This window comes from Falco cherrug, chromosome 5, assembly GCF_023634085.1.
Source record: "Falco cherrug isolate bFalChe1 chromosome 5, bFalChe1.pri, whole genome shotgun sequence".
In the NCBI taxonomy this organism is placed as follows: Eukaryota; Metazoa; Chordata; class Aves; order Falconiformes; family Falconidae; genus Falco; species Falco cherrug.
Window position 1 is genome coordinate 23,094 of NC_073701.1, and position 144,179 is coordinate 167,272.

General features: G+C 43.1%; 2 protein-coding genes and 2 gene segments (V, D, J or C); 2 read left to right on the forward strand and 2 right to left on the reverse strand.

Moving 5' to 3' along the window:
- LOC102054848 (serine protease 3) overlaps nt 1-1,743 on the reverse strand; it is a 17,642-nt gene extending 15,899 nt beyond the window's left edge. The window contains exon 1 of the mRNA XM_055710911.1: nt 386-1,743. Within this exon, the coding sequence (XP_055566886.1) occupies nt 386-483 (98 nt within the window). The 5' untranslated portion in view covers nt 484-1,743. The remainder of the gene's footprint in view (nt 1-385) is intronic.
- Nucleotides 1,744-3,833: 2,090 nt separating this feature from the next.
- On the forward strand, nt 3,834-17,502 carry LOC102056033 (T cell receptor beta constant 2-like). The segment is given in 5 exon segments: nt 3,834-3,954; nt 13,067-13,402; nt 13,791-13,808; nt 14,896-15,002; nt 17,179-17,502. Coding segments are annotated over 5 exon segments (492 nt in total).
- Nucleotides 17,503-28,046: 10,544 nt separating this feature from the next.
- LOC102055871 (T cell receptor beta variable 24-1-like) lies at nt 28,047-29,025 on the reverse strand. The segment is given in 2 exon segments: nt 28,047-28,786; nt 28,873-29,025. Coding segments are annotated over 2 exon segments (504 nt in total).
- Nucleotides 29,026-31,677: 2,652 nt separating this feature from the next.
- LOC102054675 (ephrin type-B receptor 5) lies at nt 31,678-115,745 on the forward strand. Of its 5 annotated transcripts, XM_055711614.1 has the most exons (18): nt 47,497-47,711; nt 64,880-65,083; nt 76,220-76,284; nt 79,427-79,747; nt 79,838-80,123; nt 90,310-90,465; nt 92,614-92,952; nt 102,707-102,831; nt 103,910-104,072; nt 104,913-105,027; nt 107,799-107,854; nt 107,969-108,088; nt 108,488-108,735; nt 109,679-109,894; nt 110,955-111,104; nt 111,247-111,440; nt 112,678-112,833; nt 113,810-115,745. In XM_055711614.1, the coding sequence occupies exons 2-18, from the start codon at nt 64,990-64,992 to the stop codon at nt 113,916-113,918; spliced, it is 2,913 nt and encodes a 970-aa protein (XP_055567589.1). In that variant the 5' UTR covers nt 47,497-47,711; nt 64,880-64,989; the 3' UTR covers nt 113,919-115,745. The 5 variants fall into 5 exon arrangements, with proteins under 5 accessions (XP_055567585.1, XP_055567586.1, XP_055567589.1 ...); XM_055711610.1 differs by lacking the exon at nt 47,497-47,711 and adding an exon at nt 31,678-31,991 and having other exon boundaries at nt 79,427-80,123; XM_055711611.1 differs by lacking the exon at nt 47,497-47,711 and adding an exon at nt 46,290-46,391 and having other exon boundaries at nt 79,427-80,123.
- Nucleotides 115,746-144,179: the final 28,434 nt, after the last annotated feature.

Sequence of the window (144,179 nt, forward strand, 5' to 3'; positions counted from 1 at the left end):
GGTCTGGCTGAGATGGAGTTATCTTTCCCTGCAGCAGCCCTCGTAGTGCTGTGCTTTGTATTTGTAGCTAGAAAGGCGTTGATAACACACCAGCATTTTGGCTACCACTGAGCAGTGCTCACACAGCACCAGGGCTGCCTCTCCAAAACTGCCCCCCCCCAGCTCCAAAGGCCAGCAGGTAGGAAAGAGGCTGGAAGGGGGGACAGACAGAACAGCTGACCCAGTCTGACCAAAGGGATGTTCCATGCCATGTGATGTTGTGCTCAGCCATAAAAAGCTAAGAGAAAGGAGGCAGAGAGGGGATGTTTGCTATTAAGGCACTTGTCTCTAGAGCAACCTTTACGTGCACTGAGGCCGTGCTTCCTGGGAAGAGGCTAAACATTACCTGCTGATGGGCAGTAGAGAATCGGTCTTCTTGTTTCCCTTTGCTTCTGCATGCAGCCTTTGATTTTTCTTTGTTAAACTGCCTTTCTCTTGACCCATGAGTACTTTCTCATCTCATTTCCCACTGCCCTGCAGTGTCCTTCTGAGGAGGGGGAGAGATAGGGGATTCGGTGGGCAGCTGGCAGCCGGTGAGGGTCAACCCACCACAGGCTGCAATCTTACACATTCTCTTCTTCCACCCCCTTGCCTTTTCAGTACACAGATATGACCTGAAAAGGGGCTGTTGCTTAATTTTAAGGGTTTGTGGCTGAAAGTACTGAATGTTTATGAGAAGAACTGAAGCTCAGGGTGTCTGTGGTTCTGCCTGCTTTCTTGTAGCAGGATTGGTGTAAGTGATATGATTGCTACTCTTCTGTGAAATTCCCCCACTGAAATGATACCATTGTTAGAAAACACGGCCCTAAATGTCTCTTGCGTGCATGTTCTCGCCTTTCCTTGTCTGAAGTTTTGCACAGCTTGAGAGACATGGAAATAAAAACGAGGGAACTGTCTTTCCTCTCTTCTCTCCCTCACACTTATCTGGATTCAGAGCCTACACCACTTTTCCTTTTGGCAGGTTACAGATGAACATTAAAGTGTGACAAGACTGGTCTCTGCTGGCATGTCCTGGAAATTGCCCTTTGAACATGGCCGGAGGAGGTGTTCGTGCCACATAGAAACACTCCTTCAGAATTAATACAGAGGTCATTTGCTTGTTTTTTAATGAAAGACAACATATGGGAGAGAGTCTGTTAGTGACAGTAAGGACACTAATGGAGCTGTAGACTGGAGAAGGAGACAGAATAATCTTAAACGAATTTTAGCAGAATGGCTTTAGACCCTGAATAAACAGTGCTGAGATCAGAGCCAGATTCAGACCAAGGCCGGCAAATAATATCCTGTCACTAGTGTTATTATTTAGGCAAAGCCAGACAAAATCCTAAATATAGTTTTAAAAATAATTCAATCTAAACAAAGAAAAATGTCTGCAGTCATTTCCATAATTAGTGACTTGAGTGCACAGTTTTGCTGTTGTAGAGGAGAGGATACCATAGGGGTACCTGAGACCATCTGCCCAGTACCTGGCTTTCTGTAGTCCTGTGTCTCCGTCCTGAATGTTTCAGCCTAGTCTCTGTGTCTCATTCCCTTCCCTGGGACACCAGCAGCTCGGCCCAGCTGAACAGGATGTATCAAAACTCATGTGTTCTTCTGGGATACCTGGAAATGAGAACATAATTTGTGTTTTTACTAGTAGAATTGCTGCCTTTCAAAGGTTTGTGTCTTGTACCTACAGCCTATTTTTTTAATATCAACAGACTTAAGTGAAGCCATTAAAAATCAATATGAACATGTTTACTGCAGGTACTTGGTCATGTTGCTGACTGTGTCGACCTTTTATGTGCCAAGATTAGGCCAGGATGGGCAGCGCATGCCCCAAATCCGAACTGCTTTGTTCATGTGCCTGTCTTCCCTGTATTGCCTCGGTGTGTGCTGATGCATACACCCTTACTAACACAGACTTTTTCCTTTCGTGAGTTACATCACATCTGGACAAACCTATGGGGGGAAAAAACAGTTTTGTGTCTCCATTTAGTTACATGTAAGGGAGGGGCATAAAAGTGTCCTTTTACTGCCAGTCCCCACCCCCTTTGGACAGTCTCCAAAATGAAGGCGTGCTCTTACTCCTAGATGAAGCCTTTCCACAGTCAAGGTCGTGGGCACCCAGGAGAAGCCTTTATGTCTGCTTCCTGCAACGAGGCAGTCAGAGGAACGCAAACACAAGGCCTCAGCATCCCACTGCCCTTCCTTTCAGAGCAGTTGTGGCAAGTGCAGCCCAGACCAACATGCATATTCATAGTCAGGCCAGGCTGCAAACAGAAGCACCAGTCAGAAGAAAGCAAATCACGCTTAATGCAAACCAGTTACTGTTGGCTTGAGGTTTGGTTACCATCCTGGGGAAGAAGGAGAAAGAGTGGGAAGGAAAGCAGCATCAGCAACATCAGGAAGTTACTAAGTGAAAAATAAATGCATTTAAAACCAGCTAGTAAAAGAAAAAAAACCCCAAACACCTACTTTTTTTGTCATCAGGAAAAAAATGTAAGGATTATAAATTCAGATACACAAAAAGGTAGTTGGACTGCCACACAGAAACAGCAGTGGCAGAGGAGGGATGTGGCCTGTGGTTCCCATAGCTGACTTTCATGGTGACTGGGTGACAAAAATGGGAGGGCAGAGCCACGAGTGGGATTGTTTTTGTACAAGGTTATATCGTTGTGGGGACAACTCACAATGATGCATTCCCCAGGAGGCCTTTACAAAAACCCTTATGTGCATAAGCCTCGTGGGAGTGTGCTAAGACAGCTACAGAGGACTCTGCAGCACATCGGGCACGCGCTGTCTTGGCTTTTCTTGACAGACCTGGTATGCTATGACTTAATGGCACCATCTGGGAACTGATCTTGCCTTCTCTGGAAAACAAGCCAGGAGATTCTGAAGCACTGAAATAATTTTCAGCAAACCATATTGACTGCAGGTGGATCTGAACCCTATCAGAGTATGCAAAACAGAGAATTAGCATTTTTTTCTGATGCGATAATGTTTGCAATAGACCACAAAATGGTTCTTTATTAATGTGGTACAAGTGCTAGAGAAAGAATTCTGACATGCCACAAGTATCTCTCATTTCACCAGAAATCTGGTGGGGGTTTTCTCTCTTAAATAAGCCTCTGGTGCCCGTGGACTGACTTGTACCTGTGGCTTTCTCTAATTCTGCTCCACACTGTCACTGTGGTTCTCCCTAATGGATATCAGGTGTTTGCCTGAGACCAGCCAACTGATTCTTCTGGGCTGCCCTTGTGTGGGTTAGTTTTAACCTCCCAGAACATTGAACGGGATACAAGGTGGCTGGCCTGCCACTGAAGGGAGAACAAATGGATTTGGTTTAGCTCAGTGTCACAGAAAGCAAAAACCCTCTATGAAAAGGCATGCGACTGTGGCAACCACAAAGGGTATTATTTGATTATTAACTCCACGAGTTACAGAAATGGAGGCTTCACAATGCTTAGAGTACAAGAGCTCTAAGGCTCTTACTCTAAGAGTAAGGCAGCTCTAGTTGCAGAGGAATTCTATTTCTAGACGATGACAGCCTCTACTGCTTTGAGTACTTTTACATGGTTTCTACAGCTGCAAAATGACCAGAGCAGCTAATACCAATGAGATAATATGAAGATTAGAGACAGGCTGTAAAACAATCTGAGGTGAAATGTAGACAATAAAAATAAGTATCAAAAAACTCTGGGAAATGCTTTTATAAATGCTGCAGATTATACAGTGGGATTTCATGCTGGTTTTCTACCAAAGCCCTTCAGACAGAGACTGAAAGTTCTTTGGGATTACAGATACAGTAAACATTGCTTAAGCTTCTCCTTACTAAAGTCAACTGCAGTGCATCCCTTTTCTTAGCTTATGGTACGACACTTCGTCACTGTGATCAGCAGATTTTTGGTGATGGCACAAAACTTACGGTAATGGGTAAGAAATCTTTGTTTTCTCCTTTAAGTCACTTCAAATCCCAGGTCTTCTCTTTAGAGAACTTCAACTTTATTCTCCCTTTCATTGTTAAACTGGTGTTCTCCTGATGAGCTAGTAACCCAGCCTACTTTGGAGAATAGACTTTTAGTAGCTTAGTAGTTGAGGTGAGGACGCACATTTTACTTTGGAGAACTGAATGAATACATTTTCAGTGAATAAAAAGTTGCCCTTAGAAGGAATTAGGATGAGGAATGGCTTTAAAATATACGCATAAGTATATTGTCTTAAGGAATGGACATAGCAAAAATCACTGTTCCCCCAAAGTATAGCTATTCTCCATAATGTTATTTTTCCTGGGGCTACAGGTGATTAAGGACAAGTCAATGAAAGGCTATCTGTCTGGAAAGAACTGATTTTCAGTTACACTTCGGACAGGTCTAGAAAACAAAATCAAGACTCTACAAATGTGAATTACTTTGGATCTTTTCTGGGTAGTGTGGTAAAGCATGAGTTATCATCTCAGATAACTGGGAAAGGCAAATAAGTGTACTAGCATTTTGAAAAAAAACAGAGCCCTCAAATAAATACTCAACCTTACCATAAGCCATAACTAACAGCACTCTTTAGCTGTTTAATTCCTTGTTGTTAGACAAAACAACTTCCCACAGCACAGCAAGTTTTTTCCACAAAACAGGCTGGTCAGGATGGTAATAAATAGATCATTTAGGACAATGGCCTTACTATCTCAGAATAGATGCTAAAAGGCTACTGAAAACCATGGAAACAGGATAAGTGGTTCATTTCAAATAAAAGTAGCTGTCAGGGTATGTTTCTCTCTCTGCCGTGCTTCTGGATGTGGACTCTTTCCAAATCCAGGGGAAAACAATGCTGCTTCTAATGCTCTGATAAATGATGGTGACCTCTTCTTGTGATCATCCTTGAGTCAGAAGAATTGATGCCTCAGGCTTTTGTACCACTTGTACCACACCGTTCCACTGCAGAATAAAATGATTATAAGGGATAAAATCTAATCTCCATAGGAAGAATTGGGTGGTCAGCATGTTTTTTGAAATCCAGTGTGAATCTGAGGTGCCTGAGTTGATGAAAATCGATAAACTGATCCCTCACTGACCATAGTCAATTATGCAGCTAACTTTAATATCCATAATAAGAGAAGGGGGAGAATAAAGAAGAGACTTCCTTCCAGGGAAGGAGAAAGGAAGAGATGTTTAGGAACTGCTGCAATGGAGAGAGTGGGCCAGGGTCCTGTATTATATATCACAAATTGTTTTGTAAGTGAAAAAAGATTTATTTGACAAGAGAAGACTGGAAAGCAAACGAGGATATTAAGGAAATAAGGATTTTAGCTGAAAATAAGCAAAGATAATTACTCTGTCTGCATATGGGAAATATTTTCTAATAGTACACCTAGATAAATAGATAAGTGTTCTCTAAAGAGATGGTGAAAGTTACAACAACCAATTCGCCCAAGCCTGAGGCAAAAGGGCTCTGGAAGAGGTATTACTGAGATGTATCTCATCTGGTTAGATGCACAGATGGAGTGGTGTTCCCTTAGAGACCTTTCTATTTTTTTTAGGGGACCATAAATTAATGTTCTTTGTGTTTCTTCTTTTGCCGATAGTGCATGAGGTTAGCCCACAGGCTTGGCTCAGAGGACTGAGAGTAGAGGAGAGGTTTTCCTGCAGCTGCAAAACAGTGTGAATATGACAGACAGCACTTTGGCAGTGGGACAAAACTCACAGTCATAGGTAAGACAGTAGTCAGATCTCTGTGATATATGTGATACTGGTTTAGGGGACAAGAGCATTCTTAATTAACAGCAGAATAATGATCATTTTTCATACAGCCATGAGGACAGGATTAATACTTCACTGGTTGCATATTAAAATTAGATGTGCTACCATCGAAGTGTAGAACCTTCAGGCATGTATTTTGAGATCCCTGTGTCTGTTGCCTTTGTCTTTCCCTGTTGAGAACTTCATGAGGGGAGAAAGTAAGAAATAATTCTGTTTTCTCCCATTCACCAAGAAAACGTTAGAGAGGCTGGAAGTGAAAGATCTGTCTTTGGTCTGTAAGCTTTTGCAGCTCATCTCTACAACAATCAAAAGCAACATTTCAGAGACAGAGCCCAGATTCTTGTGTCTGCTGGATCAGGCAGGGAAAGTGTAGCCTTGCTGGTGCTTTGCTCCCCTCTCCAGGGATGGAAGGCAGGCTACCTAAAGTTGCTTTGGAACACTGGCTTCCTCTAACAGCCCTTTTCATGATTTCTAATTCTCAGAAAGGACTGCATTCTTTTTCTCTCTGTGCTCTTTTTTCCTGTACTCCTTGTCTTTTTCCCCGTTTGCTTTCTCTGCCTGCTTCCCTCCCAGTAAAGGGTTTAACATCACCTATATTGGGGCATTTTGTAATCATGGAGCAAAGTAAGCTTTTCCATCTACTACTGCCACATCTGAGAGCAAACTGTAGCAACACAGGCTGGTGCATGCTCTGTTAACCAGTGCCCTTTCAAGGGATGGAGTGGCTGGCAAGCAGGGTGCAATGGCAGTGTGGGCTGTAGGCTGGCTGTGCACAGCTGTGCTTTTTAACTGCGCTACTGACTGTTGTAAGGACACTTAACCTTTGGAGCTGACACTGTGCTCGGAGTTACAGGTAAGTAACTGTGATTAACCAGACTGTTCAATGCAGAGGACACTTGGAAATTTCCCTTGTGATAGTGATACGTAGCATATACACAGATGATTTTTAAAATGACAGTAGAAGTGAAAGATAACAAGAAATCATGAAACTAACCTTGCCGTGATGGGAATAGAACTGTGGTACTTTTCTCTTAGGTGGGTGAAGAATATGTGACAGAAAGTGCGTGAGTTTACCCATTGAGGTGATGAAACGTTGTGCCTGTGTCTGCCGTGGACACTGGAAAAGCAGAACAGAGCTGACAGTTGATAACACTCTCTTCTGATTGTCTCTGCTCTTGCTTGTACCAGTTTCAAGAATGCTTACTCTCTGGCTTTCTTTGTCTTTCCAGTAGTTTTATCATTCTTTCTGTCTGCCTTTTCCACTTGCCTTCCTCTTTGAATTGTTTTGGTTTAGTTTGTTAAATCTCTCTCATTTTTCTTTCGTGTCCTCCCTGTTTCCATGTCTTCACTCATTAGCCACCTAGGCTATGAGCCAATGAACTTACGTCAAAGATACTTTTAGAGTAGGAAAAAAATTCATAAAGCCAGCTACTAGAAGGCAGCAGTAGAGATGATCAGCCTCTCCTTATATCCACTGGAACAAAAGCAGAGCAATGCCAGCCCTTCTAGGGAGTTATCTTCATCACCTCTTCTGAAGTCTCTGCATGCTCATGTGTTTTCACAGAAGGACCCTGGGGATCTTTGTAGAGGAAGCACTGACAGTCATGATTAAAAGCTGAGAGTCAACACTAGGGCTTAGGAGTCAAGATCTATGCAAGATAAATTTTCTTCTAACTGCTAATTCTCTCTGCCCTTGGAAGGAGGGCGTGATCAGGAAGAGCATGTACAATTTATAGTGCTATCGCACCAAAAACCAGTAAAAGTTTTCTTTTTGGCTCCAGAGTTCTCTCTGCATTTCTATTTCCATGTTCATCTACAGACCTGGTGGATATATCAGTCTAGATGAGTAAAAAAGGTGCTCTAACAAAGTATATTGAAAAAAAAATATGGTGGGTTTTAGGGTCACTGCCTAGCTTCCGAGTAACATCTCATTGTGGCCTTGTACATCCTTTTGACTGTAGAAGTCTGTGGTTTTTAGTCTTATATGTAGGTATTAAACACTTTTGGACTGGAGACAACTTTTGATTTGTGAGTGTATAGAATCTTGCATCGTTTTGGTAAGATGTATAGTCTAGAATGAGGGCTTCTGATACCTAGGATAACCTAAATTATAACTAACATAAGAGACATTTCATAGTCTTAAAAGAAGGTGGAGAGTTAAGACCTAAAACAAAACTTGTCCCAGGCAAATTCAGGTTACCTATCTAAAGTGTTCTTCACTTCATACAGTGAGTAAGATTAGCTCCTTCATTTCAAGTCACCCTGTAGAGGGGGCAGGGGTCTGGGTGGGGTATCACATGGCAGTGTGACACTACAGATGCTGCAGAACATTGCAATAACCATCATGTCTTACTAGCCTCCAGGAATGTAATGCAGGCAGTGGAAGATGCTTGTGCCTTGTAACACAGACACTTATCTATTAGTACCATATTACAAACACAGGGCTTATAACACTACGGGGTACTTTTCTGCTGACCTATTTGCTCAGCTTCTTGCCAGCTTTCCTATTGTTCTCACAGAGATAATACTAGAAATACAAACACTCATGTATTTCTCTAGTCAAATGTTTTATGTTTTTGTGTAATGACTGAGGACACATGCTTTCAGCTTCCTTGTGTCTATGTACCTAATAGATATTAATTGCCTAATAGACAGGTGTTAAAAGTCCAGCTATATCATATATATATTATTATTTTGTATACCAGCTATGTCAGGAGTCTGAGTGATAAATACATTTATCACCATGTGATAAATTCTCAGTTAATTGAAAGGCTTTTTATAGATTTTCCCAATACCTCTGTCAGCTTTTGTTCTTTTTTTCATCATTTTACATTAAAAAATGGGATTCACTGGAAAATATAAAACTGTCTTCCCTGCCTGGAGAGAGTTCCTTAAGATCTACATTTTCAGGGGTGTATGGAACATGGTTCATCCACCTCAGTCTAAGGAATGCTGGTCAGTGAGAAACCCACAGGAAGCTGAGCTCCCAAGTGTGTCCTAGCCCTAGGGGAGATAGGATCAGTTCACGATCAGTTTAGTTGTGTATGGGAAGGGTAACTTCTTTTGCATCATCCTGCTTATATTTATGCACTGAGATTTTATTAATGAAAGGGAACAAGTTGTTCTTACATTCTCATTTAGACACTGTGACCGCTCGCTCAGCTCGTGTTGGGTTTGGCTAACAGCGCATGCTGAGGGTTGCTGCACGCCTGAGCAGCGCCTCGGGCCAAAGGGAAGCACCAGGTAGGCAGGACCGGTGCCCAGAAAGAGCCAAAGGGCCATCATATGGCCGCTGTCACCGGCAGAGTGCTGGCTCCTGCCGCCCCTGTCTTCTGTCTGGCCTTTTCTTCAGAACCTGCTAACTTACGGAAATGGTATAGATCAAACCTCCAAGGTGGAAAGTATGAAAACATCAGCTTACGCAAAAAAGCCTTTGAAGCACATCCAACAGCAGCTGGATGCTTCCTGGTGTGGTACAGGGGATGCCTGCACCGTGATGGAGGAGGAAGGATGAGGGGTGAGCACCCTCCCCATCGGCTAAGTCACTAAATTCTTTTTCTGATTTTTTTTCCTCCTAAGTGCATAAATTAAAGAATTATGTGTTATAGGTTATGAAACCTTATACCTTGAATGGTGAATAAGTGAACTCATGAGACAGACTAGTCTAGGGAAAAGGGGATTGAGCTCCTGTTTGTCATGTTTGTTGCATTTCTTAATGAGCTTATGAAAAAAAATTTAAATCACAGAGTACGTTGTCCTGGAAAGTTGAGAGCTCCAAACAGATGACATTTGATTTGATACCTCTTCAAAATATGGAGTATGTCCTAATGCTGCTCTATATGCATTCTTTTCTAGACATGTTTGATATCTTCCCTCAAGTCAAAGCAAAAAAAAGGGTAAATGGTACATGAGAGGTTGTTTTAGATATTGAAGATTTTAAAACCAAGGCTGTAAAGAACATTTTCACTACTCTGCACTGTAACGGTTGTTTAATATAAAGTAACTTTGTTTTCTCCTTTCTTTTAGAGTATCTGAATGCAAGTTTACCTAGAAGTTGAATAAAAAAACATCCTTTAGCCCTACTAATGGTAGAAATTCAGCCTAGCTGTTCGTAAATCATCTTATATAACTGCAGAAAAAAATTCATTTATTTCGAGTCTCTTATACTTGCACTTGTTTACATATCCGAATTTATTTCATTATATTTACTTCCAGCTTCATTATTGTTCTAGGTTAAAAGTGTAGAAAAGTTTGGAGTTTGATTAAAAGAAAAATGATTGTGTTCATATCACATGTACATCATTATAAATACATTCCTATAATCACACTGTTCCCCAATTTTTTTGAGCTTCAAATAAACAGCTTCAAAAGCTTGTGAAGTGAAGATAATAAAGATTGTTCGGTGGTTTCAAGTATATCTGTAAAAGTTAATAGTGTTAAGGCTATGGAGAAGCCCATGTGTATCTTAGTTGTGGATGTTTATTACTGGTTGTTTAAATTTCTGTGTCTGTCTCTATGAAAAAGTCAAGACACTCAAGTTTAAAAATGGAGCAGTAAAGTTCTACATGTGCTTTAGCTTATGAGATACTGTTCTCTTGTAAGAAGTACACCGATTACCAACAGAACACGACCATAAATATGGGTGTTTGTGGACTTAATTCTTATTTATGGCTCCCTTCTTCTTTGCCAGAGAAGTGTCTTACAGTGAGTGTAACTAACTGCATGAGTTCTGCTCTCAGGGGCGATAAGAGTAAGGAAATATGATCAGGACTGTTGCACAGTGAAAGGTGACCTCAGGAACAGATTATGCTCATCAAAGTAGGAAAAAGTACTTATACATATATAAGTAATATCACTCAGATTCCGCCTACCTTTCCATCCGTGTCTGTTTGCAGAACCAGCTTCTAGTTCATTTTAGCCAGTATGCAATAAAACTTTTGGAATAAGCTGAACAGTGTAAAAATGGATAGTTGTGACAATATAGAAATAGCCACATTCTTTCTTTCTTTCAGGAACAAGCACATTTTGAGTGCACATATCCAATATATAGCTATATCTGTCAATTAGAATTACCTTAAATATTGTCAGTTTATGCCTCTATCTTTTGGCATCATCAGCCAGAAAGATGTCCCCCTCTGCCCATATAGTCCTGCTGACCTCATTAAATCCAAGCAATGTTTCTGCAAGTTGTGGCCCTCACTTTATTCACTGCCTGGCTACATCTTATTTGTGTATTAGAAGGAAGCAAAATTGCTAAGTCTAACTCTTTGTAGAGTCAAATGCTTTGGGCTTTTTTTTTTTTTTTTAATCCATGGCTAAGATTGCTAGCAAAGAAATTAATTTTGTTTGGTGGTCATATGTGAGGTTTTGGACAGAGATGTCAGAAAGCAAATTCTGCTGTTAAATACATCTATCACTGTGTGATAAAATGACAGTTTCAGGCTGGTTTTAAGGTTTTGCTGGCTTGCCTTCTTTCCTTAGTTTTGCAGTAAAGTGTTGAATGGTTAACGAGCAGTATCTTCTTCTCAGCAATGTGTGGCAGCCAGCATCCCTCAGGTTTTACTTGCAGCTGTGCTGTTATGCGTGCTTCTTCACTTATATGGCAGTTTAGAGATGTGTAGCTTTTGCTTCCACTGCAAAGTCTTTATTAACTTCAGTGACAGCAAATGTACTCGAACCAGTATTTTAAATGTTAGGTATTGCTCAAGCGAAGGACATGCAGATACACTTGCTGGATCTCAGTCTGTAGTGTGGCAAGTCAACTAACCTTACCCTTTCCTTGAGTTTATGTTTGGGTATCTCTTTATTTAAGCCTCCATCTAGTGCTCTTCTGATTGAGACAACACATCTGCCTCCTGCCTGTGGTCTTTGCAGTTTTGTCTTCTCCCTCACAAAAGTAGTTGCCCTGTTGATAGACAAGACATCTTAGCTTTATGCAAACCTTCCTCTTCTGCTATTCCACTGATAATGCTGTCCATTCTCCCACTGGCTCTCCTTAAAGCATACACAAACCAGTCTATTAGGCAGAACCAAAGGAGCAGTAGGCCTGCAACATGATTGATGCTGGTAGTTAAAAGAGGAGGCAGACTGTAACAAGAGTTGGGATCAGCTGCTCAAGGAATCAGTGGTCCTGCAGGGCAACATGTTCACAGCTCCTCAGTACTGTGACATGAATAACTAAGGAGTAAGAAGATCTGTGCACCCAGTGGTCCCCTAATCATTAAGTATGAGGCTGAAGTATATTTCTAGTTGGAAGGGACCTACAACGACCACCTAGTCCAACTGCCTGATCACTTCAGGGCTGAAAAGGTTAAAGCGTGTTATTATGGGCGTTGTCCAAATGCCCCTTCAACACTGACAGGCTGGGGCATCCACCACCTCTCTAGGAAGCGTGTTCCCATGTTGGAGCACCCTCCTGGTGTAGAAGTGTTTTCGAATATCAATTCTGAGCCTCCCCTGGTGCAGTTTTGAACCATTCCCACGTGTGCTATCACTGGATACCAGGGAGGAGAGCTCAGTGCTCCCTCTCCCCTTGCCCTCTTTGGAAGTCACAGAGCGCAGGGCCACCCCTCAGCCCCCTCTGCCCAAGCCAGGAAGACCCAGTGCCCTTGGCTGCTCCCCATGGAACGTGCCTTCCAGCCCCTCCAGCAGCTCTGTTGCCCTCCTCGGGATGCGTTCGAGGGTCTTTGCAGCCTCCTCACAGTGTGGGGCCCAGAGCTGCCCCCAGGGTGGGAGGTGAGGCCACCCCAGCACTGAGTGTAGTGGGATACCCCCCCGGTCTGGCCGGTGACGCTGCGGGTGCTGCACCCTGGGGTGCGGCTGCCCTCGGCTGCCAGGGCTCACTGCTGGCTCCTGCAGGGCCCGCTGCCCGCCAGCACCCCAGGGCGCTCCCTGCGGGGCCATGGCCGGCCACTCTGCTCCCAGCTGGTGCTTGTGCCTGGTGTTCCTCTCTCCCGGGCGCAGAATCCTGCATTTGTTCCAGTTGGATTTCAGCCACTGGTGACTGCCCAGTGCTCCAAGCTACTGAACTCAGCAGCGTAGGTCCCAGCGCATGCGGGCTGCCAGGGCTGGGGAGTTCCATGCCAGTGGCTGGGCAGACCAAGCCTCTGAGACCAGTCTCTGGGACCCCGAGTGTCCTGGTGTCTACCTATCTAATAGAAATGAATTCTCTGATACGTAGTTTTTAAAAGGCCAGTTGTATTGGCAGTCACACAGCACAAACACAGCACAATTTTAAGGAGGTTCTGATTGAAGACAGTAATGAGGGCTCTGGGCCGTCTTGCTTTCTGTTTCAGGGAAGGACAAAGAAATCCTGCCTCCAGCTGTGGCCATCTTTTCCCCATCAAAGCAAGAGATCCAACAGAAGAACAAGGCCACGCTGGTGTGCCTGGCCTCTGGATTCTACCCTGACCACCTGAGCCTGGTCTGGAAGATGAATGGTGCTGAGAGGACAGAAGGGGTGGGGACAGATGAGTTTTCCACACGGAATGAGAGTACCTACTCACTGACCAGCCGGCTGAGGATCTCGGCCCAGGAATGGTTCAACCCTTTGAATCGGTTTGAGTGTGTGGCCAATTTTTTTAACAACGGAACACAGGAATCAATACACAAATTCATCTATGGTGATGCTGGTGAGTAAAAACTGTGTATCGCCATGCTGTACAAACTAGAAACCACAGAACAAGAGGGTGTGGGTTAGGATGTAAAGCACATCTATACACATCTTCCATACATGACGGTGTTATAGCACAAACATATGTAAATATGTAGGTATTTTCATATGTCTCTTCGTATTCCTGGGCCTCCATATCTACATTATCATGGTACATCTATAAATTTTCCAAGTTTTCTTCAGATTCATCGCTGAGAAATCTCTGTAGTATAGTAAAATTATAACATAGTAAAATATATAGTATAGTAAAATGAATCAGGCAGTATATTGTAAATTGTAAATTCTAAAATTTGTGTTCTCTTTGCATTGAAGAGAAATGTGACTTTCAGATCACTTTTGTCTTTCAGGTTGTGCGCTCACAGAAGGTATGTGTGGGTTCTCACAGGAAAATACCTGTATGTGTTTTAATTCCAGTTTTACTGATGCTAAGTACAAGGTGCGTGAGAATTCTGCTACAAGAATAATTGTACTTCCTCATATAAGTTATTTGTATGTTAGATAAAAAAAAAAAGAATAAAAAGACTTTGGGAGGGTTGTATTTGTACACTGTATGTAGCTATGCTTTGGGTCTTTTAGCTTTTTGTTATGATTCCCTCTAGAAATAACAGAAGAAATTGTGGAACCTTTCTATAGAGTGTAATTTGCTCTTTTCATCGTCTTCTCCAGTCCTTAAGAATTCCTTCTGCTGGGAAGCTGCTTGCTTACCCATGAAAGAAAAAAATCATACTTAGCCAAGGGATTATGACATCCAGATTCAGCACACGGAATTCTGAAGATTTCTAACTAATCAGATTCAGTCAATCTATCAATACTTCTGGTTACAAGCCACATTCCCCCCCAAATGGCAAGGATATTCATATTAAAAATCATGTCTCTTTATATATACATATGTACACACTCTTTTTTTGACCAGCTTCTTTAATGCTTCAGGAATCTTAAGGCTGAAGCAAGATCAGACTGGTGTTTCAATGCTACTGCCATTCCTTAAGAGCAAAAAATCAACAAGAACAAAATTTCTAGATACCATGCTATTCTGGGCTGTGTAAAACTCCCCTGATATATCAGCAACACTCACAAGGACAATAACAAGTGAAAAAAATTCCTGCCTTCTGATTCAGCTTAATTCAGGTTCGTGAGAAGCGATTCTCGTGAGCAGCCTTGTTTTTCAGTAGGTGTGGCAACATGACGGTTGAACGTTCTCACTCAGGACATACTGTCTTAGCATAAAGCCAACCTCTGTCTTTCCTATTCTTGCTTTCTCTCTTGGTTCTTTGAATCACAGTGTCTTTCCTCCTCCCCTGCTATCTCATGGCAGCAGAGCCATTAATTTGACTTCAGTTTGTTTGTGTCGTTCAGCTGAAGGTTTCAAGGGTTTTTATTTGATTAAAACTACATTAGGTTTAGTCTCTCATGATGATGATAACTCAATACACAAATGTGTTGCATTTGCAGAGTCCTACTTGCGGTATGGAAATTCCCTGAAGCTCACCTACCTCATTCTCTGTGGCAAAGCCTTGCTCTATGCGGTTTTGGTGAGCAGCCTGGTGTGGGCAGCCCAGGTAGGCTAGTGTGGTGCTTGAGGGCTGAGCTTCCTCACTAGTGTGGGGGTCAGTGGGTACAGATTGAATTTGTTCACCACTGTGGGGTTGTTCTCTGTGTGCTGTGCTGGGCTGTGTGGGGGTTAGTTCGAAAACCCACAAGTGATGAGTTTTCCATTATTGTTTCTCCAGAACTCCCATAAAAACGATGCTATCTAGCAAAGAAACTCCTTCTCAGAATACTCTTTAAACACATGGATAAAGACCAGAATTAAGGACAACGTCTCTAGAAAGTAAAGAAGGGAAATATCAGATATATTTTTCCATAAGCATTGAAAAAGGACTCATGCCTGCAGTGAAAGTAATAAGCAGAGTTTTTGAGGAGATACGTGCGATAAATCTGAACAAAGATTTACAAAGAACAATGGGATAAATATGAACAAATGGGAGAAGTTTAAATAACTACCAGGAAATGACTTTTATCAGTCAGTTTCTTATATATAGCCAAAAGATATTTCCAGTGTGGGTAGTAGAAGCCTCAGCACTTGTTCCTTTAAAAGCAGGACTCAGAGATGTATTCAAAAAGTGATTGGAGCAGATGAGGGTGAGTATGAACACAATCTCAATTATGGTATTGTGTTTTTGAAGGATACTGGAAGGAGTAGGTTTGTATTTTACTGGATCACAATCAGAATCACAGAATAGTTTTGGATGTAAGGGACCTTTAAAGATTATCTGGTCCAACACCCCTGCCGTAAGCAGGGACATCTTTCAGTAGACTGTGTTGCTCAAAGCCCCATCCTACCTAACTTTGGACACTTCCATGGATGGGGCATCCACAACTTCACTGGGCAACCTGTTCCAGTGTCTCCCCACCCTCATCATAACAAATTTCTTCCTTATAGCCAATCTAAAGCTACCCTCTTTCAGTTTAAAACCATTCCCCTAATCCTGTCACTATAGGCCTTGTAAAAAGTGGCTCTCTGTCTTTCTTGTAAGCCCCCTTTATAGATTGAAAGGCTGCAAGAAGGTCTCCCTGGAGGCTTCTGTTCTCCAAGCTGAACAACCCCAATGGCCTCAGCCTCTCTTCATAGGAGAGGTGCTTCAGCCCTCTGGCCATTTTTGTGTCCCTCTTCTGGACCCTCTGTAACAGGTCCATGTCTTTCCTGCAGTGGGGATCCCAGAGCTGGATGCAGTGCTCCAGGTGGGGCCACATGAGAGCAAGGCAGAGGGGCAAAATCACCTCCCTTGACCTGCTGGCCACTCTTCTCTTGATGCAGCCTGGGATATGGTTGGCTGGCTGGGCTGCAAGCACACATTGCTGGCTCATACCCAATTTTTCATTCACCAGTATCCCTAAGTCCTTTTCTGTAGGGCTGCTCACAATAAATGCGTCACCCACTCTGTACTGATGTTGGGAACCACCCTGATTCAAATGAGGGACCTTGCACTTAGCCTTGTGGAACTTCAGGATGTTCACATGGGCTCACTCATCAAGTCTGTCCAGGCTGCACCACTCAGCTTGGCGTCATCCAGAAACGTGATGAGGCTGCATTCACTCCCACTATCAATGACACATTGCTGAAGGGATTAAATGGTATCGGTCCCAATATTGACCCTGGAGGGAAACCACTGATTGCTGGTTTCCACTTGGACATTGAACCATTGACTGTAACTCTTTAGGCACAGTCATGTGCCAATTCCTTACCCATATAACCATCCACCAAACCCATATCTGTCCAGTTTAGCAGCAAGAATGTTGTGGAGGACCCTATCAAAGGCCTTACAGGAGTCCAGGTAGATAATGTCCATAGCTCTTCCCTTGTCCACAGATGCAGTCACTCTGTTATAGAAGTGCACCTGATTAGTCATCTAACACACAAAGTTATGTGTGAAGATATTAATTCAGTATGTAAGTAAATAATTTGTACAGGTTAAGATACTTCCTTGGTACCGAAATGGGCGAAAGTGTGGAGATACAACATGGTCATTTCTGTTAATGTTCTCAGGAGACACAAGAGCTGGTAAACCGATAAATATGGTCTATTATTTCCTAGATTATTTGTTAATTTTGTTTTGTTTTTTTGTTTGTTTTGTTTGTTTGTTATTACTATTATTATTATTATTATTAATAATAATAATAATAATAATAATAATAATAAATTATACCGGTTTGTTCTGTTTTGTTTCCTCTTAGGCTGGTGGCAAGCTGTGTAGGGAATAAATGAAGAGTCCTCTTCATCACATCAGCAGGAACACAGCAAGTTACTCTGCCGACCTTTCCATAGCAAAGGATCTATGCTTCTGTCTAAGAACTTCTGAATATTATTTCTTAGTGATTCTCTGTCCCCATCCTGCTCTTTCCACTTTATTGTAACCACTGCTGGGTTTTCCCTGTATTTCCAGATCATATTGTATCATATCACATAGAATCATATTTTTAAAACTAACACCTTCTTAATGCTCGGAGGCTGAGAACCCAGCTCCTTGAATTGGGAATAAAGTTTTAGCTTCTTTTACATTCAAGAAGTACGAACTGTTGCTTTTTAATTTGCTCTTTTGTAGCAACAATATCCTACAACAGAACTTCCAGCGATGTATAGTATCATATGGAACTCACAGTAAAGAACATTCACTGACAATCACTGTAGGAATAGCTCCTCTGTTATGAGAACAGTAGAAGGCTGACACAGTGCTTGTTCTGTGTGCCTGCAGCAGGAGGGGGGTTGCAGGCTTCAGAGCACGCTCCAGTGCCAGCAGCTGTGAGGGCGAGCACTGGGGCCAGCAAGCGAGCAGACTGCATGCCCAGGTTTGGTTTCTGGGTCACCCTCAGGGTCCAAGAGGGTCCCAGTCCATGCAGGCTGCCAGGACCGGGGAGTTCCATGCCGGTGGCTGGGCACACCAAGCGTCTGAGATGTCATGCTGGGACCCTGAGTGTGCATGTGCTGTGAGTATCTGTGAGTGAGGGGCTCTGTGCTGGGACGAGGAGTGGGGCTGCAGGTCTCAGAGGCTCACGTGTCTGCATGCCAGTGTGTGAGGGTACCAAGGATCAAGGACCAGCTGCTGGAGAGACTGAGCATCCAAGGCCAGCTACCGGGGGAGTCCACGCTGTGGTTGTGTGTATATGTCCCACTAACAGACCTTCATCCTGATCAGCCAGTGGGGGCACAGGATGACGGTCTGTTAGTGCCATCTGTGTTTGCATGAATGTTTCTGTCTGTACTGATTTGTGTGGCTGGCTGCTGGGGTGTGGGGGTGTGTGTGTGTGCGCACGCGTGTGCGTGTGTGTGTGTGTGTGTCTGTGCCCGTTGGGAATAGATGCTCAGCCTTGCCAGTGAGTGGACCTGGGGAAAGGCAACAGCCTCGCGCTATCGGGCTATTGGGTTCAGTAAGCCCAAATAATAGTTAGAATTCAGGATTCACTTCTAGCCCCCTTAGAGTATTTAGGACATTAACAAACCCATGCCTACTGCACAGAACTATTTAGATGGGTGGTGGCACATTTTGTCAGCATTAGGAAAAATACACTTCCTATACTTCATCTGAACTTTGTCAATAGTTTTTGTGCCACAGCAGTTCAGAATCTGTGAAGATGGGTCCAATCTTAGACTAAATGAAGAAGAGAAAAATGTGTGTGGATGGCAGAAGGGGTGATCCTGTGGGTTTACAGCCATGAATTTACTGGGTGCAGAGGGATGAAGAAACTACAAGTCTTTAGTCTTCTTTGGTATTGCCTGCAATATCATGCATGTTGCCAGCTGGGAAGTATGGAAGCATCTGCACAATAGCACAGCTCCCTCATTCATTTATTATGAAATGTAACTCCCACGCTATTACAGAAGGGCCTCACTGCTACCTGTCTCATCACAGAAGCTAAGTACTAAATAGGCCATTAAGACTGAGTCGCTCATTTGCTCATAGTACAGAAGCTAAAATAAAGATAAATGCGAGTAAATGAAGTTTAGGCAGCTATTTGTACAAAAGAAAAAAGTTACATATTTCAGAGTGAGAATTAAAAAAAAATACATTTTTTTAACTGCTACAAAAAAGAATAACTGACAGCACATGTGAAAAGCATTCCACCTATTGTGTACTCCTGTTTAACACTCCTAAGGCTCATCAGAATGTCCTCCTGTACCTTGCTCACACTCACCTTAATATCTGATTGGGGTGCTGCTAGTGGTTTTATATTGCTAGAGGATAAACACACTGTTACTTGACAAGGATGTGAGAGGATGATATAATGTGAGAGATGCAGGAAGGCTGTGCTGTGGAATGAGTGATGCAGTTCTCTTGTAAGAAGGAAGTAGCAACATGTTTATTGATGTAAAAGAGCGATTTAATAACATTTGACAGTAAATGCAACAGCTTAACATGATTTGATGGCAAGATGCACTTGATTTTTTACTGCACAGAGGACAGGGTCAGGCAGAACTGTCAGGGAGACCCTTCTGTCCAGTCACAAGGTTCTGAAAGGACCCCCTTGATTTCCAAACTCCTTGTCAGAGAGGAGTCCGGGTGCAGCTAGATCCAGACATAATCCCAAACTTGGTCAATGGTTTATATCTAAAGGATTATATATGCACAATGAATCGTTTATGCCACTTAGCTAAGATTTCAGTTTAACATGCTGTTAATTACTTTCTGAGAATCTGTTGTGGCAAGGAGCCTCTCAGCCTTCAGCAGTACCCTTGAGAGGCGTCCCTGCTCAAGGAGGTGTCCTGGCGTGCTGCCCACTGCCATGCAGGAGAGCTCAGTGGGCCCTGGGCTGCCCACAGTTCATGGGGTGAGATAATGGACCTGTAGTCATATTTGCATGATGACTATGGCCTGGAGTCTGACTAGAGCTGGCTTGAGCCTGACTTTGACCGACACTGTGGTCAGGTGGGTGCATTGTTCAAATTAACTGTTGGCTAATTAATAATTGCAATTATTTATTGTATTATTAATTATAATCATTAACAATAACAAAACAACAGTTGTGTTGTTATCTGTCTCCCCTGAATCCACTTTGAGTCAGATGCGACCATCACAAGCAGGCGCATCCATTCCATTACAGCTGCCACTGACAGTTATTACTTGAGCATTTTTACAGGGCGGGGTGGGGGATGGGGGGTGGAGAAGCATACCACCACAGGCTGTGAAAATGAAAGTTTGACTGCTATCAGAATGTAACTGTGGGAAGAAGAAAAGTATCAGACCAGAGCTGTTGCTGAACTGAGTTCAAAAAGGCAAGGGAAGAAGTCTTCACATTCCCAAAGGTCAGGAGTCTTGTCCATTCCCATCTTGTGATACCTTTATTGTGACAATAATGTTGTCCAGACTGGTGGATCTGGCCTAGAAAGCATTGCTTTAGTTCCTAGGACTTGTTCAGAAACACTCCTGAGAAGAAGAATGAACAGTATAGAGCGCTGTTGATCTTTGATTAAACCATATGTTAATTTCTTGGAATGACTTGTGCATAATTTAGGCCCATCTTTGTGGTGATGAAGATGATTGAACCACCCTGGATTATGGAATAGCTACAGGTGGTATGGAAGTGCATCTGTCCTTTATTGTCTCCAGCCAGTGGAGTCTTGCAAAAGAATAAACTGGACAAATGTCTCCTTTTCTTGGAAAAGAGAAACCGTGAGCAGACCTCAGGCTGTCAGGAGCTGACATCAACAAGCCAAGGCCTATAACAAAACCAGTTTGGACACTAATTTCAGAGATCCAAGATACAGGACCGAAGGCATGACTAGAGATAAGCCACAATGTGCATATGAGGGCTCCATCCAGAAGACAAGCTACTTACAATATGGGCACAAGGTCCACTCAGGAGGCAGCAACAGAGGCAGGGCTGGATACAAGTACACCTACAACAGAGATCAGGGAAGAGCTGAAGGCCCAGGTCTAAGCTTAAGTGGAGATCCTGGGCCCATGGGCTGAGGGTGAAGGTCACAGATGAGGGTGGTTGGGGACACTGGCACACTCAGGCCCTAACAGCAAGTATCACAGAGATAGCCTGCCTGAAAGTACTGCTCAGACAGAACGAGACTTTGACTACCTCTGTCCTGTTCTTTCTTGGTGATTCCAAGATGTACTGAGAAAAAAAGCACAGATCACCATTGTCAGAGTGCCCTACCTGAGTGTTCCAGACTACATCTGTTAAAAACTTTACATACTTGTTACGTACACAGTGGAATGCTAGAAGGTGATTGTCACCCAGGTAACAAATGCTGAGTGGCTTCAGATAGGAGAAAGTCAAAGATACCAGCCTGGTGTGGCATGACTGGCAAGGCCAATGTCGATCTACTCCAACCATCTCAGGTAGAGAAATATTTGAGACAAGAGCTTCTCCAGACAAACACATTAATGAATGTCCAACACTGTAGAAGACGGAGCCTGAGGTCCACTTAAAATCCAGGTGACCACCCTGGACTTAGGCTGGAGTAAAAGTCCTGCTAACCTGAGTCCAGGGTGCTGGCCACAGCTGCACTGAGGGGTTTGATTGATGTGTTTGCTATACACTGTGCACACATGCCAGAAATCCTAGAATAACAATTGCTACCTACTCACTAAACCCAGGCCACTCCGTAAATATATTTTAGTTTCTATGTCATGCAGTGGTATTTTCTTCTTGTGACTACCTCACCTCTAAATCACCCCATTCTCAGCTCTGCACTGTCCCTTGTTAGTGCACCCGGGCTGTTTAGCTTCCTACCTGTATGCAGCATCACTAGGATGTGCTCATTCACATGTCAGTGTCTCTCTAGCCTCCAGCCTGTCACAGCCATCTCCCCTTCTTGTTTCTCCTCAGATATAAAGACAGGATGGGCTTGGTCAGTGGTGGTAGGTCACAGGAGACAGATAACACAGTATAACTCTGCATAGAGAAGTATAGGAGCCCTTCTGTCTTTCCAGGTGTCTCTGCAATACAGACATGCAACACAGCCAAGACCACCTGTCTTCTAAAGTTCAGTGTCTATAAGCACAGGCTGGCCTTTTGTTTGTCCTCACTCACTGGTGGTGAAGCTGAAGGAAACACTGGGTTTGCATGAAGTTCAACCATTGTGGGAACACTGGTGAGACAGTGATGCATTCCTTCAGGAATGAACCCTTAGAGAAGGGATAAAGCCTGAAGCTTACTCTGAGATCATAATCCTGAAGAGTGTGCCCAGCAAGAACAGATGGACCAAAACATAGAGAATCTTCTCCTGATATGCAGAAGTCACCCACATAAAGCAACCTTTTTTTTTTCCTGTAACAACATCCTGCCAGTGTTCCTGCTTGTCTTCCTGTGGGATGGCTTCTAGACTATGTTGCAGATTGTGTGTGTAGAAATACATTTTGCTCAGTCCACCACTGTTCTATATATATTTCCACCATTGCAGACAGCCTTAAGCAGGTTATCCTCTGGGCAGAAACTAACAGGTTTATGGTCATTAATGAGCAGCCACATGCCAAATATATGGCTTCACGCACTGTCTTTCTTCTCCCACATATAGGCTTCCACACTGCAAGATTCTGTCCGGTTGAGGGATGAGGAGAAATTAATACAATATCATAATGAGAAAAAAAATAGTAATTTCAACACATTTACAAACACTCTTCTTGCTAGAAGAAAGCACCATTTCAGGTAAGTGACTTCTAGGAAGGAGGCTACCAGAAGGTCTACTGTATCTCCCTCTCATTCCTGTTAACCCCTGACAGCACAGCCAGCAGGATACTCCTTAGTCTGCTTCCCAGTTTCCTATGAAACAGCACCTACACCAATTCTTCCGGGGAAATGGATTCTGTGGCCTAGGTGTTAGCTGGCATTCCTGCAGGGTCTCTTGTGAGTGTCAGCCCTGGCACCATCTTCCAGGATGACACATCTCCCTCCTGGATTTCTCACACGGGATGTTTATATTGCTCCCTCCCAATTTTGTTTTGGAGAGGGCTGTATTTTGGGATAGTTTCTGTAGGGTTGTGGTACATACTCAGCAGTTCGGTGCTGGGACCCAGGTAACAACAGTGGGTAAGGAAAAGAAACCTATGCTTTTAACAAATACATGACACTGGAATATTATTTTTTTTTAAGAAATCTTTTGTATGAAAACTGGGCAAAAAGGAAGTTAGGGGAAGTAAATGCAGGGCAGGTGAGCTCCAGGAACTCAACTCTTCTTTAGCACAGCGTAGTGATGGCAGAAAGGGGTGGCAGTCACTGTTCCTGCTTTCATTTACAGAAGGTGTCTCAGATTGAATCTTGACACTAAGACTGAGAACAGGACACAGAGAGAGATGGAAAGAGCTACTTCCCAGACAGGTTGGATTCACTACATACAGTACCCCTTGGAGCAATATACCATCTGTTTCAGCATATTCTTCTGCAAAAGCACAGTGTTTTCTAACACAGATGAGAGCAGAAAGGTCTCCTCTGTTGTGACCTCATGAAAGGCAGGATATGGCATGACACCATACAGGGTTTAGGTGCAGTTGAGAGCTTACAGTGGCAGACAGTTCTGGTACTTCTTCAAAATACTGTGCAAACTCACTGCTGTACTTTGGACAGGGCACTCAGCTGACAGTGCTTAGTAAGTTCCTTTAGGTATTTTTGTTTCTACTGTAGAATATTATTTTACTACAGAATAAAATGCTGACACAACCAAGATAACGTGCTAAAAAAAGTTGGTTTAGGAAACAGGGCTAAAATGATTTATTATCTTGGCAAAAGGCAGCTTAGAGTAATTGTTAAATCCATGTCTACTGATGTAAAGGAGGAAAAGAAGTCTCTATTACGAGACACGTTCATAAATGAAATGTTTACCTGGATTCAGTGTGAGATCAGAAAAATAGGACAAAACTGTAATGGGTTCTTCAATTTTGCTGAGATCTCTGAACTTAAAAGTATCAGAGATAAAAGAGTATCGCAGGAAAGTGACCAATACATGCCTTCACTAGTCTTGCAGTCTTTGCTTGGCATACACTCTTCATATTGTGATAGTCTAGCAAAACCTTTCAGTATGACCAACACACCTATTCTAATATATTTGCATTCTTATTTAAAATCAGTGCAGCAAAATCAGGAAGGGGCAAAGCTTTAGAATATATGCCATTATATTTGCCTGTGTGACTGGTGAGAAGAGGAGCTGTCTTCCATTTCTGGCATCTGTCATCTAAGCAAATCCTCACACACCTGCTAATAAAAACATAGGCTGATTTCCAGTCAAAATACATGCAGAATTCGAGAGTGGCAGAGGAGGGAACAGAACACTATCCAGATGAGAAGTGATGAGATCTTGACTCAGGACCTGAGGAAACAGACATGCACAGAAAGAGAGAAAGATAATAGAGGATGAATGAAGAGAATCAGTTTGCCTCCTTCTCATTGTATATCTTAACAGAACAAATCAGACAATTGAATTGTTTTTTTCAGTTCGTACCTTAGCTTCAGTAAGCTTGGCTATTGGTCAGTACCCTGAGAAAAAGTTTTGTACTTGCTCTGTACCTTTGTATTTTAAAACCTGAAGCCACATTCTCTTCAAGTAACCTATTGATTTTTATTTAAACAGCACACATAGCATGTCATACTTAGTACATACTGTGCTGAAAAGAATTACAATTTAATGTAAATATAATTATCTTTTAGACTGAAGAACATGAACCTGTATGCTCAGCACTACAGGTCACGTTGGATCTTGAATTCAACGTCCAGTTTCCAACACACATGTTTCTACAAAAAAAACCCCACATGATGTGATATTGAATTGTATGAGGGTGAAGGCTCTCGGCTGTCTTGCTTTCTGTTTCAGGGAAGGACAAAGAAATCCTGCCTTCAGCTGTGGCCATCTTTTCCCCATCAAAGCAAGAGATCCAACAGAAGAACAAGGCCACGCTGGTGTGCCTGGCCTCTGGATTCTACCCTGACCACCTGAGCCTGGTCTGGAAGATGAATGGCGCTGAGAGGACAGAAGGGGTGGGGACAGATGAGTTTTCCGCATGGAATGAGAGTACCTACTCACTGAGTACCTACTCAGTGACCTGGGCTGAGGATCTCGGCCCAGGAATGGTTCAACCCTTTGAATCGGTTTGAGTGTATGGACAATTTTTTTAGCAATGGAACACGGGAATTAATACACAAATTAATCTATGGTGATGCTGGTGAGTAAAATATGTATGGGTGTGGGGTCATCTTCTGTAGGCTCCTATACCTAGAGTAAGCAGCCATTACTGAAGACATGTTTCTTGCCAGTCTACTACACTAAAATCAGACCTGTCAGTTCCCAGGAAACTGAGACCCTGCACAGGGATCCAATCCTGTTCTTCTCCAAACTTGCTACAAACCATGTAATTCTCATTCCCATCCCCACCCTCTATTATACAAGTGATTGCACAAACAAAGCACTTCTTTAAAAGAGGTGCTGATACACATCTAGGCTCAAATAATATATCCTATTTCTTCTGTTTTTTTCGATTGCAGTGTCCTCAAAGGTAAGTTAAACCCTCAATGTTTTCCTCTCTTGACAGTGAGTTTATCTATACATACACCTGTGTATGCAAAAAGAGACATATTTTGCATGTATGTGTCTCAATATGTCCTGTGTTTGCTTTTGCTGGCAGGCACAGCTATCCATGCCTGTATGCACGGGTGCAGGATTGTAGATGTGTGGACACAGGCATTCATGTTCTTGTTGAATACACATATGTGGATGTGACCATCGAAATTCTGTCTACTCTCATGAAATCTTCCCTGAGACTGGCTGCTAGAACTCAACATTTCAGCATCAAAATATCACTTAGAGCAGCAGACCCACCTGTAGCATAAAAATGGATGTTGATATTCTAGCAAGCAGTTGGAACACTTTGCTGAGTCACTGACTGCACGTTCTACAAGACATTTAGAGGTAGCTCACTCAGGAATAAATGAAGGACAGAGTCATACCTTTTTTGTATTGATGTAGGTAGGTAGGAAGGTATGAGGTAGGGATAACACAGGCCAAGAGAGAGGAGCGCTTGTGTGGCTTTGGAAGCAGAATATCTGGGAATGCAATAGCAAGGCAGGAGTAGGAGGCATAGAGTGGGGACCCTGGAGGAAGCTTCTGTCTAGCATAGCCAGGGTCTTCAACAGAAGGGGGAATATCTCTGAAGCCCTGAGCAGAAAACAGGACCTCAGAATCAAAGCACATGATGTGCCAAAATGTGCTTGAAAATATCTCTTCAAGGGAACAGCAGCTGAATTTTAGAAAAACAGGATGCGGTTTGACATTTACTCAAAACAGCATTTTGATGTCGCATCAGCCTCTGTTACCACAACCCACCCACACCAGGGTGCAGTGCTCTGCTCACCATGTTACAGTTGGATGGAAATAGTGACACCGACGGTTTTTGTCTCATCACACAATCTTCTTGTTACTCAAGTCTGCGATGGGGTTTGCATGCTCAGCTGCTGTTTCTGTTGTGCAACACACAAAAAACGAAAGACTTGTGGGTTTGGGGGAGTTGCTGACCTACTTTTACAAACTTAAAAAAACCCAACCAACAAACCATGCTTTTTCCAGGTATCTCAAAACAGCAAAGCAAGATGATAAAACCATATACTTGTATGTTTTTAAGGGAGGGGACTTCTGGAGGTCTCTCAATCCAAACTGCTGTTCAAAACACAGCTAACTCCAAAGCTAGATCATGTTGTTCATAACTTTGTCCAGGTGATTTCTGAATATCTCCAAGGATTTGACAAGCTGAGAAAGCTGCTCCAGTGCCGAAGCACCCTCTGGAGGAAGTATTTTTTCATAATGTCCAACCAGAGTTCATCTTGCTGCAGCTTGTTCCCACCAGCTTCCACTGTGCCCCTCTAAGGCTCCAACTCTGTTTAGGCAGTTGAGTGGTGCAGTTAGCCATCCCTAGCCTCCTCCTCTCTCAGAGGAGCAAAATCAATTCCCTCAGCCTCTCCTCTCATGTTTCTGCTCCCCTGATCATCTTAGAGACCGTCTGCTGGACTCTATGATTTATTGCTATCTTGTTGTACTGGGACTGGGGCAGGGTAGGGGCGTGCATGGACAATAGAGGTAGTATTCTAAATGTAGCTTCCCAAGTGCTTCAGCATGCTAACTACCTGCTTGCTAATGCAACCAGAAATGTAATTAGCCTTAATTGCAGAAAGTCTTGTTCAATTGCTTTTCTGCAAAGCTGCTCTCTAGCTGGTCAGTGGATATTAAAAGGGCTCAGGTAAAGGTTATTTCACCTTTTCCCAGGGGATGTGCCTGTAATCCAAGATCTCCTCTGCCAGTGCAGAAATGCTGTGCAATAATGACAAATTGATTTTTTCCCTTGAAGATCAGTATGCTTATCCTTCATACGTGGTAATAGAGGTACTCCTTTGCCCTATAGCATTTACAACATAATTTGACATAATTCAGATTGAGATAAGAATAGTCTCAGAAAGTGGATGCTGTGATTAATTATGGAATGTTCCCATTCTACATCCTTTCCTTATCCTTTCCAAAACCCTCTGACTGGAAACACATTATTATTATTTATTCCAGAACTAGCAAATTATGCAGGTGACTTTTACACACCACAAGTGTTTTGCTTTCTTGCTTTAGGACAATTTGTTATACTATCACCGAGGAGCACTTACACCAATTAGTACCTGCTGCTATGACTAATCCCGCTGCATCGATGACATTATCTCAGAGAATGGTGATGCTAGAAACATTGATAGGTCTTTTTGTGTGAGACCAAGACTCTTCATGCCAAGCCTGAAATATTCCACCAGGGAGAGATTATATAGTAAATAAAATTACATCCATATCCTGCTTGTTCATCTTTTTATGTATTTGTTTTCAAAATATGGATGCTCTCTGGAGCAGTGTTTATGTTTGAGTTCATATGCCAATTCATTCTAAGTTGCATACTACTTTGTACTATCTCCCTTTCCTCTATATTCTCCATACACATGTTACTTTTCAGCACTGTATGCACTTGCAGACATTGCTAAAGGCTCCTCTTTTGCCATTTGAATCCAGTCTGTGGCATATTAGTTCTGTTTAGCTTCTGTTCTTGTATCATCTTTTGTTCTGATCCCTTCTCATTACTGTTGACAACCTTAGTTCTACAGGTTTCTTTTGATTAGGATGACCTTTCCAAGCACAGTGAAAAGGATTGGGATAGCAGGGCACATACAAGTCACTATCTCTAAAGTATTTCAGACTTAGATGTATATATTTCTAGGACCTGTGTCAGGTAAGAAAATGGCTTAGGGGACAATAGTTTGTGGCCGTGTAGATTGCAGTTTCCTTTTCCTTTATTTTATGGCTGCATTTGGTTAAACTAACTTTGTTGATGGTTCTGATAAGATAGAGAATGAATGGATGACCAGGAAAGAGGCGATCAGCGATCAGCCTGCAGTTCAGAGACTCGTTCTGCCCCCCGGGCTCCAGCTGCCGCACCACAGCTGGCTGCGAGCCGGCTGCTGGCCCCGCACCTGTGCTGTGCTGCTGCGCTGGGAGACCTGCCCGCCGGCAGTTTGTGTAAAGCAAGCAAGTGACTTTGAAGTGTTGTGTCTACACTGCTGGCGCAGAAGTAGACAGCTGAGTGGTTCATCTTCACAGATAAAATCTCCAAATAGAACTCTGCGAGGCTTAACCGGTTAGCTTTGTATCCAATGTGAACATCACCTTCTTTTTCCTGATTTACAGCAAAGGAATAATAGATCAGTTGCAGTCCCTTCCCTGGCAGCTGCAGGTACCAGTACATAGAAGGATGATTGTCATTTTGACTGCATGCCAGCATAGCTTTCTCATCTTCTTTCAGCACAAGACCTGAGGTTTGGGTGATTTTAGCTCCTACAAGATGAAGCAAAACAAAACCACAGTAAAACAAGTAAGATACATTCTCACAGCAACAGAGCAGGTATCATGACTCTACTTACTTGCTTCAAAGAAGTACATGGCCACACACCACACTGTCCACGTCCTCATTTCTGCCTCAGTACTCAGGGAGCATGCCCCTATACGGTTCTTATATAGGTCCGTTTCACATGTTTCTCTTAAACCAATAGCAGAGGACTCTGTAACAGCTAAACCTGTGCTGAAAACCCAGCTCCTTCCTGCAAGAAATTTCAAGCAAACACTTTGTTTCAAGTGTATCTGTTGAAAACACACAAACTGGCTCAGGTGAAAGTTTTTCCTATTCTATCAGTCAAGATACTATTGTATGTGACAATTGTCTTTTTATTGACCCAGTTATGTTTTATTTTACCTTTTGATATTCTGTTTCCAGAGTAGAATAGAAAACGTTTAGTGTAACCAAGTAAAGCTTTTTTTTTTTTTTTTGAAGTGGAGGTTTTTTTGTTTATTTGGTGTTGGTTGGTTTTGTTTGGTTTTGTGGGGGTTTTTTTGTTATATTGGTGACCGCTGGAATTTTTCTATCTGCAAAACCAACAAATAAAATACCTGCATTCAGACTGTAAGTATTTGTCTTCCTTCTCAACCTGTCAGAACCAGCATGCATGATCTGGGTTGAGAAGATCTTTATATGGGAGCCTGTTGTAGCCTTAACACACACAAAAAGTGAAGGAAATGGGTTGTTCAACATCCGACAACTTCTTTTCCCTTAGTTGTCGCAGCAGTACCTGTACTAATTATAGACCTGACTTGCAGGATTCAGCGTGATACCACTATCTCTGACATGATATTTTTACCTGTGTAAAGAAGAATGTCCTACCGTGGTATTTTGGATGCACAGTGGGAACTGTCACAGCAGACATTTGCCATCTATAGCTTTGAAATGAGGCTGATGCCAAAATCAGACAACTAAGATCTGTGCTACTGGAACTGTTCTTTCTTATTTAAGTGAAAGGCTACCACCTGGTGGAATGAACGGGTTTTTACAGTGATCCTTAGGGGCTGTATTTCCCAGTTTTGTTTTTGCAGTGGCAGAACTGCACGGAAAGAGTACTGGGACTAGTGCACCACACACAGGTATGTCTGCCAGTAGACTGGTGGCTGTGAAATGCTGAATTGAAAATGTTGACTCAGAAATACGCAAATTCTTCATCCGTAGGAGAAAGATCTCAGAGTTGACGTTGAGAATGGGATTTCACAACATCAGCATAATGCAGCTGAGGGAGGGAACTAGTGTGTGGAGTAGCTGATGAGGTACCTAACTAGGTAGGCTGTAAAAGTTGTCCTAAAATCCGGGTAAATGGGCTGGAAAGAGAAGCCTCCCTTCACACAGAAGACACAGAGTTTTCCTCTGGGTTTGTGTGGGACTGGGGGCAGAGGAGTTGTCTACAGCAATGCAATAGGTAAAACGTTCAAGGAGAACAACTAGATACAGATCCCATGCTGTCATCGTTTCAAGCCAGGACATGAATCCAGACAAACCAACTTTCTAGTGTACTGTGCTGTAGCGTACCGCAAAGTGATTAATGACAAATGTTTTTCTACTGTATAAAACCCACAAATGTATAGCTTAGACTTCACGTGACAGATTCTGTGTCTGATCAATATATATTTAAGTATTTAGCACAAAGTGAAAGCATTTCAAGAGGAAAATCTGACCTGCATCATCCTGTTATACATTAGATGTTAAGTTAAGGCCAAAGCAAGCAAGGGGAGGTACAAACCCCAGGCTGCTAATTTCCAGCTGAGTATTTTACTTCTAGGACTACCAAGAGTGGGCAGTTGGAGGGAGAGACCTCATCACCTAATCCTGGCAATAAGTTTGTTGGGAGGTGGGCTTCCAGACAAAGTGGTAAAAATAAAGGTGTCAAAATGTCCTGCTGTGGCTCTGAGCATGACAGGGCCTGGGTAATTGCCAGCTCAGTGCTGGGACAGGCTTGCTTTCTTCTCAATGGGAACGAACGTGGCATGGGCTTTGTGACTGGTATCCAGGAACATATGGAAGCTACTTCTGAGGGCGTATGAAGCAGTTGTGGAATACTGCGGCACCACTGTCTGTGGGACTGGCACCGTGCATTGCTGCAGCCAACAGGTTGTTCAGCAAAGCCAAACCAGCGCATTCTGACACTGCGTGCTCCATGTACCTGGGAAACGTGGACAGGCCTGTGGCCATCTCCCACAGCTGCACCACTGCCCTATTAGCCAGTTATTCTGGGATTTTTGTGTAACTCTGAAATTGCAAATCTGGAAAAAAATTATCATTAGCAAAGTGAATATTTACAAGAACAAAACATGTCGAGAACTGCTTCAGCAAATATGAGTATGTCTTTTAAGAAAATACACCTACAATTTAAAATAAAGTTCAGTAAAAATACTGCTTTTTATTTTTGTGAAAAACATTATTTGATTGAACTCCCTAAGTATTATCCTGTCAGGAAAAAAATGTAAAATAATGATGAAAAAATGAACAGAAGCTGATAGAGGTACTGGGAAACATCAATAGAAAGCCTTTTGATTAACTCAGAATTTCTTCGGAGCTTGGCAATGATTGTATTTGTGACGTGGAATAAAACTTTGAGCAGACTTCAGTAACGAGGGGTTCCTTTCGCAGTCAGCTTCCAGTAGTACCAGGCGGTGAACCCCTGCGTTTATCATGAGGCGGTGTGGGGCCGTACCTGCGGCGAGGGCGGGCGCTGCCGGTGACCCCAGCACGGGGCCGGGCAGCGGCCGGGAATGCGGCGGGGCGGGGCCGGGCCGTGCGGAGCTGGGGCTGTTCGGTGCGGTGCCGGGCGATGCCGGTGCGGGTCCGTGCGGAGCTGGGGCTGTTCGGTCCGGTGCCGCGGCCGCGGGCAGCAGCACACACCTCCCGTGCCGCTAGGGCCGGGCTGATGCCGGCTGGCCGCCGGGATGAAGCTGGGGGGACGCAGAAACGGGCCTGCCGCCAGCACAGGAAGGAGCTTCCGGACAGGGGTGGTCCTGGGCTCCGCGGCAGGCGGCCTGCTGCGGCCGGGGTGCGCAGCAGCAGGGGCAGATCCGCTATGTGGTCCCGGCCCGTGTCCCGCAACAAGCGCCCGGCAGCGGCAGCGCCCCCCCATGCGCTTTGCCGATGCTCACGGGTTCGCATGAGTTTCGTCTCCATTTAAAGGTACAGTGCCCTTTCCCCGCCCCCCCCCGCTTGTCCTGCGGGGTGGGGGCTCTGTTAGTAAGGGGCTTCCTTTGCTGGGGGGTGGATCTTTTAGTACACTAATTAGGCTAGTTCTCATAGTTCCTGTGATTTTCTGCTTAGCTCATTAACCATTTGGTTCTCCTCGAGCTTATCTTGTTGTGTCCCAGCCTGACCCATTTATGGTGTCTGCTCCTTCTCCCGAGGCCATGCTTTGTTAACTGTTTGTAAGGATTTAACTGACATCCTCTGGTTTTCAAACTCACTCTTCTTTTTCACTATAGATATTTACATTTCCCCCCTCTCTTTCTCTTTTTTAAAGTAAATAATCCTTGCATCAATGTTACTGTGGGCAAAACAGCTTTACTTTACTTTCTGATACAGGCCAGGGTCAGAGAAGGGACCCTTTTAGCCAGGGCACAGAGAGCGGTGTTCGCAGAGTCTCAATGCCACGTAGTCATCCAGAAACCACACAGGCCAGCAGGGAGAAAGGAGGCTCCTGGCCCACCTGGGAATAATCTGGAGCTGGGGATAAAACTCGGGCTGCCAGGGCCCCAAAGATAAGACTCTAGAAGGGACAAGGAACGTCAAGAGAAGCCTCCCTAAGTTCAGACTCCTTAACAAAAGCCACTGTACTCTGCTCCAGAGAAAAAAAGAAGAAAAAAGAAAGATTAAAAGATTTTTTTTTTAAAAAGAGTAGTCTGATAACCAGAACCCTGTAGAAGTCAGGTCTTCACCAGCAGAGGAGGGAGACAGGACATTTAGTACAGAATTACCAAGGGAATTTATACTCTCATGTTAGCTGTGTGCACAGTGGTCCCTCAGCCTAATGCATAGAGGAAAGCAGAGTTTATATATGTTACAATACAGTTGTATAGACCAGTCAAATTACATTAAGAAGCAGGCAAGTCAGTTATTATTGCTTGCATAATCAATATGTGCTTATCCCATGTAGGATCAGCACATGCTTGTCTCATGCAGGTGGTGTAGAGGTATGGTCAGTGCTGTGTTCACCTTCATTGTTCTGAACGCATGTCCCGTGCAGATGGAGGTTTTATAGTGGATTCTGGTTGGTTGCTGTTCTGGCCATGGTTATACGCCTGGTTTCTTAAGTCAAATCTCCTATTATTTTATTGTCAGTATGTGGTGTTCTCATCTGGTAGGAGCTGGCTCGAGTTGGACCTCCAGGTCACGTTGACCCTGAGGTAAACTAACTTCACAGTCCCAGGTAGTGTCCATACTTCTAAGCAAGTCACATCACGGTTAGCACCTTGCCTTTCACAGACCCCACCAAAGATCACAGTCTTTCCAGCCTGCCAGCTCACCTCTCAAGTGCTGTCTGCTAAGGTGTCCAAGGAATGGACCTGGAGGGAAGCAACACAGGGCAAGCCTGGCCTATAGAAGGAACTGCTAAGCATGCTCAAACACTCCTCAGGACCGGTAGACCTGTCACTGGTGACCAGGCCAGCACTTGCTCCCAGGATTCTCATTTCCAGCCTAACTGGACTTTGGAGGAGCTAGCTTTGGAGATGGTCCAGGCAGGATTCGCAAAGACCTTGTCTCAGACCTATAACATGCTGAGCATGAGGAACATTTCAATTTCAATTTCAAATTCAAGTGATTTCAATTGTTACCAGACTCTCTGAACTCAAACGCGAACAACAGGCATGTGTAGTATTGCTGAGAGCCATCATGTAGAACAGCAAGCTTAGCCCCAGCCTCCAGTCTCCTGTGCGAGTTTGGATTGCCTGGCACACCATCCAATAAGTGAGGGAAGACTACTGGTCCATCAGGCTGACCCTCTGCTTGTATCTGTGGGCATGACCACCCAGAATAGCTGCAGGAGAGCACTAGACAAGGATACAAAGGCCAGACTGTGCTGAAGTTTCTCCGAAGCACTCCTGGTAGGGTTTCACATAGTATCCCACAGTGTGCTCCAACACCAGAGCTGGTGAGCAGTCATTTGGCTCAGAGCCCATTGTTGGGTAATGTGATGATGCAGACACAATGCATCCGAGGTAGGTAGAATGGGCCAAAGTGGAGAGGAGAAGGCCAGGGCCTCCTGCAACACAGAGTTTCTGTCAAGGCAGAAGTGACTGCCTGCTGGCCTATCAGACTAGGGACCATCTGTTTAGTTTGCATTAATTGTGGAAAAATGGTTTTGGACTTCTCACCTTTCTCTTCTGCTCCTGAGCTTAAACACTCCCCTGTGAGACAGCTATTTTCCCTCCAGCATGAGATGTTTCATGAATTCATCTGTCATTCTTGAAGAAAGACCATTACAATTAGCTTAGAGCATGCCATTATTAGCACGAATGCTGCTAAAGCAAGCCTTACAGCTAGCCATGCGCACAACAAACAGCTGTTCTGCTTACTGCTGGGTGAGGTCTGAAAACCAAACCCACTCCTTAGCCCAGAACCCAGCCTACTGCCTGCCTGAAGAGGCCTCCGACTGTTCCTTAAGGAGAATTTATCTTGCTCTGGAACTCCTGCTTGGACTCTCAAGACCATTGCTAAGCTGTTCCACTACAGAGTTAAACAGATCAAAGCTGCCATGTCAGCTTGGTGCTTGACCTCACCATGAGGTTTCTAAGCTTCCACATTTGTCTCAAGAAGAGTCCTGTATTTATCTGACATTGCAGACTTTTCCTGAAGGTGATTTTTTTTTCTCTGAGCCTGAGAATACGTAGTCAAGGATGCAAACTGTTGTGGTTACGGACAGAAATCTTTCAACCACATTCATGTTCATCTTGTTCACTGTGAAACCAGAAAGCACCTTGGTGCAAGCAAGCCACGTTAGCTACTGTAGGAGAGCTATCCTTTTCCTCACCTGCATTTTGTGCACAGACAAGCTGTCTGCTAGGTCCTCCTGTCCAAGCAGACACAAAATCAACTGTAAGGATGCAACAACTGTACCATACATTTTGCATGCACAAATCCTATAAGTATGTACATATAGATAAATATATATTTGGGTGCCCTGGCCAATCTTGCTGCAAAGCACAACAAGTTCAAAATTTTTACTGCCTTTTCTATGGTTGTTTACTGTTCACTTGATTATACTTGTCAGAACTGTTACTGCTTTTATGCAGGAAGTAAGCTGCAGTGCATGGTTGTGTGTCAGCAACATTAGAGTTCCTTTCTTTGCTTTATTAAGGTGCAAAGTGAAGCTTAAACAGAATATTTTTATTAATAGACCAATGGCATTTTCATTTATTTCATATTTCATTCATATCAAAATAAAGGAAACATAAAAGTTGAAGACGATATTAAAGTCAACATTACAGCCATGCCTGCTGTCCTCTCTGCCCGGCACTTTGGAACCTACTGAACAGATGTAGGCAAGATCTAACTATGTTTGGTTCTCAAAAGCATGACTTTCATTGACAGACCTTGCAGAAGTAGTTCTGTGACATTTCCCATGAAATCCCTACTGTATTTCTAGGATGACATCTCCTTGCTCTGGATTGCACAAGGATTGAATTATTGTTTCAGTAATGCTAATGGGATCTGAGAAGGGTTCCAATCAATGCCTCTATTTTGTCAAAGTAACTTGGCCTTGTGTCATTGGAAAAGACCTTGAGCTGGCCTTTCCTGAATGATGCTATGCCTTTAAAATGCTCCCAAGAACCTTTTTGCACTGATCCAGTGGTCACTAGGTAGGAGAGAAAGCCTTTAGATGAGCCAGCAGGAGAATGTCAACATAAGAACAGGCAATTTGTAAGTATGTTCCATGAGAGATCACTTGTGCTTTTTCTAACAGCAAATGCAAAGCAGGATGTGCAGGGCAAGGGTGCATCTAACACAGCAACACAACAAAGCAGCTTGCAGCTCTTCCTGGTAACTGAATGCACTCTGTCACTGAAAGGAGACTCCAGCGTTTCTGGTACAGAGGTGTGCACCACAGCTCACTTGAATAAAATGCCTCACTCGCTAATGCTCAGGCTGAGCTGCATTTCACCCTGGGTTTGCTGGAGAACTCAGCATTGCTTTCCTTGTGCACAACTCACATGATTAATTTTTTTTTTTCAAAAGGAGGTGTCTCCCCTAACTTTATGGCTCTGGATGTGGAATCTTGCTACCCTCTACTGCCTTTTTTGTGCTGTTGCAAGAGACCATGTTATTAACACCAGCTGAAGGTGCTTTAGATCAAGTGGCAGAGGCACATAACTTTGAATGGATTTCTAGTCCTAGATCCCTTGGTTTTTAAAGTGCTTCATCTAGGTTTGTCCACATCTTCCTGTATGCATTTGTACACCAGTTAGTTAGCTAGCACACAAGGCCAAATTCTTACAGAATGATGTTGTTCTATGGTTCTGACTGGCTGATCAAAACAAGCCACATGTTAATCAAGAAAAAGCTGCTAAAAGATTGGGGGTTTTGTTGCTGTGGTGGCACTTATGCAAGACCACCAACTTAGTCTTAAGTCACCATAGATAGTCCAAATGAAATTAATCAGGATTACATTTATCTACAGCAACTTCATTCACTGAAGGAAAACTGGCTGTTGTGCTTTTATGTTCTGAAGTTATTTCTGTTTCATCAGTTGCAACTGCAATTTCCCGTTGTGTACAACCTACAGAGATGTTCTAGGAAAGGAATTGCACTTACAGACAAAAATGCATTTATTGTACCAGAATTTACATCTAATAATAGCTTTAAGGAAAATAAAGCAATAACTTTAAAAACCTAGTGATAAGGATATTAGCACTGAGTTTTTCAGGGAGCAGTAAGAGCAAGGGAAGAAGGCCATTTCTTCCCACAGGATAAGATACGTAAGACCACAAGACAGGCAGAAGCATCCTCCTCACTGATAAGGTCACAGTACCCAGGCACAGCTGGTAACAGTGAGAGATTCTGTCAACTGATCATAGGATAAATAGAGAGTGACAAGTCAAGTCCATGTTCCACCCATGAACCAAATCAACAAGCCAGAAACAATAAAGGTGAAGACTAAGCACTACCTACAACATAGGTTAGACAGGGAATATGTGCCCAGGTTTGAGCTTAAATACAGCTCCAGGGGCAATGGACAGTGAGAGACTGCATTGTTGGAGGGTTCAGGTGAGGTTGTTCAGAGCAATTAAGGCTTCCTGGTGCACGCAGGGCCCTGACTGTCTTGCTTGAAAGAGTACAATATCAACAGATGAGAGAGGAAATCATAGACTCATAGAAAAAAAGATGTCTTTTAAAACTAACCTAATTGTCCACAGTGTAGCATCACACTGCATCAGGAGGTTAATGCTGACTTTAAACAGAGCTTCAAGAAAACCTTCTGCAGCACAGAGAAGTTCAGCATGGTAGTATTTAATGATTAAGCATAGTAATATAGAATTAATGAGTATCCCTGCAATGCTAGTAGGTAGTTTCAAAATCCTTCCTCTGTTGAGTTCAATTGATTGAAGGAAACAAACCTACCCTGAACTATGCAGTAACCTTAAACAAAGAGGGCTGGTACTTTTCCAAGCTTTGTTTATTCCATGGAACTTCTAAAATTTTTATACACAATGCTTTTATACCTCTCCTAGTAAATGGGACTTATGTGGAGCATCAGCTGGAGGTCGGCAGAGGCTGGTACCCCTGCCTGCAGGCTTCGCTGCGCTATGGGAGGCTGCTGTGTTGGCCAGCGATACCGCTTCTGCTACCGGCCGGCACTGCTGGAGCACAGGGATGCCAAGGGGCGTCTCTGGCCTCAGCGCACGGATATGGAAAAGGCACTCCTAAACTGCCTGCTCTATGTGATTTTACACCCACAATGAACTAGAATTCCAGGGTCTCTCGAAAGAACTAAAGAAATGTTAGACCCTCCACATAGTATCTCTAGCCTCTGAACTCCTGTATACAGACTTCAATGCGAGGAGACTTTTATTACTCTTTCTCAAACACCTCCACTGGCTTGCTATTCTCTTGAGAGCCAGGTCAAAAGTATACTTCCTTCTCCAAGTCCTTCTGTGATTCTTTTTCCTATCTTTTTCACGGTTCTTTGTCCTCTCTGTTCATGTAATACATACAAACTGGGGGAGAGGCTGGAGAGCAGCCCCGCAGAGGGAGATCTGGGGGTTTGGGTTGATGGCAAGTTGAATATGAGTCAACACTGTGCCCTTGTAGCCGAATCTGGGGGTTTGGGTTGATGGCCAGTTGAATATGAGTCAACACTGTGCCCTTGTAGCCGAAAGGGCCAGTCCTGACCCGGGTGCATTGAGCACAGTACAGCTAGCCAGCTGAGGGGAGTGGTTGTCCCACTCTGCCCTGGTGCAGCTGCACCTCGAGTTCCATGTGCAGCTGTGGGAGCCTAGATATCAGAAGGACATCAGACTATTAGAGTGTATAGAGAGGAGGGCAAACAAGATGTGGAAGGTATCCAGAGCAAGAGGTCACTTGGTCTGTTCACCTTAGAGAAGGCTGAGGGGTAAGCTCATCACAACCTACAGTTTCCTCAAGGGATGTAGTAGAAGAGGAGGTGCTGCTCTCTCTTTGGTGAGCAGTGATAGGACATGAGGAAAACAGAATCACAGAATCATTTAGGTTGGAATAAACCTTTAAGATCATCAAGTCGAACTGTAAAACCAATACTACCCAGTCCACCACTAAACTGTGTCTGTAAGCACATCTACATGTCTTTTAAATACCTCCAGGGATTCAACCACCTCCCCGGGCAGTCTGTTCCAGTGGTTGACAACCCTTTCTGTGAAGAAATAGCCCATCTAAACCTCTGCAGTGCAGCTTGAGGCCATTCCCTCTCATCCTATGACTTGTTACTTGAGAAAAGAGACTGAGCCCTGCCTCACTACAGCCTCCTTTCAGGTGTTGCAGAGAGCTATCAGCTCCCCCCGAGCCCCCTCCTCTCTAGGCTGAACACCCCCAGCTTCCCCAGCTGCCCTGCAATAGCCTTGTGCCCCAGCCCCCTTCCCCAGCCCCCTCCCCAGCTCTGGACACGCTCCAGCCCCTCAGTGTCCCCCCTGCCCTAGGGGGCCCAAACTGAACACAGGATTTGAGGTGTACAGTCCCACCAGTGCAGAGTGCAGGGGGACGGTCACTGCCCCGGTCCTGCTGGCCACACCATCTCTGACACAAGCCAGGATGCTGTTGGCCTTGGCCACCTGGGCACACTGGAGGCTCATGTCCAGCCGGCCGTTAACCAGACCCCCCAGCCCTTTCCTCTGGGCAGTTCCCAGCCCCCTGCCCCAGCCTGTGGGGCTGTGTGGGGCTGGTGTGCCCCACGGGCAGGGCCTGGCACTGAGCCCTGTTGAACCTTGTACAACTGGCCTGGGCCCATCATCCAGCCTGCCCAGACCCCCTGCAGAGCCCTCTTCCCCCCATCATCCAGCCTGCCCAGACCCCCTGCAGAGCCCTCTTCCCCCCATCATCCAGCCTGCCCAGACCCCCTGCAGAGCCCTCTTCCCCCCATCATCCAGCCTGCTCAGACCCCCTGCAGAGCCCCTGCCCCCCCGGCACGGCAGTGCTCCCCGCAGCTGGGTGTCATCTGCCAGTGGACTGAGGGGGCCCTCAATCCCCTCACCCCGATGGTTGCTAAAGACATCAAACAGCACCGAACCCAGCCCGGAGCCCTGGGGACACCCGTGTACCCGGTGCCAGCGGGAGGTGACTCGATCCACCGGTGCTCCCTGGGCCTGGCCACCCAGCCAGCTCCTCACCCAGCGCAGAGCCCCCTGGCCCGGCCGGGAGCAGCTGGGGTCTCTGGGAGATGCTGTGGGAGATGGTGCCAAAGGCTTTGCTGAGGTCCAGGTAGACACCACCCGCGGCCTGTCCCCCATCCACTGAGCGGGTCACCTTGTCCTAGAAGATCAGGTTCACCAAGCAGGACCTGCTTTCCACAGAAGCGGGACCTGCCTTCCACAGCCCCGAGCTGGCTGGGCCCAATCCCCAGCTGTCCTGCACATGCCGTGTGATGGCACTTGGGAAGAGCTGCTCCATAACCTTCCCTGGCACCGAGGTTGGGCTGGCAGCCTGCGGTGCCCCACGTCCTCTTTCCAGCCCTTCTTGTAGAGGGGCATCACACTGGCAGACCCCTGCTCAGCTGGGACCCCCGTCAGCCAGGGCTGCTGAGCCGTGATGGAGAGCGGCTCGGTGAGTGCTTCTGCCAGCCCCCTGTGTGCTGGGGGGGTCTCACCCATGGGGTCCCACCTGGTCCCGCAGCCTGGTGTGTGTCTGAGTGGTGCAGCAGGTCACCAACCAGTTCCCCTTGGACTGTGGGAGCCGCATTCTGCTCCCTGTCCCTATCCTCCAGCCCAGGGGCCGGGTGCCACGGGAACAACTGGGCTTACTATTAACAACTGAGGCGAAGGTGGCATTAAGCACCTCAGCCTTCTCCTCACCCTTTGTCACTGTATTCCCCCTCTTCCCCCCTGCCCCCCATCAAATAAAGGATGGAGACTCTCCTTAGCCCTCCTTTTGTTGCTAAGGTATTTATAAAAATATTTTTTATTCTTTTTTAATTCCATTTAAATGGAATGATGCTGCATCAGGGGAAGTTCACACTGGACATTAGGAAAAGGTTCTTTGCTGACTCAGCAGCAGGTAAAGTGGTCACAGCACCCAGCCTGCCAGAGGTCACCAATGCCTGCCAGCATCTGGTCAACACTTTAAGTCCTACAGTTTGGTTTTAGGTAGTCCTGCAAGCAGCAGGGAGTTGGACTTGATCCTTATGGGTCCTTTCCAACTCAATATATTCTATAATTCTGTGATTCAGGAAGGTAAGCAAGAGAGCTGAGATGACTATAATAGATCATTCCCCAACGTGACAAACAGAAGCAGTTGTTCATCGCTGCTGTTACCTTCAAGGTGCTTACTCATGTTCTGCAGGAATGCTGCCTAATATGTAGGAGTTTTATTCTTTTCATGTTAGACTGTGGTTAAACCTGGGTGATTTTCCACCCACACCCCCCCAGTGTTCAGCAGATTTACTGAACAATGGAATTTCAACAATTTCTGGAGGCATTTTCAAGTTTAGCTTTAGTTTCCTGCGTAGTTTCTGAAGGATTTTCTTTCTTTTTCCAGATTTATTTTTGGTGGGAAGAGAACAGTTTCAGTCACAAACTACAGGAATAGTGAAAACCCATCCCTATTACGGGATACTCAGTATTAAAGGCTTCACACTCTGGGGACTGGCATATATCCACTTTAAATGTACATCTACTGGGTTGCTGCAAAAAGGGGTGGTCTGGCCTGTCCTTCCCCAGCCTGCATATACTCTGCCATCCCATACATCTTCCAGCTGTAGCATTTATACAGCTCCATAAAGTCTCCCACACATACTCCAAAATTTTACATATAATTTTTGTGAAATTAATTTTCAGCCCCATCAGTTCCTTGATTCAGGTCACTGCACAAATCTTTGCTGCCAGCACAGGGAAGGTGATGAGGACATACAGCTCAGTGTAGAGAAAAGAGAGAGTACCGTTGCCTATCTCAGTACAGGCTTGTCAACTCCAACCTTTTGTAGGGTTGAAATGTCTGTGGGACCACAGCCTTAGAAGCAGTTCCCATTTTGCACTGTGGTGATTTTAAACTGTTTTTTTTTTTTTACAAATACATTGTCACCACCAGGTTCCTGAGCATACCAGTTTGTACATGGGAGATAGAATGAGTAAAGGGAGACATTCATGTTTCCTGCTGAGATTATTTCCATGTCTTACATGTAATTAAGTATTCCCTGGGGAAGAAACTGGCACCCAGGCTACAGACTGGGACCCAGGAACTGCCAGGCTGTAGACTTGTTCTGTTCATGAAACACTTCTTCTGCCAGCAACTTTATGTATCTAGCCATTCATTTCCTCCTCTGAAGAGCTCCCGAAATAAGTTAAATGGAGTTTTTCACACCAAACAAAACTGTTTTAACACTTCCCATATTCTTTTTATCTCAGAAAGAAATAACTTTATTCCAATCCAAATTAAATTTGTAGTTCTCCTTTTCTACTCATTTTTCAGCTGAGAGCTAAACTGAAACTGCAGTCATTGATGTAACACCTTACTGTAAGCTTGAGTAGGCTCAGAGACTCTACACTTTGACACAGGGTGGTGCAAGCTGCCTAGTTTGGGAGCCAGAGAGAAACAGTCCTTTGGTACCTCACATCTTCTTACAGAACCTCAGCTGCACCCCCTTTCAGCTTCTTGGGAGTGTTCAACCTTCACCACTCTGTGTTTCAACTCCAGTAACTTACTGTCCTTGTGTTTTCTACTGGGTTTCCAAGAACAAGTTGTATGTTATGGGATCTTTTTAGTGGGGCAATTTTGCTTAAATCCCAGGGCACTTAGGAAATGTGATTCCCCTTCCCATCTATGTAACTGTTGGTCCATTTTTTCTGCTTGAGCATGAGTATGCAGCAAAAACCCAGAGCTTTTTGAAATCTTAAGCAGCTTTCTGGAGTAATTTTTCAGATGAGCAACAGTCACCTGAATCTAGCATAGATCTGCTTGAAGTATGGAATATTTCCAAACACTTTTATTGAAGCACCAAAACACTGGGATAATTGCAGTTTATTTGAGCCCCTCTTCCTTCCAAGTCAAACAGACAATACTGAAAAAAGTGGAGTCGTGCTTTCTCTATGCTATTCCCACAACAGTTTGCAGTTCTTGTTGTTCACAAATCCAGCAGAAATTAAAAAATCTCATGCTTAGTCAAGAACCAGAGTCACAGCAGAGCTCCAAAGCAAGTGAGTGAAGCCTGGAACATGGATCAGCAGATAGAAAAGGCTAGTCTCAGGTGCTGAGTAGAATACAGAGAAGATTGCAAGAGACACATACAATACCTTTGTAAGAGATATACCTATACAGTCATACTTTCTAGGGAGTTCATAGGACTTCAGTAACAATATGCACAAGATGAATATACATCTCTCTCACTTATGGCTGCACATTTCTGTTCCTGAGCCATGGCTGTAGGGCTCATTAATTTTTTTTCCCCCCTTTGGCAACTTCAGAAACCCTGTGTGTCTCATGTCTCAGCAAGCTTCAAATTAATTTACTAGGTCTGGGCATTCAGGTAAAAAGCTAGCAGCCAGTATTGAATTTACTCAGCTGGATTGCAGGGCTACACAGAATTCACTAAATATACCCAAAGTGCCCAATCCCAGCGTGGAACCAGGCTTATTGTAAAACCAGTCATGGACTCCCAGACAGCTAATTCTCCTTTTAAATGCTCCCCAAATCCTGTTCCACAGCGTAAATGACTGGTTTTCCTTCTGGGTGTTAGCACTATGAACACTAGCACTCAGCAATGTATGTGGTGAGTGTGTCAAAACACTTGGATTGTACAGGCAGACTGCTAGCAAATGGATAGACAAACAGACATGTAGATTGTAGCTCTAGTGAACTGGCACAGGTTTAGCTATTTCTTCACCTTTAAAGCTGTCGTGAGAATTTGCCACCGGCCTGTGCCAATTGAGGAGAGAGGTCAGAATGCAAAGTATGGAATTACAAGGGTAAACAGTAATTCATATGCTTGAGGTGTCCCAGCCAAATTGGGGCAACCCAAATGTGTTTTCACACATCATTCTTGCACCCTTCAAATGTTTAGGTACTACACAATTTGACTAATCACTAACACCCACACTACTGATTCCTGATCACAGTAAAACTCTGCAAAGCAACTATATTTTTGCAGGATTCTTGCTGCAGCCTTACTGTAGTTACTTATCTGTGGTGCCAGATGATGCTGGGAGGGCTTCAAAGACGTGGGCTAAGATGCTGGCATTATCTCAGTTGTCCAGGGATATTGTTTATCCTTCATGGACAAAGCAAGCTTCCAAAACCCAATGTCCTTATTTCCAGGACCAGGCTGTCCTTTAGTTTATTTTACTTTAGCAGGAACAGTACTAAGTCTTCAGTAAAATTTCACTTGTGTAATTTACACTGTTTTGTAAAATACAACACAGCATGTAATGTGAACTATTCTATATATTAACAAAGTTAATACACTGTCATACTATAAAGCCTGGTTGATATAATAGTTAAGGAAAGAAAATTTCAAAACAGCTGATACACATACTTAATAACAACAGTCATTAAAAATACAGGTGGGTGCATATTCAGCTAGTGTAGATTGGGGTTTTTCCCCCTTTCTGGCTTACATGTATTTCCATTAAAGCTTAGGAAACAATGCTGGTTTACATATATTTCCATTAAAGCTCAGGAAACATGCTGTAAGCAGAAGTGAGTGATGACAGAGAAGGAACAAAGCAGAGAACAGGCCTGCTCTCTGGGCAGAAACACTGTAAACTTATTTCAAGGGAGAATGGAACCCAGAAGAAGCCTCCTTGCTTGTAGAAACTCATTATTTGTGATAAAGATTAAAAAATAAACAAAACAAAAAAAAAAGCATGACTATGCTAATGGGTACCAAAAGCCAGTGTAGAGACTGTGAAGCTGCAGGATCTGGTCTTTCATGCTCTGTCTTGGTCTGCCCCTCAGTCCTTTTGCAGTTCTGAGCTTCCCTAAATTCTCTTCAGTTATGTCTCATCAATTTTCTGTATTCTTTTCCTCTTTCTATGTTGGGCTTTCTTAGGGAGAAGATGCTTTTGCACTTCATGAAAACATCAACAAACAAAACAAGACCATAATATATGGTATCCAGAAGGGTATTACAAGGTTTTAATTTACTGATCTATATCATTGTTTTTCAGAAATCCAGGAAGGAAAATGTGCTATTTTAGACTTGAAGTGATAAATCTGCTCTTGAAAAAAACCTTCTTGAAGATTTTATCCACTGAAAATAGTTCTGCTTCAAAACTGCTTGTCAAACATGTCCTCTCATGTATAAATAGTACCCTTCTTACTGTTTCCTTTGCCTGCTATTGTATTTGCTGTTCCCAGCTCCTCCCCTTCTCCTTCGTATCCTTGTCTTTCCTTGCCTGTCTTTTATTGCTGCTCTGTATCTTGCTTTCTCTACCTCTGTCTCCCACCTCTCTCACTCTTACCCTACTTTTTGTCTCTTTATCCTTTGAAACTCTATTCCCCTTGTGTTAGCCTCACCCCTCCCTTTTATCCTCCTCAGCTATTCTCTCATGGGTGGTTTTCTTCTCTTTGGTTTGTGTGGTCTGCCCTGCACATTCCAACTCTTTTCTCTTCAAGAGCTAACATGTTTCACACAGTGAGGAGATTATTTCTGAAATGGATTATGCTTTGCTATTCTGACCATTGTTTTAATAACTGCACCTTCTTCTTTCACCTTAAATACTATGAGTCTGTTTGTGTGTCTGGATATTTGAAACTCACTATCACGTGGAATTCTGTGTCTATACAATTAACATCTGTCTACACAAGTTGAAGCACATGATTGTCTATTATCAGCGGTCTCCAAATCATGTACCCCTACTAGCAAAAAACTTCAGCATACCCCCCCATATATGTATATTTACTTATTTATAAATTACATAAACGTACTGCTATTGAAGTTTTAATATTTCCTTGTGCACCCCAATAGATTGTGTTGCACAACCCTTGGGGTACCTGTGCCCCACCTTGGAAACCACCCGTCTGTATCTTGTGGCCACACTATTGCATAAGGTATACTGGTTTTATCACATTTAAGGTTGCCCTGAGAATCTGATCCAACCGTGGTAGTTTGGAAGAAAGAGCTTTTCTTTTCCTGTTTGTCATGTCTGGGCTGTGACGTTTACACTTTGAGAGGGGTGAGTTTTTATGGTATGATGTGATAATCTGCTTGGTAGAAGAAGGTTTCAGAAACTGGAGAAGTTTTTGAAGATACCAATAAATGCATGCATTGCAAAGTGCTGCAGCATTGCAGAAAGACCGTTCAAACACTGCCTGAAAATTAATCCCTAGCAAAGGACCGGCTGTCCTCTTGCCTTCCACCAGGTGAGATTTCCAGCAGGGTTTGGGGGTTGCATGCGCGTCCCTGGAGAGCAGGAACTTTTCCCGAATGTCCCTATTCAGAGCAGCAGCTCGCTCGCGCTTGGCTTTCATTCTACGAGGAGGAGGAGGAGGAGGAGGAGGAGGAGGAGGAGGTTTTGCGGGGAATATTCCATTGCCATAAAGGGGAGGAAGTGTTTCTGCAGCTATTGAACAAAGCAGCTAGTTAACCCTTTCCCGACCCCGGTGCAATGGTACAGTCCCCCCCCCCACTCCTTTGTAGGGCCCAGATGCTCCTCGTAGTACTAAAATGAGGAAGAGAGGGAAACATGCCTGAACATTTACTGCCGACCTGAGTGAGGACCAGATTCTGAGAGGAACTGAGTGCCTGCCATTTCTCCTGAAGTTAATTTATGTTAGAATCAAGCCCGGGGAGGGGGATGGGAGGGAAAGGGGCGGGGGGGAGCTGGAAGGAAAGAGGTCTGTTGTAATTGGTGTCTAACCCCCCCCCGCAAAGAGGATTAAGAACGAAACTATGCTCTCTGTGAAGAGGTAGGTATTCGTATATCTGCATATATACAGAGCTTCTGGAAGAGCTGTGCTGAGCGGGAGCTAGCCCTAGCTTGAGGAGCGCTGGCGTGCGGCGCTGCTGTAGATAGTACTTCTCTTAAGCAGGAGTGCGTACCGTAACCGTGCAGCGGGGCGTCTGAGGTGCTTTTGTGCGTGTGCCGGTGTTTTACACTGCGGGAGTCGTGGTCGTTACATCGCGTGTAACGCGAAGCTCGTACTTCAAGCCAAAGCAGGTCGCTGCAGCAGCAGAAGCGCGAAGTTGCGCCGCGGTCTCAGGGCACCGCCTGTGCCGGCGGGGCGCCGGCCCCTCATACGTGCTCCATCCAGCCCCGCTGGGCGCAGCGTGGGGCACCCCGCTCGCTGCCGGGGGCCGGGGCCGCGCCTCCTCCGGGCGCTGCTCCGCGCTGGGCCCCGCAGCCCGGGCGGGGGCTCCTGCTCCGGCCCCGCGGGGAGGCGGCAGTGACCCGGCGCGGTGCCTCCCACCCTTTGTGCGCCGCGGGCCGAAGCTCCCTTCTGGGCGGGCGGCGGGGCTGGGGGTGGCTGCCGCCGGGCACGGAGCAGTCCGCAGCCCAGCGGCGCGGGCGGGCGTGTCCGTGTAACGCCCACCCGGGTGTCGCAGGGCACTGGGGGCCGCGCTGCTGCCACTGTCCCGGCCGCGCCGGGGCACGCAGCCCGCCGTCCGCTCGGGCACCCAGCGGGGACCCAGGCCGGGGGGGGGGGGGGGTCGCTCGGGAACGGCCCACGGAGCCCCCGGGCTGGGGGGGGCGAGCTGAGCAGCAAGGGCACGAACGGCGGCCGGGACCCGGGGGCGCCCACGGGAGCGGTGAGGGGGGGCTTCACCCCCCGCTGCCCCCCAGAGGAGAGGCCCGCGGCCCAGGGGGCGGTGGCGCGGGCGGGACGAGGGGAGGACGGTAGCCGCCGCAGGAGTGCCCGGAGTGCCTGACGCCCGAGTGCGGCCCCCCCCGCCCCGTTTGCTGCCGTGTGGCGCTGCTGGGGGCTGGGCCCGCAGAGGGAAGCAGGTCGGGGGGGCTGGAGAGGGAGGAGGAGGGGCACGGTGTGGAGGGGAGGGAGGGGCGAAGGAAAGCGAGCGAGGCGGCCGGAGTGCGGGGCACGGCCGAAGCCGGGCGGCGGTAGGGGAGGGGGTTCCGGTGGCAGCGGGCCCAGGCGGCGGCAGGGGGGCAGCCCGGGCCCGGCAGGAGTGGCCCGGCCCTCGGCATGGCGCAGCGCTGAGCCCGGCCCGGCGGTGGCTGCCCGAGCGATGCGGGGACGCGGAGCGGAGGCAGCTGGCAGCCCTGACGGAAGGTACCGCGGCGCGGGCGGGGGGCACCCGGGACAGGCGAGACTGCTTCGGAAGGAGCCGAAGCGCCTCCGGTCGCGGGCTTTCTCTGCTGCCCCGGTGCCCGCTTTGTGGGCTGCGTTGCGGGCCCCCGGGCGCCCGGGATGCTCCGCCGGGCGCTGCCCGAGGTGCGGCCGGGAGCAGGCGCGTTCCGTGCGGGCGGGCTCGGCGCGGACCCCGCCGGCCCGGGCGCTTCGGGGCCCGGCGGGGGTTGGGGGCTGCCGGCGCGGGCCCCGTCCCCGCGCACCCCCGCCGGGAAGGCTGCGCGGCCTGCTCTGTGGGCAGGGTGGCTGAACGCCCGTGTGGAGGCAGGTGGCTGCCGAGCGCTTGTAGCAGAGAAAAGCCGTGTTAACCTATTTTTCAGGGAGATGATGCGAGTTACTACTACTCATGCTAAAAAAAATCTGTGGCTGTGGGAGGGGCTGCTGCGGTGGGTGATGCTAAATTTGCTTTTTACGGTTCCACTGAGATTATTTCACTTACTCTGAAGTTTCTTTCACTGTTGCCGTGCTCGTTTGGTTGGGGGAAAGAGTGAATATCATCTGCCTCCCCTACTAGCCTCAGAAATAAGAGGGTGGAGATGAGGAAGTGACAGTTCCGAGGGGCATCCTTCACTTGCAGCGATGCCCAGCCATGCGGGCTGGTGAGGAGGGAGAGTGAGAGGGCAGGTGGAAAAAACAGAGTCGGTGGAAAGAGTAGCTGCCGCTACGGGTGTGTGACAGCGACAGCTCTGCAGCCTCAGCCGGGACGAACAGGGGATGCTCCCATCTCCCTTGCTGTGGAGGGTCTCATCAGAAACATGGAAGCTGGACGTGGGGGCACCTCTCGTTCAGTCACGGGTGACCCACCTGCCCCAAGGCACTTATACAAGATTTAGTGACTGTTTTTAGGTCTTTCTCCATTCCCAGCTTGAAATAATCCGAGTGCTGAGGTTCCTTTGGGAGCAGGAAAGGAAGAGATAATCCACAATCTGGTCATCCTTTTTCTTTGATGTTACCCGAACTGTGTGCTGGGAAAAAATGGTACCTGTTTTCGTCTAGAAGTTTGTTCCCTAAATTCAACACCTTGCACCACTTCAGTTTAATTTGCTAGTGTTTTGGCAAGCCTTAGATAACTGCATGTAACTGCATCCTGTCCTTTACTGCCTTTTGCATATGTGTCCTCTTAGCCAAATTACACATGTGCAGTTTTTAATTCCTTGGCATGTGTTTCTGTGTCTCTCTAGCCACTAAATGTTTTTTTCTTGTCTTCTGAGTTTTCTCTTATTTTACTTCCTTGTGCTCATACAGAGGTGCACAGAATTATTTGTATAGCTGTGTGTTTTGATACTTGGAAATACCATTACTTTGGGGCATTGGAGCTTGTATGAAGCAGGCTTGTATCCTCCCTAATCACCAAAACCCTGAAGAAAGGTGTATTTTCTTGCTTTGTTCTGAGGTTTGCAGCTCTTCTAAGCTGTTATCTATGGCAAGAACAGCTTGGGTTATAGAGACTGTTTTTGGAGGGAGCTGGGGGAGAGTCTCCTCTCCTTTCTTTTGCTCAAGGCTGCCACTGTTTTTGCATTCTGTATTTGACTTGAAGGCTGACCAGTGACAGTGTAAATGCTTTCTGGGGGAAAGGCAGCTGGTGGCTCCAAGCAGACAGCTGCTCATTCTCCAGAATGCTCCCATAGGCTGCCAGCAGATGTGTCTGACAAGAGAGCTGATCCCTCCATCCATTGAGAATTGTCATCTTTATGCCTGTACAAATTCACTGTGTATGTTCTTCTTTGTGCCCAGGTGCAGATGTCCTCCCATTCTCCCCTTTGATACTGCATGTGCTGTATGCAGAGAGTAATGTAAGAGATCACTGTAGTTTCTCACCCCTTACCGCGTGCGGATAGAGTTACTTTGTGGTCAGCTCTCCTTCCCTGGATACATGCACTCACTGTTATGAGGTTTATGTATGCTTTTCCTCTGGCTTCAGGAATGCTTCTGTCTGTAGGTCTTCTGCCCCTAAAACCTGCTTTACCTTGTTATCCATGCATTATCCCTCAGCAGCCCCTGTGCAGAAAGTTTTCCTGAAGTCCCTACAGATGAGTGCGAAGTACTTTTCGAGCACATTTAAGGCTGCAAAGTTTATTTTTGTTTCGCATTTCTGTGGCCATATTGTGTATGATTACTGCACACACAAACAATAGGAGATGGAAGAGGCGGAAGCCGGTATGCATGGTCAAGGTACATCTTTATAATGTGGTTTAGCCACCAAAAAGGATGGCAGTATCACCCAAAACCTGTGCTGTTGTGAAAAAGTGTTTTATAAGAATATTCCAGATTGGCTGTTCTTGGTCATAAACATATAATGAATTTTTTTAAAAGAAATCTAAAAGACGTTTCTATGAAGAGAAAAGTTGATTAAAGCTTTAGGAGGAAACTGATGAGCCTGCTGTAATTTTGTCATTATTTTCTCTTATGTTTTTTCTTAAACCTGCTTTAATACTATATTGCTATTATTATTTACTGTTTTAAAAAGGGATTATTTGTATTTTGTTGGGAAGTTTTGTATCATCTTACAGCAGTATAGTTAACGTAATTTTCCCAGCTACTGACCCCACAAATTCAGCAGTTTCCAGCTCTGTGCAACCTTATCGTTTAGCTTCTGCCCACGAAGTCTTGGGCTGGACACCCCTCTTCTCTCCATATTTGCTCTCTTTGGCAACCATGCAGTGCCATGGACTTCAGAGGGTGCGCACAAGCATAATATACATGGATTTTTGTAGATAATTCTGTAGATGTTGTACAGCAGAAAACTAGCTGTCTGTCTTGTATGGTGCCAGCTGTGTGACATGAACAAATCCCAAAATGGTTAAAAATGACATAATTACTTATCAGCCATGGTACTCTGACATGCAAGCAGCAAATCTGCTGAGTAAGAAAATGCCATTTCACGTTGTCACTCTTCTCACATTTGATTTATGTGAGGAGTTTTAAAATTAACAAAGAGAACTATACTAGTACTTCCTTCTCAGAAGTATGTGTTTTACTTTCAAGAAATATTCCTCTGCCACCAGGAATAGTATTTTATTTTAAGTGTACTATTAATACATGTGGTGTTAAAAAAAGTGTGTACCTTATGGCGGTAGTGGCACAATATTTTATATGGAAGATGCTGTCTTGCCTCTTAAAAGGTCAGCATGATGCTTCTATTGTGGAAGTGCCACTTGAAAATTGTTCTTGAGGCCACTTCTGTGAAAAGCAGCAGCTTTGGAAGTCAAGCTCTTCTAGTCACTGGTTTCCATTTACCATGCCTCCAGAGGCCCTTGTGTGTCCTGTGGCTAAAGGCTTGCTTGTCACAAAAATTTTTGTTCAGACATTTTACATGCACACACCCCCCTTCCCATATACATGCATACATGCCCATGCCCATCTATATACAAAACAACAGTTAAAGAGGAGGAAAAAAGTGCTATCCTGGGAGTGGAGAAGATGCTAGATACTATGAAAACACAGCCTATCCAGTCTGAAAACTGTAGCTTTACATAAGAAGGCTGGATCCTTAAGGTCTCGGTTCACTTTAGGATGGAAATTCTTGCCAGCCCAGACCTGTATGTTGAAACATACATGACTTCATTTTCAGACAGACTTTTTTTTCCTTTTTTTTTTAACTCCCCAAGCTTGCCAAGTAAATGATTCCTCTGCTGATTCTACAGTTTCCAAGTGCAGTTTTTTTCTCTGTACCATGTCTCTGGAAAATATCCAATGTGTCTACATTATGTAATTAAATCCTAGAAGCTAGAGACTGAGGACTACTGACTGTAACTTTTCTTTTTTAGCCTACTGATGTTCCTCCAAGTTGCGGTAAAGCTTTCAGAGCTACTGAAATGACCGAGTCTCTCTCCCACTCACATGATAGGAATCTGTTTGGCCCAGCTGATCACTTCAGAGGCAGCGTGTAGGATACAGATGCCTGCATGGAGACCTTTAGCATCAGGTTTACCACAGGTTCTCTCAGAACCTGAGGATGTCTACAAATGGAAGGGGGGCTCCTTGGTAGAAATCTCTTCTCTTCCTGACTATCCTTTAAGAAGAGAGTGGGATGTCACAAGAGGGATATTCTTGCAGAGGTTTCTGGGCAGGTTTTGATAATTTTAGTTTGGAAATTTGAATTGGACTGTTTATAAAACTGTTTGAATTCCCAAATGTTAAGTTTCACTCACAGCCAGGATCTGTTTGATTCCAGTAAGCAGAATCTGAAATGCTCTCTGCGCCAGGAGGGTGTTTGAAATTAACCCATCTTGGTTTTGAGCCAGGAAGAAGCTGCTGGGAGCACAGCTGGATTGGGATGCTTGCCTGCAGTTGTCTCCCAGATGGTCCCACCTTTCCTTTCTAATGTCAGTAGGCTTTGAGCTCGTGCTAGCAGAGATGGGAATGCAAATACATACGTACTGGCATTTTCACTTTTTGGTGAGTTTGCTGATCCCGTTTGGAGCATGTGTTGTTCATAAAGGGGTCACCATATCAGCAGTTATTGCTGCCCTCCAGGAATTGAGTAGGAATTGCCTCCATGAATGGAGTAGTTTTGTTGAGGAATGCTCATTTGATTACTGGTGCAGAAAGCATCTTTGTGGCTTCACTGGTAGCTAAGCATGTTAGAAATCAGTGAAGGTCCGGTACAATATGATTTGAGAAAGAATTGTGCTGACTTGAGTGTAAATCAGTGGTCTGTTAAAATCTGGCAAGATAGGCAGAGGCTTGACAGAGGGAGTTTTCTGTAGTTTGCATGTGTCTTGGTATTGTGTTCTGCTGGGGCACGTATGTGGAGTCAGATGCTGAAGAGTAATTACTTTTTGTTTGGAGCCTTGCTGTAGCACCATTTTGCTCAGGGCCCCGGGCTGACCATCAGAAAGACATCTGGTGAAGTAATATAATGGGAATGATGCATGACTTGTGCTCCTTGTTTCAGTCAAATGTCCTCCTAGTGCTGACTGGAAGAATTGTGTTGACAATTGCATGTTTCTCATGGATAATTTTACCCATCTTAAATTAGAAGTGGCTATGGATGTTCTCAGAGAGCTGCAGATTCCTGCAACTAAGGAAATCAATTTAATGACTAGATCCCTGTTACCTGAAGTGAATGGCTTAAAAAATTGTTTCCTAAATAGATTCTTTTGATTCTGTTTAATGAATTACCCCTGAAAGAGTGTGTGTGGTGACAGGGTATAAAGAAAAGAAATCAGTCTTTGGAAACAGAGCAAAAATAAAAATGTTCATTTCTTTAAAAGCGGTTAAGCTAAAGCAAGTTTACTCTCTTCAGTAACGTAACATCTACCAGACAACTGTAATCGAAAGGATTGGAATAGGCTTGTTGAATTGTTGTACCTGTCTTGCTTCTCTTGACTGATCGTCTGTACCAGCCCACTATGTGTCTAACAGCATTGGAGAGTTGTGTGGCCAGAAGTCAGAGTCAGAAGGAGGAACTTGTCCTAAAACCTCAGAAAGTTCTTTTAAAATCAGGTTTTAGATGGTTCTTTTGAAAAAGGCTTGGCTCCCCTCCCCACCCCCCACCCCACCCCCCCCGCCCTAAATCACAGCAGATCAGCCCAGTGTTTTCTATTGTATTTTCTCTTGTGCCTCTAAACTTCTGGTGTTGAAACTGGACGATCCCCAACTGTATGGCACTAGTGCACATGGGCTGTTTGTGTTTGACTGTGTGAACATCTCTGCTGTGGCGCTGATGAACTGGGAGCTCAGTGAAGTGCAACAGAAGTGATTAGGAGACTATGGAATTTCTGACATGTTACTAAAAAGAGCTAGGTTAATGATGACTGAAAAAAGATTGCTCTGGAGTATCTATAGTACTGGGAGACTATTGACAGGATCCTAGGCACTGTGGCTAAAGTGAAAAAGGGCTGGCTCAAACTGCCCAAAGTAGATATTTCAGGGTCAGTGTCTTCATGTTTTCTTCCAGCAAGGGTCTAAGTAGATTGTAGGAAGTCATGGAAGCCCTATAGTTTATGTAATTTAAAAGTATAACTCAGAAAGCTTAAAGGAATATACAGAGAAAACCCCTGCAGCGGACTGGGGGCTGTAGGCCAGATGTTGTCTAAATAAGGATGTCCACCCCCCTCTTTTAGTTTCTGTTACTGCAGTCCCACCAGCGGCGGAGGGGGCCAGCCAGCCTTCGGTGTTGCAGCCCCGAGCGGCTGGGGTCGGAGGAAGGGAAGGGGTATGCTGTACTCACTCTACTGGAAGTGTAATCCTTTGGGTCTGAGTTGGAGGTGGCTGTAACGGGAGTGGTGAGCCTCAGCATCCACACTGAAATATAAACAAGCCTTTGAGATGCAGAGGGATCAGGATGAACTCTGAGATTTATGTTACTGCTTTCATCTCTGGCATGAAAAATAACACAAACGCACATTAGAAAGAGATGTTGTAAGCCTGAAACACCTTTCTCCTGTAACCTGCTTGCCCTTCCCTTATGCTCTCAAGAATTTTTCTGTTCTGCTGAAGCATTAGTGGCACTTAATGTTCCTGTTTCCTGAGGTTGGAAGCAAGGAACTGGAAATGCAGGATGGAGGAGGAGGGAAGGACCTAAGAATGGAACTGGCTGCTCTGCAGGCTCTGCCAGTGGCAAGTTCAAAAGTTTGGTGGGGCTCTCACCTGCTTTCACTGCACATGAGCTCCCTGTGATACTTCACTGAACTCAGCCAATTGTTCCACCCAGTCATTCCCTTTCGGGTCATCTCCTTCTTCCTGGCAGCTGTGATCTCACTCTTCTTCAAGCTGCCATTTCTGCCTCATTGCTCTCTGAGCCATCTCCTAGACAAGAGCCACTTTTGGGCTATCTGATTCCCAAGACCACAGTGAGAGCCTGGTCTCTAACCCTTAAACCAGCGTGAGTCATTAACGTTGTTCTCTAAATAAATATCTATGTATCGCTGATGAAAGGTAGAAGAGACTTAGTTTAGAGACCAGGTCAGATGTTTCTGAAGTTGAATAGGACCCGTATCTCATCTGTTCTTGTTGCTCAGTTCAATCACTGTAACAATGAGGCCAAGGTGCTATGAGGGAAGGAGACTGACTCTGAAAGTCGTGGATTTGGAGGCAGGAACTGAAGAGAGAAGAACTGGAGAAATCTATTTTCTTAAAGTTTTCCCAGAGTAAGCTGTAGGTCTCATAGTTCCCGTCCCTCTGTTCTTGCCATGCCTTGGGAGGTTGCTACCAAGGTGCTTCCTGGTGGCTGGGTACCGCACAGTGCGACGACACCTCATGCAACAGCAGTTAGAGACAGGCTGTACTTGCTGTTGGTGGCAGTTCCTTGGAGCAGGATCAGAGCAGTGCAAGGTTATTTTGTAGTGGTTCAGTGCTGAATGGGAACATGAGGCTCGAGCTAATTGTGGAACAGACAGAAATTCCCATCTAGGCAAACAGTGGTCATATAAGGAGAAAACCGTGTGGTAGAACTCTTCTCTGAGCCATTTTCTCTCTTCCTTGTAGCTTCCTAATGTTGTGTGTATATTTCCACATCAAACGCTGTAATTTACATGCTGGAGCTAGAGCCTGTGTATTGTATAGCCAGTTGGTGCAGTCAGCAAAATTTAAGGGAATCAGCTTGACTGAAGATAATTTTTTATTCCCAGTTCCATGCAGAGAATATGTTATATTACAGATCTCTGTTAGGGCAACCTTATGAACTCAAAAAGCAGTATTTGCAATAGGTGTGTGGGTATAATTGGATGGAAGTTAGCTGGTAATCAACTGCATGAAGTGGGGCTTGGGGAAGAGCTTTGGATGGCAAGATCAGGGTGATTAACAAGTCGGTAAAGTGACTACCCTTCAGTGCTTTTCTGTCTTGTTGTTTCTCCAAAGAAGCATTCATTCCTTGCTTTTCTTAACAGGAAAAATCCAATGGTGATAACTAATGCTAATACTTAAATGCTTCTAAAAAATAAAAGTAGCCTCTATCTGCAAATGCATGCCGTCAACAATTTGAGAACCAAGCTCTAGGACAGCCCAAGGCTGTGAAACTGATTAAAATGGAAAAAAGTAGTTATAATTAACCCTTAAATCATGAAGTGCATTCTCTGAAAACCCAAGTTGCCTCATTGAAGCCAGAAAGGAGGTTAATAAAAAGAGCAGCACTTAAATGAAGATGTTTTAATATTATTAGTTCATTCTTTCTGTAGTATGTTTTGAAATGTCAGTTTCTCTTGTGGAATGAAAGGCAATTTCAAAATGCAGGGAATTCCCTTGGAAGAGGAACACTGTCTTTTAACCGACTGCCAGTGCTGCCACTGTCTCCTCATGGACAGCATAAGTTTGGATACTGTGAATATGAATAGCCTGCATTTTCTGCTTATGCTAAATATTCTTTAGTCTAAAACCCTCATAAAGTCAAAAGTAAAATTAGAGATGAAGACAGTAAGTATATTTTATGAAAAATTAAGTTCTTTACTGCAGCTGAAGAAAATCTTAACCCTTACTAAAGGGCTTTGCAAACTTCTGTCCACAAACAGCAGTTCAAGGAAGGTATCCTCAGCTTGTTTTTTGCCCTCCGTTGTATATTTTGGAGTGTTTGTGCATGGATTTTGGTTCACATATTTCTAGATGTGCCATGTAAGGCTACATTCTTAATTTAAAATGTAAAACAGCATTAGTATCAAATAAGCCTAAGAAAAGGGACATTTGTAGCTTGCTTTTGTAAGCCATTCTCACTCTTACCCCTACTCAACCCTTCAGGCCCTTGATTTCTTTTCCAGGGACCTGACAGTGCCTTCAAGGCCCTTTTGCAGCTCTCTGCTTCATTTGTCTATGCAGATTTGCAGATGCTCTGGCAGGCTTGGTCAGCAAATGTCAAGGTTATTTGCCTGATTGGTGGCATTGCTTGCCTGGCCACTGCTAACACTGTGCTTGGCCTCTTTATCATTTTCCACCCATCAACAATCAGAACCTGGTATGTAATAAAACTTTCATTTCAGATGAAAAAGAAGCAAGATCAGCATTGCTTAGTAGATGAGAACATGGTTTTAGGGACATGTTTATTATGTCTTTTGCTGAAATACTGTTTGTGAAGAAGTTTTTTTTTTTCCTTCCCTTTTTTAATGCCAAAATAGTATTCAACTTTTTCCTTGCTGTTTTCAAACTTTTTCTATCATGAGATTACTGTGAAATTTGAAATATTTTTAAACTTAGCTATTGACAGTTGTACTCGAGAAGGAAATGTCAGTTTTCAAAGAATTTTTACTACCACAGGATTTCTTCACCTAGAAGGTAATGTGGCCGTGTTCAGGGATTCTTAAAGTCAAATCCCCTAACCATGGAATTCTCTGCTTAGAATTTTGGAAATAGAGCCTTTTACACAGTGCTTGAGAAAAGTTTGCTGCTGTGCCCAAGAGCTTGTAAATTAGCCATTTTTTTCCTTTCTGAAGACTTAGGCCTTTTGTACAGATAAAAGTATACTTGTTAAAGGTAATCATACTTGAAGGTGAAAGCATCATGTTTATTTCCACATAGATAAAAGTGTATTGCAAGGATCTGTGCACAGTTGTACTGTGAGAAGTTTCCTGAGATGTTAGGGTGAAATTGCTAAGAGTGAAACCATACTTACCGAGCAGTTATCTTCTCTTTCCATCAGAGTAGATATATGTTATGGGCAGCTGCTGATTCTTTTTCTCCCTCTTCTTTCTGCAGTCTTCTTTATTTACTGTATGAAAATTCAAAGGGAGTAATTTTTGTATTACTCCAATTCTGTTATTTTTAGGAGATTTTTCCCTCAGGCAAGCAATGGATAACATACACAACAATGCATATGTTCACATTTTTCATTCTATAATGCTATTAATATTCTAGAGCTACGTTTTTGTTTCCAGGTGTTAAATGTTAGACACTTGAGTGTAATTACCAGTGTTTCTTTGAAAAGCACACGGATCACTATAAAAATCGTCATTTAAGTCAGATCTTGTGGGGTAGGAAGAGATTTTATTCAGGAGCTGTGTTGTACTTAATATGCATGTAATTCAAGTACCTAATAAGCAGGTGGAAGAAAGAATCTGTATCTTTAATTAAAAAAAAGTCTGTGGAAACACAGGGCAGTGGTGAATTAATTTTGATTGGGAAGATAAACTAGGGTCACAAGCGAAGCTGTGAGGCTTCTCTAGCCAAGTATATATGTCATGGCAAAGAGAAATTTAAAGGAAAAAGCACTGTGGTTATCTAAAAAAATGCTGATGTGGCCACCTCTGTGGGCTGGAAGGGAGCTCGGAGGCTCCCCAGACACCTTTAGGCAGTACCTAAGGAGTCATTGAGAGGAGGCTGGTTAGCTGTTCCATAGCTTCCTTTTTTAATTAGTGCAGATCCTAGGTACCTACTGAAGATGATTCAGCTCAGTCCACTGACTGTAGAGGTTGTTTGAGTAATTAGGCTTCTAATTTGGGCACCCTATCTGAGCCTCAGCGGCTTAATAAAAATTAATTAAAATAAGCATTTCTTCCCTTTAAGGACTATGAAGTTCTTAACTTGGATACCACTAGGAAATGTGTAATCAGAGCATGGAAGATCAGCTTCAAGACTCCTGGTGTTTCCATGATAAACAAGGAAGTAAATCCCTTTCTTTGGAGAGCATTCAAAATCAACCTTTGGATTGTCATTGTAAATTTAGAGAAACCCAAAAGATAGAGACACAGCCCTACCGAGATAATCTGAAAGAAACAAGTGATCAAGCCAGCTAGAGGAAACCTTTTACGAATTACTTTGTTGAGGAAGAATTCCTTTAAGCTTAGTTATACATTAACACCTAGAGCCTTTCTCTCATAATTATGTTAATAAACTGAGCAGACAATTAAAAAAATCCACAAGGCTTTATTACAAATTCAACTCATCTTTGAATATATTTTTAAAGTATTTTGGAGTCATTCAAAATAATCTCAAGTAGTAACAGAGGATAAAAGGATATACAGCAATTATTGAAATTATTTATATATTTAATTAAACATTTCTCTCTGCTGCTTGTGCCCCAGTGATAATTTTTTTGAAGAAAAACACATTAACTTCATAGTATTAAAACTCTGAGCAATAAATTATGTGTTGCTCTCTCCCATTCACTTCCCATTGGTGTGTAGAAAGATTGCTATGAGTGGCAATTATTGTAATTATTGTCTAAGAAAGAAGCTAGGGATATTATGTCAGGCTTGAAAGTGTTGCACAGGCATTGAGTGACAGCTTTTCACAACAGCATGGTGAGGTTTATCCTAGTGAGATGCATGGCCGTAGCTGCAGGGGCATCGTGGTGGCAAAGGAGTGATGATTGTAGGGGAGAGCTGAGGGGGAAAGGAGGGGGGAGGCCTCTTGCTTGGCGTATAACACTGCTGTGGTTCCCTGCTTACCATGAATGAGAAGTATTCACTCCACTTTTTGTGCTCTGCCTAAATGTGGTGAATCAGTGTGCAGCACAAATTAATTGGAATAGTAATTTATTGACTCTCCCAGATGTGCTTATTTATCTTTCAAATACTTCTCACTGAGAGATAATATTGAGCTGTTATGTGTCAGTGCAAGACGGGCGAGAGCAGGAAAGACTGTGGCTGCAAAGGTACAGCATTTTTTCTGCCCTGAAGAATTTTTGAGGTGCATTTATTTTGCACCTAGATGCTTTGTGTGAGGAAGAAGTATGGCAAATATGAGGGAAATCTGTTGATTCAAGTGTAGCAGAGGGAGGCTGTAACCATGTAATGATTTCTGCTGTGGAATAGGCCTGGAGGAGTCAGTTAGCAGTGAAGGAGGAAGAAGAATTGTTCCAGTGGGAAGAAACAAGATGATTTGGAAAACTTCTTGGGGCAGTTAAAACAAATAGAAAGAGTGAAAATCTGGCATTGCTACAATTTCAACTTCTATTAGTAGAACAATTTAAAATACGTAAAAACACTTTGTGGCACAGGGATAGACATTATTTCAAATCTGTTGCAAGTACAAAACAGGGATTACATAAATTCATAGGGAGACTGTAAAAGGAATGGATTGGGGTATACTCTCTAGCAGCCCTAGTCTCATATTTGTGGATGCTGGAGGACCACGCAGAGGCCAGGCTGGCAAGCTGACTCCAGGTACACCTCTGCCTGGCACTGGAGACGTGGGGAAACATGGGTTAGGTGAATGCTGGTCTGCTTCAGTGTTTGTTCTTGTGTTTTGAAATGTAGTTGGCACTAAACCACACAGAATTGTTCTCTTGAACTGCACATTCAAAAACATCACAAGTGTTCTTCCAATAAGGAGGGCTGTCAGGAACTCTTGATTAAGAACTGGCAAGTTTTATATTGTGTTGACAGCTCCATTGTTTCTGTTTGCCTCTGTGGCTTCTGGGAATGAGATACTTGGACCAGTATCAGAGTTGGGCTTTCTACAAAGTAGTGCAGGATGGAGCATCCCCTCTGCAGCGGATCAAGCTCCTGTCAACTTTTAGGGAATAGAGTGTTGGAACTGCCCTTGGGTCTCCTGTTGGAACTGGGGGCTTATGGGACTTACAGTTCTTCATGCTGCCTCTGGTTTGCTCTGATTTCACAGAACTCAAAGAAACAGCTACATTCCATTCATGGAGAGGAAGAACCTGCCAGGCTCTCGTGTTTCCTTCAGGAGGCTTGTGCAATGCCTGAACAATCCTAGCTTTTTTCTGAATCCTAAAGGCATGCCCGAGTTCCTCCTGCTGAACTCGGGCAGATGCATGGTTCAGATGAGTGGTTGACTGCTATCTGACGTCAGGTTCTGCCAGTTGTATCTGTCAGACTGGATCAATCTGCCTTACTTTCTGATCTGTGGCTACACATTGTCTGCATACTGAGCTAGAACATGCTTCAGCAAAAAGCTGTCTAAAGATTCATGGGTGGAATCAAAAGGATTAGAAAGCAAGAGGGTTTCTTTAAAGCCTAGGTCCAGCAGAACCAGTGGCCATCGGAGAATGAATATAGTTTATCTAGTTGTCACTGTTCTTGAGCAGTTTCAGAGTGCCAGGCAAACCCAGAGGAAAAAAACAAACAACGCACTCCATTCTAAGGAGATCTCTATTAGCTTTGTCATGTGCATGGCCACCTCCATCAAGACTCAAGACATAAGCCATTGGGGTACTCTAAAATAAGTGACTACACAACCCTAGGGGTAAATCTGCTTCCCTTCTAATAAAAATGTGTACATTGATGGAAGGGAATTTTGGGTCAGTGTTGATCTGTTCAGCAACACTAGTGCCCTGTGGCTCTTCAGGTGTTGTCATTAACAGTGCTTGAACTTTGAGGGAATCCTTTATTTGCATAAAGAAACTGCTGCGGAGTTACTGGCTGCCTGAAATACTTAATTATTGCCACAGTTCAGATACAGGATGGGCACACAGCAGCCCTCTTTGTGACCGAAATCTCACAAGCACAGACCTGTACAAGTGTCGGTTGTCCCAGCATATATGGGAGCGCTATCTATCCCCTAGCACTGAGCGTCATTTGCCTGGAGGCTATACTGAAGCATTTATACTTCAAGACTGAGTTCAGAAAACGTGACAAATTACAGCACTGACTCTGCCTGGTGAGAAGAAACAGGCTGTAAGCAGTACCAGTTAAAGCAGTTGTACTATGTTTCACATTCAGGGCTCTCCAGCCTGAGATGGTTTGTATTTGCAGTCTTGTGTAGAAGAAGCTTTGAGATGCTGGGCAAGCACTGACTCTTCTGTTGAGATATACAACAGAAAAGAGCAAGGAAGATTCTGACGATATATGAGGAAGAAAAAAAAAATCCCCAGTAGTGGTTCATCACTGGAACAGATGCCCAAAGAAACTGAGGAATCTCCATCCCTGGAGATGTTCAAAACTTGCCTTAACAAGCTTCCCGAAGAACTCTTCTCCCTCACTGCTTGTTCAGCTAGGAAACCAGGATTCTTGAAAATATCGGTGATGATTGTGTTCATCTCTCTTACTGGGATCTTGAACATAATTAAATTTTGGTAATCCAGCTACTACAGTGGTGGTACCAAAGTAAAATAAAAATCATGATAGCATTGGTGAGTAACATAAGCAGATAACCTGGAGACTTCTATCTCCTGCCTCTTGGATCTTGGTACTAAACCAAAGACAATATATAACTGGCCTGTTCTGACTGCTTGTGATCATCGCTGTTTTGTAGGGTTAAATGATTAGAAGACATTTGGATCCTCAGGAACTGTCATGTTTTTCAGATGCTTTATGATTTTCAGGAGTTCCAAGGAGTTGGAAATCATTTGGCTAGCCAAGGAAGTATATGCCCAAAAGTGGTTTATAATCCTTTATGGAAGGGTTAGCAGAAGAAGGGTTGACAGCTGGTACATGGGTGGGAACGTCTACCTAGCTGGAAGAGCATGGATGAGAAAGGGTATTGAAGGAGGTTTGTGGAAGCATCCTGTGCAGGGAGAGTGCACTACTTCGCAGTTGGTTTGGAGGAGAATGGGGGATAGTGGATTCTGTAGCGAGGGGAGGTAATCTGTCTGAAAGTGGCTTTGGGAAGGAGTAACAAGCTGAGAAGGCTGTGGAAAAGTGCTTGTATGGACAAGAGAAGAGGGCGGTTTAAAAGTTAGGATGGTTTGAGGTTTGCGTTATAAGTAGTTTGGTGTAGGGAAGTTTGGTAGGAGAACTGAAGCATGAATGATGAGTGTCTTTGGGTGTAGTCGTACTCTGCACACATCAAGTGGTTTGGGGAAGGGCAGGGCAGTAGCTGGCAATTTAGGGGCTTGGTACTCTTTAATTCTTGCTTCCCTCCTACTCTCCATTTAAAACTTCTGTAACGTTTTCCTCTATCCTTCATTGTGGAGTAAGCGCTTTTCATTGAGATGTGAAAAGGCAGATTTAACAAAAAATGATAGATTTACCTTTTTTTTAACTCCTAAATCAAAACCAGCTTTTTGCTTTAGCCACAGCTTATTTCAGGGAAAAATAAATTTCCTGTCTAATCCAGACAAAGGCTGTATGATGCCTTCTGAAGAGTGGTGCAACATTGCTGGGATGCAGGTTCTACCAGGTTAAGCTGAACAGATATTGTAAGAGAGATGTGCACATGAGGAGGAAGGGAGAGCAACTGGTTTCCCTGGAGCCAGAAATTATTTTGTCTCTCCTTCTTGGTAGGAGCGTTTTTTTAGTTTTGTGTGTTTTGTTGGAACAAACTGATTTCCTCCTTACATATTACCCAGTATTTTCAGGACTTTGGCCTGAGATCCAGCAGCCAGAGCACCTGGGTTCGCTTTCCTGATCTGCCACTCATAAGTTATGTGACATTGAGAAAGCCTGAACTGTGGGCTGCTTTCAAACCTTCTGTAAATGAGTGCAGTCCCATCGACTGAAAGGAAAGTTTTCTTCAGCTTATTTGACCTCTGTTTCTGCATTTCCTTGCCTTCAAAATGAATGTTTAGAAGTCCCCATCTCTCGGGAGTTGCCTGGCCTAAAAAAAGGCTTTTAGATGTTATAATATTATAGATTGCCTGGCAGTAAAAATGCTGAGTATTTATGACTCCATGTAGAGTAGTCATGCAGGCTTGGTTCTGGTGTGCCCAGTCTTGGTTTTGGTGGCTCAGACAGTAGTCTTCAGCCCTGTTCCTGGAGAACACTGCTATATGCTTGGGTAGTTCTTTCTGTAAAGAAGGGTTTCCTGATCATGCAGCCTGGAATTTTCTCCTTTCTACAGTTTCAGCCAGTGGTGATATTCTTCTGTGGTGCATACATGCTTCATAAGCTTATATGCAGTACCTGTATTATAGCCATCCTCCCATTTAATCTTCATTTTTCCTCAGTTATATTTAAGTGATTTTATTTTTCTCTTTCCTCAGAAATCATGAATCAAATTTTTTGCTTCTTCCTGTGGTCCCTTTAGTTTCCTTACATTTTGGTGATGACCAGGATGCCTTTGGTGCTTTAGGTTCTATTAGGGCCAGTGTAAGAAAGAACTGTTCCATCCCGTCCAGTAATTTCTCTCCCTCTTTACTGAAGCAAATACAATTACTCTCCTCTGCCTTTTCTCATACTGCCCAGGCTGCTTTTTCCTCTGCTGGGCCAAACTTTCTCAACCCCCCCATCGCTAGGTTTTCAGGTAATTGCAGTGAGGCTGACCCTTTTAATTACAACTCTTCTCCCCCCTACTTCAGCCAAATTACTGAGCCATTTCTCTGTAGTGCTGAGACATTTTTCTTTCTCCCTAGCTATGCTTCACTGTCTCACTGAAAACACTGAAGTGTTTTCAATGCTGTGCGCAAAGAGCACCTGAAGAAACAAAACATGCTGGCTTTTTGCATGTAACCTACATAATAACCATGTTATTTCTCTGGTGGGCTGAGAATCAGGCAGGTGGAGGCAGAAGTAGCTTGCTTACCAATTGTGCTGGATTGATCTAATGTGGTGCTGGATTAGGCTATACATGCTGCTCCCTGACTGTGAGATAAGCCTGTATGTCAAGTTCTTAATGGTGGTGGTGGAGTTTTGTTTGATTTTGTTTGGATTTTTCCCCTCTTAATACATTTTCCTGGCTGTAACGTAGGCTCCCTGCTTGACCTTAAATATCACATTTGCTTCCTCACCTACAACATACTGATAGAAAAAAATATGTCCATCTTCAATAGTGTTATCAGTCATATGCTTAAAGGGAGAAATGTCTGCACCTGAAATATGGTTACAAGTGTGTCAGTGATGCAGATTGGTGTTGTCATAAATGGCGAAAACTCTCCTGTCCTGGCTACTGCCCTGAAGAGTTCTGAAAAGACAAAGTGTAACCTGTAAGAGAGAATTCTGAAAGCATGCAGGGGAGGTGCAATGGGGACCTTCCAAGAGACATGGCCAAAGGTGCAAAGGGTCAGGACTGACGTAAGAATACAGCCTGTATTATGTGGTGGGTTAAACTGATCTGAGAACCCTGGTCTCAATTGATGCCATGAATGTCTCAAAATCTGTGTGTGCTGTTTGTGCAGAACAACTGGCACTGAAGCCTTGAGGGGCAGGAGGTGTGGGCATGTGGTAAATACTGGGTCTGTGCTACTCTTTTCTCACCTGTGTCTTGGAAGCAGTAAGTGCTGGAGTGGGTGCATAAAAGCTGCCAGTTCTGTATTTTTGTCACCTGATCTCTGTTTCCACCTTCTGTGTTTTTTTTTTTTTTAACCATGTTTCTGTGCGAAGGCCTCTGTGCTTTCATTTGGGAAGATACTAGAATACTCCAAGAAATCTCTGACCATTTCAAGGGAGTGCTGTGTATTTTTCGAAGATGTTGGTATCTACAGAGAGTCTTCATGAGTTCTGATGCTGGCATCCGTGGAAGAAGAGTGGTGGGAATGGGTTGGCTCTGGATGGTCTGCTTCTTTCATCTAGCCACCTCACTAGAAGGTAAGAACAGATTTTATACAATGTAACTGCTGAACAAAGTTTTCTCGGGGGGGGGGGGGGGGGGGAAGGAAGGAAGGAAGGTGTGTTCTCCACTGTTTCTCCTAGTCCAGATGAGCACTGAGCACATGCCTTTCTGTTTGATGGTTGATCACTAACTCATGAGATGTGAAAAGATACTAGTATTGTTTCTAGTGGGACAGGCAAACCCTCTTATGAAGGACCATTAATGAACATTTCTACTAGCTATCTCAGAAATGACAGTATCAAAGAATACATCTTTTGCCCTGGGAATAAGCTCCTTGTTTATGCTTTGCATGTATTTGGTTTTTGTGTTCCTGTTCTTGCACCATGTTTGTTTTGTGAAACAATCTCTTGATGCTTCAGCTGTTCTACAAGGCAGCGTACAGTGGCTGAAATCAGGATTTTTTTGTCTCTGCCATTTGAACAATTTGCCTCATACAATACATACAAAGAGAATGCTTCACGTCAACAAGAAGAGGCGTTTGTGTTCAGCAGCAGAGGAGAGGAGGAATAGAGCAGTGAAGGCAGGACAGAGAAAAGGTGAGCAGGGGAAAAGAGAGGCCAAGAAAAAGGGAGAAGAAAGAACAGATAATAAGAGGGATGGTGATGAGAGCAGGAGCTAAGAGACAGAGTTAGAGAAGGGCAGAGGTATCGTAAACAACCCTCTTATTTGTTCCAGGAAATATCCTTGCAGCTACATGTGCTCAGTGAACTGCACTGCTTTGTGATGAATGTTCATCTCTTGCATATGTGAAAGCCTCAGCAAAAGGAGAGGAGGGAGAGAGGGAATCAAAGGGACACAAGGAAGAAAAGACCTAGAGAAAGGAAAAGGAGAATAGTGTGAGGTCTAAGAAAGAGCAGGTGGATACTGGGAAGAAAAAAATAATGTTGTTTTTTTTCTTATTGATAATGAAGAGGAAAGCTCGTTAAACCATCCCTTCTTTTATTAGGAGGGGAACAGAGTCAGGAGGAAAGTTCATAGAGGAAACAATTAATGTAAGATTATAATACAAATTCTTAAATCTCTTCAACTCTGTTAACTGCTGATTTAAAAATAATTTTACACAGTACTATGTTATTCCCTAGTGTAGCTGGTAAAGGAACAGAGATAGAAAAGGGAGAGTAAATGTCCATTCTCTGCAAATACGTAGTAGCTCAGTGATGCCTGTAGGAAAACTGACATTTTTGGAATTCAGTGATCACTCCTGTAAGTTTGTAGAGATAAAATAATTTAGAGAACACTGTGTGGTACAGCTTCACAGGTCACATGGTTGAGTGGCCAGGATTAAAATAAGAAGGTAAAATTCTGGCTATGGGGATGAAGCAGCAAATGTGCCCATGAGCTGAATTTCTCCTGTCAATTCAGAGTCAGGGGTTTCAGTACCTTATGTTGTGGCTCTACTGCATGGTCCTAGGTTTGCACTCCAAAGCTAATTTGCGTTCCAGAGGTGAGTGTTTTTGCTGTGGTCAAAAGGCAAAGAAGAATTATGCATTAGGGGAAGGAAAGTCTGGTGATAACTATGTAGAGAGCTTTGCTTTACTACAGAGTTATCCATAAAGAAGAAAAAAGGCCTGTGGCCGTTTTGTTGACTCATTATTATATAGAGTAGAAACTTGAACTTCAGGTTTCACATTTAAGTTGAAAAATATAGGAAATACCTAGTTTGGTCTTTAGTTTTTCTAGGTTTCTTAGAAGTTTTAGATGATGTCTAAAGTATGTCTTGCCTCTAACTGAATAGGATTGACTGAGTGGGAGAATCAGTCAAGGTAATTTTTCTTCCAAGTGTTTCTTAGGCATTTGAGTTAGATTTAAACAGTCAGAATGCAAATCACCTCTTGTCAAAAAAGAAGCTGTGTTTGAAGTTTCCTAACCAGGGAAAAACAATATTCATAAAAACTTAATGTAAATCATTAAGAAAAGAGGGAGAAGCTGTACAGAAGGGAAGAAAAGTAGCCAAAGTATTCAAACAATCTTTCTGTGCGTTATGAATACAGCAAATACTTGTTATGCAGAATGCTTTTCAGATGTAAGGAAGGCAGTACCCTTTTACAGGACCTAATGGGACTTTAAACCCCTTCATGACTCAGAAGAAGTTCTTGTAAGCAATTCAAAATGTTGTTGCTGTTGCTGTTTTTAATGCATAAGAAGGAATCGTTAAGCTGAACTTGTTTGATACAGATCTAATATTCAGATACATTGATTTCACTAGGAATGAGCATGTCTGTCCAAAATTTTCTAGATGTGATTTTTCGACTAGAAAAAAACCTTCATGGGAAACATGAGGGAAGACTGTTTTGCAAACAGAACACATTGGTAAACTTAATTAGCTTTATGAAAGGAAACAGGAAACAGGATTGTATAAAAGTTTTCATCAAGATTGCACTTGCCAATATTTATGGCTCTGCAGGAGTTTTTGAGGTTTTAGTTTGGGGAGTATTATTTTTGAGCTACATGCTGGGTGAAAAATAGATATTTTTTTTCCCCCATTTTCTCAAAAATACATAAAGAAATAGGAGTTTTGTTTCTGTATCTGTATTTTTGTTTTGTATCTATATATGTATGTAACTGCTGTTTACAGTTCATCTTTTCACATTTTTCTAGGTTAACCTTTCTGATTGTAGAAGTTAGTGAAGCATAGAATTTAAGAATGTCTGATGGGCTACAGCCAAAACAGCTGAGAGCAAGTGATAACTTGCTAATGAAATAGCTCTTACTAGGGCACAGAGCTGAATTTTCTGTGGCATATTGGTTTCGCTTTGACTAAGTTATAAATGTTTAGTGCTGTAAACGCAGGTGGAGTTCATTTTGCAGAGCTCATTAAATATGTTCCAAAGGAATGATGTGTTCTGCATGTGAGTGACTGCCTTGATTTTGCAGCAGGCTCTCCAGCCTGCAGAATGGCTGGACAACCTTTCTAAAGATCTTCAGGAGGGTCAAGATATAGAGAGGATAGTTCTTTTGCTTTAGTAGAAGCTTTTTGCATTAAAAGTGTCTCCTTGGCAAAAGGAAATATGCAAGAAAAAGGCTGTGAGGTCAGGCATTCCTATTTCACGTTTCCCTCTGTGTTTTCTATGAACTGGTTTTCATGTTATTGAAAATAATGTAATGATTGCTCAGATTGGCTTGACTTTGAAGCAGAGGAGAACTATACTTTCCTCAAAGGTAGTCTTTGGAGTTAAAAACACCATTGCCTTTTGTTTTATTATATACAAAGAAAGGTTTAAATGGATGTTATTTTACTTCAGGAAAATATAGAAAGTAAATTAACTTTTTACTTCAGTTGCTTGTGATCACGAAAATTATTAAAATCCTAGCAAAGATTTTCTGTTATGTTCTTCCCAGTTCTTTCCTGACACTTCCCTGCATGCCAAAATCTTTGCCACATGCTTGGAAAGCCCAAGACAGAGTCATATCCTGCTGTTGTAGATACTTGGAATGTGGACAGGACTGGGCTGGATGTGCAGCTTGTTTGTAAAGGGAAGGGTGTCAGCGTTATCCCCTTGGTCAGTCTCAGCGGCTCTGCTTGATTTGTTTTCTCTTGTAACAGATAACTGTCTAGTCCGGGTGCTCGGGGAGCCCTGTTGCCAGGCGGATGCTTGACGAGCTGCAGGCCAGCTCTTGCTTCTTGGAGGGCAGGAGGGGACTATTCATGCTGCAACTAACACTGTTTATATTCAAAGCTAATTAAAGCTTCAAAAAAAGGAGCAGCATTCCTGTAATATACGGTATCTGGGACTTTCAGTATATGCTTTAGTTAAATCTTGGTAGACACAAGCTCATTTTTTTAATGTTTTTGGAAAAGAAAAAAAGCAGGAAAACATACATAAACTTTAAAAAACACACTGTACTGTCATCAGAAGTAGTCAGTTTGACAGCAGTGTCAGTTGGGTAAGTTCTAGACTCAAAAGTGGGTGTTAGCAGAGTGAATCTCTTAAGCGTGGAAGAATATATATTATATTGTATTATTAGGTGTCATGGTTTAACCCAACCAGCAACTAAGTACCAGGCAGCCGCTCACTCACTCCCTGCTTCCCTGATGGGATGGGGAGGAGAACTGAGGGGGGGGGGGGAAATAAAACACATGGGTTGAGATAAGAACAGTTTTATAATTGAAACGAAGTAAAATATAACACTAATATTACTAATAGTAATTGTAATGGAAAGGGAGGTACAATTGCTCACCACCCACTGACCAGTTCCTGAGCAGCGGTTCCACCCCTGGCTAACTCCCCTGGTTCATATACCAAGCATAGTATGGAATTATCCCTCTGACCAGCTGGGGTCAGCCCTGGCTGTGCCCACCCCCCAACTCCCACCCCCCACCCCGGTTTCTTGTGCCCCCAGCCTGCTGGCTGGCAGGGCCTGAGGAGCTGAGAAGTCCTTGAGTTGGTATAACCACCACTGAGCCACAGCCGCAACCAGCCGTGGGCGCGAATCGAAAACACAGCACTGTAGCAGCCTACTAGGAAGAAAATTCACTCTGTACCAGCTGAAACCAGGGCTCTAGGAAAGCTGTAGATAACTTGATTGCATCTGCAAAGCTGAAACTAAGCATTTAATATCTTTTTTTTTAAAAAAATATATTTCCCAATGTCTTCATTTTCTGACATCAGCAGAGGAATTAGTGCAACGTGCTAATCCTGGCAGTCTCCCTACAGCTTTAACAAAAGAATAGGGGAGGTAAAGAGAACAATACCATCATTCTTAAGTCTTAGTATCTGTGCTACCTCACAAAAAGCTCTGTATTTCGGTATCCTAGACCATTTGGGTGTCATTTCTGTCTTTTACAGATGGCACATCACTCCTGATTGGGGTGGGAGAATTCCTCCGTGCGGATGATAACTCCAGTGTTCTGATAGTGTCAGCATTTTGCTCTGACACAGCAAGTAGTTAAAAATATTATACTTCATGGAACTTACTAAATACATATCCCATTGGCTGCTAATACCTTTTTTTATTAATTGAATATGAGTACAGAGGTAATACACGGGACTATTCATTGCAGAACTGACTTCACAATACAGTGTTATACAAGAAAAAATCAAACTCATTTTTCTTATATAGGTTGGTTTTGTATATATGCTCTTACATTAGGAGGCATATTTTATAACTCTGTAGCTTTTTTTTTTCATGTTAAATCATAACTGAGCTGTAAAAAGTAGCTATGAACAAGTGAGATTTTTTTGGCTACTTTTGTTTGGTTTTTCACTTGTTTCATCAACTAATTCTGAAAAATATAATACTTGATCCAGTATATGTCACTAGCCATTGATACTTCACGGCAATAGCTGTTTAATTTTGGAAGAAGTTCTAGTGTATTTAAGTCTTCCCAAATGTTTCACTCTATTCTGCCTGCAAGTGATAGACCCCATATATATTTTTTTTGTTGTTGTTGCATGATAAAAGGCTCCTCTCCCCACACTTAAAGGAGCACAAAGGAACAGTGAAAGGCAGGGGAACCCGAATAACCAAAGAGAAAAATGAGTGCCCTGACCTGGCTTCTCGCAGGAGTGTGACCAGCCTGCTGAGTGGGAAGGGAACCCATGGAGAAGGGGCAGTGGGGGTGCTCTCTGGAGCACCTTGCAGATCAAGAGGGTAACTGCCAGCAGGGGCATGGGATTTACTGTGGGATCATTTGGGGCTTCTGCAAAACTTGCTGTGGGTTGTTCAGGGGAGGAGCCATGGGCAGGGGAATGGAAGGATCAAGGTTCTTTTGGGGAGGATCAAGTGTGAGAAGATGGATAAGGAGTCAGTCATGGGTAAAGGGGCAGCTGGTCAGCTGTAAGCTGTCAGGCCTTGCCCAGCACCTGAGCACCACTGTCTGCCCTGTCTTCTTATTAAATTCAATGTTTTACTAGTTACCTGGGTAAGGAGGCTTTATTTTGTGATAATGTGTGTATACAGACATTTAAATGCCAGCAGCTGGAGCTGAACCGCAGGTGATAAGGGCCGTGTGTCAGTGTGGCTGGCAACTGGAGAGCCTGGAATAGATCAAAGTCAAGTGCCAGGAACTCAGGTTGGAGCACAAGTCACAGAATCTGTGTGTCTGTGAAGCCACCAACTGGAGTGAGCAAGCTCCTATGAGTGAGTCTGTGATCTCTAGTGAGTGTTGAACCAGACTGGCTGGTTAAGTGGGTTGGGAAGCCAGGGAGAGACTGGAGAGTCTCGGGGGTGAATGAGAGTACTGTCTGTGTGCGTGTCTCGTGTCTCGGTGATACAGCTGGAGAAACTATCTTACCTACTGAGGGGATCAAGGGGTCTAGGCCAGCTGCTGGAGAGACCCCAAATTCTGGGGGGTTCTTTGAGAGTCCTGTCTGTGTATTGCATATCTCCATGCAGCCAGAGGCAAGGCGATCCAAGGGCTAGCTCCTGGGTAGGTTGAGTGCCCGAGGCCGGTCACAGGCAGGACCCATGGGGTGCGTGCCAGCACGTGTTTCGGTACGTTTGAGTGAGGTTCCGTGGCCTGGCACAGCACTGCAGCAGCTGGCTGCAGCTGTGAGCTCACGTGTCTGTGTGCCTGCAACCTGGGAGAACGTGGGTCCAGGGACAGCTCCTGGGTAGACTGCATGCCTGAAACCAGTTAGTCGAAGACCCATAGTGTGCCTGTGTGTGCGTGTGAAGGAATGTATCAGTGGGTGAGGGTGTCTGAATATTAGGAACAGGAGAAGGGCTACAAGCTTCAGGTGCTTGTACGCATAGGTGCCAGCAAATGGGGAGACCACAGATCCAGAAGTCAGCTACTAGAGACTGGGTGCTTAAGGGCAGTTATTGCAGGGGTCCATATTTTATATAAATGTGTATGTATTTCCCACTAACAGACCTTCATCCTGACCAGCCAGAAAGGGGAGCAGGATGAGGCCGTTGGTGGTGCTGTTTCTGTTTGCATGACCGGTGAGTGTTTCTGCCTGTGTTGATCTTCGTGGCTGTCCATTTGTATGCATGTAGTGCCTACATGTGCTTGTGTGTGTGCTTGTTGGGAATGCCTGCTCTGCCTTGCTGTTGGTTGGACCTGGAGACATGAAGCTGCAGAAGTCTTGCTTATGTGAGGTTACTGGAGTTGGCAACCCCTCACAATGCACAAACCCAGAGAATGCTTCCTCTTTCCAGCTCTCTTAAAGAGCATTCAGTGTCTTCCTACTTGTTCACGTTCAAGGCATGATCATACAAGGCAGAGTAAGCCCAGCAGTATTTCTGTTTTTTTCAAGAAATCTGTTAAGCCGGAGAATGTTACTGCTTGGGGCATTCTGCTGCATAGCAAAGCAAACTCTCTCGACCTTTTACCCTAGTGCCCTTTGCCGATGTACATGTACATTTGAATATATTCAGAATTCAACTGGATGAGGCCTTGAGCAACCTACTGTAGTTTAGCCTGGCCTTGGGAGAGGTGTTGATCAGGATGACCCTTCCAGCTTGTTTCATTCTGTGGTTCTATGGTCTGGTCATTCTTAGTGCCAGCTTCTCATCCCACAGGTAAAGGGATCCTTTCGCTGTCTTCTCAGGATCAGCTTTCTTCTCAGTGGCTATAGTTTGCCTGGTCTTGGGTTCTGTAATTCCCTCTTGTACCACTCTAATGTTAAGACACCGTCAGGACAAATGTTCTTCAATCTAGAAAGCTGTTAGGCCATCTCTGCCTTTGTGAATATTGTCCAAGGCTCAGTCATCCTTGAGTGAGTTGTCATCCTTTGAATCAGGGGAACATTTTGCCTGTAACACAAGCACCAAAGTGTGTTGCTTAAAAGTATAGGATAACCAAAATCCAAAAATCATGAACATGCCTATTCTCAACAGCCTGATCTGTAATAGCAACTTCCAACCTCTTCCTGGTTGATCTTGATGTTGATGTTACAGTATAGTGCAGCCGAAGAGATTGGTTTGTGGTGGAAGTATAGGCTGTTAAGAGCACGAGTCTTTGGGATTATGTTTTTTCACGCTTTCTGGCCTGTAAGGATAGACAACACTGAAAAGAGAGAGTAATTAATTCTGAATTTTGTTTTATGAAGAGTGTAATGAATCCATTTGACACTTCTATAAAAGATGATGGTTTTATTTTAGTTTAGGGAAGAGAAATACAGGAGAATCTCTCCTCATCTATTTTTCTTTTTGAAATAACAGTCTTAATAAGAAATTGGAATCTCATTCTTCAAAAATGTAAGATTAAAGCAGAAGTCAAAGAAGAATGTAATCATTTTGTGTGTTTAAATGATCCAGATTGCTCAGATACCATGATTATTAATAATTTTTAATCCAGAGTGGAATACGGTTCTGTCGGTCTTGTCTCTAGCAGCATCATAGAGTGACCTGGACCTGTCTTTGATCTGTCCTTGCAGTACCCTCGATTTTGAGCAAGATAGAAAGCAAGATAGAAAGGTCGTAAGCAGTTTTTCTTCTGGGTTGGTAAATTCAGCTGAACAGATCATTGCTGTCTGCACTGGAGAGCAGCAGAATACTGGTCTGACCCCACATGCTGAGGATGTGGAATGCTACATCAGTACTAGCAAAGTGGCAGAGTTAAGGCTTATACCTGTACACTTGATGGTATGTAGTCATTCATACTGTTAAATCATTAGCACAGTCATGGGTTTGGCTCATGCCAACTAACCTTATCCCAAACAGTGCCTAAGCATAGATCAGAGGTTAGTACGGACCAAGGACCATTTCTGAGAGATGGTTTAGATGCAGCCATGCAGTTCTGTGGGTTGGAGTTTTTAGCCACGTGAACATGAGCCATACCGTGCAGCTTGTTCTCAGAATTAGAGAGCAGTCTAACAGCTTGTTAGATTCATGAGCGTACATGCAGCTAGTGTGACTGGGTATTTGTTTTGAGGCATACAGCCAGTGGGAGAGGGAGGAAAAGAAGTAAAATGGTGGGGGACTTTTGACCATAGGTCACTGAATAAGATTTATGCATACAACATTCTTGTGTACTTTTCTTGTTTTTCTAATGCTTCCTGACTTAAAATATTCACTGTGAGAGGGACAGTTCTGTCTGCTTCAGGCTGCCTGTATCTGTTCATCTGTGAAATACTCATATGTTTGATAAAGATTACCTTGCTCACTGGTGAGAAGCCGCCTGGAGAATATGCTTTGTGCTAGTCATGGCAGAGCCCAGGCTGCTAAGCAAGATTTCTCTGTGTTCCCTCTTCTTTCCTTTATTACTTTTTATCTGGTTTTCTATGCCCTGATTAACTTTTCTCTATTTTAACTTCTTCTAGAGCTTCCATGGGATACTTGATTTTATACTTTGCTAAGTAGGAGACTCAGACCTGATTAGAAAAAAAAGTTCATTCTTTGTTGAAAAATGACCTTGTATATTATTCCAGCATATCAAAGCCATGTTTGGAAATTCAGTGGCAAAGTACTGGCATGACCGAGTGCAGCCCATGGGCCGGACTGTGCCATTGGGACAATAACATGCGTGGGGGATTGCCAAGTCCCACTGCTGCCAGGACAGCCTAGAGGAAGATTATACCTGAAGGAGGAACTGGCTTTTCACAGGTATTTTGCCACACAGAGGAGCCATCTGAGCTGAGCTATCCTTGAGTGCCGAGCTGCTCAGCCTTTTGTGGGTTTTAGGTATTTTAGTGAGGTTGTGCTTTAGCTGTAACCAGTAGCTCTTTCCAGTTCTGGCAAGCCAGCCCAGATATTTTGCACTGCTTCTGAAGCAAGGAACTGCATCACCTCCTCAGGAAGCTCTGACAAATATTTGATCTGCTGTAGGAATATATGGAAGACGGGTTTGGGGGCATCGATGAAGCCTGAGGTCTGGATAAACTTGCTCACTTGATCACGTCTGCTTTAGTATGAGTCTAGTCTTTCCTTTCCGCTGATTGATGTGGAGTGAAGCCCCAGGACCACTGATAGGGATAATGAAGTCAGGACTCCATAATTTGGAAATAGAAACTATTGAGCATCTTTCTTGCATAAAACATAGAACGGTCATATCATTAAATGTGTGCAAAGGTAATAATGAATCTTGTTTGTAAATAAACTGGATGTTGCTGTTGGGTTTTGGTTTTTTCTATTTGTTTTTTTGTGTTGTGTTTTGTTAACAAAGCAACAAGGTAAAAAGATGAGGATTAAAATAAGCAAACAAAAGAGATTGATTTTTCCAGAATTTAATAAAAAGCAGTCGATTTGTACGGTATATATCAACACATGTAAATACCTTCTTCTTCCCCTATGTCCTCACTATAAATGTACACAGAAAAGTGCACATGCTTGCACACCAGTAACTTCCAGGGTGGTCTCAGACCTTGACATTCACTTCTGCAGAATACTATGTGTATAGCTTGTCACAGTCTCTTCTGTATTTCTCTGTACCTGAACAGAGAATAACATCTCCAAGAGCTGACAAGCCTCATACCTCTCTCCAGCGGTAGATTCAGTAACAATGGAAATGCAAACTAGTTGTGGGAATAAACTAGGCCTGTGAAGTTCTGCATGTACCCTACTCCCAAGCAGTATAATGCAAGAGTCTATGTAATACTGATTGTCAGATAAAACTGGGACTTGTATGTAGGCTTGCAGCCTAATGGCCCACTCCAGGGCAAAGTGCAGCTGTTACAGGATCAGTTGGGTCATCATCCTGAACTCCCACAGAAACCTGGTTCCAGAGCTGGAAACAAAGAGTGTCTTGGCCTTATGTCCACATTTACACCTGCAAATAAAATGGGCAGCCGTGGTCCTGAGGAGACTGGCGTGTATTCATGTGACTCATCTCTCTGTCCCACCCTGGCCTTTCCGAACAGAGGGTGGCCTCATCTGTGCTGCCCATGGCATTACTCGTTCTGTGCTGTCAGTGTGCTTACACTGCCTGCAAAAGTTTTTGCCTGGACAGAATATTGCCAAGCAACTTGCTAACCATGAGTTAGCATGATTATGTGTCCAGTGCCTCTGCCTCTGTCTTGGCCCTGCTTAATTTACTAGTGTGAAAGTAGCCTGTCCTATTTAATCTCAAACCATGATTGTATGTTCTGTGAGTGTGTAAGCTGGCTACAAGACACGTGCTTGGAGGTTTTTTTCAGAGACAGTCTTGTGAGGGACAGATAAGATTGTACCCTGACTTGGAAAAGCACAAAATACTTTTTTCTTATTTACTTTCTACATATAAACAGAAATACTTCTGGATACAACTGGAGAGACCTCAGAGATTGGCTGGACCACCCACCCATCTGATGGGGTAAGCATTTCCCTTGTTGTCTTCTTGATGGCGCCTCTGATAGGGAGGCATACATGTGTGCATGCATATGGTGAAAAAAGGGGAAACTGGAACCAGTGAGAGTTACGGATTTTGTACATATGAACAATGTGAACATGATACGTTGTGCAAATACAGATTATTAAGAGAAGAGGATGCTGGGTGGGATACTATTGCCACCTCCTTACCCTCTTCCTTCCACCCTCTGGAGACTAACATTCTGTAGTTTCCTGGGTCTTCCCTCACACCTATGTTGTAAACTGGAATTTTTGTAAATTTTGTATTGTATTGTACAATATTAATATTGTAAATAAAAAAAATGTAAACTGGCTTGCTTCCAGTGAGTAGCGACCTCCCCAAACTCCCAAGACCTTGGTAGACGATCAAGAGGTGTGCTGCTGTAATATCCGCTAGCTCTTTCAGTACTCTGGGATGAATCCATCAGGCCCCACGGACCTGTGAAAATTCAGCTGATGCAGCTGGTCCCTTACAATTCCAGTGTCCACAAATGGAAAGTCACTGTCCCTGCATCCATGGTCCTCTGACACAGGGGACTGGGAAGCCCAAGGTCTATCAGTATTATTAAAGACTGAGGCAAAAAAAGTATGTGAATGCCTCTGCTTTTTCTTCATTCCTATTAGTTAGATGACCATCTTGAATAGTTATCAGTCCGATGTTTTCTTTGGACCTTCTCTTGATGTTAATGTGCTTAAAAAAGCCTTTCTTGTTATCTGAAATGGCACTGTCCAGTTTCAACTCTGAGATTTGGCCTTTCGTGTCTTTTACCTGTATATATGAACTACAGCTCTGTAATCTTCTTGCAAAGCCTGACCTTGCTTCCAGAGATCATAAAGTTTCTTTTTCCTCGAGCTCCACAAGGGGTTCCCTCTTCAGCCAAGGTGGTCTTCTGCCCCACTTGGTTGACTTCCAACACACTATAATTGCCTGCTCCTCTGCTTCTAAAAGGTGGTTCTTAAAAACATATGAGCACTCCTGGAATCTTAAGCCCTCAAAAGCAGATTCATAGGGAACGCTGCTAAGTATCTCCCTGAATAAAGTTTGCTCTGTTGAAATCCAGGGTAAAAACTGCTGTCCTTTTTTCTCTCCTTACACTGAAAACTTTAAATTCAACCATTGTGTGGTCACTGTGGCCAAGACGGTCACCTACCATTGCATCTCTCATGAGTCCTTCTCTATTCACAAATACCAAGTCTAGGAGGACACCTCTCCTAGTTGGTTCACTAAGTACTTGAGACAAGAAGTTTTCTTCCCCAAAACTCAGGATTTTTCCAGGCTTTCTTGTCCAGAGCAGTATGGTATTCCCAGCTGATGTCTGGGAAGTTGAAATCTCCCATAAGGACAAGGGCTAGCAACCCAAAGATTTCTCCTAATTGTCTATAGGATAACTCACCTGTGCTAACATGCTGGCTGGGTGATGGGTGGTAGACACCCACTACAATGTCTCCTTTGTTTTCCATCCCCCTGCTCCTTACCCAGAAACTTTCAACCACATCATGACTAACTGTAAGGGCTGTACAATCAAACCTCTCCCTTATGTAGAGGGCAACTCCTCTGCCTTCCTTGCCCTGCCTGTCCCTCCTTTAGCAGCCTGTAGCCCTTCATCCCAGCTACAGTCCCAACTCCCAACTGTGGGACTCGTTCCACCAAATCTCACTGATACCAATGATATAGTTCTGGGAACTGACCAATGCTTCCAGTTCATCCTGTTTGTTTCTCATACTGCATTCATTGGTGTACAAGCATTTCAGATGTAGTGCTGAGCCCTCCATGCTCCCAGGAGCAGCATAAATGTTCCCACTAGCATTGCCACCCTCAGGCAATGCCATGCCAACCCTTGGCATGCTTTCAGCTCTCCTGTTGGTATCCTCTTCCCCACCAATTCTAAATCGAAGCCCTCTTATCAGCTTATGAGCAAAGATGTGTTTCACCTAGCAGGACAGGTGGGTCCCATCAGGCCCCAGCATGCCTTGTACCTTGAAGACTCTTCCATAGTTATAAACCCAAAAGTTTAGGCAGAGGCACCAGTCCTGAAGCCAGGTATTGATATCTTGGGATTGCCTGTTTAATCCAAAGTCTCTCCCCATTACAGGGAGGACTGAAGAAAACACTGCTGAATTTTTTAGCATTCTTCCCAGGGCCTGAAATCTGTTTTGATCAACTTTAGACTTTTTGTTGCAACATCATTAGGACCCACGTGAAAGAGCAGGGGTGAATAATGGTCTGAAGGCTGTTCATCGAGTGGAGACATCCCTAACCCAGGCCCCAGGGAGGCAGCAAACTTCCCCGAAAAAGCAGTCCAGTCTGCAAATGGGTGCTTCTGTTTTGCACAAGAGGGAGTCACCAGTGACCGTACCTTGCTGTTTTTCTTCTCGGGGCTGGTCTTAATGCAGGTCTTGTTGTGAGAAGTTGGTCGATCTGACCTTGGTGAGAGTGCTTGCACAGGTTCCTTCTCTTTCATTACATGCTTCGTTTGTCATACCCAGGGCCTCATACCTATTCTGTAAAGACAGCTGAGAGGGTAAGAAGGGGTTTCTCTTACAGCTTCATGCAGTAAGCTGCTTCCACCCCTCCCTGTCCCTCCCACGTGCCTTCCTGCTGGCACAGAACAGATCCTGGACCTGCCATGCTGAGTTGGCTTGTGTGCATCAGAGATGGCAGAGCACAGCTCCAGCTGTCATAAAGCTGGGTAGAAGGGAGTTCTGCTTTAAAGTTTTCTCCAAAGAACAGTGTTTTCTTTCTCTGTCTCATTTATTTGTGTTGTGCGTCTTGTCTCTGGAGATAAGAGGTGGGGGAAACGAGGGAAGAAAGATGACTCTGATTTTAAGTTTCTCAGTGCCATGTGACAGGTTTACATGAACTGTTTTCTGTCACAACAGTTTCTGTACACTTTAACAGCTCTTCTTTGCAGGGTCATACTTTGCCATGTCCAGAGTGCTGAGCTACACATGCAATCAGCAAATTCAAGTCTTCTCATAGACATGGCAAGGAGACAGGAGGGGAAGGAGGTGGCCTGTCCTGTATTTTTGGTGCAGTTGAATGCTGAATCCATTTTTTTTTTTTTTAGTATTTCTTCTTCCTCTTCTCTCCCATATATCCATTATAGTGGGATGAGGTAAGTGTCCTGGATGACAAGAAGCGCCTGATCCGAACCTTTGAAGTCTGTAACGTGGCTGAACCAGGTCAGAATAACTGGTTGCGTACTCACTTCATAGAGCGACGCGGAGCCCACCGAGCCCATGTCCGCCTCCGTTTCTCAGTGAGAGACTGTGCCAGCATGCGCACCGTGGCCTCTTCTTGCAAGGAGACTTTCACACTCTACTACCACCAGTCAGAGGCTGACGTAGCCTCTCAGGAACTGCCAGAGTGGCATGAGGGCCCCTGGACCAAAGTGGATACTATTGCAGCTGATGAAAGCTTTTCCCAGGTAGACAGCACTGGGAAGGTGGTAAAGATGAATGTTAAAGTACGTAGTTTTGGGCCACTCACCAAGCGTGGCTTCTACCTGGCCTTCCAGGACTCGGGAGCCTGCATGTCTCTGGTGGCAGTCCAAGTCTTCTTCTACAAGTGCCCAGCTGTGGTAAAAGGATTTGCCTCCTTCCCTGAAACTTTTGCTGGAGGGGAGAGGACCTCGCTGGTGGAGACACCAGGGATGTGTGTGCCAAATGCTGAAGAAACAAGCACGACTGGGTTCTCAGGTGTTCGGCTACACTGCAATGGAGAAGGAGAGTGGATGGTGGCCATTGGAAGATGCACCTGCAAAGCTGGTTACCAGCCTGCTGATGATGAACGAGCCTGCCAAGGTGAGAGACCCTTTCCCCCCCCCCCGCCCCTTAGGCAGCCACTTCTTTGTTGATTCTCTCATTACAAGTGTTTGACGTTTGCCAGAACTGCAGAGAGTGAGGAGATTAAATCGTTGCTCACAGGGAACGCATACTGACAGCTTCTTCTGATGCTTTTAGCACCCTGGGCTGGAGCTGGCGTGACCATCTCTCGGTGCCAAGAACATGGTTGGAAACTCCACTCAGGCCTTAGTTCAGCCTGCCACCAGAGGCAGCCTGTTAGGCTACAGACACTATAATAGCAGGAGTTGTAACTTGCCACATCTAACATAGCTCCACTTCTTCACCAAGAGGTGATGGCATTGAAGGGGAGGTGGACTGTGGAGCAGAGCTGAGGAAGCCCAGTGCTGATACCCTCTGTCATCCTAACTAGCTTGGGCCCTATCGCCAGTGCTGCTGGAACTAGTATTAAGAAAAATGGCAAATGGCAGCAACTTGGTCATGGGACAGGGAATGTGCAGCCCAGATCTATGAACTTGACTCAGTAAGAAGAAACAGTCATAATGGTATTATCATTGCCTTTAATGTGCACTCTGCCCTGGGGCCTGTGGTATTGCCTGTGAAAGGCTTATAGGAGAAAGTAGAGTAAATTACGTATCACCCAGTAATCGTATTGGGCCAAAATCTGACCAAGCCTGACCACTCAGTCTAATGTCATGACTGTCTTCCTGTCTCAAGCTTAAGACAGTCCATTAGACCAAACTGCTTACATTTGTTATATAATTCTGTATATAACGTTCTTTCGGTGCTTCCTTGGCTTTAATCTGCGTCTATTCAAGATCTCTCAGCAACGTCAAATGTTGCTGCACTGCACTTAATACTCTAAAAAATAAATGTAATGTGGAACCTAGTTTTGGCTGCAGACACAATCTTAAAGTTGGGTTGTAATTTGTTCAAATAAGAGATTGATTGGGACATTGAGAGTACAAATATTCTGGTTACTACCAAGTGCAAATACAATGGATAGTTAATGTTTGTCAATATGTCACCTTAAATTCCTGTTTCATGAATTGATTTGAGTCGTGTGAAATATTTTTTTTAAATACAGTTCATTGTGCTAGAGACTTATAAAGCAATTAAAATTAGTAAGTGCTTTTTATTTGCTTAAGCTCTGAGAATGATTAAAATGTGTGTGCCTTTTTATCCTTCTTATCCTGAAAGAAATGTAGCTACATTCATACGGTGCTGCTTCTGAGGCAGAAAGCCCAGACAGACATATAGCAGCTCTATATGGCACAAAGCTTGTTGTCTGCATCAGTACCATGACTAGTTTACAATCCAGGTGATTCATAATCCAGTCAGTAATTTAGTATCAGTAAGTCTTAAGCACTTAAAAAATATGGAAATTAGGCTTGGCAAATGAAAATAGGGATTTTTAAAGAATTGATCTTCCCTTTTTTGTGGCATTCAATGAAAGCTGATATGCCCTTGCAGGCCCATTATCACAGAAGCTGGAGACAGATGAAAATAGTAAATATTTTAAGGCATAACTGAAATAATGACAGTCTGTCAAACCACAAAACACCATTCCCATCATTTACTTCCTGAGATTCCATGTGCTGCTTAGAACAGCCAAAGACAACCATTAATGAACCTTAATGTTAGAAGGTATTTTTTCTCTTTGTGTTTCTTGTAAACTTATCTGGCTTGATCACCATTCCTGATCTCTTCTCCTGCTAACAGTGTATTGCTGTCCTGCCTGGATGGAGCTGCATTCAGCTTGCATAGTTTGTCCCCCTTGCTTGGTGTTTTCTCTGTGTGGTGGAGTCCTTCCCAGGACTTCTCTGTGTGTTCTCCTTTCCTAAGAACACTGTGATGCAAAGTTGCTACCATGTTCTGTATGCAACACACAACAAAAGCAATAGCCCAAGGACAAATTTCTGCTGAAGATCCTGCAGGGAGCTCTTAATAAGACTGAAGAATGAACCGAGGATAGGAAGAAGAAGCATTTTTCCTTCTTATACTTTAGTAGAGGAGTGTGTGGGCATTGCCTTCCCTCATATGTAAGCCTGTGGAGTCCTTCCCGGACCAGCCACTACCTCTTTATCTAGAACAAAGTATCTAACAAGAACCATTCTCAGCAGATAGGTAGAAAGCCCTTTTGGTTTTTTCCTGCCCCCTACCATGAGTTAAGATACTTGATTTCATTAGTTTCATAAGACTGTCTGCTGTTTCTTACTATATGGCCAATTTCTCCAGCCAAATGGAAGAGTGAAACAACATCCTTGGGTAAGCCCTCTAGGTGATGTGGGATGTGCTATGTGTGAGATTCACTTTTGACTTTACCCAATTCAGTTTTTTCTCATGCTGAACAGCCAGAAAGGAGACTAGCAGTTTACAGAGGAAAAATGAAGGCTGGGACCTTAGCTCCTTTTCTTTCTGTAGATGTATACAGACAGGGTGCTTGCCTTACAAGGTTTCCTGCAACTCTAAGTGGTTTTCTACATGGAAGGCCAGAAATGGAAAGTTCTGGTTGATTAGGCCATCCTAGGCTACTGGTTCCCAAAATTCTGGACTGGTTTGCTGTTGTCCCAAGTCTTCTCTTAGATCAACATGTTCATTACGGAAAACTGTTGTTCCTAGATTCCATCTCCACAAACCATTTTACAATATAATGTGTTTCTTGGGATTCACTGCCAGCTGCTTATCATTAGCCTTTTGGGATATTTATATTTATATTGGGATATATATAAGGATATAACATATCCTTAAGGGATTTAAGTTACCAGATGCTTTTGGAAATAGTACTTAGAATTCATGACTGAGACATTTTAAAAAATATTTCAAAAATGACAGTGTGGAGAGAAAGAGGATGAGAAATGACTCCTTGATAAAGTGCTAAGCTGACTTCCAAATGAAGAAGGTGAGCCCTGCCTAAATCTTTCCTCTCTTGTTTTGCCTTTTTTCTTCACACAGCCCATTCCCTGGCAGTCCTCCCAAACTATAACTAGCTAGTAAGTGCTTCAGCTCCACCTCTTTTACCTAAAAATCCCTTACTCAACTGATGTCCTATTAACAGTTCAGCAAGAAATGATTCTTATCACTTAATTTGTTTTATCTCTGTTGGTTTGATGCTTTCTTTTTCTATTTAAAAAACCCAGAAGCCATACTCTTCACTCCTTATGTTTCTTGGGTTTTCCACTTTCTCTTCCCCACCTAAACAGCTGCAGAACCTATGAAACTCTAGGTCAGTATAGGGGCCTATTGTGTCACCACGCCTTGCTTCTAGCACTGGGAGATCCCACTGCATGGAGAACAAGGTGCAGGTTACACAGTAGCAGTCACTGCGAACAGCCTGGCTCGGTGGGAAGTTGCTTCCTATCACCATAAGCGGGTCATGGGTTTATTTCAGGGGTGGGAGGGAGGCAGTGTTTTATCTAAAAGTTGCTTAGATATTTTTTTTCTAGTGCATCTTCTGCATGCTAATTATGCTATCCCATCTTTCTTGCATTCTAAGAGTAATGTCTAAATCATATTTCTACAGTATCATCAATAGTTAAGTCCTTGGCATCATCCTGCCCTCTGCAACGGCCAAGCTCCATCTTTTTTTCCAGCTGATTCAGTTCAGGGCTTGTCCTAGCAGTGCCTCCCACTATCTGGTTGAAGCCAGCGGCATGGCCATGCCAGCTATCATCTCCTTACAGCTCCATGCTGACTGTGCTTTGTCTTTGTTGTTCCCACCTGAGGCCGTCTAGCTCTGCACATCCCGTTTTCCATAGCCCTTGGGCTGAGCTGTGCCCCTTCACCCCTCCTGGCCTGGCTCCGGTGCCAGTTCGGGCAAGCTGCACATGCAGTATGGGTTCCCGCTGCCCCACGGCACAGCCACCGCGAGCAGAGTGCCCACATGACGAACAGATCCCTTGTCTCAGGCACATGCTTCCAAACGTCCTCCTGTCTCCCAGCTCAGTTCCAAGTCATACCTGGGTGCAAACAGTCAGTGTCACCTGTATCATATTCCCTAAAAACAGTGCTGGGGGTGCATATAGCTCTTCTGGAGTTTCCAACTGCCCTTCCTGGTCCCTCTCCCCTTGCTGTATTTTTTTTTTTTTCTCTCTGGGAATATTTCCTCTGTGCCCTTACTGCCCAAGTGAGCTTTTCAGTGCCTCTTTATCTCCCTTAATGTCTTTGGTTCTTGGGCCACCGCCTCCCTGTTTTCGTGTTCTTCAGCCCCTTCCCTGCCTCCCTGCAGGATTCCCGCATGCTTCTTTGCGGGTTCTGGCGCGGGATGCGTGTCAGGCGCTGCCTCTGCCGCTCTGTTGGTATGTGCTGGGCGCAGGGCGCAGCTGCAGCAGGGAGTTGGGCAAAAATGGGTCAGTGGCTCTGAGGTGAGCTGTGCCCCCTGAACTGCTCCAGTGTTCTGTTGCTGTGCCAAGATGTGAAAAGTGGCAGACAAGCTGAAGGGAAAGCGCTTGCTTACCCAGAGCTCTGCCTTCTCCCAGCCTAGCCTTGATGTGATAGGGGACGGCAGCTTGTGCTGCCCCCGAGGCACCAGCTCCGCAGCCCACTGCCCTCACACCGGGTATGGTGACACAGTGGAGCTAAACCAGCATTTTCCTGGAAAGCACTGGTGCCTGGCAATGACCAGGTTGCGCTTGCCCCATGACGAGGCCACTGGCTCAGCTGGGGTTGGTGTTGGGTGGCAGGCATGTGGTGGAGGTGCCTCGAGAGAGGCTGCTCTTGCTAGGGCTTTCCCTGGGGGGTGCTGAGGCAGTGGTGCTCGCTGAGGCAGAGTGCACTGCTCATTGTGCTGGCAGGCTCCCTTCGGCCAGTGCATGCCATGCCTCCAGTGAGCGCAGCAGCTGTCTGCCGGGATTGCCGGGCCATGGCAGTGGGGTGACACCGTGATGTGCAGCGAGGAGGGAACGCAAGGTATGTGAAAGCTGGAAACTCTTATGGTGTGAAAAAAGAGATTCTTGGGAAACAAATGGGAGATAGATTCTGTCTGCGTGTGGAAAGACAGCCCTAGGCTTACTGCAACTGCTTGAATAAAAGGAAGTGGCTTTTGCCTATTTGGGTTGCCAAAGGATTTTTATTTTTTTTCTTTCCTCTGGACTTGACTTTTGATAGGCTATTTATAGAGTGACTGGGCTGAGGCAGTGCCACCAAAAGCTCCGTGTCGTGGGAACAATTATTGTTGCCATCTGTGGGCTGAAGTCCCGAGTGCAGTGAGCTAGCATATCTTAGACAAATTTGGAAAGGGATAAAAGTGCTTGTCAATGTGGGCAGCTCCCTGTCTGGATGCAGAGGCAGGGGTCAGGGTTTAGGTGGAAACAGAGGGTATGAGATAGCTGCATTCGCTGCCCATGGAGGCCATTCTTCAGCTACATGGAGGCCATTTAGTGTCTGCTCTAGTCAGTCCTGCCTTTTGGGCCAAAACTGCAAATGTAAAATATAAGTAATTATGAATTTTGGGTCACAAACTTTTTATTTTTCTTTTTTTTTTTTTTAATCTTCTTTTTTTTTAACTGTCTTCATTTAGGAGGTGGGGTGGATGTGAATCACGTTTAATCGCTGCAAATCAGCTTTGCTTGCGATATGCTGTATGATTTCATTTGCTGTTTTTCTTCTGGATGTAGAAATACCCAGAGGCAGAATGAGAGTTTCAAAGCATGATCCTTTCTCTGTATCTGCCAGCCCTCCTGGAAATACCAGCGTGAGATTATAGGTTTATGTAGTCATTAATTTATTTTCATTAGGCAATACAAAAATAATCACTGTGGAGAGATCTTTCCTCCTAAGTTGCTCTTCATTCCACTACATAGTTCTTCACCTGCCATTTCTGTCATGTGAGTTGAACTGGGCAGGTGAATCTCTTCCTGATTGCTTTCCTTTACACTTTTCTCTGTCTCCTTTAATTTGCCTCAGGTTCCTCCCTCAGGGAGGAACCTGCCAATGCTATTCACAGTTCACTTCTGAACGTCTGAAATGATATGTGGTCTGGTGTCAGGGACTTTACCATTCTTTGTCCCCTGTTCACCCACAGTCATGTATGTGGTGAAGGATCTGGCAGTGGGGCAGCCAAGGCCACAGGGATCATCCACACATTTTATTTTGCATATGTTTAAGGAAAATAACAGAATAGCTGAACATGGAAGAGACCTCCAGAGGACATCTCCTCTAGCCTCCCCTTGTTACACGGAGCCTTCTTATCTCCCTTCTCGCTGTGACGTGGTAACAGCATTTTAGGGTTGTTTTCTTGAGTAGAAAACTAAGCGATCACAGTCGGTGGTGGTTTTGCCCATTAATCGTCTTGTAAAATTGATGCATCTCAATGGAGACTTTAGCTCACTTCCTCTTGCATCTTCTTTGGGTCACTGAGGAGGAATGTGATAGCCATAATGGCAGAAATTCCACCTCTTTTCCCAAAAGGGAGGGATCATGTGAAGACAAAGGAATATCACTGAAACCTGTTCTGTTGATGAAACAGGTGCAGTGGAATTTTATTTGTCCAGTTTACTCAGCTGTAGTGGAGTGCTTATAAATGGGCTTGTGTGGCTCACAATCTCCTGCTAAATACAGGAGAAGGGAGTATTTGACCTGGAGACATTGGAGTGGGAGATATATTTACATTAAGTCTCCTACTTTGCTCTCGGTGGCAGCTGTATCACAAAATCAATTCAGACACAGGCCAGGCTCCTTCTAAAATGTGGTTAGGTATGGGTTTTTTGTTGTTTTTTTTTTTTTTCCCTGCTGCTTGTATTGGAAGTTTTTCTCAGCAGCCTGCTACTTTAGTTGGTGGAAGCATTCTATTTAAACCTGTAATTGACTGTAAAGTCACCTGTTTTCATGCTGACATTGGTCTTCAGCAAAAATAAATGAATCTTCATTCACTGACTTTTCCAGTTCTGGGATTATATTCAAGAATAGATGCTGCCTCAACATGAGGCAACTTTTGTGACAGCATGAGGAGTGCAGCACACTGCAAAGCGTGAGGGGAGAGAGCAGGAACCTGCCTTTGCATGTGGTGCAGGCATATAATGGCAAGCACAGTGCATGGACAAAGTAGTTAGATTTTGTGAGGCAAATATGAAAGAATAGCTGTAAGTATTTCATCTCTAGTATTTGTTAAGAGTACCTTTTCCAAAGTGTTGTCTCTATAGTGTTGTACTGTGTCTCTAGTATGAGTAGATAACATTGTTATCCACTGGCAGACACCATGTCCCTACACTGAGATTTGTATTCCTGCTGCGTTGGTCGATCGGTCGGTCGATCAGTCGGTTGGTTTTTATGAGCACCTGTTGAATGCATCTGGTCACTTGTGTGACCACTATGCTATGATGTGACTGACTATCTATAGCATTAATGAGATCTTGCATGGCCTTTTAAGCAATAGGCTTGCCCTACCTTATATAAACTGGTTTTCTTTACTGAGGTCATAGTGCTTCTGGCACATTCATTCCATTACATAAAACCTACAACATTGTGCTTTTGCTTAATACCTTTGTCTAACTCATCAACAGTGTGCCATCCCTGCAGATCTCATCCCTGCATTCCCAGGCTCAACTGCAAGTTGCTGATAGACTTCAAAGGACCATGTAAAAATAAATGTTTATTTTTAACACAACCATATTTATTTTAAAATAAAATTTATTTACTAAACACCAGACAAATCCTTCTTCATTCACAGCTTTGTCTGGCTTTCCATATTATTTGCAGTTGGAGTAGAGATTAATCTACCTGAATTCTCTTAGCACTACCCTTGTGGGGTAAATACTTTTTTGCACTGCAGGGGTAAAGTCTATATCTTCTCCAGATTTCCTTTTAGCATCACATAGACTGCATGCGATATCCTTGTCTGCTCATTTTCACTATTGTGACTAGCAGCAAGGTCATTGTCCCACTTGATGTCAGGCTCTAGTACTGAATGAAGAAAAAGAATCATTCTTCAGGGTCTACCCTGACAAGTGGAATGGATGTACCATTAGTTCTAAGCCTTGACAAAAGCTTGATAAAGGGTTTGATGCAAGAAAAAGCAGGACTTGTAAGAAAATAAAGACATTCACATTCAGTCAGCATTCTCAAATTTGAAATAAATAAAGGAAGTTCTCTGAAAGTGGTTAATTTTGGTTGAGTGACTATGTAGTGTGCTGGATGAGAACTGCCCATTCATAATACTCGTAGTTTCAGTACAGGTGCACTTGCCAACAGATGTGAAAATTATATTCTACATCTATGGCTGTTATCAGAGCCTTAAACTGAATGAAAGGGGTGTAATTCATAAAGTGGACAAAATCTTAGTTACTTTTTCATCCCCAGGAACATAGGGACTGATTTTTCCATATAACAATAAATTGATTTTCTGCTGAATAAAGGCCTGAAGGGAAAGACAGTTGCTCTTTTTTTACCATTGTCCATCCTATGCAAAATCACAATCTCTTCTTCCCCCTTCCTTATGGCAATGCATCACACACTGTTGTCGTTTTCTGAGTGCTGGAAAGAAGCAGTGATCTCCTTTCTTGACAGCTGTCGTTCAGAGTTGTTGAAGTCCCTTGTATGGTCTGACCTGTTCCAGGGCTTATCACGCTTATTGCAGGGCGTGTGGAGGTTCCTTTGCAGTCAGAAAGACTTCTGAGAGAAAGGCTGAAGTGATGTAGCAGGCGTAAAGCTGATGGGGCTCCACAGATGTTATTGGCTGTTATGTTCTGGACCGCGACTGTAACCTTTTCCCTTTTCAGCTTTGTTAAGGCTCGCATACCTGTGGTTCCACAGTATACATCAAAAATTCCACAGTGGGCTTTGAAAACCCAAAGCAAAGTGAATTGAACACATGTGAGAAGAAGATTAGATGAGCAAGCTACTCTGTTTTTCTGAAGTTGTTTTCCTTTGTTAAAAAGATGCATCAATGGCCACCCAGCACCTAGTTAGAAACATTTCCAAATAATTGTTATTGGAGGCAGAAGCCTGCAAGTACAGTAAGTAATAACCAGATGGGCTAATTCTGCAGCTTCTGGTGTGGTGTTCCATTTTGAAACATTCGTTAGGTACCCTAATTTCACATTAACACCTGTATGCAATATTCTTCTCTTACAGGTTTTCCATTTTTTTTATATACTTTTACTATCCATACTTTTTTGGAATGTTCTGCTTATGGTAATCCGTAGGTCAGTTCTCCTGAGTGTGTCCCTTGGGTCTTTTGACATCAAAAGTTCATCTGGGGTCTATCTTAAAGTTTCCCATTCCCTGTAAATGCTCTTTATCATGAAGTTAGCTAACCAAATGCCAGTCCACAAATGAACTTTCACCTGAGCTTGTTCAGTCTGTAGAATCTGCAAGTGCTATGTCTCTATTTCTATATTTCTATTTCTGTAGAAAATCAGCTTTAGAAAACTTGCGTAAAACTTAGATTAAAATTATGAAAGCTTTATCCTGGTACTTCCAAGGTAAGATCCAAGCACCTTCTGTTAGGTAATACAGTATAGAAACCTTGCTAAACCTAGAATGTGCCATACTCCCATCCTGTTAATAAGCTATTATTTCTTCATTTTCCTTCCCTGCAGGATGGATTTCCATTCTTGTTTCAGGTTTTTGTGTAGACATGTTCCTATGTGTTTGCAGATTAAATTTGACTAAATTAAGAGGCTTTTATCCATTATTGGGAAGTTTCCAGACCTACAGAAAAACAATAGGACTGCCAGTCTTAGTGCTTGCTCTGAATTTAGATACAAAATCAGCCATTGGTAGCTTATATTACTTTAAGCAATGAAACCGTGGAAGGCAGCATAAAAAATCCATTTTTGTGGCTGTGTTGGATGCGGGGAAAGAGGTATGGGTAATACCTGTAACTGTTAGGGCAGTTTCCAGACAGGTCACATGCCGAGGCTCTTTGCCTTCTCCAGTGCTGAAGCTCTTTGAGTGAGTAATGAGAAGACAATTATTTCAGATGGCCAAAGCTGTCTCTGGACTGATTCTCTTTCATCTGCCAGTCAATCAATTTAATAAGCTACTGTATAGAATAAAATAAGCTGTTTTGGAATTGCAGCTTTCATAATGCATGCTCCGTAAAGCAACAAGACCTGGAGTAGCTACTCCATGTAATAACTTCTCCCTACCATAGCAGCATGAGTTAAATGTAAATAAGCTTGTGTTGTTTCTGGAATCTGAATTAATGAGTTACCTGCTTTTGCCTCTCTCATTTTCCTCCTCTTAGCCTGTCCCCTTGGTTTCTTTAAAATATCTGTGGGAGATGACCCCTGCCATCCGTGCCCTCCGCACAGCCACACTCTGCTGCCAGGTTCCCGTGAGTGTGTGTGTCAGAACCGCTACTACCGATCTGCCTCGGACAATTCTGATGCTCCTTGCACTGGTAAGTATTTGGATGGATTGTTTGAAAGAAAGTTAATGGGAGAGAATGTGCCTGAATGATTCAAGGGAGTTGCAATTCACTGCTTCTCATGACCTGTGAAATAACCCAACACTTGCCTTTCTGCTCCACCAGCTGACTGTGCGGTGTAACTGGTCACTGAAGGCAGATGGAAAGGCAGGAATGTTCCCACGTGCCTTTTACAATGTTGGTGCGGTGGTGAAGCTGTGTTTTGAGAATACTGCAGTGTTGCAATACTAGATGCTCAGAAGTGAAAAAATGTCAAATTTTAGATGACTCATGCAACCTTAAATTAGTCCATTGCAAGTACGCATAAGCTACAACTCCTAATGAGAAAATAATATACTAATTTCTCATGATATGCTAAACTCATTTCATACACGGGGTAAACATTGTTCATTGAAGGAGATAACCATTATTTTCTTCCCTTTATAACTGAAAGTGTGAAGATATATTTACTACACAAAATTTGAATTCTGCTTATTTTATTTATGGGAAAATAATTAATTTTTCATGGACTTTTCTGTGGTTCTCATCAGTTATGACTTTTCACAGTCATTGATTATGCATATTAATTGGTCAGGTAAGAATTATTAGGTGTAGAAGATGACATAAAGTTAGTGATTAACACTCAAAAATACAGTTTGAATAATATATCAAACTTTACCTTTGAACTTCATGGAAGTGAAAGGGGAAAAAACTAAGTTCCTAAAGCATCTTGCAAACTCTATGGCTCTGAAGTTAAACACTCAGAAATTAGGAAATGCGATTGTCATTTTTTTCTGTAATCCCTTGCTTACTATACTGCAAAGAATCCATCAAGCAATTTTCGTTTCGCAGGGATTATTTTTCCTGAGAAGTTGTCAATCCTTTGCACTGACTGTGATGAGAATCCTCAAGAAAATCTTGTGTGTAATCATGCAATTAAATACTGTACTGCAATGCAAATGCTGAGTGGCCCAGTTAAAATCACAAAAGAAAATTTAATCCTGACATTTCCTGATGTACAAATACTTCATCTTGCCAGTAATATGTTTTTTAAAGTCTCCTGTGTGCAGATTTCCAGCATAATTATTTTTTTTAACAACACTGGAGATGTGAGTCCCCAGGGAAATACAGCTATTGGAACACTCAGATGCTCCAGCAATGCACGAGATTGCAGCTGGAGCGATCCCCACAGAGACCCAGTCCGCCAGCACGAACAGAGGGTGTCATCCTTTTTATTGATCAGCGTTAGCTTTGCCCATAGTTTTCATCGCTATTTCTGGACCGTAGAGTAATGGTGAGAATGAGGATTCTTGGATCCCGTTACAGCCTTCTGAGGGAAATGTTCTTTAAATCATGTTCCCCTTGCCCCCCCCCCCCCGCCACTGAGCTTGGCCTCTGTCCCTGCCCTTCCAGGCTTGCCCAGTTTGTGTCTGTGTCTGTGTCTGTGCCTGGGCTTAGCAGAGCGACGCTGCTGCTTATTTTTACCTGCCTCAGCTTTTCACTTCCCAGCTCCAGTGCTTGCCTCGTTCTCACCCGCCTGCCATCTGCTCACCCTCTGCGCTTGCCGCCTCCTCTTCGCTGTCCCTGTGCTAGCAGGGGAAGTGTTGGATGCACAGGATGGGCAGGTTTTCAGCGGTCAGAGTTTGCTGCCGATGCCATTCAGGAATCTGAAGGGCAGCAGGAATTAGGGAAACTGGCCTTCAGTTCCCGCAATAGGTGGAACAGGCTAGCTGAAGGCTGAGAGAGTTCGGAGGTACTTGGTGCCAAAGGAGAGAATTAGAGGTCTCAGTAGAGGCAAATCTTTACTAAGGTCATGCAAAATTTTAAATTTCAAAGCCTTGGAATTTCTTTTAGGGTATTCTTGGCTATTCTTTTAGGGAAAAGTAAAAGTCACAGCCTTGAAGCAAAGACCCTTTCTGTTAATATTGTTTCTCTAAGATGCGATAGTACGTTTGCTCCTTTGTGTCTGGACTATGTCTTCCTGAGCCTTGTTCAGAGGGACAACTAGAGAAGAGTAAGAATGAGAAGAAAAAGCGACTTGTTCTGTTCTCTTCCCTGTTTTGTCTTCACCTCTCCCACCCCCACCCCCAATCCCCCCATCCTCCTTTCATGGGGATTTTGATCTTCTGTTCTGTCCCGTAGGCATCCCCTCTGCTCCTCGCGACCTTAGCTATGAAATCGTGGGCTCCACCGTGCTCCTGACCTGGCGCCTCCCCAGGGACCTGGGTGGCCGCAAGGACGTTTTCTTCAACGTTGTCTGCAAGGTGTGCCCGGCTGGGTCCTCGGGGCCCTGCGTGCGCTGTGGGGACAGTGTGCAGTTCGAGCCACGCCAGGTGGGCCTGACAGAGAGTCGTGTGCAAGTCTCCAACCTCTTGGCCCGTGTGCAGTACACCTTTGAGATCCAAGCTGTCAACTTGGTGACAGAGTTGAGTTCAGAAGCACCCCACTATGCCACCATCAACGTTAGCACCAGCCAGTCAGGTGAGAAGACCCCCAAAATTTCCACTTCAGTGTCTCATTTGATTTGCTTTTATCTTTTTAGTCCTGGAGCTTTGTCTTCTTGTGTGTTGTGCCCTTTTTCATTTTGCCCTGCTAGTTCCATGGTTTCACTTCTGCCCTCCTTGTTCCTGCTTTCTCTTGGCAGAAAAACTGAGTTAGCAGCTAGTGTGGTTGCATATGGAGAAGAGTTGTTGGGACAGAAGCTGCCCTGGAGAAGACAGCAGTGGGGGATGCAGTTTTGTGGGTCAAAGTATGTTGCTTCATTGTATGAGGCAGGGGACACTTGGATCTTGACGGGGATTTTGTGAGCATCAGCTTGCCACAGCAGCTTTTAGAGAGCATTTCTTCAATTCCTCTTCACCTTCTCTACCTCCTACTCCATTTCATCTTCTTATACTTCAGCCAGTCCTTCTAGCATTTGTCACACCTTCACCTTTTTTTTGTGTCTCTGTTTTGAGACACTCTGTTTTTCCATCCTTTCTTGTTCTCACACACCACCTTTCATTCTTCTCATTTCAGTTCATACTCTAGTGCATTGCAACAAGTGGTATTTAGTATTTCATCAAATCTATCCACCTTTGCCCTATTGCATATCGAAGTAAGGAAGTGGAAAACAGAGACAGATAGGCACTGTCTAAAAATGAAGATGCAGTTAAAGATACAGATAGGTGCTGTATGACAAGAGGGAATGTACAAAACAATATTTACTCATCACCTAATTATTCATGACCCTGGGATGGCATGTATTAGTGCTGTGCAGTCCTGTGGGTCATAAAAGGGTATGAAAACCACGTTTTTTATGATTCCTGGAGAGGTGTTAAATGGAATTCTGAAAAAGAATCCAGAAGGGGATCACTATTCCTATTTTACTGAAATTGCTCTTGGTTCTTCTGCATGCTATATATTTTCTTCTACCTTGTTCTTGCCTTTTTAGCCTCCCTGTTCTGACAAATGCTTTTGAAATATCATTCTCCTGTCAATAGGAAACAAAATATGTTAATTTTTTTTTGCCTTTTACATGGTAGAAATATTAAAATGTGTTGTGCAGTTATATCAAAGGTGTCATGATCCTTGTAACTAGGATCTAAACTGCAGGGATGACTAAACTAAAATACTAGTGGCTTGTGTGGGCTGTCAAAGGAAGGGGAGACATTAAAGTGTTGAAGAGTAGGTCAGACTCGGGAATAGCATACAGAAGGCTTATATATATATGGAGAGAAATGGGAGAACACCCATGGCATGTACACCGCAAGTAATTTCCTACTGTTAACAGGTGCCAGGGGTTTGATGTCGGTTCCTTCCCTTTGAAATGTTACCTGACAGGCACCAAGTAGCAGAGCCCATGCAGGGTAACCCTCCCGTCTAAGAGACTGGCTGCAGATGGTGATTAGTTTTTGTTTACAGTCAATCATATAGCTGGGTAATTTGTGTAGTAGTTCCAGGCAGCTTCTTTGGCTTCTGCTGGAGACAGGTAGGTGTTCTATTAACATCCCAAAGAAATCTCCTTCGTGCTTCTCATCTCAGCCTTCATCTATATTTGAGATAATTTAGTTGAGTAGCTACTTCCTTTGCCTGCCTGGAATCACCAAATCTACCCTCTTCTTTTGCTTCGTTTTGACTGTTCTGCCCTCTCCTGTTCCTCCGGATGTCTCTGGGTGTCTCTGTTGGGTGCGTTGGGTATGTTGGGTGTCTCTAAGGTGTCTCTCCTGTGCACTGAAGCGGTTTCAGGGAGACCAACTTTCTTAAACAGCAATGTGTGCTGAGTGGCTTCTTTTTGTGTTCGGTTTGTGTTTTTTTCCCTTGCTCTTCCTCGAGATCATTATAAGTGAGCTTGAGATGAGCTGCCCTCGATTTGTAGTGACAGCTCATACTAACAAGGCCCTGCTTCCCCTGTCACATGGCCCGTCTCATACATACCCCCTCCCTTCAATCCCTTCAGCAGGTTTTCGCTTTAGCATGGCTTATTGTTGTTGTTGTTGGTGGTGTTAAACCAATTATTATTATTATTATTATTATACAAGCAGAGATGGACATTTCAGGAGCTTATGTTCTGAAAGAGACAAAGAAGGGACAGGAAAGCATGAAGGGTATAAAAAAAGCAAACGGGAGAAAGACAAGCTTTCATGATAAATGGCTGTAGCCAAAAAAAATAAATTCTCTCCATTGAATTAAAGGTGACCAAAGAAAGATGTTCCAGCTGTGGCAGTTTCTGAATATTCAGCTTACTCATACATCAGTCAGAGTTTTCTCACTTCTTCCAGTTGCCGATCCAAATAATCCTTCTCCCCACTGTCTGCCCCTTTGTTAGAGGTACCGTAGGCAATATTCTGTGCTGGAACATTTCTACTGTTTTCTCTTTCTTTTTCCTGTGCTCCTATTCACTTTCCCACTGTTCATCTGAGTTTCCTTACTCCTAACAGTCTGCTAGCCCTGGCTTCAAAGTATGATAGGATCCTTTGGTCACACAGCCACGTTTCCCTGTGGTAGCCTGATGATGGTGTTCCTACGGTTTGCTGACTTTGTGTCTGAAGACAGAATAAGAAGGGCTGGCACTGGAAAATATCCTTTAATGTAGTAAGACTTATTAACCTTCTATAGCAAAAAGCATCTGAAACCTGTTTGGACAGTAATAACAAAACCTTTCTGGATAGTAATAGTATGACATGCAAATACAATATGCAAGTTGCCAGAAGGAAAATCTGTCCAAAGATGAGGCAAGAGAGAAGGGAATTACTTCCAGATCAGGTCTGAAGTGCTGAGGGTGATTACCTAAAGAAGTGTCAAGATACACAGAAAGATGTCGGGAGGCAATTCCAGATAGCATCAGCTGCGTGAGGAAAGGCTATTATGTCATTGTAGTGGGGTTACACTTCACAGAAGGGAACTTGACCAAAGAAAGCAAAGAACTTAAAATCCAACTGTATTATTAAAAATATATATATATATAATTAAACTGACTAAAAATTTAAACACTATTTTAATATCTTTAAGTGTACTTATCAGGGTAAACAAATACTATTTTCACGTCTCAGGACTGAAGTCAGGTTTTCATTTAAAGGATTCTGAAAAGACTCTCTGTGCACAGCTGTAACTACCTCTCCATCTTTTTTTCCTACACCTTCCACTGAAGCATGTAGTAATGTCTGTTGCCAGAGACATGCTACTGAACTTATTCATTCAGGCAGTTGTTACATACCTAGAAGAAATAAAGACAGCAGAGACTCAGATGTTGGAGGAAATCCACGTAGACTGTTAAAAGTGAGTAGATTTGTTTTTAACTGAATCCATACATAATGAGAGCTAATGGAGATATGTGAGGATAAAGGTTATGTGACCAGGTTGCCTTGTACCTGTGAAAAGATATGTAGCAGCCTTCTGCATCAGTTGGATTCAGAGCGGTGAGACCTGGTAATACCAGAAATCTATAGAACTGCAGAAATGAAATCTGAAGGCTTGTGTAAGAGGCTGAATGGGGACAAGGACAGTTATGGGTAGTGCCAGGAAATTTAGGAGGACCTGACAGAAGATTTTCAGGTGAAATGGTGTGAGAAGAAAAAAGGAACCAAATGCCAAATATGATTACGGGATTATGAAGGAAAGTGGATGAGTTGCTTGAAGATGTTTTTTTTCCAGAGAGAGATGGAGTCCAGTAGGCTTAGTAGGCAAGACCAAGGACACAGGCAAGGCATTTTCTTGATCAAAACAGGAAAGGAATAAAAAGAGAGCTGCCAAAAACTACTTAGGACCGTGTTTTGCCAGGCTAAAACCAGCAGGTAAAGCAAGTGGAGTGTGAGCTCTCTGTTCATTGTCCTCTGAATGAACTACATCAGTTTTCAAAGTAACAAGCTGTTTGCTTATTTATGATCTAACTGCTAACCCTAAGCACTTGTCAAAGGTCCTTAAGAATTTAACTGTATTTGTTTTTTCTTACATAGGAAAAATGAAAACGCTCTTAAGATTTAATTTTTCCCTCAGTGACATCTGTTGTCACTAAGGGAAAAATTGAAGGAAGAATTCCCTGGGTCCTCCTTCTTGCCCTTCCTGAAGATAGAAGTGACATTTGCTTTCCTCTAGTCCTCAGGCACCTCTCATGGTCACCATGATCATTCGAAGATTATCAAGAATGGCCTTAAAATGACATCAGCCAGCTCCGTGATGGGTGCATCCCATCAGGGCCCATGGAATTATCTGGGTCTGGTTTGCCTAAACATTCTCTCACCTGATCTTCCACCAGGAAGATCTTCCTTGCTCCAGGCTTGCTGTCTGTCTCTGGGACCTGGAGTTCCTAAAGGCTGGTGTTGCTAGTACAGAGGGTTGCGTTGTGAAGACGAGATTCAGTACCTCAGCCTTTTCCATGTCCTGTGTCACCAGGCCCCCTGTGCCACCCGGCAGTGGGCCCACATTTTCTGTAGTCTTCCTGTAGCCACTTAGGTACTTAGAGAAGCTCTTGCTTTTGACATCCCTTGCCAGGTGTGATTCCAGGTAGGCGTTGACTTTTCTAACCATGTCCCTGCATGCTTGAACAGCACCTCTGTGTTCCTCCCAGGTGGCCTGATCCTGCTTCTGCCTTCTGCATACTTCCTTTTTATATGCAAGTTTAGCTGGGAGCCCCTTGTTCAAACACACAGGCCTATTGGCATTTTTTGCCTGAATCCCTGATTGTTGGTATGGACCGCTTTTGCACCTGAAGCAGGTAGTCCTTGCACAAGCTAGCTCTTTTGGAGCCACTTTTCCATATAGAGCCTTATCCCATGGGATTCCTCCAAGCAGATCCCTAAAGGGGTCACATCTCTCTGAAGTCCAGTGTTGTGAACTTGCTTTTTGCTCTGCTCGCTCCTCTCAGGATCTTAAACTCCACCATCTCATGGTCATGGCAGCCAAGGCTGCCTTCAACCTTCATGTCACCAATGAGCTCTTCCTTGGTTGTGAGAATGAGGTCCAGCAGGGCATCTGCCCTCATTGCCTCCTTTATTGCTTGGGTCAGGAAGTCACTGATGCTTTCCAGGAACTTCCTGGATTGCTTATGCCCTGCTGTGTTGCTCCTCCAGTAGGTGTTAGGGTGGCTGAAGTCCCCACTGAGGATCAGTGCCTCCAAACACGAGGCTATTTCCAGCCGTCAGCTCTCGGCTCCATTCAGTTTTTCACTTGTAAGCATCTAAGGCCATCGGAGACACCCTGGTGTGGCCAAGACATCTGCCTACTCGGGGCTAGCAGATATGACAGGAACAGTAGAAGACCCAGCAGCTACTGGAATGCCATCTGGATGACAGAGAGAATCAATACCAGGGGCCTCTCAAATTTATGGGCAACTGAATGGCTCCTTGGGTCTTTGCTGTAGAGTGGGCTGAATTGGTTCCACATATTGTCTTGACTGGGGATGGGATTCAGCTGTCTGTCATGGGTATCTGCATGGGATTGGGACTGAATGTCACATACTAGGGACGTTCATGGTCTTCTGAGAATGGCACTTGGCTGTGCGCTGTGTGTGTGGATTGCCACACAGTAGTCTGCACCTCCTTCACATTCCTTTCTTACCTACTATTGATTTGGGATTGTTAGGCTTGCAGACGTTATGTTGCTGGTCTGGGCTGGTAACACAGACAAGGACATCAGCTTTACCAGAAAACAGCAGAAACTTTTCAAACATTAGCAACTGAGACAATGTATCATTTTTGAGGTACTCAAAATATCTTTAAATCCACCTCAGTGTGGATACCCGGGTATGTTTGTCCTGCTAGGTAGAAGAGTTGCAACTGACAGCCCACAAAAATAGGATCTGGGAGCCGTATTTAACTGATGTTTGGACTGCTTTACAGCTTTAGTTATGTTTTATATGTGCAAGAATTTTCCATACTTCTGCTATTTTATAAATAGTATACAAAAAGCAGTCCTTTTTCAGTTTTCCTTAGGGGTCTAATCTCACAACATGTTGTTTGCTCTCAGTGCATTTGAAATGGGATGGGATGGAACGGAATGGAATGGAATAGAATAGAATAGAACAATTCAGTTGGAATGGTCCTACAATGATTCTCTAGTCCAACTGCCCAGATTAGATTGAAGTGCACCCTGTTCTTTCAGCTGTCATTAGATAGAGGCCTAGCATGTCTCCATTTATAAACTCCATGTGAAAAGAGCAAAACTAATGAAAGTGACAAGTCAATATAGAACTGGACACTTGTATAAATGCAACAAGCTTTAAAAGCAGTGCTCTTTTATAAACATTTTTAATAGTCATGATGCATACAAACTAAAATACTCATCTAGCACTTCTGTGGCAGCAGAGGTATGGTAGTTTGAGTGTTGTCTTAAGACATACAACCTTGAACTTTGTATTTCCTAATATATTAACACTGGGAGAGTAACTTTGTCTCATGTTTCTGACAGGAAATACATACTTACTCCACCCACAAATACATTCACATTTCACATCACCTTAGTCAGAAATTTTTCAAAGGTGAAATCTATATATCTCTTTTTACTTGAAGTGGTGGGACAGCTCCGTGGCCAGTGTTTCATATGTTTTGTCCTTAAAAAAGGGGCAAATACATTTATCAAAATCTGAACTCTGACATAGAGAGGTAGGTTAAAGACAACTTGTCTTGCGTTGATTTGTAGTTATTTTTATTACTGAACATTTGTACTGGTTTAGGCTTTTGCCTTAAGTAGTATCTGCTTATTAGGTATGTATCACTGAAATAGCTATTTTTAATGAGCCGACTGCATTATTCTGAACATCCCTCCTGTCTTATCCTCAGTGATGGAACTACCTGGGCAATAGGGACATTCTAGACTACTGTGGTGCATGGTCAAGAGATACACACACCGTAACTCTGGGTAAAGCTGCTCCAGTGATATTTTTTTTTCTTCTTAAGTTTCCCAATACCTGTAATTCCACTATCTGCATGCTGCCCGTCTGAGTAAGAGCACCTTTTATCATCATTGCTCTGGTGCAGATTTTGCTGTGCTTACACATACTGTGCTCAGTGCCAGCCCAGGTCTTTGCACCGGAGGCAAAAGATAACCTGTTGATGGGTAGCTGAAAATGGATAGCACATATTACCATCAGAATGGGTACGTTTTGACTATGATGCAGGTCAAATGTGGCTATTTGAGTATTCTTTCCAGGTAGGGGGAAAATTGTGGATTGGAAAGAAATGAGAAAAGTGGGAAGAATAACTGATGGTGGTGGGAAGGAGAGGAATGCAGAGAGGTGGGAGGGCAGGAATGGAGGGGAAATCTAACTCCAGCCATTCTGCAAAATCTTCATTCAAAACGGGAAGGAAGCAGCTCTTCCCTGGCAGGAAAGCTCTGTATTTAGGTTTGCACCTCTCGCTGTGTATGTTTTATGTCCTAGCAGAAGGAATTTGAACTTATTGCAACGTTAAAATGTAGCGGAATCTGTCTTGATGGAAGGTTAACTGATCAGTTACCCCATTCTCCTCCCATTATCATTTGAATACAGTGTTACTCATTTGTAACTCTTAAATGCTACCTATGGTACTGGTTATTTACTGCTGTCTTCCATCCTTGCGGCAACTTTGTCATTAGCAGGTGAAGTGATTGTGCAATCCTCTTTGAAAGACCAGCAATACAAGGAGTAAGGATGAAAGCATTTGGTTGTTTATACTCCTACATTTTTGTTTCATTTACACTTGTAAGTGGTTCCCACTTGCTTGAGCTGTTTGGAGCCCATTTGTATTCTTTCAGAATAATTTTATCTTGTTACTAAAAATTGTACTTTTACCTTTTTAGCAGCTAATGAGGGAAGAAAATGCTATTCTGCAATTTTTGATCATTTGTCTCTACCTCATTCCTCGCATCAAGGAAGTTTGTTGTGTAAAACTGGTGGAGTTAGGCTGCAGCTTGTCATTGGCATGCTTTTCCTGGAAAATTTAAATGTTGCTGAAGACATCACTTGCATTAGGAAAATGAGGGTTCCCTTGCTGCGTACCTGAAGGTTTCTTGGCAACATGACATTTTGCTTGCAAAGAGGAAGCAAAACTTGAGAAGACTTTTGTGGACAGACAATTGGCAGGCTGAAAGAGCCTCTTCCAATTGTACTGAAACTTTTGCTTGAAAATCTCTTCCTAGAAAGAAACTCATATTCTTTTGTCTTTTGCACGAACCTGGAGAACATGCATGTGTATGTGTGTGTGTACATACAAATTCATGGATGTCTTTTGTAGAAGTTTTCATTCTCCAGAAAGCTTCACATGCAAGTGCCTTTAACAACCATACATCTTTATTCCTGTTCTGAGGCTGTTTTTTGAACTAACTACTTCAGGAAAGGGCCTGCAATATATTAAGTAGGTGTTTTGTACTTCTGTTGTCTTCAGAATATGTGAATGGTGCCTCAAAGAGTACAAAAAAATGAAAAGCATTACTACCCCAAATAGTAGCTTGGATTGTTTCTCCTTGTAATCTAATATTAGTTCCGTGAACAGTGTTTGAAATGATTAATTGTATTATCTTCAGGCTAATATTTTGTTTCCTTCCCACTGATTTAATGAGTTTCAGGTTAGTGTGAAGTAAGGGAAGTTACACAACTCTCAAAGCCTGGAACTGAACTTCAAACTTTTAGAATAGCCAATCAAAAGATTTCTAAAATTGGTAGACACAAGTTCTTGCTTGCTTTCTGTTTTATGTTCGTGCTTCCAAAGCCATCTTTTATGTTTGATGTCCAGATCCTTGCTTTCTACATAAGGGAAGTTGACATTTTCCCACAGTAATTAATATCTGACACAGACTATAAACACTTGATATCATAATGGAATCAAGAGAGTTAACATCTCTATCTGGGTAGTGTACCAGGCTGGCCGCCTGTTTACCAAATGACAGAAACTTAGCAAGCTACTTAAGAGCAGACAGAAAAACTGTATGTGAAGCTTCCACATGTGTACACTTAACCGTGACCTTTAGGTGCTGGTTCCAGACAGCAGTGCTTTGTTAGAAGCCCATGCAGACGGGACTGCTGTGGTTCTGTGGCCTGCAGAAGGACTGAGAGCCTCAAATGCAGTGGTAGTTTGGACATTTGGGCAATAGCCTTGACTGGGATTGGCTTGAGATCCTAGACCTAGTCTGAACACAAGGCTGCATATTAGGCTGTGAAAATGAAATGCTTTCAGTTGCTATGATCTGCAGCTGAGCTGGCACCACTGAACTGAGGAATGTGTCAAAATCTGTTCCTTAACGCATCAGTCGTCAGTCTCCATCTTCTGGTTTGCAGCTGTGACCTGGTAGTGAATGACCTCCATTACTCTGATAGCCTTACCTGATATTTTTCCCCAGACAAACAATGATAATCTGGGCAAGAAGCAGAACAGAGGTAGTGTGCTCTGCTTTTGCTCTGACTGCTATCTCATTGTTTGTCCAAGTGTGATCCTAGAATGAGGCAGTGGCACTGAACACCTTGTCATCTTGCATGTTAAAATTGCAAATCTGGCGATCAGAATAATGTTCCAGCTACAGTGTAGAGCATTCCATAATTCCTGTGCATGATCAGTTGGTTGCGGATTTCTTAATTTTCTTTCTGTCCAAGTTGTCAGTGACTGTATCTCCTAGCAGATTAGAATTGTGCCTGGATTTCTTCCGGTTATTTTATGACATGCTTCATAATTCAAATTGAGGGAAATTAAAGGAGGCGCTCACCTACCTTATTAACTCATCATAATATTAATCAATTATAGTTCATTGTTAAGCTTATCCCTTTGCAATCTCTCCTTCCTGTCTATTCCAGTCCCCTCTGCCGTCCCCATGATGCATCAGGTGAGTCGCACTACCAACAGTATCACGCTGTCATGGCCTCAGCCAGACCAGCCCAATGGGATCATCCTGGATTACCAGCTGCGCTACTTTGACAAGGTGAGCAGAAAGTGAGGCAGTGCTGATTGTCACATAGCTGTTATGCACAAGAGGACAGGGTAGCCTTCTGTCTAGGAGATGCACCCCTGGATTCAGATGAATAAGATGGAGAAAAAACGCTTCAATGATGAACAAAGAGCAAGCTGTAGCAAAACCAGATGTTCATAATATACACTTTGTCTAACATCAGTCCATCTGCGTTTCCCAACTTGGAACCACCTAGGGACAACTGTGGCTAACAACATAATAAGTTTAGCACCAGCTGATACAGGTAACAGTGGAAGGAACTGAAGTTCCCAAATCTGTCTACTGGAATTGGGCTCACTGCAACATTCTGTTGTGTGTTTGTGGAGGGAAGTCCTGTGTCCCCATTTATGCCTGGACAGTCATCTCTAAGACATTTTGGGTGGATTAATGCACTACTCCATGCACTAAGTGACAGATGTCTGTTACCTGTTTCTGTCCTGGAATTACAGGATGGCAAGTACAAAGTTGCTCTCCGTTCACAACTTCCATGACTCCTAATCCAACTGGTTTGAGAAGGGGTACATAGGGCTGTTCAGACAAGCTGTCATTCTGATCTTTCACATAAATATTTTTGCAGGATCGTGTGAGGCTATTTTTTCTGTAGCAGTAAAAGGGCCTGCTATTTGTAATAATATGTCTAACAGCTTCCTGGATACAGCATTACATGTGTTTTTGCTCTGGATTCTCCTAGAATATGTGAGTTTGGAGCGGGTAGAAAACACATTTTCAGGACAGGCTAGGACTTTTTAAATGGATATGCTTAGCAAGGAACCATGGAACAAGGTAATTTTGTCTCTCACTCTTGTTTAGGTCAGAATTGAGGGTCTTTGGCAGAGCTCTGTGGGAAGCCCAGGCCCATGGGAACAAAAAGCAGCAGTGAGGAACAAATAGTGTGTGAGGAAGTCAGGTCTGGAATAGCGGTTGTGGTTGGGAGGCTCTGTAACCGGTTCAGAGAATACTGGGCTGGCATGGAAACTAGCATTCCTCGTTGAGGAGAGCAAGCGATATGTGCAGAAGTCTTACATTCCTTTTTGGCCACTGACATTCACAGGCAGAAGATGAGGATAATTCATTCACCTTGACTAGTGAAACCAACATGGCCACCATATCAAACCTGAGCCCAGGCAAGATCTATGCCTTCCAAGTACGAGCTAGAACAGCAGTGGGCTATGGCCCGTACAGTGGAAAGATGTATTTCCAGACCTTAATGGGAGGTAAGTGCTACTATTTTGTACTCAGATCTGCACATGAGCATCTTTCACTTGCATGTGTTCCTGACTGTGTTAGATTATCCTCTGGAGGACTGCTACCAGACACTCCTACCCAACTTGTATTTCTGTGTATCGTAATTTGTGTACGCAGATCTGGTCACTCAGAGAAGCTCCATGCTGTCAAGAGTGTATTGATTACACTGCCACCGTATTCCCCACCCCAGTCCTTATGGGCTCTGCATCCCCCAACCAGCAGGAGCAGAGTGTGCAGGCAGAACTCTCTTTAAGAGGGTGTTCACAGTACATAGCACTATACCCTGCTGTAGTTTGGAATCCACCTGCCGCAGGAAATCGTAGAGCTGAATGCTCTGTGAAAGCCTTAAAGACAGATGGGACACAGGACATATACCCAGGAGGTTGCCTTCCAGCAGCACCACCATCTGTTCGTGTAGGGAGCAACATGCCTTGTGATATTCTTTGGTCTGGGTCAGAGGAAGTCCCGTAGGTCACCTATGAGCTAAGTTAATAGGGGACAGTGGGATCAAAACCCAGGTGTAGAGCTAGCCTATACTTACGTGGCTGGGCAGGTGGCAGTGGAACGAAGGAAAGAAATGTGGATTTGGGGGGAGCACTGCCTTTTCAGAAGTAGGAAGGCAGGCACTGGAGTAGCACAGTGACTGAAAGGTAAAGGAATAACCAAGTTGGACATTTGGGTCTGCCAGGACTAGCCTGGGAAGCATAATGGCTGGCAGGGATGGAATTATGGCTGAGACAGTAGAAGGGAAACTAACAGTTCCTGTCCTCTGCATTTGTGTATGTGTGTGCATGTGTCTTCCTCGCTAGGGGAGCGCTCGGAGATGGTACAAGACCGACTGCCACTTATCGTGGGCTCAGCGCTTGGTGGTCTAGCCTTCTTGGTAATTGCTGCCATTGCCATCCTTGCCATCATCTTCAAGAGGTGAATTCCTTGACCTGCTCATGTGCACTGCAGACAGTGGAACTATCTTTCCCCTGCTACATAACCCCGTCCCAAGGGAAACAGCCTGATCTACATTTATCCAGATGTCCTTGAGATGCCACTTTCTAATTAAGGAAAGATCCTGCCCCATTACTCCTATCTGAGGAGCCTTTCCTTTGGTAAACAGCTCATGTACTTAGCTGATGTTTGGCAAGTCAGCAATATGAACACAAGGGAAACATTTTAAAGCTGGTGCTTGGAAGGTATTTAAATGCATCACAGTAAAGAAGGGACTGTAAATCACATTTTAGGCATCAAGCGGAGAATGAAGCAATGTGGTGAAGGAGGACTAGTGGAGTAAGTATTTAGATCCACTTACTTAGAAGTTAGGTACCTTCTTAGAAAGAAGATTAAACACCCTTTAACCAAAGACCAAGCTGAAGAATAATATCTGTACAACCCCAATGGTTCCGTGGAACACTGACTCGTAAAATACAGGCTAAAAAAAGCAATTACCATTTTCCATTTTGGAAAGAAAAAAAGGGCTGATAAGACAATGTAGAGGTAGTCTGTTACGGCAAAAAAAGGAGGACAGAAGTTTTAAAGAGAAAGAGAGAAAAGTAAGGGTCACGTTTTGTAGAAGCACAAAAATAAACAATGGGGGTTTTGTTATCTGTTGAAAAGGAACAGTCATTGCCCACTCCTTGAATTTGTTGAGGTTTGAACTTAATCCCCTAGATTATCAGTAATGGATTTCTGTATCCTTGCGCTACTCTGCCTCTGCACAAGAGGGACTTTTTAGCTTTTTCTACTGACCTAAAAAAATGTACAAACTACTTAACTTTAGAAAGTGACATCTAGTTTAGTTTTCTTTTTTGTTGTCTTCCCTTTTCTACATTTGTTTTCTCCTTCTGTGTATGTTCTCTTCTAATATTTTTCCTCTGGAAAGAAAAGAATTATCAAACACTGTTATATTTACATTGTTGCCTCCTTTTGTAGCTTTGAACTGTTAAAAATATAATTTCTTGTTACATCTGGAAATGTGATATTATGTGCACAACTCAATAAAGCATATATTTTTCTAAAAACAATAAACCAAACCCAGAATAAATTGATATCAAAACTGTGTTGGGGAAAGACATTAATGGGTTTCTGAAAAATGTATCTGCATAAAAGGAAATATTGTAAAAAATAGATTCATTTATACTTGAAGGATCATATGCAATAAGTAGACAATTATTCAGAAGTGGAGATACCAAATTTCTACTTTAAATTTGTCCTTTTTAAGAAAAGTAAGTTTGAAGATGTAGGATATGAGGAATGCCACATGAAATGACTAGTTCTTTAAAAGGTTGAATATATGTAGAGTCAAATGATACAATTTTAACTTGTTTCTGCACATTCTTGGTACACATTTTCCAGGCAATATAGTATGAAACATCTATTTTAGCTAATCACTGGATTTTTTTTTTTGTGATGGGAAACCATTAATCTGTCAGATAACCTATAAAAAAAACCCCATGCATGCAGACCTGACTTTCAGATGCAATAGCAGAGTTAGAGTTCTTAGCTATAGGCCCTCAGCAAAGCCAGTCTCTTTCCGCACAGAACAGATTTGGAAGGTAGAACTGCCTGTGTTTTTGCAATCTTAGCAGAATTTAAAGAGATAAGCCTGACAAGTATAGATAATACAATTACCTATCAGAATGACAGAATTAATTATGTGGATAAAGAAAAGCAGTAAATGTCTCGTGATACTCTTTTTTTCAGATGCTAATTGAGTTATTGGCTAGAAGGTCTTGTGCCAAGACAGCAAAGCATACGAGTTGGCACAAATCCATGCACAGAGCAGGCATACTACAGGGTACCACGGGTTTGATTTACAATCTGGTCTAATTCATATCATTTAGAAAAGATCATAAGCTAGCATGAATTGTACATTTTTGGAAAAAAATATAAGCGCTATTGGGAACAAAGGAAGCAACTTGAAAATGTGTTTAGAGCAAACCAAGAGTAGGATGAAACAGAATATCTAGATCATGTGGGGAAAAAGTGCTTGAATCACACACATTTAAGAGGAGAATGAAATATGAGAAATGCCTATGCTGAGAAGGACCTATGCTTACTGGAAATTAGATACATATATGCAGTACATATTACAATAATAAAGACCATACCTGTTTTGATCTGCACATGCAAAAATCACATCATGGGACAGATTTCTGTCCATCTGGCTCTGTGTGGTTGGTTTTGTGTACTGTGCTTATGAAAAGAATAGTCAAAGTAAATGCTGTCGAAAGACCAGGAAGAAGAATAGAAAACTAATCTTTGGGGGAAATTTACACAAATTAAACTTTAGCGTAAATGGCTTTTGGAAATTTTTTTACAAACTTAAAAAGCATCACAGGAGATGGCTTAGATTAATATTTAAAAGAATAATTTGTCATAATTAAATGAAATTAAAATGCAAATTTAGCCTGAATAGCAAGAAAATGTCCAAGACAGTAATGTTTGTTTTTCAGGTTAGTGCTGGTGGCCCTATCATTTGTCATATCTAAAGTGGGGATGCAAACAAACAGTGGTGTAAAAGCTACCACACAAAAAACCAAGCATGCACTGCTTACCAAGAGATGGGCAGGATCTTAACACCCATCTTCTATCCCTAAATTCAAGGACTCTTTGAGTCTTGCATTGAGATGCCTACCCCATCATCCTGTGAGAGATTCTTGTGCGTGTGTTGACTTTCCTTTCCTTTCCTTTATGTCCTCCAGTAAAAGGCGAGAGACTCCATACACAGACCGCCTGCAGCAGTATATCGGTGCACGAGGTAAGCCTTCTTGAGCAACTGATGGTGAGGGGCTGTCTCTTCTCAGGACTTGTTAATACCCATGTCTCTCAGGGTTTGATTATGGTGATGTTTTGGGCTGTCCCTCCGCTGCAGGACTTGGAGTGAAGTATTACATTGATCCTTCAACCTATGAAGATCCCAATGAAGCTATTAGAGAATTTGCCAAGGAAATTGATGTGTCCTTCATCAAGATTGAGGAGGTCATTGGATCAGGTAGTGTGAGAACCTGCAGATTTTCAAATGCCTTTTTGTTCACCTTGAGGCCTGGCACACTACTGGCCTGAAATGAACCCATGCATCCATGCATCCAGTGTCTCAGGATAGCTAACCTTCATTTTTACCAAAATTCATCTTAACCTACTTACCCTTAGATGCTGGCTCCAAACCAAGTTCAAAACACCCTTTGAAGACTCAGAGCTCCTCACTTGAACCCTGAAGATGTAGTCTCCAACCTGAGCCTTCATCAGGAGCTTTACCTTAATCCAAACAGTCCTAGTAACCCTATTTCCAAGCAGCGCCTGGGGTCTTCCACAGTAGAATGCTTTAGTGCACCTGACTAAAATTCTTTACTGTGTTTCCTTACTTGAGGTGTGTTTCTTCCCTCCCTGACAGGAGAGTTTGGAGAGGTGTGCTTTGGGCACCTAAAACACCCAGGGAAGCGAGAATACACAGTAGCTATTAAGACCCTGAAGTCAGGTTACACAGATGAACAGCGGCGGGAGTTCCTGAGCGAGGCCAGCATCATGGGGCAATTTGAGCATCCCAATGTCATCCATCTGGAGGGTGTGGTCACCAAGAGCCGGCCAGTCATGATTGTCACAGAGTTCATGGAGAACGGATCACTGGATTCCTTCCTCAGGGTACCACAACCAGATTCTCCCACAACCGTTACCTCTTCATCTTGCTGTGTGCCTGTATCAGCTCTGATAGTTTTGCCTCTCTTCCTCTTCACTCCTGTCTCTCTCAGTCCTCAGTCGCCCTCTTCAGGTGCAGTAGAAATAATAGCAAGTTAACAGAGGAAGTGGGTTTGGGCCAATGTGGCGAAAATACTCCAAAATCTCACCCGTCATATAAAATTTCCTCATTATTTGAGACTTCTCCAGCTCAAATAATTAATGGTAAAAAGTACTAAATTGTTTATCTTTGTACACAGCCTTCCAGCTCCTTATGGGCATGCACCAAAGTTTGCCTTTCTTATAATGTTTTTCAGACTTTATTCTGCTGCCACTGAATGTTTTCAAGTTTCAACATTGTAATGAAGTAGCGAAACTTGTGCTTACTTTTGGACTCAGACTTTCTGGTAGTTTTTTTTAGTAATGAAACATAAATACAGACATTTTTATAGTATAGATGATTCACTTCTTTTCTTCACTGACTCATATGCTAATTCAGCCACAAATGCTGTGGCAAGTACACTGTGATGAGCACGTGAGCGCATTGTGTAAAGCAGGATAGAACCCATTGTAAAGATCTTGAAACAGTAAAAGCAGATTTGTCTGCTACGGCCATTCAGCCATCTTAGTAGTTAAAGAGACTAGGTGTAGGATGCGAAAGGAGGACATGGCCACAAGAAGAGATCTGTGTTCAGAAAAAGGTCACCAGTGTCCGACTTCATTTAAGATTCATTGCTTTAAGCCCACCCTCCTTTCTTACTTGCTCTCCGTGAACCTTCAGATTTTGGCTGAAGTTAAGGTGTATGTTCTCTAACTTCATATAATCCACCTTGTTACCTTGCTCTTTGTTTGTCTTCCCTGTTGGCTTCATATTCTGTGGTCATAAAAGCCTGTGTTTGCCTCCTCGCAGCAGAAGGAGGGACAGTTCAGTGTGTTACAGCTGGTGGGAATGCTACGGGGGATTGCAGCTGGCATGCGCTACCTTTCAGACATGAACTATGTGCATCGTGACCTGGCAGCACGTAACATCCTAGTCAACGGTAACCTTGTATGCAAGGTGTCAGACTTTGGTTTGTCCCGCTTTCTGGAGGATGATGCTTCAAATCCCACCTACACTGGAGCTCTGGTGAGTTACTTCTATGGAGCAAGTTGCTGCACTGCTGCCAGCTGTGGTTTTCTTCCTGTGCTCCTCCTTGATTTGGTGTACCCTTTTTAGTCCATCTTGAGATCAGAGACACCGGTGAGGTAGAGCCTTCTATCTTGTGGGCTATCTGTACTAAAGAGGTAAGAAACAAAAATAGCTGAATATCTGATCCACTCTGCTGTGCAGAGTCTGAGTGCTGTTCTTTGTGGAATGATAGTGAATAGGACAAACCTCATAACTTGGTTTTAGGTGTTACCTTCCCCAGTTTATTAGCTTCTTACAGGAGATACAAAGGACTGAAGGAGAGGATGAAGTCCTGTACTACCACACTTTGAGCAAACAATTGGGGTTTTTCCTGCAGAAAAGATAACTGGCATAAGTAGGCTTATGGGCTTACAACCAGCCACCAAACGAGCTTACCGCCTGTGAAGCTCTGACACCTGTAATACATCCTACAAAGGGGTGGAGAGTGTAATGGGCAGGTTGAAACTACCATGTGGTATGCAGGGGATGCAGAATTCAGTTACTGAAAACTGAAGCAAGTTTTAGATGTAAGTCTTTTGAAGAAACAGCACCTGAATGTTATTTTGCCCAGCAGGTCATACCTGCAGTCTGAGAGGTCAAGACGGAAAGAGGAAGGGGTTAATGCTAGCCACTCAGGGTACTTGTCTGTCCTTGCTGTTGCAGGTTGGGATTGTTTAAATGGTTTTAGATTTCCAAATGATTGTGACTTTCAGGAGGATTTTACTATCTGGCACCTCTCAAATGGTGCAAAGAAGAGCTATGAAATTTAAAATCTATTACATGACAGGATTGGTAGCAGCAAGGAGGCATGATTGTTTTTTCATCTATATTTGTCAATAGAACAAGGTGGAAGCCTTGAACAGAGTTTTAATTTAGACCAACAATGTCTACAAGAGTGCACCAACTGGACAGGCACCCCATGCTTAGAGTTGTGTCATGCTGATCGGTTCAGTGATACCATTGTCACAAATAGTCCTTATGTGACTAATGCCCCGGTTGCTCTCTGACTGCTTTCTAGGGCTGCAAAATCCCTGTCCGCTGGACTGCCCCTGAAGCCGTCCAGTATCGCAAGTTCACCTCCTCCAGTGACGTATGGAGCTATGGCATTGTCATGTGGGAAGTGATGTCCTATGGTGAGAGGCCTTACTGGGACATGTCCAATCAGGATGTAAGTTGTAGAAGTGGTGAGAGTGTACATCTGCTCTCTGTCCTGTGCAATTCAAGTAGAAAAAAGTAATACACCACCAAGTGACTGAAGCTTGTTCGTCTTTTCTTTTCCCAGCTGTGATAAAGTTCTCCTTTTCCTGCAGGTGATTAATGCCATTGACCAGGACTATCGCCTGCCACCACCCCCAGACTGCCCGACTGTTTTGCACCTGCTAATGCTTGACTGCTGGCAGAAGGAACGGGTCCAGAGACCCAAATTTGAGCAGATAGTCAGTGCCCTTGATAAAATGATTCGTAAGCCATCTGCCCTTAAAGCCACTGGCACTGGGAGTAGCAGGTGAGATGAGGATTTAATGCAAAATAATAGGGCTTGTCTCTTGGTGGGCACAATGAGGAAAAGAAAGCAATAAATAAGACTATAAAGTATTTTTTCCAACCCTCTCATCTGAGACAGGGAACAAGTAGGAAGGGAACAAAAAATGAGGGAGAGAGTTGGAAGAACTGTATATCCTGATTCACTTATTGGGTGGTGAGGAATTGCAAGTGCTGGATGTGAGAGGAGATAAATCTCTTGATGGGGTGCACCAAGGGTGAATGAGTGAGGGATCTTAGGGAATGGAGGGACGCATATGGGTGCAGCTACACAAGATATTCTGTGATTACACAGTGCTGTGTGATCACAAGAGGTAATGAAGGAAGAAAAGACCTTAGCTTATGGAGGGAAGGAAATCTGTAGCTAAGACTAATTAGAACTGTAGCTTGCATCCCATATTTTCCCAACAGCATTTTGCAGCCTGATGGAACCAGAGTCAGGAGGTCAGCAATGGCAAAATCTCTTGGGGGGTAAATGGCACCAAGATTAGATAGTTGTTGGGCTGATGACAGTATTACAACCTGGTGGCCTGGAGGGTTTTACCCCATAGTTATAAACCTTGTCTCAGTGGAATATACTCCACAGCTGGGGGAGGGCAAAAGTATCTAGTGATGCCCATTTTACAAAAACAGCACATAAAGAAAGTTACAGCTTTGGGGCAGATTCAGGTGATGGGGAAAAGAGCAAATGTCATGTATAAACAGTCATTTATTTGGCCTTTTACTGTGATTTTATCTGATGCATGTTGGAGCTGAAACAACACATTCATTGTCTCATAGGTTACTTTCTGAACCAGGGAATGCATCTAGGAGAGGGAGAGCTAGTCACAAAGGTTAAAAGCTATAAGGTCTCATCTCTGCCTTAGAAACTGCCTCACTGCAACTCTTTGCCCAGCTAATAGGTCTAGACCTAGAAAGTGTGGGAAGATTTGGGGCAACAAGAAGAGAATGTGCCTGAGGGAGTATAAGACGGGAAGGAAGGATCAATTTTGTGGGGTGGATGGATTGTTTTCTGACAGAAAAGGGAACACAGGTAATCTAGAAACAGGGCATCAACATGTAGGACTTTAGGAATCAGGGCATGAAGAACAAATATTCTCCATTCTGTGCTCTTGCATTTTCTCCCTCTTATAACTCTTACCTTACTAGTATGGTCAGTGGATATTGATAACTTGGGTTTTTAGAATGTGCCTCTTTTGCAGACCATCTCAGCCTCTCCTGAGCAACTGTCCTCCAGATTTCCCTTCACTCAGCAATGCCCATGAGTGGTTGGACGCTATCAAGATGGGCCGTTACAAGGAGAATTTTGACCAGGCTGGTCTGATTACATTTGATGTCATATCACGCATGACTCTGGAGTAAGTAGAGAGGCAGAGAATTTAGTCAGGGCTATATGAAGAATATGTACACATGGAAAATGAGAGGGAAGCCAAAGCAAAGTATCTACTGCTTCTTACATCTTATTAGGTCCTCTGGCCCCACTCCATACTGCTGTATGTTTGCAACCTGTTTCTATAAGCACTAATACTGATCCCACAGACACTACAACACATACTGTCAGTGTTGCAGAGAGGCTGTTATATCAGAGTGCTCATGACAGCTACCACAGGTAGTAACCACTTGTAAGGAGATGTGCAGAACCAGCTGTACGATATACTGGTTTGAAGTGTTATGTAGAAGACAGGAGGCAGGAAAAGGAACATTGTTAGGATCATAAAATTGTTTGGATTAGAAGGGACTTTTAAAGATCATCTAGTCCAAACCCCCTGCCATGAGCAGGGACATCTTTCAGTAGACCAGGTGGTTCAAGGCCCCGTCTGACCTGACTTTGGATGCTTCCAGGGATGGGGCATCCACAGCTTCTCTGCACAGCCTGTGCCAGTGCCTCACCACCCTTCCTTATATCCAATGTAAACCTATTCTCTTTCAGTTTAAAACCATTGTCCCTTGTCCTGTCACTACAGGCCCTGGTAAAAAGTCTCTCTCCATCTTTCTTGTAACCCCCCTTCATATATTGAAAGGCTGCAAGAAGGTCTCCCTGGAGGCTTCTCTTCTCTAGGCTTAACCACCCCCACCCCCCTGCCTTTCACTGCTTCTTTTTATAACATAACCTGCCAAAGTTTTGCCAGCATCCCCTCCACCCAGATGAATTTGCCAAGCAAAAGCAGAAGCCTTATCAACTGTTTCTCAAAGATACACGTATGCATATAGCTGTACGCATATAGCTGTACACATATATCCATACACATTGATTTGGATACAGTGAGATGGATGGGGACTGTTCAGGAAAAGCAGCCCATTTTAACACCTACCACGTGCTCTGTTCTCTTGCAGAGATATCCAGCGTATTGGCATCACACTTGTTGGTCACCAGAAAAAGATTCTGAACAGCATCCAGCTCATGCGAGTCCATTTGAATCAGCTTGAACCAGTTGAAGTGTGATGTTTACACCATCTTTATTCCACTAGTCCCAAACTCTGGAAAGTTTCTGGGGGAATTCAGAGGGATTTTCACTGTAAGAAAAAGAGATTTCAGTATGCTACTTGAAGACTTTATGCACCTTGAGAGTGCACACTACATCTGTTCCATGAACAAGCACGAAGCCTTGCCATGATTTGAAAGCAGAGCTAAATAACTGATGGCATTTAAATGTGGCTGATGTCATATGTTGGGAATGGGCTGTGGGAGGGAAGGTTCGAATAGGAGGTGGAATAATAACTTGGACAGATCACAAGCACCTGATGCCTCTTCTCTGCCAAAAGAAGGCATCAAACAACTTCACAAAGCCCTCAGCAGGCTTTATTTGTGGCTGGGAGCCCAGCAAATCTACAAAGACATAATAAAGGCAACAAAAAAATTACCATTTTTTTTTTCCGAAAGAATGCCATCATGGTGTGAGAGATTATTGCTCAGATGGAGATGAGCATCAGGCTATCAATTGGTATGCCAGCTTGGTCTGGAACTCAAGTTCCAGTTAGTGCACAATATGTGATAAGCAGGAAGACATGCCACCTGGTGAAGAGGCTGAGAGTAAAGGGCTCAAAAATTCTGTGTATTTCATGTGCAATTCTTGGGTCTGCTCTGTGATCCAGGAGGGAAACTTACTAATCCTTTCTGTTGACACAAGGAACAGCAAGCCCTTGGTGCTATGCAACTCTATGGGACTGCAACAGAATGGAATGATAAGGATTCCTAGAATCCATCCTACTGGATCTGCAAATGGAGAGGTAAACAAATAGGTTCTAGTCCTCACAAGCCCTTTCTTGAGAGGAAAGGCATAAGTTGTGATATTCTGAAATCCTGAGCACCCAGAATTTGGGTTTTGTTCTCTTCTGACCCCCTTACATACATCGAAGAGTATGACAAAAAAATCTGAAGCCCCTTGCTTTTGAAAAATACTTGCTCTTTTTCTCACCCTAGCCAGCTACATCCGTGGGCACAGCTGGTCAAATATTGTTTCTGAAGAGAATGCAGACCTGCAGTAGTCACCTCCAAATAAACAATTTTAACAAAGGAGGTGAAACTCTTTCACAAGCTCTTGTCAGGACTGATCAGGCAGGGTACCAGTCCCACAAGCTGCTTCAGCCCTTACAAAAGGAGTAACAATGTCCATGGGATCAACTGCATTGTCTGGTAGAGGTGCATGAGGATGACCAGAATGACAGAATTTATGTCTCACTTCAGACAGTCTCGTTCGTACCTGCTGAAGGAAAGATTGCTCTGAGGCAGAGCAGTGCTTCAGGACTGTTATCTATCCCTATGCACAAGTGTGAAAACATGAAGCTGAGCTTGAGAGGAAAACTCATAAACTATATACTTGTCTACCTCACCAACACATAGGAAGGGAAGTGGAAACGGCATTGTTCAGCATCTCCTCAATGAAGGCATTACATGAAAAGAGACCTGCTTTGTGTCTAGAGAGGAAATAACCCGAGCTGTTCCAATCTGTGCCCATCTGTTGGCTCACTGTGAACTAGCCATGAACTTACTGTTTTTCTCCAGCTGTCAAGGTTAGAATAGCACAACTTCTGCAGATACTACTCCTGTACGGATTTAAGGATCCTCCCCGTCAACCCAGCAACTGAAGACTGAGAAGCCACACTTAATAGTTAAAGAGTCCCATAATATGATAGGTGCTCCAGAATAGTTGCACTAGAATAGCCAGCACTGTTCAGACTCTTTGTTACACCATTAGAGCAATATCATTGTTAATTTTTTTATTTGAAGGAGAATAAATGTGCTTTTTTTCAAGATTAAAAAAAAAAAAAAAGTGCCAGTGCAAAACCAATACAAGGAACTGCTAATAAAACATTCAGAGCAGTACAAAGAGAGTGTGAAGAATAAAAGCACACCACATCAGACTAGTGTGAGTCCAGCTCCAGAAAATTTGAGGGTATTGCTTTTTGAAGGGTTTCTACAAACTTGTAATACTCAAAAATCCAGTTACATGTGTACTCCACCTAACAGCAACTGAGCCTGAACAAGTGTCCTCTTCAGAAAGCATGTTGAGGGGAATCTGTGGTCTCTAGCACCTTTCATATGCATTCACCAGAGGACAGCAACGCATGTATGTGTAGCTGTACATGAGTGTATTCTAGAAGTTGTGCAGGCCATCTGGGGAAACATAGCAAGCTGTTTTCTGTGCCTTGGGTGGTCAAAATTAGTGGAGAAATGACCTATTTCAAATCCCATGGCCTCTTTTGAGGCTAGAGGAAACTTGCATGCAGCAAATACATTCTCTGCCTTCATGCAATGGGAGACAAAATGGGAGCCTTGTCTGAATCTCACAAAAATGACCATGATGTTTAATAACTCCTTACAGGAAGCTGCAGTGAAGTGGACTGCTTGGTGGTAGTTCAGGCAGTAGGACATTTGCTTTTGCATGTGAAGTCTACAGCAAAGTTGTTTTTACAGTCAAAGGGATTTACTCACTATACCAAAGCAGGCAAGTAGTGACAGGACATCATAGATCTCTTCTTCCTCCTGTTCTAAGGCAAGGTGAAATGTCCCAAGGATAATGCCAAGGGGTCAAGTGTCAAGATGTCCTGGCTATGGCTAGAATCTCACAAGGACAGGCTTGGGGTCACAGACAGGAGTGAAAAAGGATACCTGTTTTCTCTAAGACATGTCTCCATTCTCTTTATTGCTAGGGTGTTCCTTATTTTCAGAGTACTTCTTCCCTAGTTTGGGATGCAAAGGCTCTCATGTTGCAATGCAGTTTGTGTTATTTGCCATCATGTGTTATTTGGCCCTCAAGTCTGCAAGCACGGAGGAAAGGCAGTCATGGCAGAAGCATTAGAAATATCCTGATCTCACTTTTCTCAACCATGTGAAAGCAGAAATCCTACATTCTGTTTCCATAGATGCCATCTGGGATGTCCTGCCATATATGAGCACCCTCAACAGGTGGGGATTAGAATCGGGAAGGAAAGTAGGGCTCACCTAGACACCTGATATCTGTTCTTCACCAGAGGAGTGAGAAACAATGCAAAAAACTTTTACAGAGCCATATTCTTTTCCAGAGAAGCAATGGGAGATTAACAAGTTATTGCCCACATGTACTCCTTATGATACTTAAAATATGCAGTGTGTAAGAAGACTGAGTAAATGAAATGCACAGGTATCAATGCGTAGCCCTTCATGAGGGCATTAGCCATTTGTATGAAAACTCAGAAGTCATACCTACAGTTGGAAAGAATCTATTGCAAAGACTTCTGCTTGAACATAGCTTTTCACTATCTAGAAACAGGTAGAAACTCCACCTTACGGCAAGTTGGTTATGTAGTTATTCCTGATTATGTTCCCTCCACCTGCCTTTTTGGTGTCTGTTGCTGGACAGTCTCCAGACAGACAATTGGGTCTGCACCGGTAAGTCAGCTAATGTATCGTGCTGCCAAAGAGCACGTCAGGCAAGCACTTTCCCACTTACGCTGCTTCAGCAGCCAAGTGGAATTCTCAGTCAGGAGCTACATACGTGTCTGTGCACCCCCTGCCTCACTAAGCCATGGCATGTTTATGTCAAAAGCAGACCCTGCTCACCCTAGGTGCAAAGACAAGCACATAAGCTAAGACATTTGCATCCATGCCTAAAATGATGTTGAGGCAAGGCTGAAAGACTTACACAGTGATTTCTGTTTGGCACCCAAGTATCCTCAGTGGATGTGCCGATGATATGTATTGCAGTCCTTATTTTTGGGAGGTTTTGTTTTGGTTTTTTTTTGTTTTGTTTTGGGTTTTGTTTGTTTGTTTTTTTAAAATTCAAGGATGTAATATCAGTGAGTACTTTGACAACATTATATTAGGGGTAGTTGAGGGAGTACAAGCTGCTTAATGCTACTAAAGGAGAGCTGAAAGAGTCAGTCTGTTTAGTACAAAGGTATTCAGTACCTGGGACTATCTAGAAAGAAAGAAGCTGCTGTAGCTTCCTTAGTCCCAGACAATTCACCTGTTGTGAATAAAACCTCTGGGTGCGGTGGGAAATGACGAGCAACACCAAGGAACTTACCTTTAATAAGCAAATATGGTAGAGCTGCCCCCATCACTGGGTCTTTGGTCAGGGATTCCAGCCAACAAATCTGCTGTGGGACTAGTCTGAGCAGAGTTAACCAGCCTGAATCCATCCTGCCTTTGGCATACTTTCTCAGCAGTCAGCTACACAGTCATTATGCATCCAAGATGCAGCTAAGCAGTAAGTTTGAGTTCAGGACAAAACCAATTCTTTCTCTTCCCTGAAACCAGGTAATGCTAGAGGGGACAATGCAGTGAGCTGTTCACATGTTCCATGCGAGCAACTATTCATTAGTATTGAGCATCCTAAGGACTGTAGATCACACGTAATTTTGAATGTCTGGATATCATTAAAAGACAGCATGGAAAAGCAAAACTCATGTCCTGCTCAAAAGCTAGTCTAATCTTTCCCTTTTCAAATCTATATAGAAAAAATGGCACCTCTCTCAGAACTTACATTTTGTTGTAGCATTCGAGATAGTCATGCTCTGTGCATGAAACTGTTCCACTTCTGTGTTACTGAAAGGGCTACACTGAGCTCATGAGAGATCAATGTCCTCTAGAGCTTGTCCTTTTGTAACTGACCTGATCAAAGAGGAGTTACTCCCCCTGGGTTCTGCTACCGGAAACACCGAAGAGAAGGCTTAACTACCCTCAAAGAGCCTTGTGGCTTATATATTTTATCTCTATTTTCTGAGTGATAAGAAAACTCTTTTCCTGAAATAGTCTCAGTTGAAACATGCAGATTCATTACAACATACCGAGATTTCTTTCTATTTTCTTCCATGACCTTTGTTTGCTTGAATGAACAGAGATATGTGGTCTTTTTAGTCAACTGCTGTAAGAGCAAGTCACAAGAATGGGAACAGTGGGTTGGCATCTTGGCACCTATGCCTCAACTAGTAGAGTTCGGTCTGTTATTTATGTCTCTTTTATGAGACCAAGCGTGCTTAGCCAACATTGATAAAGCTGTTTGCTTCTGAAAACTAATCCCTTAAATTCAGGCCATGTTAAGTAAGGTTGGATTTGTTCTACTTTACAGTGGCACTAGAAATTATACACACTGCTGGCAAAAAACTAGAATTTATGTTACATCTATGCAACTCTCTCATTGCATTTTGGTAACAGGTATACAAACCTAGTACTGTCCATGCATTTGGACAGCTGTAATAGATTGATCATTTATAAACAATTCTGTTGCTGAGGACAAACTCTAGTCCTCTTTGAACCATATTGACTCTGCAACGGAACAGGAGAATAGAAGTAAGATAACCAGCTATTTCACAAACACAAATGAGAAGGTACTATCTGAAATAAGTTTTTAAAAATAGATCTGTTAGTGTTGCTGTGTTAAAAAGGACAGTAATTATAGTGTACCCTAATATTTCCCTGTATAAATTGTAAAACTTGCTATTTTAACCTGTCATCTCTGCAGATCTATAACAAGAGTGAGCTAACCACAACAATAGTTACAATGATAATAATAAACAAATGTGGGTTTCCTCAATGTAGAGAACTACAGTAAGAATATAGTAGCAGTCCAACAGCTGGGTTGCCTGCAGTTTGCACTGAGAAGCAATGGACTTCTTTGACAGGTGAAGTATTGCAAACTGAAAGATCAGTTTATCAAATATATAATTAGGAAACTAAATGTCAGCTTAGGGACATACTTGGGATCATGTGACAACTGCTTAACTGCATGCACATATAACTTCACGAGGATGTAATATTGTTTGGACTGCTAGACTGGTTTTACTCAAATTTAGGATGCTATTTTAGACCTCTTTAGGAAATAGTACTAAGTTATTAAGCTAACACTGAGGATCTTATATTGAGTACCTTCATGCAAATATGTATCATAAAATCAATGACGTGTTGCTGAGACTTCTCTTCCCCAGCCACTGTCAGAGTGCAGCACAACTGGCAAGCTGGACTCTTAACTTCAGCTTTCAGTAACACAGATCTAGGTGTGGTCCCTTTCCTTTTGGCTGTGAGATGATGCCTTCCCTTCAGAAAGGAATATGCTATGCTTTTAGAGTGAGAGCAATAATATCTGTCCTTAATCTTTCTTTGACAAGGTCAAAAGACACTTAGGTAGGACATAGGAATTGTTTAAAGGATTGCAGTTCAGGAGCGGGAGTGAATGGAAAAGAGCTGGGTGATACTCAAGATGAAGTGTGAAGAAACATTTTCTAGCTGTGACAGTTTATGGGGCTGTGACTATGCTGAGACATTTACTTAGGACCCCATAAGCTGCATTCCTTACTTCATGACATATGTTCCTTGCTTTGTGATGAACCGTAGATAAAAAATTTCTACCTGGGGTATGGGAGCAGGACCTAACATAATGTAACAAAGCTTTTAAAGCTCTGCTTTTTTCCTGGTTCTTGTCCAGACTTGGATTTCAGAACTCCACATCAGATCCCAACAATCCCATCCTGCATTATGTGGTTTGTTTCACTGGGTCTGACTTCTTACAAGAGAGCAGTCCTTCCTGATAGGTTCATACATGTGAATTTACTGTTTAGTTGTCTACTCTTAGCAGAATTTACCTGAGATAACATCTGTCCCTAGACTGTATTTCTGGCCACGGGTTTCAGAGTGAGGATGGAGGCATCATGGAAGCTTCCTCTCCAGCATGGCAGTAATAGAAACAACCTGCAGTGAATAAATCAATAAATATTTGTGGGCACTGAGGGATGCAGGAAAAGAGGAAATAGTTCTAATAGTTACCATGAGACCAGTGTAGCAAAGATAAAATCCACACTTCTAGAACATTTACATGTACTTCTTGTTTAGCCCTACCTTTGCTTGTAAGAATTTGGTTCTTCCCACCATAAGAAAATCCACAGGTCTTCTCAACTGAACATGCCTCACTTGTTTGTGGGATCCCAGCTCTGTCCCCTCCAGGACTGGCAAGCAGTCTTCCCCTTCCAGCACACGCTTCATAATTCACGACAAGGAGTTACATAGCTGAACAGTTTTCTCATGTGTGCTCTCCAAAGCTCATCTTGCTCATGAGCCACTCTCCAGTGGGTGCCACCCATCATGGCAATGAGCAAGTTGAGCATAAGGAGCCACAACAGCAAAGGCTGAATAAGTGATGCCATACATGAAAAGTAGGTCCAAATTCATGGTTGGCAGATCCATCAACGATGGTGAGGAAGAGCTCAAAGGTGCTGTAAGTGCCATGGGCTAGTTGTGGAAGTGCCCCAGTTTGTTGGGATCCTGGGTCTGGAAGATGCTGTGTTTATCTGGAAGGTGAAGTTGTGCTGGTGAGACACATGACCATGGTTACCAGAATCATGCAATCATATGTGATGCTGCAAAGGAAGAAGAGGCAAAAATATGGAGTTAGAATCACACCTTCTCCCACATTCCTGCCCCATCAGGTACCCTCCATTTGTTGATGTTCCTTGACACCATCCTCTCTCCGTCTATAAAATGAAAATGTTACATAGATTCGAGAAACAAAAATCATGCTCAAATGTGAAAGAGTTGGACCTTACCTTGTGATGTGGAAAGGTCCTCCCAAGGTGGTTTGTCCAAAGTATGTGGTTGCTCTGACTCTGAAGGTATCAGGAATCTAAAAGATATACACTCTTTGCATTTGTATTCAGTCAAATTGCAAACTGAGTAAATATTATAAATGTAAACCATTCTCACTTCCAAGATCAATATCACTATAGCCCCTGTCACAGTGATCTGTTCCCCCACCAGGCAGAGGTTATCCTTTGGAGTCCCATAAGATTCCTGAAAGAGATCTCACTATGCTAGAAACTGATAAAGGTATGACAGTAAGGCTCCATTTAAGCAGACCTGGTGATTAAGCACACAAACCAACCCTCCCCATGGTATAGCTTCTGCCATAATTCTCAGCGTCGTGAAACTCTGCAGCCTAGAGAAATGAGCATGACTTAGTCTAAGGAAAACTGATTTGAGTCTCAACTACTAACAAGAGGTGGCTACCTAGTCATCTCACAGTAAGCTTCACAGTTTTAGACAACCTAGTAGAGGAGGATTTTCAGAGTTTCTGGGCGGCGTTTGAATTGCCAAAGAGTTCACCTGGAATTGTGATACTATACCACAGATTATGGCCATGGATATTTCATATTGTCCATTGAACTGGGGCACTAAGGACTCGCAAGGAGTTTTCAAAGTGCCAGCTTCTTCTCTTCCATGATTCTGTATCCTCATTCATAAAATGGAAATAAATCATCAGTTTCTGAAAGGTATTGATAAGCAGGGCTCTCCTTTAGCGCCTTTACATACTTTCTGCACACAAGAGTGGGAAGGGAATGAGGGAACAGGTTTTGAATAAAAAAGGCAGACTAACACAGAATCACATCATAGCCAAATGTTTAACTCGTGGGTACCTGTCCCCTATCTTGACCACATAACGTAGCCTAAATGTTCCCAGAACTGGAAGTAGCCAGCTTTAGAATGCCTTACAGGTTTGGAAAGTGTCATAGGATTTAAAGTGTGCTTCTCAGGAGGTCCTGTGTGAAACAGCAAGATAACAACCCTCATCTCCTAAACTCTTGGGTAGTCCCTGCTCAGCTTCAGTGAAAGAAAGCAATTTTTAGCACCCTGCACCCCCTCAGTGCACTATGAACACATCCACTTTAAAAGCTAAGGAGAGCAGCTGCCAGGTAGAGGCCTTCAATATGCAAGTAAAACGATCAAAAAGGTAGTTTGCTGCTGACCTGAAGTGAATGGGAGAGGTTATTGGTACGAGAGCCTTTTTCCTTTCTGATTTAGGACTAGTTAGTTTGGAACTGAGTATTTCTCTGTCTAGGTAGCTCTAGGATCGCCACCTCTCCAGAGCAGTTGCTTTCTCACTGTTTTTTTGGTCTGTATTGTTTATATCTTTAAAATTCCAGCCTTCAGCACATTTTTTTGTATGCGTACCCTACAGTGTTTTGCTTTGTCATAGGGGACAGACTTCGCTGAACTGAAACTAATATCGAGGTGTTTCTTTCACAAAGAACATCAACAGAACTTAAACTTCTGGAAACCAGAGATTAGCTGTCCATGATTCACTTAGAGATCGTCTTCAGAAACCTTGACATGGACCATGTTCTTATGGAAGAGCCATATACTATGTATGATTCATGACCATCCCTCTTCACTGCTTTTCACTTGACTGAACCTCATACTTCAGCACTCTTAAAGTGAAGTGACAGCAGTCAGAAGCAGGGATATGCTCTTTGATAACATATCATTTAAGGAAAACTAAAGAGATAATTGAAGTTCTTTCCCAAGGAACCTTGTGCTCTGATATCAGCTCTGTTTTCCATGAGCAAACATACACTTTCCTTACTCTGAGCACAGGTAGCAAAAGCTAAAATATGTTTTCCTGAAAAAGAAATGCAGGAAATAACACAAAGTTAAACAAAACTAATTACAAAGTCAGAAAAACTCTGTGTCAAAAAATGTCGTCATTTATACACCACCATTTAATTTGAAATCCCCACAACAGCATTCCAAAATGATTTGCTGAAGGTGCAAACAGCAAAGGAATCCAGAGGTTTTGCCAGAGAAAGAGAGAAAAGGATTTTGACAAGAGCCAAGTCATAGCAAAGAGTAAGGGCAGAGCAAATGACAGCTGTATGCTCTTCAAGGAGCGGGTAGAGGGAGTAAGGTGACCTTCCAGGCTTGGCAGGAAGAACATAAGCCACAAACAACAAGCAAATCCATGAAAAATTTGAAACTAAGAAACTGCTTTGGACCTACAGCCTCAAAACGACTGAAGATGCAGCATGCCTGTCAGGAGCAGGGCTAGCCAGGTTCTGGGAGCTCCAGCGCCATGCCAGCCTCAAAGTGAAGAACTGTTCCTTGCTGTTCAGACGGAACCTTCTGTGGTTTAGCTTGTGCTGATTGCTTCTTGTTCTGTCATTGGGCACTGCTGAAAAAACCCTGTCTCTGCCTTATTTAAACCTTCCCTTCAGAGTTTTGTCCATGTCGGGCAGTCCCAGCTCTCAGCCTCACCTCACAGGAGAGAAGCTCCAGTCCCTGAATGGTGCTGGTGGCCTTTTGTCAGGTCCTGTGTGGCAGCTCCACCTCCCCCTTGTGCTGGGAAGCCCAGGACTGGGCATAGGACTCCAGGTGTGGCCTCACCAGAGCGGAGCAGAAGGGAAGGACCCCCTCTCCCTCCATCAGCTGGCAACGTTCCTCCTAATGCAGCCCAGGATCCCATTTGCCTTGTTTGTGGCAAGGGCACCCCACTGGCTCACATTCAGCTTGGTGTTCATCAGGACCCCCAGGTCCTTTTCTGCAAAGCCACACAACCAGAGGCATGATTGAAAACAGGGGATTTTGCAGGCTTTTGTTTTGGTGCAGGAGCAAAAGATGCAATTCCACCTTGATTTTAGGGGATGGAGAGAAAGACCCATTCATGTAATGAAACATGAGCAGAAGTATAACAAAGAAAAGACTTCAATATTTGCAAACATCAGAAAGGAAAAACAAGAAGGGAAAGGAATAGTTTATATTCCTCTTAACTCCTGTTTATAATCTTAGCTGCTACTTATATTCTCTATTAAGAAGGCAAAACAGAACCTGCATGGATGGACCTGCTTAGCATTCATGTAGGAGAACTTCATCTTGCACAGATGCTGAGGTTTAACCCCAGCCAGTAACTAAGCACCAGGCAACCTCTCACTTACTCCCCCCCCACAGAGGGATGGGGAGGAGAATCAGGAAGGAATGTAAAACTGGAGGGTTGAGATAAGAACAATTTAATGATTGAAGTATTATAACAACAACAATAATAATACTTATTATTACTATTACAATTATAATTGAAAGGAGGGAGAAGGGGAGAGGAACAAAATCCAAAGGGAAGAGAGAAAAGAAAACAAGTGATGCACAATACAGTTGCTGTCTGCCCACTGAGCGATGCTGAGCTGGTCCCCAGGCAGTGACCGACAGGCCCCAGCCAACCCCTGCAAGTTCTTATACTGAACATAACTTTCTATGGTGTGGACCAGTTGGGGTTAGCCCTGGCTGTGCGCCCCCCAGCTTCTTGTGCCCCCAGCCTGCTGGCTGGCAGGGCCTGAGGAGCTGAGAAGTCCTTGCATTAGTATTAACACTACTGAGCAACAGCTGCAAACATCTGTTATCCACAGTATTCTCACCCCAAACCCCAAACACAGCACTGCACCAGCTACTTAGAAGAAAATTAACTCTATCCCAGCCAAAACAAGGACAACAGAGGAGCAGTACAAGGCCTACGTCCCGCTTCAATATATTTTATAGAGTGAGTAGGATGCAAAGGAGTTAATCAACTTCATAACATCTCTACACAGATTATTTTTTCCCTTGTAAAAGTAGTTAACTTAAAATGCCTTTGTTTCAATGTAATGTCACTATTTTAAGTGACCCTCTTTTGGAAGCTTTCAGGCTTTTTCAAACTGGAATTAGACAACTACCCAGTAGCAGTTTTAGAAGATAATATTGAAAACTCAATGGGAAGGAAAGATCTATAATGCTAGTTTCAGCAGGAGTATATTTTCGTGTTATTGAGAAAGAGATGGAAGTAGAAGTGTAATACACACATATGTACATGCATATATAAACATAATGTACATATATGTGCACATCACAGGTGTGTGTATAGATATACACACACACAGATGTCTGACTGAAACAGAATTGAAGGATCGGTATAAAAAATAATAGTAAATTTCTCTCCTAGACTTATTTGCTTACATGCGTAGGTTGTGGCATTGACAATTGCTAAATACACTGGCCAGATAATTGTCTAACATAAATCAACTAATGGCATTTCTTGTACTACTCCAGGTTTAATCAAATGACAATTCACCCCAGTAGCATCTTAAGGGAAACCCCCACCTTTCTAGAGAGAAGAAATATGACAAGGTTACAGAATCTGGAGAAATGAAAACAGAAATTAAATATGGAAATAAAAACAGTTCTGGTTTTACATTCTTTTGCATCTGTCCTGCAGAGATTTTCTGCTGTTTGGTGGTAATTCAGATTAACAGTACAATGAAAAGGTGATTCTCTCCTGCAAGGCACTATGCTGATCTTACTTCTTCTCTATCTTGCCAAAGCCTGGCGGCAGCAGTGTTCCAACATTTCAGAGAGAGGTTTTTTTGTGATAGACAGGTTGATGTTTTGTGTCAAGAGAGAGCCTTGCTGACTATTAGCAAACACAATTCTTCTTCAATTTTTCTACTCTATGTTTAAGTGACTGGTGATTTGAAATGTCTGCTAATTGCCTAATAGTTTGTATCCCAAGTTCTGTATTATTACAAATATTTCTTGATACTCAGCCTACACTTTTGCTTATCAAATTTCAGTCCTTTACCTTTTATTACGTTTTCTGAGACCTTTTTGAAAAATTACTTTCTATGACTATCATATGATGAGGTGAAATGAGATGAGATGGTGTGACGTGATATAACATGAGGACTGCAGGAGAGAACAGGAGAAAGAAATGCATTCACATGAGAAAGCAATAGGAAAGAGATGACTAAATCACAAGTCTGTGCTCTGAAGCAATGATCTTTACTTTCAAAAGGGTAGGTAAGAAATTCTGTGAATATTTCATATATACATATATATATATATATACACTGTCAGAGAGCTACATTTTAAATTTAAAAAAGGCTGATACTACAACTGTGAAGTTGCCACTCAGAATGAACAATATTCACTCTCAGCATTTCTCATTAAGGTGTTTTAGTGCCTCATTTGTCCCATTTTTACACTTCTGTAATAGCTTCTAGGGGAATATCTCAAGCACTTGGAAATGTTACTTCACCAAATTTTACATCAGCCTTGTTTATGGTTCTGAAATAATTCATGGTATTTTACAGAAGGAGAAACTGAGGCACAGAGAAGTGAAGAACCTTGCTCAGAGACAGGCAAATGACCATGGCTAGGTTTCACACTTAAATCACTGTATCTCCTACATCTTTTCAGCCTTTTTCTGAAATAGGAAAATGCAGTTCTCACACAATACACAGAATTATTATTAAATCATTCTAGAGAAGTGACACTCTCCTTGAAAAATTCACAGTTACATGTAACGTTCACCCTGAAATGTAGGCAAAACAACAGAATAAATACTGCTGCTCCTGAGGGCTACATGAACATACCAGACCATCAGATGCATTCTCCTCTCATGGAGTGTGTTTGGTCAGGGGGGAAGGCACCTTCCCAGAGCTGCTTACTTGCTTCCTCTGGTGAGTCTCTGTGCAGCGACATCTGTCAGAATGAGCCTCAGAGAAGACAAGCATCATCTTCTGAATCCCTAGTGCTTCTTGCAGCACTGAAATGTATCTGCAGAGGTTATCACAAAGTGATCTTGCTCAGTTATCAATGCAGACAAATGAAATGGGAATGAGTAATGGAGAAAAAGTGTTGAGAATGAAATATATTCCAAGGACAAAATTAACTTCTAGATTTTTAGGTCAACATACGCACACAGTTTGAGTGCATGGGGTTTTTAGATCGTCACAGGAATGCAGTTTAATTTTTGAAGTGAAAGCAGAGTATCCAGAGGTGTCAGGCAACTGAGTTACAGGACAATAAAATAGAACATCCTTGAGTAGGTCATTTTCACTGGCTGTTTAGGATCCTGAGTGAATCTGTAAGATGAATCTGGACCATTATTGGAACACTTTGGACCATTTGAGTGTCCCAACACTGTCCTTCCAGCTTAGCATTTTTACCTGCTTACAGCTAAGATGTCATTACTTCATTGATAAGCTCAGGGGCTGCCTCCATCGCAGCCTGAGCAGCGTCCACACAGTCACACAAGGCAGCCACACGAAGGACTGTCTCCCACACTGCACCTGCAGAGACAATAAACGAACCATCTCACTGCTGAAGCCCCATCATTCAGCTGCTTCCACTCTACCCTGGCAAGTTTATTCTCTGCTACAGCTACAGCCCTGTGCCTGTTACCCAAACATGCAGATCCCAGACATTTTCTTCTTTAAAGTACTTCATCTAAGGCTAGTACAAGAAGAGGCACTACCTCCCGGGTGAATACCACAGGCTTTATAAGCAAGAAGTTTCTGAATAGCTTGCACATCAATATCCTTCAAGGCCTGCAGCAGGGGAGATTCCCAGAGAAGCCCATTTATATTCTTTAAAAAGTGGTTATAGGAAACAACTTCTCCTGCACGAGCAAAATAGACTTGGTTAGAGGTTTTTGTTCTCCAGATAGCAGACACTTTTGAGAACTCTCAAGGAACATAAATCTTTTAAAGATCAGACATTTTGCATAACCAGAAGATCTAAAACTCAGCTTCTAAACAACTAGAAAGCTGAAGAAATTGTCACCAAGGAAATAGAATTCTGACGCAGGAGTAATTTAGCATTCCAGGGTAATCGCACATTTACTGTACATGACTTTTTACAAGGTGTCAGATCACCTTTGAATCCTACTCTGCATTTTCTAGCAGGCAACATCTGAGATCCACGCAGAAATTGCATATTCCCTGCATAATTTCTGGAATTCTGTTTGCATTTAAAGTTCATCAACCAGCCTCAAGTAGGCTGGATTGTTGATTCTTGTCATAGTACAGAATTCAGTAACCAAATCCTTCCTTTCTGATGATGGAAATACACCAGCAGAACACAAAACAGTCTCTTTAACTCCCATCCCTTTGCTCTAACCGGGAAACTCAGGTAGAAAAAGAATCCGAATTAAATATTCAAACCTTTCATCTTGCTCCATCCCAGCGTGAGAGCTTCAGCTGAATACAATACATAATGAACCCTCTGGAAAGTTCGAAAAGAAAGATGTCACTGTTAAGAGAAATAAATAATTTTTAAGAAAACTGAAGTTTGGCTTCACGCCCATTGTAATTATCTCTAATGCTGAGCGCCACAGGGGTTCTGTCTGTATGTACCCAGCCAGCTTAGTATGCCAAAATGAAAAGAAAAAAAAGAAAAAGAAAAAAGGAAGAAGCTGCTTCTTTATCAGCATATTAACTTCAGTAAAATAATGTGATACCTCATGAAAATATACTAACAATGTACATGAAGAATCATGCTTTTCATAAGGAGAGAATGAAAATCACTCCACCTGTTTTTAATGGGGTGGGCTGTGCTTAAGAAAATGAGAAGTCGAGCCCAAAGTTACAAACAAATCTGTTGAAAGGGCAAAACAAGGGTAACAGAGAACCTTGCCAGCAGGTATTGCACCACAGCTATACAAGGTCAAAGAACTAAATTAGGAAAAAGGTTACATCTCTCTACTGACTTGCATCTGCAAAACGGCATGCAGAAATCAGAGAAGGCAGAGCAGCAAGGATACAGGAGAGGGTTGGAGTGCACTTGAATGTTAACACTAGGTAGTGCTGTCAGCTGCTCATCTTTACCAGCAATACAATACCCAATTCATTAAGAAGATAGGTAAGATAAAATGGTTGTAATAGTCCCTTAATGGTTCAGTGGGTAATGTAAACACCTGCAGTAACAATCCAGGACCTCTCTTTTGCTGCCTCTCAATGCACAAGGAAGCAAAGGTATTATGTATGTGTATTGGGGTGCTAGTCTCAATGAAACCCTGGACGGATTGTGGGAAGTGGGCCCTGATCCTCCATAAGTATCCCAGAAAAAGATGGGATAAATTCTTTTACCAAGTCTTGTATGTGCCCTTTGTATGCTTCCCCTTGGTTTCTGCGCACTTTATAGAAAAATTTTCTGAAGTCTTTACAACTTCTCTCCATGTCTTCAGTGATTAGGAATAGGCAGCAACGTAGATGGCAGAAACTCGGTCCTTCAGGAGCAGCATGGAATTCCGGGCTGAGATTGCAGCTGCAGAAGGCTTGCAAGATAAGCAGGGACTGAAAAAGAAACAGCTGTCCCCCAAAACACAATTTTAGGATTGCCCTGCAACCTGCAGTTAGCTGCTGGAGCTAACTGCGGAAGGAACGGATGACATTTCTCATTACAAAATCTTTGAATGTTCCTCAGTTTAGCAGGTTCTTTGGGAACAGTGATGAAGCCTTCATGATCACCACCCCTTCTCCTGTCAGTTGTTACTCCTAGAGAAAGTCAAGGAAGAACTGAAGGTGTTGAACTTGAATGTTTGTAAAAGGGTTGATAGGCTGCAAACCGGCATTGTCTCTCTGCAATGCTTGTTTAGGGGAGAGATTCCAGTCTCCTGGGTTGTCAGGTGGAGTTCAGCAGTTCAAAATAAAATATATCTGAAAGTACTATGGTCAGTCCACAAAAGTAGAATGGAAATCCTAAGAGCGAGTCACTATATAGTATCTGTTCACCATACAGAATCTGCTCTGGACAGTGTGGTCAGGGAAATACAAAGCATTCTTCCACCCCAGGTGCAGATCTATGCAGGAGCACTGGGCAGAGAAAGACTTGAGTACATGAAACACCTTGGGGCTGCTGGCTGAGATCCAAGGGAGAGAGGTGGTCCCAGGAACTCTGTAGGGTACTATACATCTAAAAGGCGAGAGTGAGAAATGGGAGAGCTGACAAGAGTCAGCTGGTTCTGCTGTTCAGGTTGCGCTTAACCTCTGTCCAGAATTGACTCTAAGAAGTCTCTGAGAACATAGTAACATCTTGGCAAAACTAATACAGTCCCCGATTAATTCACCTCCTAAAAATGAATTCCCAGTCTTCGCAGTGGACCACATAATTTGCAATTTTCTGTGAAGACACAAAGAAGACTACGAGAAGAAAAGGCTTTCCTCTCTAGCTAACCTCTAGACCCACACAGCAGATGGTCTGCTTCACTGTACGTAAGCACCAGTTGCCACCTCCACAGGCGATGGTTCAGGATCTTCTGTCCTGCAATAGCCAGGCAATAAGGTGGGAGGCCTGAATCCCATTACAGACCAATCAGTTAGAAGTTTCAGAAATGAAACTAGTACATTTCTGAGGTTAAAATGGATTTGATGCCTTTATGAAAGATTAAATCTGAACTACATATAAAATAAGGAAAGAAACTGGATGCTAATTGCAGAATAATTAAATATTTTAACATGGAACTGCGGGAACTAAAAAAATGGTCAAAAGTCAAGCTTGAAAAAATAATTTAAAAGAAAATATATGTGAAAGTCTGGAATGTCATTTCAGTGTGATCTACCCTGGATAGTCCAAAAATCGCACTTTCCACCATTTTTTATGTCCAAATCATTTAGATTCCAAATGCTTGGGCTTCTGTGCTTGAGGTGACTGTTTCATAGCCTTACAGAGCTGTAATTGTGTGGAAGGACCTCTTACCATCCTACCTGAATCTTCCGGGTTTACCTAATTGTTTTCTCTAGTTCTCTGTGTTCTTTCGGGCCACACTGAACACTGTTGCTCTACCTTCAAGGATAAAATCACTGTCTGTATAACTCTACCTTTGACTTAGAATTGTTTGTACCTGTGCCTAATGTGCTCTCCGTCTTCATTGTCAGCAGGTTGTTCATGATGCTAAAATACCTGAAATGAATTTTTAAAGCTTACCATTAAAAAATTGTGAAATTATTTTTAGCATGCTAAAGTTTGTTCCAAAGGGATTAATAGGAAAATAGACATTAACAAGAAAATAGAAGCCCATGATTGGAAAAGGTAAAACCACATGGTTTTGTGAGCTAGGGTTATTCAATGCTTCTATTCCCACAGTCATTTTAGAAATAACAGAAAGCCTGGTGAGAATTTTCACCCTTGAGTGAGCAAGGAAAATGACTTGCAACTATTCAGAAAAGTCATTCTGATGATGACAGGATTTCTTGCTGCTTCTTTCTCTGTGAAATACGGTGTAATGAAAGCAAGTGGCCTGTTTATTATTTACAGGCTGAATAGTCCATTTGCACAATTTTATTGCCCTTTGACATGGTGGTCTAACTTTTCCCAATAGGCTGACTAGCCTTACCGCCCAAAATATGTCTGTACTCATTGAGGTAATTTTCAAATACAAAGGAAGAGACAAGCTTGAATGAAGTATTTTTTCTGCTCTAGATAACTAGGTAGAAATAATCCACTTGCTCAATGACATGAACAATTTTGAAATATTTTAGGTGAAAATTCTTTCTTTCTACTTATTGTTACATGTCTGAATAATGGTTTGGGGAAAATAAAGAAAAAAATTATCAGGAAAATAAGTTTGCCATTTAGGATTCAAGACTAAGTCCCACATCTGGAATGGAACTAACCTACAACTTTGGTCAAGCCAGGGACCAGCTGGCACGGGGACAGATCTACAGCCAGACTTCCAATTCCAATCCGCATCAGCAGCATGGTGTGCCTTTGTGACAATGCCATTTTACCACTTGGTGTGATGGATTAGGAAAAGCATAACCACCAGGGCAAGAGCAGCGATGATTTGACTCAGCACAGTTGTGGTTGTGTTTTGAAAAACATCTCAGGCTGAACTCTGCTGTACAGAGTGGCTGTGATGAGGGGGAGTGGGTGCAGCTAACAGTCACCGATTCACAGGCAGCTAGAGCACATGGTACATGACGGGAAGCTGAGCACGGCCAATTTGTTCAGCTCGGAGAAGCCTGGGGGAGATACAGTTGCTATCTTCCAATACCCATGGCAGGAGGATAAAAAGGAGGAGCCAAACTCTCCTCAGAACAACAGAGTGAAAGAGAGCGAGGCACCAGGGACAGGTTGCACAAAGGGAAATTCTGACAGGACATAAGGAAAAGTTTCTCCTCCTGAAGGTGGCTCAGGCTCAGCACTAGAAAGGGTACCCAGAGAGCCTGGGGAGTCTAGATCCTTCAGCATGTTCAGAATTCACCTGAACAGCCTGATCTGGCTTTGGCATTAATCCTGCCATGAACAAGGTCTGAAGTAGAAAATTCCTGAACAGAAACCGCCAGAGGTCCCTTCCCACCTAAGGATTTTTATAATTACAGCCAGATTATATTTCACTTCCCCCCCACCCTGAATCTTGTCTCCAAAACAATTATTTATTCCACGTAACAAAAGCCAAATTTTGAGAATGGATAAGCAATTATAATTTCAGTAAAGAAGAATTCAACATGTTTTGATTAAAAATATAATGAAGAGTATCAAAGTACATTTGCCTGGTACTTCTGTGCTCTTGAACACTATTGATAATCCAGTGAAGTTCCAGTCAATGGAGCAAGAGAAGAGGAAGGAACTGCCTGCTTTTGTGTCTTTCCCACCTTTCAAGAGAGGAATTAATCTCAGCTCCTGCCTCACCAGACTTCACTTGTATTCTTCTCAGACATGTTTGAATTATTGGGTTACCGATTATTCATATCAAGATGACTCAAGCAGTGGGGTTCTCTCCTTCTCCTGGAAGCACATACCAGTATAAACGCTTCTTATTGTTTAATTATTAATCCTTAAAGCCTGAAAGTCAGTCACTAATTATGATTTCAATTTGACTGTCAGCCTCAAAATCTGGACAGGCTATCATGCCATGTATGTTTAAGTATAAAAATGTTACAGTATTCAAACAGCAACACAACTTCAGCCCCCAAAGCTGTACAGCACAGCCTTGCTTTTATTTGAGCAGAGGATCTACTTCCTTTGGTAGGGAAGGAGCATCTTTCCGTGCAGCACTTCAGTGGTGTTCTCAGAAGTGGTGCCACTTTATTTGCCCATCTCTTACCCAAACAGCTGCCTCATCCCATCCAGCTTGGATGTTGGCTTGGCCAGCAGTTTAGGCAAGAACAGTTCTGACAGGCATGCTAGCGGTCTACAAATAATAAACATATAATTTTGTCCAGGAGACAAAGCTGAGCAGCATTGATGTTGATGAGGAAAGAGCAGCAGGATACATGTATTGACCAGCTTATTATTGCAGTGCTTAAATTTGTTTGAGGCTTTTTTTGTTTGTTTCTTACACCACCACCCCCACCCCCCCCCCCAAGGACTTAATGGTACTGGTCCCAAGAAAAAAAGCCCAACATTGAAATGGCAGCACATCTGATGCCAGATGGGAAAGGTACCACATATAGACAGGTGGATGTGGTTTCCTCAGGACTGCAGAAACCGAACTGGAAAGTTTCACAGAAGTACACTTGTTTTGCCCAAACCTTCCATTTCTTTCTTCCCACTGGTCTGGGAAGCTGGATGTTGTTGCCTCCATGCTAAAGAGGCAGAAAAAACATCCAGAGCAACATACATGGGCAGATTCAATGGCTTTTTGGCCTAAAGGAGAAAACGGTTTATACAGATTTGTACAAAGACAGATGCAAAAAATAAGATAATTGAAAATAATCCTAACACTAATAAATCTACCTATATTTGCTAACCATCTAGAAAGGAATCCTGCACATCAGTTTCTGTGCAAAGGCTCAAGATTTAGCTTTTGGGGTGATTTATTTTTTGGAAGTAAATGTAATGAATTTGGTCTGAGACAAATAACAATAATCTAGTCTGGTTTATTTTATAACACTAAAATCTGCACAGAATTTGCTGAGCTGAGAAATGTCTTGCATGGCTCAGCTCAGCACCAAAAGGCCTGTCTGAGGTGACGACCTCAAATGCTTCTCCAGACCTGCAGCCCCCAGCCTGGGCTGTCACCAGGAGCCAGGATGGTACTGTGGGGAGGCTGTGGCGGGGGAGCCGAAGGGCTGCAGGGCAGCAGCAGAGACCCATGAGGCACCTCAGCCCTGCCTGAACTCCAGGTACAAAGGCTTGCTCGTACATGTCTGGTTAGCGAAGATGTACATGTGACTGCTTCAATTAACTACGAACCGTCTGAACTAGGTTTTAGTTCAAAGTGCTACAAGCGCCAGCCTAACCCCATCTAAAGTCTCATCTTTAGATAAGTCATTGACATCTGGGTGTAAATCAGACCCTTAAATGCAAAATATGCCCAGGCTTTATGAGGCCGGTTTTACGACCTTGGAATGCAGTTGCTGCCGCTAAATGTCAGGAAGTCTGTCCATAAAAGCATATACCTTATTCTCATTCCCTGGCTCAGATAATAAGCCTCACTTATTTCATTTGAAGATGTTAGTTCATCAGCTAACAGAGCTCTTGTAATGAAACAAAAAACCCACCAAAAAAACAAAACCAAACAAACAAAAAAAAGAAGTAGCCTTCTTCTTCTGCCTGATTTTGTTACACTTTCCTTAATTATGCCATAACTTTAGCTCTGGAAACCCACAGTACAAACTCCTTCCCTGAATATTACAAATATCATATCCAGGTAGTTACATATTGAGTCCTCCAGATCCAATGTTTAGTCAAACATGAGCCAAGGCAATGTGTTACTTCTTGCAGTCCACTGAGGTTTTCATTTTCAGCCTTATTTTACGCTCAGAACTAACTTTTCAACAAGAGGCAGCTGCTGAAGTGTTATATTCTGTGACAGAAAGATGACTGCCTGGTCTGCAAGAATTAGTACAAAGACTGCAGGTTCCATAGACTGTTGTTTGTGTGTATGGTTAGGATGAATCGTCTCTATTTTGCACAGCTTGGGTGAATGAAGTACGTGCACCTAGAGCTAAGCCTTTTGCATGAGAAGAGGACTAGTAGCTAAAAAGCAAGTTTTGCCCCAGAAGACATGGAACATGATGATTCACCTTGAAAGAAATGAACATCTTGCTCTACATAACAATGTGCATTTAAAGCACTCAAGGACCCTTTGAAAAGGGTTTTCAGTGAGGTTCATCTCTCGCTGCAAAAATCCTTTGGGTTACCTTTGGGTAAAACATGTTAACATTCTTCCATAAGTAAAAACTTCATGTACGTAAATGAGCAGATGGTTTGGGGCTGATCTCAAGATTCTGAAGCCACAAGAGGACTTGCCAGGCAGCAGCAGAAGCGAATGAGACAGGTGATTCAAACTATTCATGGCATGCACCAGCTGCTGCCTAACTTCTCTCCACTGACCCACAATATGGTGAGTTAGCTTAGCAGACATGTCCTCCTTGTAAACAGCAAGAAGTTTCCTGTGTGGGTGATATCTGTTGCTCTATGGCTAAGCTTTACATCAGAATCCATTTGAGTTAACTTTTCTGAAGATCAGATCAACTGGATCTGAATATAATAATTGTTGAAAATGCTCAGTCATAACAGAAAATTATTTAATCTGTATTTGTAACATAGGAAAGTTCTAGTATGTGTCCTACATGCTTGTTAGAGTGATGCTTTTCCTTGAAACGGAGTTCTGCTTCACGAGCAGTAACAGCCCAGCACAAACTGTTGTTTATTTTCTCAACCAGGGACAGTTACATGTGAGCAAAGATAAAGCTTTGCTGATTTATTACACTTTCTTTAACAATTGTGTGACAATTTATTCTGAATACTTCTACAACAATGAGAAAAAAATAGAAAAATTCCAGCAGTTCTGAAATTAGAACTCCTGTGCTCAAATCAGAAGTTTGTGAGCCCTAGGAGAGAGTTTATGTTTGCTGCATCACAGTCGTGTTTCTGGAACAGAATTAAGAAGTTTGAGAAAACTCATCTAGACCAGTCCCTCAGAGATCCTGGGGCATGGTTACACTAATTTCTGTCAGAATCCTACTTCCCTGATTGGCCATGCCCATCATGTGTTAGTTTTACAGTCAGTCATGATCCTGGTGAGATCCTTGGGCTGTTGTATCTCCTTAGTGAAAGGGAGTGGGAGACCTGTCCAGGTTGCCAAAAGCAAGGAGTTCATGTGCTTAGCCATCTCCTGAAGGGCACAGATGCATAAGCCCTCTTTGTTACACATCACAGGGGTATTCAAATCAATGTCTGGAAGGCAAAACCCGCTGCATTCTGCCTTTCAACGGGGATACAAAACCACCTTCAAAATGCATCATGGCTCTGAATACAGGCTGCATAGTCTTAGGACTTCTGCACCTCTGCTCTGCGAGTACTACACTCCCAAACAGCTGAACTATCAAGCTGACAGCAAGTACAGCTGTTTTTCTCTCCGAGTAACTGAAAATGTTATCCTACTACAGGATTTGAAACTGCTGTGTCTCCCAGCTTATGTAACTGAGACAGCTTTAAATGTGACAAAGGCAGCACAGACATCGCTACAGGTGTGAAAACCTACTCAAAAAGCTGAGTAAATCCTAGGCAAGTAGCCCACCACAAGCATTCCTGCATAAAACTGATCTGAGTTTCTTCACTCTTTCTTCTTCTATTGTCTTCCTTATTTTTTTTAATCTACTGCCCATCAAGGATGATGCAGCATTTAGTCCTTCGTTTACAAAAAAGCTGAAACAGGCAACTACTCCAAAAGCCAGGGCAATTTGACTAACCTACAGTTTGAAATACAGGAAGGAAAAGATGGGATTTTACCTTTACAAATGAGAAAACATTTTGAAGGGCTTCAAAATACTGAGAAAAATAAACAGATTGAGAAATTCTACAGCAACACAATCCAATCAATTTGGGCTGTCTTGAGTCCATCTTTCTCCCTTACCAGTGCTGGTATTCACATATTTGCACAGAGAAGTGATCTCAGGGAAGAGTGACTACTGAGTAGCTCCATGCATGGCTCTCCGGGGTCCTGCACAAAAGAGGGCACAGGGCCCTTGGTACCCCCTGACACTGCAGCCACCTTTTGGTTTGTGCTCTACTGCTACTGAACCTCCTCCCCAGTCACAGCAGCAGGCTGCATCCAAATAATGCTGTTAGAAAGGGGAAAATCATCAAATATTATGGATCAGAAATTACAAATCTTATATAAAATTAGTTTCCACTTTATCCTGAACAACAGCTGTTTCATGGGTGGGTCCTGCAGTATGAATCCACTCTCTAATAAAACAGGATGTTCTCTTTCTGCTATACATAGAGTTGTGCCTAGAATCCCAAATTCTGTAACTTTCAAGGCAAATACCTTTAACATGTGAGATAAAGGAGCATGTAAAAGTTATGGAACAACAGACACTACTTGTCTTAACCACACTAAACCTCCAGGTGGTATTCTAACCCACCAGCCAGTATCCAGAAATAACCAGGTCAAAAGCCTGTGAAGATGTGTATTTCAACCAGTTGTGTATGTGAAACCAGTTCTTGCACAATATACTATCTGGGCAGAGACAAGAAATTCTGCACTCGATTTATTCTCTTTTAATATGTAGGTTATCACTATTCGGTGCCAACTTATAGGAAGTAGCTTCATATGCTTTTATCAAGCCAGCAAGGTGCACTTAAGAAATCCAAGGAATCAAAACTATAAGCAAAACATCTCATATGACTGACAGTCTATAACCATACCAGAGTTCACATACCAGATAAGAAACAACCTTGGTTTCATCTGAACTAGTGTTAGATGCCTTCTATAGATTTGTAGAATAGGTGTAGATAAACCAGATTTCCAGACTATCGTTAATCTTTATCTCTTCAGCAAATGGAGGTCAAGGTATGAGTCCTCTGCCAACACAGAGGTGCCTGGAGTTAAATGAACTGTGCTCCATTTGATAAAATGAGGGGGGATCCACTGACTTGGTAGCATGAAGAGCAAAACAGTTTCAGCTGTTCAGTTCATACAAAGAACAGTTTAATGAGGCATTTTTCCTACTGACTTAATAGCTCTCCAGCTGACTGGAGTAGCATCGACAGCCTGCTCAGAATATAGGGTGTTCTCCACCTCTGACTTTAGCCAGGGTCTGTGGACAAGGACAAAACGGGCTTTATCTCTTTGTGACCATTTTGGCAGAAAATGATGCCTATACATGCTAATTGTTATCTAGGCGAAGTGTAGCTGTTCCTGCCCTTCTTTTTACTCCTTATCCTTCTCTTCCACCCCTGTTCTCACCTATACCGACTTTGTGTTCAGTACTTGTTTGAAAAAAATGGGATTATTAGAATTTAAGGGCAGAAACAACCTTAAAAGCAGCTAGTCAGACCTTCTATGTATCTTGCATGCTTACAATTCTCCACATACCATGGATTTAGGTAAAGATATCTAGATGGAGCTTGTCTTTCAGAAAGTATTGGAGGTGAAACTTCTATCATTTGTTGAGGAAATTTGTTCCCCTGTTAAACAATGTCACTTCTTGTGTTAAAAACTGACATTGGCTTAAGTTCCCAGCCACTGCTTCTCATTACGTCATTCTCAGATACTTCACAGAGCTGTGGCAAAGCTGACACTTTCTCCTTATGAAGGTACTTAACACTTACAAGGAGGCACTTCTATTTTTTTTATTTTTAATACTTGCACAGGTCACTTTTAAGCTTCCCAGTGTCAGGCAAGTTTCTCCAATCATTTATTCATTTTTAGGGTTCCTTTCAACAAGTTTTTAAGCTTTCGATATGCACACCAAGAGATTGCAGTAGTATTTTTTTTACAGTTTCACATTGACTGTTATGTTGATTTCTTTGTCCTGTACTACTACAAAATAGTTTTCAGTGACAAAGCTTCCCCCCCACACCCAGTCTGTTGCTGTAGGTAGCTTTGCTCCTTAATAGCTATAAAACTTTGGTTTCTTTGGCTGTATTACCAAAACAAAACAAAATAAAAAAACAAGAAAAAAGAGTCCACTTGAGACTGACCTCTCTATGTGTGGATCCTGGTTGCTAAAAAACGCCAGTGTCTTGTAAAACTGCTCTGTTTTAATCTCATTTTGTTTATTATCATGTCACTAATGACATATTGACCCGCAGTGATGTGTTCATTGTCTCTTTTTACTAATCTCTGTGTTACCCAGTTTCACACTATGCTTGTAGTAAAACCTGAAAGAGAACCCTGGAGCAAAAAAATACCGTCTCATTTCCCATTCTCCCATCCTCCCAACAGACTGACTGAACAATAATGGGAGCAATGCCCTGCTCCAAAAGGGTCCAAACAGGTATGCTGTCTGCTGCCTTCTTACCTTACCTCCTGCTGCAAGCAAGCACTGGCTTAGAATGTTCTATTTTCCTTCAACACCCATTCACTACCCCCCACTGTATGAAGACAGACTCGAAACGGTTCTCTGTACCTCTGGAATAAAATAATTCATTCTAAAGGTCAACAGTTAGTGTCTGCTCTCAGTTAGGAGGCCTGTAATCTCTGTGCATATGTGGTCAATTATTGTATTAATACATAGGATTAATTCCTTCCTTTTTAGGTAGGTCACTAGGCTAAGCTGAGTTTTAAGCCTTTTTCTTCCCCCTTTATAGAGGTTTTGCAACAGAGTCTGGAAAGGTTTAAACACACACAAAACCAGTGGCATTTCTTGAGCTTGAATAATTTCATCTATTTAATTACACCCAAGGCAAACAGGGCAACCAATGGAACTGATGTGTATTTTTGTTGGTGCTTCTTTGTTTTGCCAATAGAAAAATATTTCCATGGGCCTGTGGCAAAACTTCTTAAGAAAGGAAGCAAGGAGGATGGAAGCCAGAGAAAGGCAAGAAGGAAAAAAGCCTTGAAACCTGATCATTAGAACAGACACTGCTTTCATGGTATGTAGGTTAAGTAATTCTGACAAAGTGAAATATATATCCCTCCTACACAACATCATAATATCTTCAAATGGGGAAACATACATACAGAGGCATACGATGTGCCTGAAGCTATAGACTGATCCATTGCATGTATTAGAACTTCACCATTTCTATCAACACAGTGATCCTCCCAGTCAGCCCTAGTGCCCAGCTTGTGCCTCTCCAAACACAAGGGCATACAATTATTCAGAATCAGAATGTCCATAATAAAAACATGATTTTTTTTTTTTTTTTACATTAGTTCAAAATCAGTTTGGGAGTGTTCCCTTTTAGGCTTGGTTCTTAGGAGTCAAATCAGATAAGCAGTTTGAAGAGCTGTGTGTAGAAGCAAGGCTCAGCATAGAACTTTTTCCTGGAGCAATTCCCTACCTTCACTTCTGTATCTATGGCTTGGAACAGGGATACAGCAATTCTAAAATGATAAAACAGCAGAACGATGGGTGTTTTCTTAATTTGTTCCCATTCCCTGCCACTAGCCCTTGCTACAGATCATCTCTCAGCACAGAACTGGAGCCAGCACTGTCACATTTTATACCTATGACATGCTATTGCTACAGTGCCGTTCAGCAAACACTCTGGGTACACACGGGTCATAAACAAAGGCATTTTGTGACTTCACAAAGATGTACATTTTGCTCAGACATTCTGAATAATAGGAGGTGTCTGAACTCAGTGGATTGCCTAATGGCAATCCGAAATGTGCTGCTTTTCTCAAATTTTTGCCCTATGCTTTCTTCTCTGGCATAGCACAATCCTGGGGGCTCTTCCATCTACAAGGAGAGTCACTAGTAAAAGACAGTAGCCTGGAAGAGGACCAACTCTCTGTCACCTTCATCCTCTCACACTACACTCAGCAAAGGCCTTGAACAAGGACCTGGTACTTTCCACAACACACTAGATTTGGATGAGACCTGGGTCAGTTCCGGGGCTCTGTAGCTGTGGGCAGAGTGGTTCCTTTCATGTCTCAGATGCTCAGGTAACCCCTGAAAAATACCCTGGGAATCTGACATGAAAAACACTGTGAAAATCATGTGTTGTCATCTCAAGTAGGCTTGCCTTTATACCAGTGGTCTTGCCACTATGAATAGAAGAACGATGCAACAAAGAGCCCCAGCTCCTAGTTTGTGTCTAGCCGCAGGCCCCAAGAGGAACACAGCCACCCGTATCCTTTCTGCTGCACTGCAGGCACATGTGCTGTGCTCCCTGTGGTCACCAGCCCAGACACAGGGGTCCAGAGCAATGTAACTCTGGCTCTTACCTCAGAAGACTTATATAGATATCTTGAATGTACCAGCAGCTATCTCTGCTGATAGGGCATGTCCTGTGCTCCACTGAGATCATGAAATCTTGTTACTCTTATGCCCCAGAACATCAGGGTGTTAGCAGATAATCTTTGGATCCATCTGAGCTGCAATTCAGATGGGATTTCTATGAATACTTTAAGTATTCACAGAACAGGTTGCTCATAGATGTCACCCTCATCACAACTGTTCTTGAAGTTACAGACTTCCATACATATGATCCATTTGACTGAACATAAAATCAAAACAAAAATAAAAATAGGAAGACAGAATTCTATATTACAATTTTATATTTGTGCTTCCTTTCAGAAAATGGAACTTCATAGAACTCCCACAGTTCCTGATATAAACTAAAATAATTTGCAAATAAAATATATTTGTTTTCAGATAGTTTAAACTTATATCAAAGGTATCTTTTGAATGAAATTAAGACCTACATCAAAAACTGTTCTGTTGGTCTAGACGAATAAAAACCCCTTGCATATAGTTTTTGTAATTAACACATTCAACATTTTCATAACGAGTGACTAATGCTGCCGTTATTTGCAACAGCAGCCATTCTCTGGAAACTGGTCCTGCAAAGTCCATGCAGCTTCTAATCAGGAACAATTTAAACATGTATACGCTGGCTACTGATGATATATCTTACAGAAGGAGTCAATGCTAACAATCCTTTCAAGTAATTTCAGCACATCCATTTCTGATCAAAACACAATCTCTTGGTGTATTAAGACTTCTTGTTAGCCCTTCTGCTCGTCATTCTGAATATGCTATGACAACTCAGTTGTCATGAAATTAAGCAAATTGAACTAGTCTTTCCCCTCTTGCTTCTTGCCTTGTCTTGCTCCTCCAGACATATCTACATGTGATTTAGGGATGATCCATACAAAGCACTTGATTAGAATCACTGTCTTCATAAGCTCGTATGTAACCATCCTCACCTCCACCTCAGCAGCAACCAGAACTGCCAGCACACTATATTCAGGGTATTATTGGAAATAATAGATCTGGGGCAATTCTCTATGGGCACACCAGTAAGCCTTGGAAATGTAGCCTTTGTTTCAAAATAAAAACCAAAGGTGAATAGTTTATTTTACAACGTATTAACTGTGAGTGCTCTTTTACCTTCTTCAGAACCATGCAGCACAGGGTATCAACAGTAGTGGTATATTAGATTAGAAAAGCCTCTGGCCAGTCCAAGTTTAAAACCACTGAAATAATAGTTTATTATTTCAGATCTATTTGATGAAAACAATTTTAAGGAACACTACCAAATACCCCTCTTCTATGATTATCAAAATAAAAAATCTGGAAAGCTCCAAATAAAACTCATGATGTTTTCTTAATAGACCAGAGTTCTCCTCCAAAATACAGCTAGTACAGCTAGGCTGGAAGCATAGTATCTACTACTCTGTTCGTTCCAGGAACAGGTAACTCGGGAGATAAGGATTTCCTATGCCCTGAAAGATTATCTCATCTCTGATATATCTCCATTTTTAAAAAGTTAGGAATTGAGGTCTTTGAGATTGTGGTAAAGCGGAAGGACCTTCATTAGAAGGAATATAGATTTTATGACATTATAAGGTACCGGCGTCCATGACTTTAAATACTATATTATTCTTTGAGAAGCTCTTGCATACTGAACTTCTAATGCATAAATGCAAGAAATAAGTGGATATGTTTGAGTTCCTAATTAGGTTATTTTTATTGAAGAAAACATAGGTGAACATAAAAAATGTCTATGAGTAGATGACTATCAAAGCAAATAGTATCGCGCATGAGGTATTTGATTTGGTACACTGGAGAGTTCTTTTTTTTTTTAGAATAAACCTGAGTTGAGGTTAAGATTGGGACCTAATGCTCCTGAAAGTAAGACTCAACCTTATCTTATTTTTGGCCACAGGGTGCTTCTAGAGCAAGGTTGATGGAATGTCACCACAAGAACCTGGAGTAGTTGTGCAAATAAAAAGAATACCTTTCCAGTTACCTGTGATATGCACTTGCGGAACCTCTTGACTAGAGTAGTGCAGAGGCACATCAAACTTCTTGAAATCTATCAGAACTCAAACACTTTGCATGTCTTAATATTCATACTTGGGTTTACTCCACTTAATCTAATGGAATTGAGGATTTGTTGGGGACGGTTTCGTAATTTTTGCAAAGGAAAATGTAGTTTGGACTTTAAGTCTATGCAGCAATTTGAAACAAATTTTACAAAAAATGTATAACCAAAAAGTATTAATCTGTTATGGATTTTGGATTGAGGCACAAATAACAGAACTATCATAACCAAAATTTAAAAGAATAGGAAGCAATACTTTACTGTGTCTTTCAATTCAGTCACCTACTCTGTGGCAGCACTCAATTTAAAACCATATAATATACGATTCAGAGCAAGACTGGAATTAAAGTCTCAGAAACGGCTCTGACCAGACTCCTACCAAGTATTCTGTATTAAATCACTCCCCATATCCCCAGGTGGAAGATAGCTTCTCTTTTATATATATATGTATAAATATATAAGGAAACAGTAAAAAGATGG

What these genes read in the sequence shown, in the direction of transcription:
- LOC102054675 (XM_055711610.1), top strand. Translation starts at nt 64,990, where the DNA reads ATGAGTTCTGATGCTGGCATCCGTGGAAGAAGAGTGGTGGGAATGGGT. An exon ending in TTTCCAGACCTTAATGGGAG is followed by an intron (nt 104,073 to 104,912) that starts GTAAGTGCTACT and finishes CTTCCTCGCTAG; the next exon opens with GGGAGCGCTCGGAGATGGTA. An exon ending in CACTGGATTCCTTCCTCAGG is followed by an intron (nt 108,736 to 109,678) that starts GTACCACAACCA and finishes GCCTCCTCGCAG; the next exon opens with CAGAAGGAGGGACAGTTCAG.